The 144,179-nt window shown below is 40.6% G+C and overlaps 3 protein-coding genes across 3 annotated transcripts; 2 read left to right on the top strand and 1 right to left on the bottom strand.

Moving 5' to 3' along the window:
- Positions 1 to 38,423: 38,423 nt before the first annotated feature.
- LOC143017851 (uncharacterized) lies at positions 38,424 to 40,095 on the top strand. Its single transcript, XM_076172816.1, has 3 exons — positions 38,424 to 38,663; positions 38,755 to 38,996; positions 39,107 to 40,095. Exons 1-3 carry the CDS (start codon positions 38,489 to 38,491, stop codon positions 39,371 to 39,373), a joined length of 684 nt encoding a protein of 227 aa, XP_076028931.1. The 5' UTR covers positions 38,424 to 38,488; the 3' UTR covers positions 39,374 to 40,095.
- Positions 40,096 to 53,266: 13,171 nt separating this feature from the next.
- On the top strand, positions 53,267 to 109,486 carry LOC143017849 (C-signal-like). Its single transcript, XM_076172814.1, has 5 exons — positions 53,267 to 53,703; positions 63,260 to 63,311; positions 80,139 to 80,329; positions 102,660 to 102,809; positions 109,212 to 109,486. Exons 1-5 carry the CDS (start codon positions 53,572 to 53,574, stop codon positions 109,434 to 109,436), a joined length of 750 nt encoding a protein of 249 aa, XP_076028929.1. The 5' UTR covers positions 53,267 to 53,571; the 3' UTR covers positions 109,437 to 109,486.
- On the bottom strand, positions 109,480 to 126,369 carry LOC143017850 (zinc finger matrin-type protein 5). Its single transcript, XM_076172815.1, has 5 exons — positions 126,232 to 126,369; positions 122,165 to 122,307; positions 121,852 to 121,996; positions 114,907 to 115,044; positions 109,480 to 109,848 (listed from the first exon to the last, which is right to left on the bottom strand). The coding sequence occupies exons 3-5, from the start codon at positions 121,976 to 121,978 to the stop codon at positions 109,577 to 109,579; spliced, it is 537 nt and encodes a 178-aa protein (XP_076028930.1). The 5' UTR covers positions 121,979 to 121,996; positions 122,165 to 122,307; positions 126,232 to 126,369; the 3' UTR covers positions 109,480 to 109,576.
- Positions 126,370 to 144,179: the final 17,810 nt, after the last annotated feature.

Genomic DNA, 144,179 nt, shown 5'->3' with positions numbered 1-144,179 from the left:
CACAGGGTAGCAAGCCTCGGGGCACTGAACTACTCCCGTGGGACCAGAGTTGTCCTGTACGTCGTGGATGACATCGAAGAGGTTGGTGCATCTCGTGAGGCTGCTCAGGGGATCTCGTACCTGGAACGCATCCTGGGATCATGTCATGCGGTGGCACTGGAGCGTGGTTGCAACATTTCCCTAAAAAGATAGACACTTAACCCATTAAACTCCGATGACAAGATGTCTTGTCATTTGGTCAAATAAAACAAAAAATCATAAAACACCAAAATGTTTGATCAAACACCAGAAAAATATGACGACATATTTTTCTGGTGTTTGATCAAACATTTTGGTGTTTTATGATTTTTTGTTTTATTTGACCAAATGACAAAGAATCTTGTCATCGGAGTTTAATGGGTTAAGGATGGCCGTGGTTAGTGGGTGGGCGTTAGGCCACCCAGGGCGTCGTGGACTTGACAGTCGAGGTTGCTAGTCATTAGCTTCACCGGAGTCGAGGTTCGGGACCTTATGATCTCCGTTAAGTGTGTGATTGGGTCATGGTGAGGATACTCACAGCTCAAGTTTGCTAAAGGATCTGGTAGCGGTGGCGGTTGGCCACGAATATACCTATGGTAGGCGAGAGTGAAGGCAGTCGAACTGGCAGTCGGCAGGTGTGGCAGGCAACGACGGCACTCGAGCTGGTGGGCAGCGGTGGCAGACGATCTAGCAGACGAGTGGCAGTAGTCGGCGGCAGTCGATCTGTAGATTCAATAAAGGTGGTAAAGAAACGATGGAGTGTTCGCTTCACAAATTTACTTTAAGTCACAGGCAATTAAACAAACACCTATCTCTCACTCACTCGTAATGTCACTCGCTCGACCTTCCGCTTGTCTCTGTCTGACTGCGTGACGCTATTTCACGCTGTTCGCGTGCCCAAGGAAGTTGCTATCTTATTTAAAATTTCCACAATCATTCCTTGCACACAGAAATTTTACATACATCCAATCTCATTTATACAATAATTCAAATTTTGATAATATTAATACTCTATCTCATTTATTCAACTTTCGCATTACAAAATATTTGATAATTAATTATGTAAACATAATGGCAATTTGATTGTTCTATAAGATTCACGCCCGCTACACGCATGCACGTATATACATACACACTTCCAACTACTGTAACGGGATGGGTGTAACGGTATCGTTACATGATCTCCACCGAGCGTTACTTGCATATATCCTCGCTTGAGCGCTTCCGCCTAGTAAGCATCTCCCTCGTGGGAGTTCGTCGTCGTCGTCGCGGTTTCGACAAGTTTTCATTTCCCTCGTGGGATACTTCCTGCTTAGCAGGAACTTGAATTCTATCTCGTTGCGTAGTGGTGAATTGAAGCCAGCAGTCGGTCAACGTCGTTTCGCTCGTCTGCGAAGTGCTCCGCCTCGTTGTGTGGTGGTAAAGTGAAACTTTTGAAGAGTTTTGTGGTTAAGATTGAGTGTGAACAGCGAAGTGTTAGAAGTATAATTATTATACTTCCGAAAAAGTGCAATTGAAGGGATTAAGTGATATTGTAATTCGGAGTGCAGTGGTAAAAGTATAGTGTAGTGAAGTGTCTTTCTTTTTTTGTGTGAAGTGTTCGGTGTGAAATAATTTCCGATATTAAGTGCGGTGCTAAAAGTATAGTGTAGTGAAGTGTTCTGTGTAAAAACAAATACGGTGTTAGAAGTATAGTTACTATACTTCCGATATTAAGTGCAACTTCGTCTAAACCTCCGGCCACCGTGGATCAGCGGTCGCTCAACGTCGTTTCGCCCGTCTGCGGAGTGCTCCGCCTCGTTGTGTAGTGGTAAAGTGAAACTCTTGAAGAGTTTTGTGGTTAAAATTAAGCGTGTGAACAGTGTTGTGATTAGAAGTATAATTATTATACTTCCGAAAAAGTGCAATTGAAGGGATTAAGTGATATTGTAATTCCAAGTGCAGTGGTAAAAGTATAGTGTAGTGAAGTGTCTTTTTTTTTGTGTGTGTGTGAAGTGTTCGGTGTGAAATAATTTCCGATATTAAGTGCGGTGCTAAAAGTATAGTGTAGTGAAGTGTTTTGTGTAAAAAAAATACGGTGTTAGAAGTATAGTTACTATACTTCCGATATTAAGTGCAACTTCGTCTAGACCTCCGGCCACCGTGGATCAGCGGTCGCTCAACGTCGTTTCGCTCGTCTGCGGAGTGCTCCGCCTCGTTGTGTAGTGGTAAAGTGAAACTCTTGAAGAGTTTTGTGGTTAAAATAAAGCGTGTGAACAGTGTTGTGATTAGAAGTATAATTATTATACTTCCGAAAAAGTGCAATTGAAGGGATTAAGTGATATTATAATTCCGAGTGCAGTGTTAAAAGTATAGTGTAGTGAAGTTTTTCTGTGTGAAATGCGGTGCTAGAAGTATAGTTACTATACTTCCGTTATTAAGTATAATTATTATACTTCCGAAAAAGTGCAATTGAAGGGATTAAGTGATATTATAATTCCGAGTGCGGTGCTAAAAGTATAGTGTAGTGAAGTTTTTCTGTGTGAAATGCAGTGCTGGAAGCATTGTAGTGTAGTGTAGTGTTCTTTCGTCTTTCGTGAAAGTGCAGTGACTAAGTACGATAATACGTCTCTCCTTATCGTACTTTCGTAAAAGTGCAGTGACTAATTACGATATCAAGTGTTAAAAGTGTACGGTTTTAAACACGATGTAGTGTAGTGCTCTTTTCCCCCTTCCTCCCTTCCCTTCTTTTCCCTTCCTTCTCCTCTTTCCCTTTTCCTTTTTTTTTCTCTCCCCTTTCCCCTTTCCCTCTCATAACCCTCATCTCCCTACCTCCATACTACCTCCCCCTCCATTTTCCCTCTTCCTCCACCCTCACTCTACTCTTCTCCCTCCTCCGCCTATCTCCACTTCGCTCCTCCATCTCCTACTTCTCCCGCTCACAACTTCCTCCTCCTCCATAACCCCTCCTGCCCATACCCTTTCTTCTCCTACTTCCTCACCATCTCCCTCCTCCTCCACCCGTCCTCTCCTAACCCACATTCTCACTCTCCTCCCCTGTACCTAGTTGCTCCTCCATCCTTGCCCTTCGCCACTCACCCTCCAACTCCCTTCCTCCTTCCACTACACCTATCACTCTACTTCCCCCCCTTTACCACCCTCTCCCTCACGCTCACCCTTACTTCTTCCTTTCTCACTTCTCCACTATCCCTCCTCCCCTATCACTCCCTCCTCTTCCTCTCCCCACCTCTCCCTCCTCCGCCTCCCCAATCACTACCCTTCCGCTTTCCCGCCTACTCATCCTGTCTCGATCCCTCGTTTCCTGCTACCAGCAACAGCAAGAATGGATGAATCCACGCGCCCTTCAGAAACGGGCGATGACGGTGAAGGAGGCTGGGTGACTGCTGGCCAAAAGAGGAGTAAGAAGAAAGAGCGCGCTATGCGCTCTGGAGATGGGCAGGAGAGTCGGGAGCAAGCGGAAAGGGCCAAGAGGGCATCGCCCCCTTTGGTCACCACAGGATACAAGATCCCAAAGTCTCCAGAAGGTTTCCAATCAGCCTATGCGCTTTCTCGAGAAATCGAGAAACAGCATAGCAATTGGAACATCACTTTTAAGTACCTGCCAACCGGAGAGATTCTCATCTCTCCTAAGGATGAGGCCGCCACTTCTGCCTTTGCCAACCTAACGGAGGTCAGTGGTAGGAGGGTAAACCTCCAGAGGGTGGAAGGAGCAGAGAAGGGAACGAAGATGGTGGTACAGGGCTGGTCAACGGTTAATACCCTGGACGCCATCGAAGAGCATCCACAGGTGATCAGTGCAGAAAGATGCACCTGGAGGAAGGAGAACACCAGGCAGGTCGTGGTTACCCTCCGGGGGCCCGCACTGAGGGAACTGGACCTGGGCATGTGGGGCACGTTCCCACTACGCACCTTTGTGCCGGACCCCATGAGGTGTTTTCGCTGCCAGCAGTACGGGCACCACCAAAGGCACTGCAGACGCTCGTTTAAGTGCGGCATCTGTAGTGGCCCACATACCACCGACACGTGCATTGCAAAGCACAAGAAAAATGAGGAGACGACGGCCAAGTGCCCCAACTGCGGCAAAACACACCACGCTTGGAGCCTTGCCTGCGGCGTCCGCAGAGACGAGGCCAAGGCTACGAGGGAGGTGTACAAGGCCAGAGAGGACTACGTTCCGGCCCCGCCCCGTCCTTCGGTGTGGAAACACCCTCGGCAACCGAGGGAGCCACGTCAGCAGCCTCCAACACCGTCGCCTGCGCTAACGGAGGCAGAGTTCCCTGGGCTCCCTCAGCGGCCCCAGTTCCATAACGGAACCAAGAACCGCAGCCCCCCGGCAGAACCTCCTGTCCAAAGGGAGCAGCAGCCGGCGCAAGCCCTTCCGCGGCTACTCACCTTTCAGGATGATGAACTGATGCAGTTCGTCATGGTCGCCGCGGCTGCGCTGGCCCGCCACCTGGGGAGCTCGGAAGACCAGGTCAGGGAAGCTACGAGCTTCCTCAAGGACATAGCGCAGGCGATGGTCTCCATCAAAAAGTGCTCACCTGCCACCAAGCCCTCCATGTCTCCATCCGCTGCACCAGGTACCACCCAGGTGACCGAAAGCTCTCCAATGATCCCATCTCCTGCGCAGCCTCCCGCAGTGCCCTCGACCAGTGTCCGGACACCCGAGGAGGATCCAGCGCCCTCCCCAGTACGCGCAGAGCCGCCAACGTCTGACGAGCCGGCCCGAAAAGGCAAAGCAGGTGCCAAGAGTACCGCAGGAGCCGCGGTCAAGGCTACACTGCCTGAGGGCCCAGTTCGAGTCCAGCGGTACCAGACGAGGCGAGAGGTTACCCTCTCTAAGGCAGGTGGCGCAGCGTTTGTGGCTGGATTCCCTGACGTACCTAGGGGAAACGAAGGGGTGGATACGGACACTGATGTTAGCAGCGAGGGCTCTTCTTCTTCGCCGTCAAGCCCGTCATCGTCGTCGGAGTCATCGGAAGACAACGAGCACCATGGATAGAGTGTCCACAGTGCGCTCGACCACCCAGACTGTTCGCTTCCTCCAATGGAATATCCTTGGATTCAGAGCGAAACAGTCACTTCTGCAAGCCATCATACGGCAGGAGGAAAAACAGGTCATCCTCTTGCAAGAGACCCTGGTGGGAGAGGAAGAGATCAGGATCTCTGGATACCACGTGTTCGTGTCGCCCCAAACGGACACAAGCAGAGGTTGTATGACCCTTGTCCATGCGTCCATCCCATGTTCAAGAGTAGACCCACCAATAGAGTGTGGGGAAGATGTGGAGGTGCTCGCAGTTCGACTGCACTTCCCCCATGAAACGGTCCATGTGTATAACATTTACAAGGCCCCTGTGCTTGGACACTTGGACCTGGGGGAAGTATGCACCGTCGCGGAGGACGAGCAGTACATCATCGCAGGTGACTTTAATGCGCACCACCCCATTCTTCACTCTGTGTCGCCTACAAACTCGTCCGGGCGACACATTGATGAAATCCTGAACACCAGCCCGGGTGTGGTCCTACTGAACGACGGGTCGCAGGTGACTTTAATGCGCACCACCCCATTCTTCACTCTGTGTCGCCTACAAACTCGTCCGGGCGACACATTGATGAAATCCTGAACACCAGCCCGGGTGTGGTCCTACTGAACGACGGGTCGCCGACGCATGTACGACATGGCAGGCTCGATCTCTCATTTGTCTCCTCATTGCTGCATCAGATGTCGTGGAGCATCAACGACACGGCTACGAGTGATCATTTTGGAATGGACATGTCGCTCACCGTAGCCCCGCCACCCCCAGTGGTCCAGAGAATAGGAAGGTGGAACCCGCGCAAGGCCAATTGGACGTTGTTCAAGGACAGAGTGGCTCGCGAGGTCGTCACCGACGCTCTGGCCATGGGTGAGTTGGATGATGCGGAGGCCTCACTGGTCTCTGCTGTTCATGCAGCGGCAGAGGAGGCAATACCTAAGAAAGGCCTCAACAGGAGGAGACATCGTGATGGTTGGTACTACAACCAAGAGATCAAGGATGCCAACCACAGGGTCAACCGTCTACGAAAGATCCTGCGTAGACACCACAACCCTGCTAACCTGGCCAACCTCCGGAGTGCCGTCGAAGAGGCCAAGGAGACAGCTCGACGTGTGCGTAGCGAGAAGTGGCTAGAATGGTGCCAAAGCTTTAGTGAGTCCACCACGCTAAAGGAACTTTGGGGGAAACTCCACATAGCGACCAGCCGTACCCCACCACGGCGCGCTCCCCGTGCACCACAGTGCGAGGCAGAAAATCTGGCGCAAGAATTTGCCAGACGCACGCACACAGCCACGCTACCCGCCGAGCTGCAGCAGAGGCAGGCCATGCTCCGTGAACCAAGAGAGGCCAGGATACAAGCTGCAATGTGGTCTCCGGGTGACACGGACACGCCATTCACCATCCATGAGCTGCAAGCCTCACGTAAGAGATCCTCCGACACTGCTCCGGGGAGCGACCTAGTGACGTACTCCATGGTTGCACACCTGGGGGATGCTGGAGAAGAAGCACTCCTCCAGGTGGTAAACAGCAGTTGGTCCTGTGGAAGACTTCCGTCCAACTGGAAGAGGGCCGACATCGTGCCTATCCCCAAGCCCAGGGAGCCCGGAAAGTATCGTCCTATCTCCCTGACGAGCTGCCTGGGGAAGACCATGGAAAAGATGGTTCTCCAAAGACTTTTGTGGAAACTGGGACCACCACAAGAGAACCTCTATGGCTTCACCAAAGGGGTGGGCACGGCTCAATGCATTACAACGCTTCTGAGCCATGTGGAGCAACGTCACGCCATGGTCGTCTTCTTTGACCTAGAGAAGGCATTCGAGCTTGCCAGTCCCGCTGCAATTCTGGACAGTCTGGCTGCCAGAGGAGTACAGGGGAAACTGTTACAGTGGATAGCGGACTACCTCTCCAATAGAACTGCCAGAGTCCGTCTACAGGGAGTGGAGTCCTGCTATCACCCCCTGGAAAATGGTACACCCCAGGGTGGGGTTCTCAGTCCCACCCTGTTTAACGTGCTGATGACTGAATTAATAGCCATCCCTCTACCCACAGGATGCCGCCTCCTATCATACGCAGACGATGTCGCGCTGGTGGTAGTAGGCAGAAGGACCAAGGCCAGAAGGACGCAAATGTGCCTCGACCGCATTTCCTCCAAATGCGAAGAGCTTGGCCTCAAGATCTCGCCACCAAAGACCAAAGCCATGTGTTTTGGCACTAGCGTGACACCGAGGGACAGGCTTCTGCTGCAGGGACATGAGGTAGAGTGGGTCAGCACGCACATGTACCTTGGTGTCTGGCTCGACTCCAGGCTGTCCTTCCGGACTGAAGTGGCCTACATCCGGGGAAGGGTCCTCAGCCGGATTAACGTTTTGAAGTCCTTGGCGACCAGAGAGGCAGGTGCCAACTGCGCTGTCCTCCGGACATTCTACGTCAGCGCAATTCGACCGGTGATAGACTATGCCAGCAGTGTTCTGGCTGGTCTATCCGCAACACGGTTGGCTGGCTTGGAGACAGTACAGAACCAGGCGCTGCGCGTAATATTGGGCGCGCCGCGCTGGACTCTGGTCGCCAATATGCAGCAAGAGGCGGGACTGGTGCCTATCAGTGCGAGGATCTCAGGATTGGTGGTAGCCTTCGCCATAAGAGTCATTCAGAGAGAACATGACTCGTTCCTGCGGCGAAGGCTAATCAGCGCCCTCCAGCAAGATCCGGATCTCTTCCCGCAGAAGAGGTGGTCAGCGAGGGTTGCACACCGCATAAGGGACCTTCACCTGCATGACCTTATCCTTCAGAAGAGGAGGGATGTGCCGGTGGAGGGTTATGTGCAGTCTCCCCCCTGGGAGAATCCACCGGCCAGAATCAGTGTGATGGCGTCACGACGCGGTACGCCGCTGCCGCGCCTGCGGGCGGATGCAGAAGCCACAATGAGATCTGTCGCCCAGGAAAACTGCGTCATCTATTTCACAGACGGCTCCGTGGATCCCGTACACAACGTGGCAGGTGCAGCGTTTGTCACGAAGGACGAGCAACAGGGAGTAAGGGTGTTGGGCACTCGCTGCTCGACGCAAGCAGAGGGTGTTGCAGTGGGTCTAGCATTGACCCATGCTCTCAACACCCACCAACGTAATGTAGTTGTGCACACAGATAGTTTAGCTCTGTTGCAATTAATATCTAAAATTTATCATAATGACCAGAAAAAACTAATGACCTCACTGTTGTTTCAGCTCAAGGCCCTCCGTCAGCAAGGGAGATCAGTCGTCCTCAACTGGGTGCCGGGACACATCGGCATCCAGGGAAATGAAGCGGCAGACAGGGTGGCCAGAAGAGCGGCCACAGGGGACATGGAAGGCGGAATCGGTGTTCTCCCGAGCCGAACTGAGATCTTGGCCATTGCAACGAGAACGATGGCCAAGAGGGAGCTGCAAAGCCATAAGAACCTGACAGCCCAGAGGCCGTCAGCACGCTGGTATCAAGTTGCCACAGCGTATGAGCGACTGACCCCTGGAGTCCGTCTCTCCAGGATAGAGGAAGTCACCCTTCATCGACTCCGTCTCGGGTATCGATGTTTCTCGGAGGTGACGGGACAGCCGGAGGCCTGCATCCACTGTGGAGAGGCCGGCGCAAACGGGCTAGATCATTATGTGGCCCTTTGCCCAGCGACCAGATTTCTGCGTGCGGGCCCCAGGACCTCGGCCGGGGGACTCATCCGTCGACTGACGATGTCACTTAACTCGTATCAGCTGGGACGCCTCCTTCAAGTGCCGCCCCCCAGATGATACGGATGGGTTCTGTTCGACTGTACTCTCTTGCTGATTTTTGACTTATGACACATTTCAACTTAAGCCAAGGACTAATGCTTTCTTTTTTTCACCTAGGTAACTGCGCAGGATGCCCTGAACCATCCAGATGAGACGCGACGAGTGCAAAAGATACCAACCACGTCGGCTGGGAAGTCTCCTTCAAGTGCCAGCCCCAGAGGATACGGATGGGTTCTTAACTGCACTCACTTGAAATATTGACTTATAGCTCACCACAAAAATTCAAGCCAAAGGATTAATATCTTCTCCTTTCTCACTTAGGCAACTGCGCATGATGCCTTGGACTGGACCGGATGGGACGCGACGGGTGCAGGAACTAAACCACGTCGGCTGGACCGGATGGGACGCGACGGACACATAGGACACTAACCACGTCGGCTAGATCGTGGAGACCGACCAGGACCGTGCAGCGCTACAAATATTGACATAATTAAACACATGTACATGTAAATTTTATTGTAAAAGGCATACTTGTATGCCTTCTAGGAATATGGGTAGAGACCCAAACAAGATGTACTTCTTGTGAATCAATAAATGAAAAATAAAAAAAGACACAAGATGTAACGGGGTCGTTACATCATCTCCAGAAAGGGGTTACTTGTGACGATTGCCCTGGATTGTGTAGTGTGAACTAAGTTCTTGTTCGTGGGGAGCGGTTCGTTCCGCGCGGGTGGTGTTCGTACTTGAATGTAGGTGGAGAAAATGAACGGGTTTGAAGGTACTGGTCTCTTCTTTATAGGACACCGTAGTCTCTTCGGAGAAGATGGGTTTCGGGATAAATGCTGCCACCAGTGATGTAACGGGATGGGTGTAACGGTATCGTTACATGATCTCCACCGAGCGTTACTTGCAGACACAAGATGTAACGGGGTCGTTACATCATCTCCAGAAAGGATTTACTTGCACACATGTGGGGACATCTTTGTTGCGGAATTGACTGTGCTATTGATACTGGCTTGTACCTGTGGTAGCCAATCTTCCCAACTGTCCATGAGGTCGTTGACCAAGGGTCTGAGAACCTCTAGGACCTTGCGATTTGTTCGCTCAGTCAGACCATTTCCCTGTGGGTGGTATGCAGTGGCAAATGTTTGGTCAATGTTGTAGAGGTGTGCTATTTCGCGCATCACCTCGTTTTTAAATTCTGATCCATTGTCAGATAACATTGTGTGTGGTATGTTGTATCTACAAAAGATATTGTTAACTAGGGCTTTGGCTACAGTCTCTGCTCTTTTATCTTGGAGTGGTATTAGGATTGTGTATTTAGAGAAATATTCTACTGCTGTGAGTACATAGTTGGAACCTTGATGGCTCGTTGGCATTTTCAGTAGGTCAATGCCAAGTGTTTCCCATGGCTCAGCAGGGAGTGGGATGTCTTTAATGTGGATTTGTTTCGGGTCAGGGCCTCTGAATTGGTTACAAGTTACACAAGAATCTATGTGTGTGGTTATATCTCTTTTCATGTTAAGCCAGTAATATGTGTGCCTAGCAGTGTTTAGTGTCTTATCTCTGCCTGAGTGGCCTCCCATTGCACTGTCGTGCAATATGTGTAGGACCTTGGGGACTAAGGCTCTGGGGATAACAGTAACCTCTCTGGTGTTAGTGGTTCTCCTTATGACTCCGTCGACCAGTTTTAGTTCCTCTATAGGGACAGGTGGTCGGGACTGTAAGGGGGTTTGTGAAAGGAGATGTTGTTTTATTGGAGACCATATAGGGTCTCTTTCAGTTTCATCTCTGAGTTCTTGCATAGGTATGCATGTGGTTTGGGTTATGGGGGTGATGTAGGTTTGTCTGCTCAGGCAATCTGCCACTATGTTAGCTTTCCCAGCTAAGTATACGATCTTGGGATCGTAATCAAGGAGAGTTGCTTTCCATCTAGCAACTCTCCCATGTAAGTCTTTGGAGTTAAAAAGATAGACTAGGGGTTGGTGGTCTGTTAGTATGGTAATCTTGTAGCCTAAAATGAGGTATTTAAAGTGTTTTAGTGCCCATATGATTGCAAGTCCTTCTTTGTGTGTAGTTGAGTAGTTACTTTCAGCTTTATTGAGGACTCTACTTGCGTAGGCTATGGGGTGCTCTTTGCCATTTTCATCTTTCTGTTGTAGGACTTCGCCTATTCCTTTAGAGGAGGCGTCGGTGTAAAGAAAGAATTCTTTCTTCATGTCAGGGAAGGCTAGTACAGGGGCTGTGGTCAGAGAGTGTTTCAGTGTGTCGAAACTTTGTTGTTCTGTTTCTGACCATTGAAATGGTTCGCCTTTCCTTGTGAATTTGGTTAGGGGGGAAGCTATGTGTGCAAAATTGTAAATGAAATGTCTGTAGTATGAGGCTAGCCCTATGAAACTTCGTGTTTCATTTGCGTTTCTGGGGGTTGGGAAATTGTTTATTGTATCTATTTTATCTGTGTTTGTATGAATCCCCTTTGCATCCACTTTATGGCCTAGGAAGGTGAGTTCCTTCATGAGGAATCTACATTTTCCTAATTGAATCTTTAACCCCGTATATTTGAGACGTTTGATGACAATCTCTAAAGTGTTAAGGTGGTCTCTTTCTGTGGGACTATATATAATGAGGTCGTCTAAATAGACGAATAATGAGACTCCTATCATGTCACTGAAAATGCGGGTCATCAACCTTTGTTGGGTTGAGGGGGCGTTTTTAAGGCCAAAGGGCATACGTTCAAAATTGAAATGTCCCTTATCAGTGGAGAATGCAGTTATGGGTTTTGATTCTTCAGTGAGTTCTACTTGCCAGAAGGCTGACTTAAGGTCAATGGTGGAAAAAACTGTGTTACCGTTCCCTATTGATTGGAGGACGTCCTGCATGGCAGGTAGTGGGTGGGGGTCAAATTGAGTTAGATGATTGACACTCCTAAAATCTACAACAGGGCGTAGGGTTCCGTCTTTCTTAGGGACCAAAAAGAGGGGACTGTTCCATAGGGAGTCTGAATGGGAAATTACGCCTTGGTGTATCATCTCTTGTACACTGCTATTGACTTGGGATTTCCTACTGTGAGGTATGCGGTAAGCGGGGGTGTATGAAGGGGGGGTGTTAGGGGGAATTTGGATGTGATGTTTGATTATATCACATTTGCCTAGTGGTTCACCTTCTAAGGCGATAGCTGATCTATTCCTCTGTAGGAGAGCTAATAGCTCGTTATGAATTTCTCCGTCAGCTGATGTTATGATTTGGTCTGAATGGATAGGGGTGAGGGGTTGTGTTGGTCTTACTGGGTTGATGTGATGTGGGAGTGGTTCCTGGACAGGGGAATTATGGAGGTGGACTGCGCAAATGTTAGTATTCTTCCTGATTTTACGGTGTTGGTCTGAGAGGTTAGTTAACATGGCTAAGGCCGTTCTATTTTCCTGGATTATGTCCCAAGAGTGTTCAATTGAGATGTTGGTAAGTCTAGACGTTTCTGAGTCAATTATGGCGTCCTGATGTCCGATTGCTCCGGGTATGAATAGTGGGACAGCCATGGAATGTCTAGGGGGAATGATGACTGTGTTAGACATCAATGCCTTTGAGGTGACATAAGGGGGTGGTCGGAAGGAGTAGCTGTTAGTTGGAATTGGAGTATTTGAGGAAGGGAGACATGAGAGAGGTTGTGTGTCTGAGTCGGGTGTCTCAGTGACAGTTGGCTCATCATTCACATCTGAGAAGATGTTATTTTTCTCTAGGTCTATAATAGTTTTCAATGTCCTCAATTATTTTAATCCTATTATACCTTGTTGATCGAGACTCCATTCGTCAGCTATGTGGAAAGGTGTGAAACCTACTTGGAAGTTGTTGACTTCTATGTTTAAGTCTATGGTGTCGTGTAGAGAAATGGTGCTCCCTTCTAGTAGGAGTCCTTCCATATTGGAAAATTGAATTTGGGGTGGGTCATTTAATGCTTCATAGAGAGCTCTTGGGATGATGTTCAGGTTTGTTCCTGTATCAACCATCATGTCAACTGTGAGTTGATCTAAAGTCACTTTTAGGGTGACGTAGTTTTGTTGTGTGCGAGATATTCCTATGGTGGTTTGGTGCGTGAGGCTGGTACACGTTCCCCCAATCGGTGTTGAGTTGTGCGTGTCGTGTGGGGGGAACTGTTTGTCGAGGGGTGGTGAATGGTTTGTTAGTTCTCTGGTGAGGTTGTGGTTGTGATTTCTGTAGGTAACACTCTTCGTTGGAGTGAGTTGTTGTTTTGTGTAGGTTGCAGTATTTGTTTGGATGTGTTGGTGTAGGTAGGAGTGGAGGTTTAGAGGGGGGTGGAGCTTGTATGGTTTGGTATTGCACCTTGCATTGCGCATCCGTATGGGAGGTAGTACCATGAACTGAGCAAGGGATGGGGTGGTGTTGTACCTGCGGGTATTGTTGTTGCTGTGTTCGACACTGGGCATCGGTGTGGGAAATGGTTCCATGAACTGAGCAAGGGATAGGGTGGCGTGGTGCCTGTGTTTGCATTTGTTGTTTTTGTATGCAGTCTCTAGTGTTGTGACTGGGTGATGAATGGTAGGAGCACCACTTAGAAGGTTGTCCTTGATTGGTGGGAGGGGGCTGCTGTGACTGAAGGCTATTTAGTCTGGGGAGATAGTGGGGGGTGGATAAGGATACATTGCAAGCATTGGTGATGTCTAAGATATAGGTATAAGCTAGAGGGTTTCTAGTGTTTAGTTCCCTTTTGGAGGCTTCCTTTAAACACTTTGGAGGGAGTTGGGAGAGATAGAAACCTATCTCAAAGAATGTTAGTAAGTTTTTTGTGGTCATGACCTTTTGACCAAATTGGTCAGTGTGGATCCAAGGAGAGTTATTCTCCAGGTCCTCTCTGACTTCTTTAATTCCGTTTGCTACGAAATCCATAATGTTCGTAACGGAATGTGGTTGGACGCTAGTGTTATTGAGGAAAACGAGAAGGAAGGTGATGTTGTTTGCTTGTTTGTTGTGAAAGACATTAAGAAGGTGGTGATTATATTCTTGATATGTGATTCCACATGCAACTAAACTGTCTAGCATCCTTGCCTTTGAACGGAAAATGTCAGATGGGTCTATCTTCTGACGGCACAAATTAATTTTATCTGAGTCAGAGTAGTGTTGGTTCTTTGAGAAAAACAGGTCACATGCTGTCAAGAAGTCATTAATGGATAATCCACTATCTTGGGAAAAGGTTGGGATTTCTGTGAGGGGGGTAATGGTTTGATAGTTGTTAATTATTGTTGGCTGAGGTTGTGGGTAAGGATAATATTGTGGGTTTGGAGGAAGGTTAGGTGGTGGTTGGTACTGTGGCTGAATGGGAGGGGGGTTATTGTGTGTTGGGATATGGGGGTTGAACTGATTATGGCTTATAGGTGTAGTTTGCATATTTGGCTGGATGGGAGGAATGGGTGGTTGTAGTTGTGAGGGGTGAAAGGGGTCTATTTGAGAGGGTTGGTTAAAAAATGCTAAGATATCATTCTCATAAAGAGGGATTGTAGGGGTACCTGCCTTAGGGGCGTCGTGGTCGGGGGTAAGTGGGCGGTTATGGTCTAAGGACTTTGTGGTAATGTCAACCTGTGGATTTAATTGATGAGGATCTGGATTGTCTTTGTCTAGTTTTGAGTTGCGTGATGGGTTTTCCTCTTGAGATTTAGAGAGGATGGCTTCTACCGCTTTTTTGAATTTGCTTCTCGTTCCTGTTGCCATGTTAGTAGTTAACTAGAGATGCATGTATTACTTAATAGTTAGGTGAGATGGGTGGTCTAGTTTAAAATAGTTAAATTAGAAATATTTGGTATACAGTAACTAAGGGGTAATATGTTATACAGTATAATGGGATTACATATGTAAAATCATAAAAATATATATATACATATAATAATAATAAAATGTGGAAATAATATGATATAGTAAGGAGTTAATTATTGTGATATTATACTTATAATAGAATTAACTATGGTTGTCATAAGGTTATACAGTATAACGGGATTACATATGTAAAATCATAAAAATATATATATACATATGATAATAATAAAATGTGGAAATAATATGATATAGTAAGGAGTTAATTATTGTGATATTATACTTATAATAGAATTAACTATGGTTGTCATAAAAAAAAATACAGCAGTAAAATAGGTTACATTTATAAAAAAGTATAAGTTCTATCTAAATATAAACGGGTAATACGTAGTGGAAGCAATCAAAGGTTATTGTATATATAAATGTATATAGTTTAAACAAGAATTACTTAACTGGAAGAATGCATATGAATGTGATATTATGTAATAGTCAAATCTAGTAAAAGTTATTGCATATATAAATATATGTTGTTTTAAAAATTAGGCAAAATATAATTAGTGTTGAAACATATAATTATGAGAGCTACTGGTTAAATTATGAGAAAGGTATGACAACCAAAAGAAAAAGGTGTACATAAAGTTTATATATGGAGAGAAACCAAATATTTATAAATTTAATAAATGTGGAATTAATATATATATATATGAGATGGAATAGAGTAAGGTTTACGTGCGTTGGGCACGTGGGTATCTGAAGGTATAATGGTTACCTTGATACCGTGAGCTGAATCGAGTGGTATGCCAATGTCCGGCAGGGGGTGGTGTTGCTGACGTTGCAATTGGAGTAGTCGAAGGCAACGTTCGGTGAAAGAGGTTGGGTGGTTGATGTGGAAAGTGGGTATGCTGTCTGGGGGGATGAGGTGGCTGTTACGCGGGTCTGTGCGCAGCCGGTGTGAATCCTCTGGGGCGGATGAATTATGCTCGCATGTTATGGAAAGGGAGACAAAGCGAGTATCAGGGATGGTTTGAATGGGTAATGTATGGTTATTATTACGGAATATATTGGAATTAAGTGGAAGAAATTTATGTTACCTTGAGATTGTTGATATTAGTAGTGTGGAATCGGTTGTGACGATTGCCCTGGATTGTGTAGTGTGAACTAAGTTCTTGTTCGTGGGGAGCGGTTCGTTCCGCGCGGGTGGTGTTCGTACTTGAATGTAGGTGGAGAAAATGGACGGGTTTGAAGGTACTGGTCTCTTCTTTATAGGACACCGTAGTCTCTTCGGAGAAGATGGGTTGCGGGATAAATGCTGCCACCAGTGATGTAACGGGATGGGTGTAACGGTATCGTTACATGATCTCCACCGAGCGTTACTTGCAGACACAAGATGTAACGGGGTCGTTACATCATCTCCAGAAAGGGGTTACTTGCACACACAAGATGTAACGGGGTCGTTACATCATCTCCAGAAAGGGGTTACTTGGTATACACCTTTTAAGTTTTGTTCTTTATTCGTCACACTTTAAGAAACTTAGATTACACATTCTACACAGTCTTAACACTAGGGCACGTCACAAGAACCGACGCTGGTCCGCGTCTTGCCAGAGAGTTTTCCTCTCCGGAAGTGCCAAATGGACAAGTTCTTGAGTTGCCTTTAATCGTGATCTTAACATTAATCTCTAGTTTGTCTGTTGTCCCACATGGGTGGGGCAACTGCATTAATTACGTATTGATGTCTACTACCATACATGTTAATTATATATCCAGGGGAGGACCGTCAGTATACGTAATATCGTATGTCAGTACTGGGTGGCTACTAGATTGATCGCGTGTGTTCGTGTGTGCGTGTGTGTCGTTTGGTGGTTGACAGTGCTGTTCACACGAGCACGAAGTGTTGAGTCGGCAAGTTTGAGAGGAGTGCTTAGGTCAGCGTTTGATGCTTGACTGTCGGCGGACAGTGAGTTAGTGAGTGAGGAAGTGGGTTATATGACTGGGCGATACTACTCGTCATGTATATGAGGCGTATACACTACGCATCTACTTGTATCTCCTACATGTATACAAAGTGCTACAATCTATAGATCTGGCAGACAATTGACTGCAGATACCTGTGGTAGGCGAGAGGGTAGGCAGTCGAACTGGCAGTCGACAGACGACATATATCATCCTGGGTAATTAGATATTTTCCGATCTCAATATCACTTAGGAGGCATTACGGTCCGCGTGTTTTTTTTTTTTTTTTTTTTTTTTTTTTTTTTTTTTTTTTTTTTTTTTTAGTTTAGTCCATGAACATGTCCAAACAACTTTCTGGCTAGACATACTGAACCTGTACACGCAACCAATTTACGCTCACTTCCAATACACCAGACATGTCCCCTCATTCTGCTTACAACTCTTTGGAAAATTCACTTGCTACTCAAAACACCATGACAACACAAAATATTATCATCGTAGTCAAGGATGACACCACATTACCTCTCTCTAACGGCAAGAACATTCCTGTACACAACTTCCTCTCTGAGGTTGAATAAAAGATAACACTAAGAAACATCACAGACGACAAAGGTAAAATATCCATTCCAACAACCAGAATAGACAAGAATAACACATCAACTGCTGACGTCATTCAGTCTGATCTATTCGAAGAAACTAAATCTTATCATGACTTCATAGAGTCCTTTGCATCATTTGAGCCATTTGGATCATTTCCCCCCTATACACTTTGACTACAACTTACAATCATGGTCCACACCACACCAAAGAGAAAGCTGTTAAAACTGCTTCAACATTTAAGAGTGAATTCCTAGAACGCCTAAAAAAAAATCTGACTCTGTCTCAGAAGACAAGATTTCATTGGAACACGTAGTCTCACTCATGGCATACTTTCGACCTTATCCCAATTACACCCACACTCCAGAAAGTTGACACTATTCCATTCACACCAAGTACACTGGGCGAACTCTTGAAGAAATTCTCTGACACAAAGCCACTCAGTACCAATTGCACCCACCCACACAGTAGCCCAGGTCACACGCCCCCTCCCCCCCACATAACACGAGATCAAGACATACATCTCGTACTCGACATCGCTCACGTCAACGCTCTCCATCAAGAACACAATTAACTGGTTTGTACATACTGCCACAAACCAGGACACCTCGCAAACACGTGTTACCTCAGAAACCCTTCACAACCAAACCTATACTCCAATTATCATGGTACATGTTTCCACACGATTGATCGTTGCCGTGTGCTGTTAGCACGAAAGCAACACAGACTAAACTCCCCGGATCACTTTCCTGCAAGGCATTCACGTAACACATCTCCTTTATGACTACAGATACTAAGATTCAGTGCACCTTAAGGGCAGTTATTCCATACCCAGACATTCCTTCATCAACCCTACCTGTACATACCCTGGGTATCCCAGACATGTCTTCCCATTCCTTGACATTCAATGCTACGTCTGGCAACACCAAAGTGACAATCTTCCTCAACACGGGTTCCCCAGTTAACACAATGTTAACGCACAGTTTCCATAAATTCTGCACTGCAACTAAATGTGCCACTATTTAGAACCCCCCGACGTCAACCTTTACAATGTTGATGGTGTAATTTCCGATAGTCGGTAAATTCTCCCTAGACATTAGCTTCAGTGATGAGTCCCCATCCATTACAGTTACCGTCTACGTAGCTGAGATTCACTTTCCTGCTGATATCCTCATAGGTCTATCATTGATAAAGCAATATAACAGTCTTTTACCCTGCTCAAAATGGTATCATTTATGCAAATAATTTCCTCCCTGCATTGCCATCAGCAACTCCTCCTAAAGTAAATCACATTAACGTGGCAGAGCAGACACAGGTAGACCATGACCCCGCGTCAATTGCTTGTACTCCATTCAAATTTACTCCGCTTCATCACACGAGGATGCACCAGCTGCTACTACAATTTGTTCCACCAACTTCATACAACAGAGTTTTCAGTGCTCAACCACTCCAACCCCTCCCCAGGACTATAACTCTTCTAATTTATTGACAGCTGTGGTCATTCGTTTTAACGTAATAGATGTATTACCTCTTCCCGCATGTCCAAATCAGCAAAATTCAGGATTAAACACCCATTAAATATCGTTGCTTTTTCACCACCTCATGAAATCTTCTTGCCACTCTTAGAGGCATTCAACAACAATCACGTAGTGCTTATCAGCTAAGAAAAAAAAAATAAACGCTGTTCCGTCTTGAGTTTTTCAAGCAAAAGACACCGATATACTCTGTATGCCAGAAAATTGCCACGTCAGTGCATTTTTCTCCTTTCAGCCATCTCTACGTCATAGAATGGTCATAATTTCATTTTAATTTTCAATGACACTAATGCACACCTCCATCTCACAGTTGGTACAAACATTTGCGATTTTTTAGTATATCCCTCACGCATCAAAGTCATTAATGACCAATTCCCTACTTCTCAAATTTGTACCACAATTTCCGATGTGCCCACAGTACAGGAACCCATTGATGTATAATGTTTCAACCCCTTAGACTTCCCTAATGCAACAAGTTCAGACATACAGTATCCGCAAAAAGTATAGAGCGCTCCCAATTGAAATCAAGGCTAAAAAGCTCTCTCATTTTTTTGCGTTTTCCGCCGCTGTCAGGCATCTTGTCATTATTTTGCATCTGGCAATTCAGCCAGCTCTCTGGCAGCTCAGCCACCTTGCGTTTTCCCGCCTCAGTGCTCTTTGAGCTGTGTAGAGGGGTTGTATTATATTTTGCTCCAGCCTCCTACCCCCATTTTTGTTGTTTCACTTTGTGAAGCTCCAGTTTTAGGAGACATTCATCCTGATGGCTCCTACTAACCTTAGTGGTGAGTTAAAGGCTCGTATTTTGGCCTGAAGGACTGAAAATGTGTCAACGAAACAGATTTCGAGACATACAGGGCAAGGTGAGACCATCATTCGACGTTTGGTCGCTACAGCTCGTGGCCTCCTACCCAACGTCGTACCACCTCGAAAACCTGTCCCTGGAAGGCCTAGAAAGTCCTCTAAGTCTACTGACAACCTCCTATGAGGTAAATCAGTCTCGTAGGAGATTGTCAGTAGACTTGAAGTCTTTCTAGACCTTCCAGGGACAGGTTTTCGAAGTGGTACGACGTTGGGCGGAAGGCCACGAGCTGTAGCGACCAGACGTCGAATGGTGTCTCACCTCGCCCTGTACGTATCGAAATATCTTTTGTCGACACATTTTTAGTCTTTCAGTCTAAAATACGAGCCTTTTCCTCATCACTAAGGTTAGTAGGAGCCATCAGGATGAATGTCTCCTAAGACTGGAGCGCCACAAAGTGAAACAACGAAAAAAGGGGGTAGGAGGCTGGAGCAAAAAGTAACACAGCCCCTCTCCACAAGAACTCGAAGAGCCCTGAAGCGGGAAAACGCAAGCTGGCTGAGCTGCCGAGAGTTGGCTGAGTTGCCAGATGAAAAAAATAATGACAAGATGTCTGACAGCGGCGGGAAATGCAAAAATTTCGGAGAGCTTTTTAGCCTTGGGGGAGCGCTCTATACTTTTTGTGGATACTGTACTATTGCCACTCCAGGTGAACCCCTTGGAGTTACATTCCCGCATACAGAATGCCATACAGTAAATTCATAATTGTAGATAACCTTATCCAAGACAATTTTGCGCAAGCCATCATTGAACCACCAATCAGTGAATAGAATTGTCCTCTCTTTGTTGTCCCTAAACACGACGGTTCCTTTCGCCCAGTGGTAGACTTCAGAGAATTACATAAGCTCACGATTCCAGATAGACACCCCATCCCTGTATTACAGGACTCCTTGCAATCCGTCGGTAAAAACAACGTAGTGTTCACGACCTTGGACCTTATGTCGGGATATTTCTAGACTCCCCTTGCTCCAGAGTCGAGGCCATTGACAGCCTTTAGCACGCCCACAGGTCATTATCACTTCAAACGACTATCCATGGGTCTTGTTTCAGCTCCTTCAGTGTTCACACGACTTGTGCACACGGTCCTTGCAAGTCTTATAGGTCATTCAGTGTTTATGTACCTCGATGACGTGATCATCGCTCCCAAATCCGTTAACGAACACAAAGGATTACAAAGGCAAAGCATGCCGACAGGAGACCTTTTGATCCATATCTAGGTCGGATGCGAAAAAAAAATCATATTAATAATAAAATAATAAATAAAAACTATAATAATGTAAATAACAAATAAAATACATAAATAAATGCATAGGTATAGTTAAATAATAAACAAACAGGTAAATAGTAAATAATAATAAATTGACATATAACTAATAATAAATGAAAATAAGACAGACAAATGAAAACAAAACAAAAACAAATATAAGATAAATTATAATCATTACAGCATCTTACTTAGGTATTTATCTAAATGATTCTTAAAGCTTCGAACTGAACTACATTGCACTACCTGTGCAGGAAGTTTATTCCATTCATTAACTACACGGTTGGCAAAGTTGTTTCTACCTACTTCCAAATTGAATCTATTTCCGGACAGTTTGAGACCATTGTTTCTTGTCTGATTCTCATTCAATGTGAAAATTTGGTCACTTTTGATGTTGTCAATTCCCTTTAAGATCTTAAAGACCTGTATCAAGTCACCTCTGAGTCTACGCTTTTTTAGGGAAAATCAGATTCATATGTTTTAGTCGATTTTCGTATGGTATATTTTTGATATTTGGAATCAGTTTTGTGGCTCGCCGTGGTACTTTTTCCAGTCTGTCAATGTCTTTAATGAGATTCGGTGACCATACGGAAACAGCATATTCCAAATGTGGACGAACTAACGATTTATATAGCTTGTTAATGAGTGATGGACTTTTGAAATCAAAAGATCGCGCAATCAGTCCCAGAATCTTATTTGCTTTCTCAGAGGCTGAAATACACTGCTTGGATGGTTTGAGGTCGATACTGATAATTACGCCAAGATATTTTTCACTATCCACTTTTGTTAACGAATTTCCAAATAACTTGTAATCGTACTTACTGTTATTTTTACCTATGTGCATTACCTTGCATTTACTTGTGTTAAATTTCATTAGCCACTTTTCAGACCATTGCTGTAATTCATCTAAATCTTCTTGAATATCTAATTGGTTTGAGTGATCATTTGCCACTCCGCACAGTTTTGTATCATCAGCAAATTTGGAAACAGTAGATTTTAGTCCATGGTCTATATCATTTATATATACTATGAATAGAAGTGGCCCAAGAACAGAACCCTGAGGAACTCCACTTGCAACACTTTTCCATCTAGAAGTTTTTCCATTTAAAACAACTGTTTTCGACCATTCAACCAATTACTAGGCTACCACTTATTCCATGCAAAGCTAATTTAGTAAGTAGTCTTTTGTGGGGACGGTATCAAAAGATTTTGCAAAGTCTAGATATATTAATCTATATTGTTTCTTTTGTCATAATTCGAGATAACTGTGTTGTAGAATTCGAGTAAGTTAGTCGCGCAAGAACGTTTCCGTCTGAAACCATGCTGGCTATCATTTATCAAACGGTTACTTTCTAAATGATGTTCGATAGCATCTCTGATGATAGTTTCCATTATTTTTCCTACGATTGAAGTCAAACTTATAGGCCTACAGTTATTTGGCTTCTTTTTGTCACCTTTTTTGAATATGGGAGTAACGTTAGCTAGCTTCCATTCTCTTGGGACATCTCCGGATATGATGGATTTCTTGAAAATAATTTCTAATGGAACAACAATCTCATTTTTCATTTCCTTTAAGATTCTTGGATGCCAACCCCCAGGCCCTGGTGTTTTATCAACTTTGAGTTTGTCTATACACCTTTTAATTTTTTCTTTTGTTATATTTACCGTAGTGAGTAAGTTTACCCCCAGACCTTTCACAGGTTTCAGTTTGGAATTCACTTTGAGGTGTTTCGTTTACGAATACCGAGCTAAAATAATTGTTTAAGATATTACACATTCCTTCATTTGAATATTCAAGTTGACCGTCAGCAGATAATAGTGGACCAATGTGATTCCTAACAACCTTTTTATCTCTAATGTAACTATAGAATTCTTTGGGATTCTCTTTGGATTTATCAGCGATGTTCATTTCGTATTGTCGTTTTCTTTTTCTTATCGTCTTTTTTAAATCTCTCTGTATTGATACATAACTTTCATAGTCATTAGATGCACCCGAGCACTTATATTTCTTATAAGCCTGTCTCTTTTTAGCAATACTTTTTTCAGTTTCTTTGTCGAGCCACTTTGGGTGAGCCTGATTTGGGGGACGTTTGTCCTTAAAAGTAATGTAAGTTTGAATCATCTTAGTGAGCGTATTTTGAGAAATTTCCCACATCTGATCAACAGGTCTTTCGTTTAATTTTGCCTCCCGATCTGTAACCTGAAGCTCCTGACGTAGTCCTATGAACTGAGCTTTACTGAAATCGGGTAATTAGGGGTTTGAATCTAACTAAGTTGTGATCGCTATTTGCAACAGATTCACCGACTTCTACATCAGTTACCATGCTTTCGCGGCTAGTGATAAAAAGATCGAGTAAGTTTCCATATCCTGTGGGCTCTTTTACATGCTGAATTAAGTAATTGTCACCAAGAAAATCAATCAAGCGACTACCTATATGGCCATGTTCAAGGGTCATCCAATCAATCACTTACACACTCTTCACACTGTATTCTCACGACTAGCAAAAGCAGGTCTCAAACTGAAGCTTAAGAAATGCTCCTTCCTTCTGAAGGGAATACGCTTCTTAGGACATATCCTTAATTCACAAGGAATTTTAACCTCGCAGGACAAAGTCAAGGCAGTCATTGGTTTTCCAGGCCCTACTTCTGTTGATCACATACGTTCATTCCTTGGTCTATCAGGATTTTACAGGTGTTACATTCAAGGTTACGCTGGTATAGGAGCACCATTGACTACTTAAGAAAGACACCCCCTTCATTTAAACACCTGACCAAGAGAAAACCTTTAATGACTTAAAGAATGCCATAACCACGGCACCTGCCCTTGCCTTCCCAAACCACAAGCTTCCTTTCACAATATATACAAATGCGCCCTACACTGGAATTGGCGCAGTCCTCATGCAACAACACGGCATAAAATTCAGACAAATAGTATATGCTAGCCGTACATTCAACAAACACGAACAAAATTACTCACTCAAACATTTCAAAGAAATCATCCTTGGTTACGACATACACATCTAGACGGACCATCAACCAATCTTACACCTCTTCAAAGGAAAGAATCTTTCAGGAAAACTTGCCCACTGGTTCTTCACCATACAAGATTTCATACCCACCTTTCATTTTGTTTATGGTAAAGCGAACCTAGTAGCAGACGCTTTCAGTCGCCATATCGCGACCATCACACAAAATCAAATTTCAGTAACTCTTACAAAAGGGTGCATAGCCACACCGCAGCGATCAGACCCTCTCTGGAAACTTTCTCAAATCTGTAGACACAAATGATACAGATAATTTACCTCCCAATCTCGACAAATACACATTAGTTGATGACATACTGTATCACAAAACAACACTAACGAACAAACATGAACCCAACCGGTCAGTGTTTCAGCTCGTAGTCCCTACGGACCTCATTCCAGAAGTTCCATTGCCGCACACCCTGGCAAAGGAGACATGCGTTACACAAGCCAGATTGCACTAATTCTGGTTAACTATGAGGAAGGATATACACTCCCACATTGATGTTTGTCACTCATGTGCGACTCACAAAGGTCATATCAGCAGACATGTTCCAATCTTAACTTATCCTACCCTTGTAAACCATTCGATACAGTCTCTGTTGATCTCCTTAAGCTACCACTTACACACAACGGAAACCAATACCTTTTTGTCTGTGTCGACCATTTTTCACGATTTTGTATTATTTCCCCCTACCAGAAAAGACAGCACAACACGTGGTAAAGACCCTTATTGACAAGCTCATTACATCCAAAACTCTGATATCTGACAACGGGACTGAGTTCAACAAGGAAATTTTTTCGAATATTTACTGTATTTTCAAATCACAAAATGCAACACTACTACTTATCATACTAGAATCAGATCAAATGGCTTAGTTGAACGCCAGAATAGGAAGATTCTTAATGTTCTTTGACATCTTGCTTCTGGTCTTCATCCTTCTTAGGATGTCCATCTCCCCATGATTCAAGTTTGCATCAATTGTTCCATTAACAGGTCAATATCGGAATCACCTCATTTTGTCATTGGCTCGGACAAAATGCTCCTATATGACCTTCTTGTTTCAGAATTACCTATTTATAATTTCAATGATTATGTCAAGGTCAAAGTAACAAATTTCAATAATCTTTTTAAAAGAATCCATGACACTCTTCATCTATCTAAGAACAAATTGGTCCGTCTGCATAACAAATAAGCCAGAGCTTATGCCTTTGAACTTGGAGACATTGTTTACACCCTCAACCACACCCCCACCTCGAAGCTCTCCCCTAAATTCTCTGGACTCGAGTATCAATGGACAAGAGTCAAACAACAAAACCAAAGCGCTCAGGTTGCACAATCTTACAGAGACCGTATTGCACAAAGATAATGTCAAAAGAGTTTCCCGTGGCCTTGACATAGAGACTGTTCTTTCACCAGAGGACCATCACCAGAGGACCATCACCAATCCTCTCCACTGATTCCTCCTATTCCCCTCTTTCGTTACAACCTTCCCAGTCGAGCTACAGCTTCATAAGAGTACATTTTGCCAACTGCAAAGTCATCACACGACCAATATATTTTTAATGTGTGTTTTCATTGCTTGTAAATAAATCACCTGTGCGTAAATACGGAGTGTCCATATTCAGTTAATGGATTGGACATTGTAGAAGTAGAGTAGACTGTAGATAGTAGAGAATAAATTGTATATAACTTCTAATTTGGCAACAGCCACCATGTGTATGTAATAGCACAATTGGCAACCGCCATTTTTTTTTCCCTCGTGGAATGTTCCGAGATATAGATCAGTCTTGACGGAGAGATTAAAGAAAACATAACTTAGTTTGTCTCAACGCCTCCGAAACCAATGTAGACCACAAACACGACTCTACACACACACGCGCGCGCGCGCGCGCACACACACACACACACACACGCACGCACACACACATATATATATATATATATGTGTGTGTGTGTGTGTGTGTGTGTGTGTGTGTGTGTGTGTGTGTGTGTGTGTGTGTGTGTGTGTGTGTGTGTGTGTGTGTGTGTGTGTGTGTGTGTGTGTGTGTGTGTGTGTGTGTGTAAGTGAAGATTTGGAGTCTGGGATCCATATTGGAAAACTGTAAACACAAGACTCAATTGAAGGGTATATTTGCCCGACGTTTCGATTCCCGTTCAGGAATCATCTTCAGGGGATATAATGATTACAAGATGTGAACTCCTTATAAATCGTCGAAGTAGTAAACCTGGGAAAGGTTCACCCTCTCAATCACATGTACAAAGCATACCTCATTACAATAATAAATACATTACAAAAGAAATTAAATATTGGTACCAAAAATAAAATACAAATAAAAAGTTACATGGCTATGAACATAAAACAAGCGTAGCAAAAGTAACAATACGTGACACTACCGTAAAAACATCAGACAATAGGACAGAGATGCAAATGGGGGTGGACCAAATGTCCGTAATGAAGTGTCAAGAGTCTTTTGTTCTTGACATTCCATTACGGGAATCGATATGTCGGGCAAATAAACCCTTCAATTGAGTCTGGTGTTTACAGTTTCCCAATATATATATATATATATATATATATATATACATATATATATATATATATATGCATTTTAACAACCACAATGCACTTTAATTCTAAGCCATTAACATCCGGAGACGAAATGGAGGCCAACGTGCAGAAATTGAAATGCGGTACTGCCAAGGACTCGAACCCGGCGATCACATGACAAGTGCTGTAGTGACTTACCAACTACGCTATCAAGAGAGATATAAGTTGAGCGCAACTTTTCTTATATATTTGTATGCTCGAGTTACATACACATACATGAAATTTTGCGTTCAACCCATCTCCACTATGACAATACAATTGGAAGTATACGAACGCGGGAAAGTATTTGTACAACACTAACCTAACCTAACCATATAGTGAGCGCTGAAACTATCGGTTGTTTGAGGAAACTGTTAGACAACTTTATGGATGTGGATGACAGGTGGTAATGGACATGGAACTGCCTAGTGTAGCCCTTATAGTCTCTTGCAGTCTTCTTCATTCCTATGTTCTTATGTGATGGTAGTCATCCTTTTATCGCTGCCATATCCCATCTTCAACTATCATGCGTCTTTTTTCCAGGATCACACCGGTTGCTATGCTGCTCGCGTCGCACCACATTACACCTCTGTCCAGTTGTGGTGCACGCCATTGTCCTTTCACTGGATCGTCGTATCTCATTCGTCGTACGATGTCACGTATTGCGAACGTGCCCTCATCAACCTTGTCTCCCCAATCCTTCAATCCTGACCACCTCTTAATATAACTACACACCACACGGAGTCAACCCACGATTGGGTAGTGACCAACCAATTCGCCACATAGCAAAAAGAGCTCTCGTCTACTCATCTCGTCCGTCACATCCGGGATGCTGTTGCCTTTCCCGAATATCAAGTTTCCGTTTTCGTCCCGCTCTAGTCACATTCCCGACACCATTCCTCCTCACACTGATTCCGGTTCCTTCGAGACTAATCTATATCGAGCCAAGTGGTCTACTGAGTCTGACGCTGGTACAACAGTATCATCCACTATTATGTCCGTGTCCTTCTCCATCACTTCAGTCTTCTTCAGCACTGTCTTCAGGATGTTCGTCATTATCCTCGGAGTTGGGTACAGTCCAAATTCCAGTCTGGTCAAGCAATGTGTTTTACCCTTATATTTTACTTGTTGGTATTTCCATAAACCTTTTGCCATGTGAATTTGCAAGTGAGCCGCCCGCAGATCCACAACCATGGACGCTCCCCTCATTTGTTGTTATTAGCGTAGAATCTTGTCACATGTATCTACAAAAGCATCACCACACCTCACAAACTGGTTCATCTCTCGGAAGTCCAGCACCGGTCGCACCTTGTTCTTGGTCGGCTGCACCCCTGCCATTAGCGGCAATATTCCATCCTCCACCGGCTCCTTTCAAGGTCTCAAAACGCTCTCATCAATCCCCTTTGTCCTCCGATATCAAAGTCGTTCCTCGTTCCCCTTCCGAGAGTCTGTTCATAGCAGTCAACTTTGTTCTTCAATATCGGCAATACTCCCTTGAGGTACCACTCTACCTCCCACTCCTGGCCATCAAAATTCGCGAGGAAGTCTTCGAACTCAGTCGTTAAGATGTACAAATGAATAAATGTGACTAGTTGTCCATGCAAGGTGATTGAGTACGAAGTGCACGCCTTAGTGTATATAAGGTTGATTTTTTTTTAAGTGTATGTGAATGTGACATGATTGGTTCTCTTTGATCGTACGTGTGTGTACAACCGAGCTCATTTTGCAGCAGCTTAATGTCATTGTAAGTTTATGTTTTATGTGAGAACAATGGTGAGCAGATATCTGAGTGATGTCACATGTACCTGATACTCGTTGCCACGGAACGGTTACGGTTACCCTAGACAGCTTCGGCTGCACTGGATACCTCTCCCATCACACCGCTGAGGACAGTCCTAGGACTAGGACCGAAACGTCGGGCAATAAACTTCCCACTTTGAGTCTGGTGTTTACGTTTCTCCCTTCAACATGGATCCCAGACTCCAGATCTCCACTCATAGTGAATGTATACACACACACACACACACAGACACACACACACACACACACACACACACACACACACCACACACACACACACACATATAACATATATATATATATATATATATATATATATATATATATATTATATATATATATATACATAATACATATATATATATATATAATATATACATAATATATATATATATATATATTATATATATATATTATATATATGTATATTATATATATATAATATATATACATATAATATATACATATATATATATATATACAATATACATATATATAGAGTATATACACAATATACATATATATATACATATATATATATATACAATATACATATGTATATACAGTATATACACAATATACATATATATATACATATATATATATATATACAATATACATATATATATATATATATATATATATATATATACAGTATATACACAATATACATATATATACATATATATATATATACAATATACATATATATATATATATATATATATATATATATATATATATATATATACAGTATATACACAATATACATATATATATATATATATACATATATATATATTTACATATTTATATATATATATATATATATATATATATATATATAATATATATATATATATATATATATATATATTTATACATATATATATATACATTATATATATGCTGGTACTCACTTCACTTACACTGTTACACCCTCGATCAACATTCCACACACACCGGAGTTGTTTTATAATAACATCAAAATTTATTGTATACTGTTTTATAACTTTTGTTCATTGTATTAAAAATTATAAACCATTGTACAACCAAACGGAACCCACCTCCAAGGAGGGAACGCGGTCCTACTCAGACTATGTATACCGCCAGTTTCACTCCAGAGTCATATTCCTCTGAAGAAGCATAGAGCGAAACGGTCAGGAATAAACTCAGGAACTCGGAACTAGACCCGTGACTTCTTTTTCCACCTTCATCATATATATATATATACATACATATATATATATATATATATATATATATATATACATATATATATATATATATATATATATATATATATATACACAGTGGTGGGGGGAAATAATTCTACCACCAAGTATTCCCACTTGGATCGTAAGAGGCGAGAACAAAGTGACGGGGATTGGGACTAGGCATCCTTCTCCTTGTAGCCCCACAGGGGACATTCCTAAAAGAAAAAGTAAAGGCATAAGAGGGTCTGGGAGTTTTCCGACCAGCACCCTAAGGTTTGGGTCTTTTAATGTGCGTGGATGTGGTACAAATGAAAGTAAAAGGGAAGAGATAGGAAGTATGTTTGTGAGAAGAAAGATGGATGTGTTGGCTTTGAGTGAAACTAAGTTGAAAGGGAAGGGTGAGTGTAAGTTTGGGAGTGTAAATGGGAGGTTATCAGGAGTGAAGACAGGGCGAGGGAGGGAAGGGGTGGCTATTCTAGTAAGTGAAGAAATAGGTAAACGTTTAGTGGAGTGGAAGGAGGTTTCCTCAAGGATAATGTGGATGAAGGTGAAACTGGGAAAGGAGATGTGGGTCTTTGTAAGTGCATATGGGCCTGGCAGTGAGAAGAGTGTAGAAGAAAGGGAGGCCTTTTGGATAGATTTAAATGAGTGTATAAAGGATTTAGGGAGAAATGTCAATGTAATAGTACTGGGAGACTTTAATGCTAGGGTAGGAAATGGTCCAATTGATGGAGTGGTTGGGAAATGCGGATTTCCAGGAAAGAATCGTAGTGGAGAGTTGATGGTGGAAATGTGTCTAGAAAGAGAGTTGATGATAGCAAATACAGTGTTTCGGAAGAAAGTCAAGCATAAATGCACATGGGAGAGGGTGGTGGAGGGAATGGTGGTAGATAGAGCGCTAATGGATTATGTAGTGGTAAATACGAATATGATAAGAAGACTTAAGTATGTAAATGTGATAATGTGAGAGGGTGGGGGAATCTCAGATGATTTTTTGGTGGAAGGTAAGTTGAGAGTGGAGGATAGATGGAGAAAGAGGGAAGGGACAAAAGGTAGGGAGGTTCTTAGAGTGAACTCTTTGAATAAGAAGGAAAAGGAGAAGGAGTACAAGAAGAAGCTGAGGGAGGAGTGGGAGGGAGTGAAGGATAGAGTAGAGCTAGGTGTGGAGGAGGAATGGGGATGGTTCAAGGAGGGAGTCACAAAGTGTGCAAAGATGGTGTGAGGAACAAGAAGGACAGGAGGAAATAGAAGGAAGGGTAGTGAATGGTGGGATGAGGAAACAAAGGTTGTAGAAATGAAGAAGCGAGCTTTCACATATTGGTTACAAAATAGGACGAGGGAGTCATATGAGAGGTACAAAGAAAAGAGAAGTAAAGCAAAAGGTAAAGGAGGCAAAGAGGAGAGCAGATGTGAAATGGGGTAAGAGTATGACAGAAAATTTTGAAAGTAATAAAAAGATATTTTGGAAAGAAATTAAGAGAGGAAGAGGAGGCGAATCAAGTAGAGAAGAAAAGGTAAAAGGTGCAGATGGAGAGATGATAATGGAAGAGAAGGCAGTAAGGGGAAGATGGGCAGAATATTTTAGGGAGTTGCTAAATGTGAAGGAGGATAGGGAGGGAAAGATAGCTGCAGTGGGAAATGCGAAGAAAATGAGAGTGATGAGTGAGGAGAATGGAGGAGAAATAAGGAAGGATGAGGTGAAGGCAGTTGTTAAGATGATGAAAGCAGGTAAGGCACCTGGTCTGGATGGATGTCATGCAGAATGTCTGAAAAAAGGAGGTACAGTGATGGTGGACTGGCTGGTGAGGTTATTTAATGTTTGCTGGAGAGAGGGTAGAGTGCCGGAGGACTGGAGGAGTGCCTGTATATTTCCTCTTTACAAGGGAAAAGGGGACAAGTATGAATGTAGTAGTTTCAGAGGGATTAACTTGTTAAGTGTAGTTGGTAAGGCTTATGGGAGGATCTTGATTGAGAGGATTAGGAGAGGAACAGAGGGAGTAATTGGTGAGGAACAGTATGGATTTAGGACAGGTAGAGGTTGTGTAGATCAGATCTTTGTGGTAAGACAGATATGTGAGAAAGCTATAGGAAAGAGGAAGGATATTTTTTTGGGCTTCTATGGATCTGTAAAAGGCTTATGATAGGGTAGACAGAAAGGCACTGGTGGAGGTTATGCAGATATACGGGATAGAAGGAAAGCTTCTGGGAGCTGTTAAGAGTTTTTATGAGAGTAGTAGAGCTTGTGTTAGGATTGGATATGGAGAGAGTGAGTGGTTCGAGGTAAAGATGGGACTTCGTCAAGGATGTGTTATGTCACCCTGGCTGTTCATCTTATACATGGATGGGGTGGTGCGAGAGGTAAATGGAAGGGTGGTGGGTCAGGGATTGGAGATGGTTAAAGAAAATGGAGAAAAGTGGAAGGTGAGCCAGCTGTTCTTTGCTGACGACACTGCGCTTGTGGCCGAATCGGAGGAGGGATTGAGGAAGTTGGTGGCAGAGTTTGGGAGAGTATGTGATAGAAGAAAGCTAAAGATAAATGTGGGTAAAAGTAAGGTGATGAGATGTACAAGGGGTAAAAGTGGCAGTAGACTGGAAGTGAGCATTAAGGGAGAGCGACTGGAGGAAGTGGATAGTTTTAGATACTTGGGCGCAAATGAGGCAGGAAAAGGAGGAGTGAAGGTGGAGGTAGAATGTAGATTGAGAGAAGCGAGTAAATGCCTTGGTGGATTAAAGAGTGTAATGAGGAATAGACATTTGGGAATGGATACTAAGAGGAGACTGTATGAAGGAGTGATTGTGCCAACAGCACTGTATGGAGCAGAAACATGGAACATAAGAGAAGAAGAGAGAAGGAGTTTGAATGTGTTTGAGATGAGGTGTCTGAGAAGTATGATGGGGGTTACTAGGCTAGATAGAGTGAGAAATGAGGATGTGAGGAGGAGAACAGGGGTGGAAAAGGAGCTGGGAGATAGGGTTGATGAAAGAATATTAGGATGGTTTGGACACATGGAAAGAATGAGTGAAGAAAGACTAGTAAAAGAGGTATGGAAGGCAGATGTGGAGGGAGTGAACATGAGGGGACGTCCTAGGATCAGGTGGATGGATGGGGTGAAGGGGGCTTTGGGGAAGAGGGGAATGTGTGTTGAGGAAGGACGGGAGAGGACAGAAGACAGGGGTGAATGGAGAATGGTTGTATATGGATGATGTTGTGATTGCATGAGGTGGAATGGGCGGGGGGATGGGGGGTGAGGTAGTATGTGTGAGCAAAATTTGACGCAGCCCGAAGGGATTTCTCTCCATCTTCTTCTTTTATGCAATGGGGGGACGGAGAGGGGGGGTCGCCGATTTAATGAAGCGGCCTTGCTGTGGATGTGCTGTGTCTTGCGACACTGCTTCTGACCCAGGGCAGTGGACAAGGTGCAGGTATGACCCGTCATCCAGGAGGTGCTAAGATAAGAGGGAGGGTGGAGGGGTGTGGAGTGTATTCAGGGATGGAATGGGTGGAAATGATTTTATGCCTTTTCCTTTTTGGCTACCTCCCTTGTAAGGGGGAAAAAGCCTTGGTATATATATGTATGTATGTATGTATATATATATATATATATATATATATATATATATATATATATATATAAAGCCATCTTTAAACTTAAAGAAATCTGCTCACTAGGCTGTATATCGTAAGTATATAATGGAGTGTAATATTGTATATATAGAGAAGATACCAAATTGCATTTTTTTTTTTTTTTTTGTCTTAACTCTTGCTGTTCCTGTTTGTAGATTTCTTTTTTTTTTCTAATGTCCGATCTATTTTGTTATTTCTGTTACATCCATTTGTTCATGAAATGGTGGTAGCCTACCTCTGGCAATGGTATGTTTCACTGACAACACTACAGACCTCGGGGTAGTGACGGGATACCTTTCTCCTTCCTGTGGTAACTGGGGCCAGCTGGGGAGCTAGGAGCACTAGCACTCATTGATGCCTCCTGGAAGGCGGGCCGACTCCATGCGGAATGGAAGAAGGCGGATATGGTGCCGATTCCCAAACCCAGGGACACACACAGCTACAGGCCCCTATTCCTCACGTCCTGCATTGGCAAGACAGCTGAGCGGATGATCCTCAATCGCTTTCTGTGGTGGATAGAACCATTCTATCACAATATGTATGGTTTTATAAAAAGGAGTGGCAGCAACTGACTGTGGCAACCCTTTTTGGATTGGTCGGTAGTCAGCCTGCCATTGTGGTATTTCTGGATCTGGAAAAAGCATTCGAGCTAACAAGAGCTTCTGCCATTCTTGCATCCTTGTTTAATTAGGGGGTCCAATGCAGACTCCTGCCCTGAGTTACAGACTACCTCACGGACAGGGTAGCAAAAGTGTGCTTCCGGGGACACCTATCCTCATACCTGGCTCTACTTGATCTAGGGGAGGAGGCCCGCCTCTTTTGTAGGCGGACGATCTCGCGTTGGTGGTCACGGGGGGCGGATTTCTCTTTCGCAGGGTTCAGCGGGTACTCAATCGCCTCTCCCAGGAATGTGGAAAGCTGGGACTGAAGATCTCGACGGCCAAGACCAGAGCAAAGAGTCTGAGATTGCGGAAGCAACGCACTATCTTACTCTTCACGCCGACACCACTCCCTGGATGCCCATCTATCAATACTTGGGCATCTTAACGCTAGGCTCTCCTTCGCTCCAGAGGTCAGGTACCTCCGTCAGGCCACGAAGACGAGATTAAATCTCCTCAGAACCATGAAGCAACGCCCTATCTTACTCTTCACTCCGATACCATCCCCTGGATGCCCATCTATCAATACGCATCTTGACGCTAGGCTCTCCTTCGCTCCAATGGTCAGGCACCTCCGTGAGACCACGAAGACGAGATTAAATCTCCTCAGAGCCATGACGAGATCCCGGCTGGGCGCTGGACATAAGTCCCTCCGGACGTACAATATTCAAGCGGTACGTTCGGTGGTGGACTATGCCGCTGTGGCTCTCATCTCCCTCCGTCTCAGCTCGTGGGATTAATTGCAAAGGATTAATGGATTACAAAGGCGGAGCATGCCAACAGGAGACCTTTTGGTTCATAACTAGGTCGGATGCGGAAAAAATATAATAATGAAAAATGAAAAATTATAATATAAATAATATATAAAATAAATAAATGCATAGGTATAGTTAAATAATAAACCAACAGGTAAATAGTAAATAATAATAAATTGACAGGTAACTAATAATAAATGGAAATCAAGCAAATCATAATAAACAGACAAATAATAACAAACAAATAAACAAATTATATAAAATAAATGGCAGTCAATACAGTATCTTGCTTAGGTGTTTATCTAAAGGAATCTTGAAGCTTCAAATTGAACTACATTGCACTGCCTCTGCAGGAAGTTTATTCCATTCCTTAACTACACGGTTGGCGAAGTTGTTTCTACCCACTTCCAAATTAGATCTATTTACTGACAGTTTGAGACCATCATTTCTTGTCGGATTCTCATTCAGTGTGAATTTTTTGTCACTTTTGATGTTGTCAATTCCTAGTTTAAAGTCCTCCAAAACCAGGCTCTCCGCACTATCATTGCGGCCCTTCCATGGACAAGTGTGGTGAATCTTACACAGGAAGCAGGCGTTACCTCCCTTCGCCCATGGACGGAGAGGCTTTCTTCATGTCTTCTCGTCCGACACACTAGTGAGCTTGTCGTACTACATGGACGGCTCTGTGGACGCCCTCACGGGAAGATATGGCATGGCTTTTACAACCACCGATGGGGTGACTGGGCTATGGAGAGTGACGGAAGCTCCACTCTACAGATTGAGCTTGTTGCCATTTCCAAGACACTGGACCACGCCCTCTCTGCTGGGCAGGAGGCAGTCGTGATCTACACAGACTACGGATGCTATGACATCATCCGGTCCGGGAAGACAACGGATGACATCTGCTTAACGACATCAATCCAGCACTCGCTGCATGTTTTGCACCAGCATGAGAGGTCTGCAACATTTCACTGGATCCCTAGTCACATTAGGATTCATGGGAATACTATAGCGCAAGGGTTCTCAGCCTTACTTGGCCCATTCACCCCTTTCACCATTTGTCTGAATGTCATTCCCCCCTCCTTTCCAAGATTGCCTGTTTCAAAGTGCATTCTAAATAATATGCAAATACTACTAAAAACCCTTTTATTTTTTCCAAATTAGTATATATTTTTCCCATATTAGTATAATTCCAGCCCAGGTGACAGGCCAGTTAGGCCAAAACCTATAACTGCTTTCCTCACCCCGTAAACTGACTATGGTCACAATTCACCCCCCCCCCAAAAAAAAATCCCCCCCTGGTGGTGAGTTTCACCCCTAATGAGAACCCCTGCTATAGCGGATGCTGTTGCCAAAGCAGCAACGAAGTTAAGGAAAAAACACTCTGCCCCTGGCACCCACGATCATATAGATCAAGGGCGTCACCATCACGAAAGCCACAGCACCCAACTTCACACTTCGGAATCACTGCTCTGGTACTACCTCGTCACAAGGTACGAGGCAGTCACCTGCATCCGGTTAGAAGGGCGGAATCATCCGTCCACGGGATCCGCCTAGGACAGAGGTTCCCAAACTGCAGGTCATGACCCCAAAAGGGTCATGAGCCTATTCCTGGGGGTCATGGAGGGTCCAACTGTGTGTGCATTCTGCTACACAGACCTGCGTAATGAGTTGCTTGTATAAAAAGAGCAATCCTTCTCATTAAGATATATTAAACCAAACCTTGTTAATAAACTTTATTTTATTGCTCTCTCTGCTGTGATTAGCCTTTTAATTTTCAATATAATGTATTTGCGATATCAAAAATTAGTACGTTTTCAGAAGTCTTATAAAGGTGGGGGTCACAGTATGTTTGGTACTACTGAAAGGGGTCACACACTAGAAAAGTTTGGGAAACACTGGCAAAGGATATCGCTGTGGGTGGCAAGTGTTATGTGCGGGAAGAGACAATCACGAACGCTGCAAAATCTGTGGGGCCAAGGTGCAACAACGCCTCCACCACAATCTGCTAGAGTTCAGACTCACGGTCATTCTTCGCCTAGATCTTTGACCACCACTCATCGCGGCAGGGGGGCGTGGCACCTTACCTTCTTCCCCTACCGAGACAACCCTCATCTTATTAGGCTGCGTTTACACTAAGTGAATCAAATTGATTCAACTCATGAAGAATCACCACGATTCATGAATCGAGTTGATTTGCCACACTAGTTTCAATGTAACCGTTTACGCCAGGCGAATCGAATCAATTCAAATCATGCCGATTTGCCTGGTGTAAACGGTTACATTGAAACTAATGTGGCGAATCAACTTGATTCATGAATCGTGTTGATTCTTCATGAATTGAATCGATTCGATTCGCTTGTAAACGCAGCCTTAGAGCACATATTTCCTATGCCGCCGCATGAGGTTGAGTGGTGCCTCCCACTCGCTGATCTCAGGGCCACCACTAATAACAGCGGTATAGCGTGAACAACAATCCCATGTATTTGAACTGTTCCGGAACACCTGTACATTAGAACATAAGAATGAAAGAGACTGCAAGAGACCATAAGGCCTACACTAGGCAGCTCCATATCTATCACCACCTGTCATCCCCATCCATAAAGTTGTCTAATCGTTTCTTAAAACAACTGATAGTTTCATCGCTTAATACATGGTTACTAAGTTTATTCCATTCGTCGACCACCCTATTAGTAAACCAAATACAAAGAAAAAATGGTTTATCTGCATCAACAACTTCAGTGGTCTGTAGTCTGAATATCAATTATTTGACACAAAATTCAGGACTATATGTCATGTGAATTTACTTGCCCGTGGCATACCGATGCAGAATTTGTTGGAAGACCACTCTACCTTTGAACGTCTTTGGTTTACTGTTGTGGAAACAGTATGTCAAGGTTTATCAATTCACAAATCTAGATTGGTTATGGTGAATGTGGATTTTCTTTTCATTGTCCTTCGAAGTTTCGTTGATATAAAAGCTATTTAGATTACTTTGTTATGTGAACCTACGAAATTTAACAGGTATGAACAGGGCGTATGCAGTATGCTGCAGTGAATTTACACATAGGAATTTGTTAATAGCATTTACATGGACCTGTCAAGAAACCCAATATCCACAGTAGTGAACTACAAAAGACTAATCAGTATACCCTTATTATTCAATGGCTACTGTGGTTAAAAATTAGATAAGTATCTCTGGTAAAATATAACAGCTTGCATAATTACTATAAAATAAAATTAAACTGCTATGCTTCTTTTAGAACGCAGTAAGTTTGCTGTTTCTGATAGATGCATATTTCGTTTATGTACCTGAAATAGGTAAACGGGTATGCAGTAGATATCTGTTGTTGTTACATGTTAAAATTACATCATGTTACTTGGTCCACAGCACATCAGTTCCAGTGCAGCTGTGCCGCTCAATTGCAAAAAGCTCACTTGGTTTCCCTCTCGAAACCCGAGGGAAACTTGTGTGTTTCGGGGGTATAAGTAAGACAATTTTTTTAAACCTCGGAGTAAATAACGTTGGTAAATATTCTTATGAATGTAATAAAAAAGTGCAAAATATCAAATAACTGTCACTAGATGTTGTGTAAACAACGTCACAATGTAATATTAAAACAAAATAATAGAAACTTGTGGGAATTTGTTGTTCTGGGCTCTCCTTTCTGAACGTCTCACAAAACATCGGTGAAATGTCTGTTTATGAAACAATGTTTATATTATAGATAGAGTGCTAGATATTCATAAAACACGTTGTGAAATCTTATATAGTCTTTATTAAATCACAACAAATATGTCAAGAATATTGAGAAGCACAAGTCGGCCATGACAAGCAAGCGAACTTGGTAGGGGCTGGGCTCAATATTGATACGCTACTTTTCGGTCCGCAGGCGCACGTATATACTCGATCAGCTGATTCCGCGCGTATTGTTTACTACGAGGTGGTGTTACGAGGACGTTGCTTTCGCGCTCTTGAAATCGGATATGTCTACAGAGGAAGCAGTCGCTGAGGAGGTGGTGGAGAAGGTGGAAGAATCTGCAGGATCCACTGAGGAAAATTCAGAGGAGAGTGCTGATGAAGCTAAAGCAGATGAAGCTAAAACGCCTCCCAAGAAGAGAGCGAAAACTTCAAAAGGCGCTGGAGGGAAAAACAAGAAAGGTGCGTAGTAGGCGTGTTACACCAGTAATACTAAGCGTGTTATTAAATTAACATAAGATTTATTTATATTCATGGTAAATTTTAATTTTAGAAGGCGGAGGAAAGAAACGGGCTCCCAAGAGAACTCATCCAAAGACGTTGGACATGGTCACAGAAGCAATCGAAAATTTGGGGGATTCCCGTGGATTAAGTGTGCAGGCCATCAAAGCGTACATCTTGACACATTTCAAAACTGTCAGAACAGACATGATACGCTCGATGTTGCGCAGAGCACTTGCTGCTGGATTGGAATCTGGTGCATTGGTGAGACCCAAAGGACAGCTAGAAACACAGGTCAGTACAAGTGTGACAAGGTCTTGAGGTAATATATGTATTATTATATTTATTTGATTTATATATATTTTATTTGTAATGTCAAAGTAAAACCTAAACATTCCCTACAGGCAATGAGTGGACGGTACATGATATCGAAGAAGGCCAAGAGGACTGGGGATGAAGCAAACCAAACTGCTCGTGTGAAGTCCATGAACAAGGCAAAGCTTGCATTGGCAAAGAAGAATGCAAAGAAACTCAAGAAGAAGGGTCGCAAAGGTGCATCCCCCAAAAAGGTTGCAAAAAGACCCGTTGCAAAGAAAGTTTCCCGTCCTCCACCCAAGGCAGCTGTAAAGTCTCCAGCCAAAAAGAGTACTGGGCGAAGGGGGAGAAAGTAGGTTTGATTGGAAGCAATCCTTGTTGGGGTATGCCGAGTGTAAATGTGAGTGCAGAAAAGTTGAAAGGTGAAGCAATTCTGCAGGCTTGCCTGCCATAGTAGGCCATAATTTTTTTACCATTATTGAATGTTAAAATAAGTGTTCTGTGCAATTGTCAATGTTCTTGTGGTTTTACTTTCGAACCCTAGTACAAACTCGTTTAATGTAGAGAAATTGTATAAGCAAGTAGAAAGCACAAGTGTTCAGTAGATACTTAAGATTGCTGTGGTTGCAAACATAGGGACCTGCTATTACACCTTTCCATGATTTGTGTTGAAGGTAATCCTTGATTCTGTAGCCAGGCTCTCTTTGGGTACCTCATTGAAATTTTTAAGCCAAAGATTGGATATTTTGTTGGCCAAAATTATATTTTGTTGAGGGTTGCTCTGTGTACACATGAGCACCTGTGATGGTAAATTTTGTATTTATTTAGATCCCATGGATTTGATATTTATTAATGTTGCTCAATTGGTCATTGTTACCATTCGAGGTTGAATTATGTTTATAAAAAAAAGTATAGATACTGAGTTTGCATACTCTATTTAACTGGTGGGAAACCTAGGTGGCAAATGTTGTACATTTTCCATCTTGGTTCAATGCTTAGTACAATTATATAAATATATTTCTTTTTCTATGTATATATAAAATTCCCTGATTTTTTTTTTATTAAAAATTATACTAATTGCAGTCTTTCTGTTTAGGGTATTCATATGGGTGTTGCAATGCTGACATAATTGGATGTCCTTACCACAATATTTTTATGGTTGTTAAAACAATGAAAATCAGGGCAAGGGGAAGTTTGCTACTAGAAGTCTGTATCCCCTGCAAGGAAATATATCAAACTATTTTTAAACACTACTCTATATCAATGACCTAGAATTGCCTATGCATGAAATATTAAGTGGATTTCCTTCAAATGCCATATACTTTACTTGTAAGTATTTTATTTCAGTTTGGTAACAGCTTCAATGACGAGATTTTCCCCAGACTCGAAATATTTTGGTATGCAGAATTAGAGAATGGTTGCAAAGACTAAGGTTGATATTTAGGTAAATATCCAGATTTCATTAGATGGTAGAACTCATTTCACAAATTTGGCGTTCATCTTCCAAGGTAGGCCCAAGTGTTACCTTCTGTGGGGTAATTGATTAGATTACATACACAGCAGTTGCAAAAGGAACTTGTTCACCCTACTTGAAAAAGGAGTAGAAAAGTAGCCAACTATGACGTGGACATCCATGTATCCACGACAGAGCAGGAATAAGCGCAATTGCCTGACTTTCGCCCTTTTCTCGTTATTTTTTTTTTTTTTCCTAGTTTGCAATTCACACTGATCTATTGAAGTACAAATTCCCTCGTCCCAGTAAATCTAGTGGTATTAAATATTCTTTGTAGAGGATAACTCAGCCTTTGGTGTACACAGACCAAAACGATTGCGTAGATAACCCTGATCCTATAACAACGCATATCACATTGGCTACATTTCGGCGGTATCGACCACCTCCAGAATTTCTGTGAAATCACTGGTAAGCCATTTAATTTTCTCTTAAGTGTTAAAATAATTGTAGGCATAATTACTTGATCAGTATGTTCATCCCGTTAGCTGCTAATCTACAATGGTAAGGGGCCCAATGTATCTTGGAATGTGCCTTATTCCCGAGGTCTGCAAACCCTACTAGCCAACAGACCCATACCAGAATGGAGTGGACCTTGAACTAAATAAACAAGAAATTTTACCTAATTAATTTGTAGGTGCACATTCAGGTTATACAATGAATTTGAGCCTTTAAAACGCCTTTGATGGGTGAGGAAATATTCTATAAAATATGAATTAATTCCCCAATTATGAAACGACTGTGGAAGTAGCCAAACGTATCACGGTATATAGTAAAGGGAACCATAATCAGGAGTGATTAATACCCAAACAATTAGATTTCACAAATTCCAACATAACTGACTACGTAGTTCGAGTTATCGATTAGAGGCCATCTCGCACGGCCACCGCTTTCGTGTGTGAGTACAACACTCCGACCCTGTACATTTTAGATACCCCATGCTCAAACACAGCCATGGAAACTGCAAGCAAGACTACGTATCCATATTACAGTATACCAAGTACGAAGTGAAGCCCTAGTGTCACGCTGAATGCATCAGGTAGAGAAATTTGGAAACAAAGATAATCGGACCAGGAGTCGTTTGCTGAAGTACTACAATTTGTCGGGTGATCCCCGCCTCAGTAAGGTTGCTCGATTACATGGAGAGATCCTTCTAAACAGGTCAAAGTAGGATCCCACCACACATCCCTAAGGCTACATTTACTCCAATCGAATTATGCATTTCATGAAGAATCAACGCGATTCATAAATAGGGTTGATTATTCATGAAAAGAATAAATTCGCTTGGTAACGCAGCCTAACTTGTCTGAAGCGCATCCTCTAATGTAACCTAGAATTTCCTCCAGCCCACTTCAAACCAATTGAACACTCGCCTCTCATTCCACTTATACATTCAGTCCTCCCACCTGAAAAAAGAAAATGTATACACATACAAGAACCTAATGCAACCAACCTGACCTACAGTTCTCATCCACGAATCGACTCACCACTATCTCGAAACCTATAAAATAAACAACTCTCCAAGAGAATCATAGGAAATTAAATGGACTACATCCTCACCACACCAGAAATACCAGCAAACCATTATGTAAATTAACAGCCAATACAGAACCTACATTTCAAAGCCCCACGTAGTCTCAATCAATCCAATCTCGCCTAGGTCAGTGGTCGGCAACCCTTGTTGCTACAAGAGTCGTTTCTTTTTAAGTTCGATATGAATTTTGTGCTGTCACCCGGAAAACTAAAAGGTGGTCTCATAAACCGAAATCTACAGGACTTCAATAGTATGAGAATATACTCTACTTTAAACTTCTAATTATATTGTTCAATTTCCTCATAGGCTTCACCTGAAATTAATTACAGTTACTCTGTATGCTTTCATATTACATGAGAACACATAAGACGGATAATAATATATACATGGTTATTATAAGTAACGATAGAGAAAATATAAGGTTAATTGCAGTATACATCAATACATCTATTCTTGTACAGTACCGTATTATAAAGCATAGATATAATGTTATCAATAACTTATATAAGGTAGTTGATTAATGTGGTATCTCTTTCTGGGTTTCCTTGGAGAGTTCCTCATTGTTTGGAGAGTAAGAATTGGTCTTCAGTAAGGCAAGATGTGAGCTAGCATCATTTGGTCTGTGTTTTAGTTTGTCTTTTATGAAGGAGGATAGGGAGGGAAATGTAGTTGTTGTGGGAAGTGTAAAGAAAATGACCGTGAGTGAGGAAAATGGAAGAGGAATAAAGAAAGATGTAGTGAAGGCAGCTGTTAAGATTATGAGAGAAGGTAAGGCACCTGGGTTTGATGGATGCCATGCAGAATGTCTGAAAAAAATAGGTACAGTGATGGTGAACTGGCTGGTTAAGTTATTTAATGTTTGAGAGAGGGTAGAGTGCCGGAGGACTGGAGGTGCCTGTACAGTTCCACTTTACAAGGAAAAGGGAGACAAGTGTGAGTGTAGTAGTTTCAGAGGGATCAGTTTGTTAAGAATAGTTGGGAAGGTTTTTGGGAGAGTCTTGATTGAGAGGAACAGAGGGAGTAATTGGTGAGGAACAGTGTGGGTTTAGGACATGTAGGGTTTGCGTAGATAGGAAAAGGTAAGGATGGTTATTGGGCTTTTATGGATCTGGAAAAGGATTATGACAGGCTAGACAAGAAGGCACTGCAGATATATGGGATAGGAGGAAAGCTGTTAAGAGCAGTCAAGAGTTTTTACGAGGGTAGTAGAGCTTGTGTTAGGATTAGAAATGGAGAGAGTGAGTGGTTTGAGGTAAAGGTGGGACTTCGTCAGAGATGCGTTATGTCGACCTGGCTGTTCAATTCGTACATGGATGTACAAGGGGAGAAAGTGGCAGCAGACTGGAAGTGAGTATTAAGGGAGAGAGACTGGAGGAAGTGGATAGTTTTAGATACTTGGGTGCGAATATGCCAGGAAAGGGAGGAGTGAAGGTGGAGGTAGAATGTAGATTGAGAGAAACGAGTAAATGCCTTGGGGGATTAAAAGGAGTAATGAGAAATAGACATTTGGGAATGGATGCTAAGAGAAGATTGTATGAAGGAGTGACTGTGCCGACAGCACTGTATGAGGCAGAAACATGGAATATAAGAGAGGAGTTTGAATGTGTTTGAAATGAGGTGCCTGAGAAGTATGATATGGTTTACTGGGCTGGATAGAGTGAAAAATGAGGTGAGAACAGGGGTGGAAAGGGAGTTGGGAGATAGGATTGATGAAAAGACTATTGGGATGGTTTGGACACATGGAAAGAATGAGTGAAGAAAGATTAGTAAAAGAGGTGTGACAGGAGTGAACATAGGGGTCGACCTAGGATGAGATGGGTAAATGGGGAAAAAGGGGCATTGGAAAAGAGGAAGGACGTGAGAGAGACAGAGGATATGGATGAATGGAGAATGGTTGTGTATGGATGATGTGATGCATGAGGGGAAGGGGGTGAGGGAGTATGTATAAGAAATAAATTGACGCAGCCCGAAGAGATTTCTCACCGCCTTCTCCTTTTCTACGTGAGGGGGATTCGCCAATTTAATGAAGCGGCCTTGCTGTGGATGTGCTGTGTCTTGCGGCACTGATTATGGCCCAGGGCAGTGGACAAGATGCAGGGATGACCCATCATTCAGGGGGTGCCAAGATAAGAGAGAGGGGAGTGGAGTATGTGGGGGATGGAATGGGTGGGAGTTTTTTTTTTCTACCTCCCTTACAAGGGGGGAAAAGCCTTTGGCGTATGTATATGTGAATCACATGTTTGAAAAAATCTCATAAATACGTGTATCCGAGAATGGTGTGGAGAATATGACTTCCTGTAAATTTCCCATCCCTTTTTATACGCAATTCTGACGGTATAAGCTTAACCTAGGTGACCGCTCCACCAAGTTAATTCTGGGGTACTGCGAAATACAACGTTCACATTGGAAGCATAAAACTACATACCTGTGGTCGGCAGGGGCTCGTCGAACCCTGAAAAGTACAATGGCATCACAAAGCATCATGTATCTTTGTGGGTGAACGGACAATACCTCCCCACCATTTTTCCTATTGGGTTTTTGTCTGTTATGCAGATTGGGTTTTTGTCATGTGTTCATCTTTGTGAATATGTAATCATTTCACTTTTCTGTTTTGCTTGGATATTCTATTAAAACACAGTACATTGTAACTTACCGTGGCGTTGGGGTCACTTGGTGGTTTTCTTTGTCTTTGTTCTGGTGATGTTGACGTGTGCGTAGACTTCGGGCGTGGCATGGGGGATAGAATGGGTATGGGGGGAAGGATGATGGTATGTGTTGAGGAGAGACTGGTTCTCTCATTGAGCGCGTCCCCTCACTATAGACCACGCGCTTCGTCGCATTTACACTTCACACTATCGGGTTTGCATGAGGTCTGTGATTGGGGTAAATTTTATATCCTTCCCCAATTACGAATCACCAACACTTTTGACAATAATCAAACAGTCATTAGGATACTGCTGTATGTAAATGTGGTGCGGATATGAGTGTGCAGCCCTGCACGGGGTCAAAGGTCACCGTGTAGGAGGCGAACGGGCGTTGGCTGATGCGTATGGGCAGTGTGTATGTGGCGCGACCGAGGGAAAGAGAGCGAGTGAGAAAAGTGCAATGGAAGAAAAAATATAGAGAATAATGAGCTAGGGTAGAACTGATAGGCGATTCGAAAATAATTAGCTAGGGTAGGATTGATAGGCGATTCGAGAAACTAGCTGGAAGAGTCTTCGTCATCGAAGAAAACGAAGAAACAGGAAATGACGCGGATAAGGTGATCCGTTGCCCCGCGACAACAGTAAACGTTGGTCATCTTTTTACGCGCGAAAACTCTTCTCACCATTTGGTTGGTATTTACACGTTTTGCCGTAATGGAATGGAATACTGTAGTTACCCATACTCCAGTAGACAGGATACGACCACAAGACGCGTTTTAGGATGTGAGACACCCCGACTATATTAAGAAATAATAATGATAATATACTCTTTTACTGAGACCGCCATTTAATTACCATTTTCTATGGATGACAAATATCTTCTGCCTTGCGCTCGATAATCTGTGTGTGTGTGCATGAGCGTGTTTGAATAAGATATGCAAAGATCGTCAAATATGTATTTTAGGGAGATCGCGAGTCGTTCAAAGTTATTTAGGATAAAATATTTGAGAAAGTAACATAGACATTGGCCCTGCCAATCAGATTCCTCATTCTGGACAGAGGATGGGACTTCCTGTATCTCCTTTTACGTGATTCATGGGGATTTCTCTACACGATAAGGCTGGATTTACGTGTAACCACTTTTAGGATGAACGAATCCAAAAGTTGGACTGCAAGCTTTTCATCGACTAATGTAATACCTTGACAAAGTTGCCTTTTCCCTTCTGAAGTCTTGGAAACGTCCTTTAGGAGATCTCCATCTTTAAAGCAGCATTTTTTTTAGGCTGCCAACATCCAACTCACTGATTCTTTGTATATATAGTGGTATGAATGTGGTCCAAATATAGGTGTGCAGTTGGCACCCCTGACACGGTGTCAAAGGTCACTGTGTAAAAGGGGGGGCAACGGGTGTTGGTCAATGCGTATGGGCAGTGCACGTTGAGTGAATGAGGGGAGAGAAGAGAGCGAGTGAGAAAAGTGCAGTGGAAGAAAAATATATAGAATTAGCTTAGAATTGTATGATTGATAGGCGTTACGGGTGAAAGAGAAACTAGGTAGAAGTCTTCGTCATCGGAATCGAAGAAGCAGGAAATAAGGTAGCAATGACTGACGAAAGTTCAGAGAAATTTTAGCTCTCGAGCTGGGAGGCCCTGTGATGACGTGAAGTGGGCCTCCTAAACGATATATCCAGTGAAAACAGTCGCTACGGAAGTCGCAGTGATGTCAATTAGAGGGGTTACTTCAGTCCATCGGGTCGCTCGGTCAATGCAAGTCAGTAAGTATTTGTATGGAAGAGGGTAAGGATAGAACTAATTATGGACCGAAAGGTCTCCTGTCGCCATGCTCTTCCTTTGTAATCCTTTGAAATGTAAAAACGGATAGATAAGCGGCCAATAGTTTTCGGTCGTAGGTAGAGTATGTTGTGTCCGAGTTTCACTCGCCACCACCTAATAGAGGGCGGTACCAACGGCTAGGTTTGAACTGTCAGTCATGAGTTGATAGTCTGTCGGTGTAAGGGGTAGGACAGTCCAGTAAGGCCCGCCTGAATTTGTTGAAGAAGTCCTTTGCTGCGTTTGTCCAAGTGAGACACTTTGAAAACTGATACCGTCTGAAAAGATCTGTTAGGGGATAAGCTACAGTAGCAAAATTAGGGATCACTGATTTAAAGAAGATATCGTGCCCATGAAACGGTGCAAGGTCGTTGTAGTCTGCGACAAAGGAAGTCTGAAAGCTGCAACACACTCACAAGGCGGCTTAATCGCGTTTGAGTTCTCATAACCAAGAAGTAAGTTCTGAACTTGAAGAATTCGCATTTACGAACGGAAAATCTCGTATTATTGTTTGCCAAAATAGAAAGGCCAAATTGAACATCAGTAATATAGAAACCGAAAAAGAGCAAGTTGGGTGAGAGAGCAGACTAGAGTGAAAGATATTGTGGAGGCAGTAAAAGAAAGTGGAATTGGGCAGGTAAGTTAGTGTGAATGACAGATGAGCGATGGAGCAAGTGTGTTACTGAGTGGGCGCCGCGAGATGGGAAGCGTGGGAGAGGGAGACCAGACAGAAGGTGGAGAGACGAGATTGAGAAGTTTGCAGGAGTGCCGTGGCAGAGGATGGCGCGGTCGTGTGAATCATGGAATGCTATGAAGGAGGCCTTTGTTCAGCAGTGGACTCAGGGTGGCTGATTTGATTAACTGAATATACTCCTCAACAGTCTCACTTGCAACCAAGATGTTGACTCGGCAAGTAAAGGCGTTGTTTACATTGACAATAATTGTATGTAGGCCTACGAAACGCTGCAGTGTAAGACCATATGACATATATAGAAATTCAAAGAGCCCAAATGGTGACCATACGTCTTAGGTATATTCTGTTCAGCATCAGGAATCTGCAGATATGCACGTTGCAAATCAGTCTTAGAAAATATGTTTATTGTTAAGTGACATGGTGTGAAAGCGCAAGTGCGGTATAATATACTTGTCATTGACGGTTACTTTATTTATACCTCGGTAATCTCCGCAGGGTCTCCAGAATTGTGGTTCTTTCTTTGGAACCAAATGAAATGGAGATGCCCAAGGCGAATTGGTACGACGAATAAGTCCAACATTAAGAAAAAATTGAAACACATCCTTAGCAGCTTCGAGCTTCTCACCTGCGCCATGAAATTGGGGCGGAGTCGGCCATATCTATACGATGGTGTATAGTTCCTTCTAACTGCTTAGTATTGGCTAATTGCAATGGTGCGGTAAGCACAGGTAATTCCGAAGGAAGAGCAATAGCTCTTGAATCATTTTCCCCATAATGCACCGCGTGTGAAAGGATAGGGATATTTGAAATCTTTAAAGGAACGATTCATCCGGTATGGATCAACTAGATACCGGTTCTCACAATCTACCATTTGTGATTTAGCGATTAAAATATATGTTGCAAGGATGGGGCGTACAACATCAGTTACTACAAAGGACCATGGAAAAGAACGACTGATATGTCGAATTCCAAATTCCACGTCTACTACACCATACGTACAGTCACTCAAAAAGTATCGGTTGGTAGTTTTAGGTGTTCGTGAGAGACGAATGAAACAACAGAATTGATGTTCATGTACAGTTGGTCGTCGTGACAGAGTTGCGCCCTACCCTTTTCCCCCGTAAAATACTTGGTGTAGAATAAGCATCTAATGCGTGAAGATGTGACAAGATTGAAAGTAATCATATTTGCACGGACAAATTGTTAATATTTTATTGTTACTGGAATCACACACACTACCTGTGTCCATTAAACAGTCAAATAGCAGGGTTACTTTCAAGAAATCACACACACTCACTACCTGTGTCCATTAAGCAGTCAAATAGCAAAGTTACTTTCAAGAAAAAAGTCAAAGACTACTATATATCTCAGCTATGGACCGAGAACAGCCTTGATTTTATGTACTACTAGCCTAGTGAGGGGTACCTGACTCCATGAGTAATAGAGTAATACCATCCAAATCTGCGTTCACTCATAACTGTTCTGACCTCCCCTTTTGTCCTTCAGAGATTTAGATTAGTATAACAAAGTTTGATGTTCAAAACTGGTCTTGAAAGATACAAAGACGGGTCCTCACGAGCATAGCTCCCTTCCCGTGTAATACAATTAGGCAAAATACACACACACACACACACACACACACACACACACACACACACACACACACACACACAAGGAGTTGTGACCTTGCATTCCCGGTGTGTGATGTGTGAGTGGTCTCAGACCTACCCAGAGATCGGCTAATAATGAGCTCTGAGCTCACTGCCGTAGGATGGTGTCTGGCTGTCTCGACAAGAGGCTGCAGCAGATCCGTGGTGAACACACACACACACACACACACACACACACACACACACACACACACACACACACACACACACACACACACACACACACATTTCCTCACAGAGTAATAGACAGTTGAAACAAGTTAGATGAGAAAGTGGTGTGTGCAAAAACAATACATGAATTTAAAAATAGTTTAGATAAAATGAGATATGAAGACGGGACCCCACGAGCATAGCTCCCCTTCCCGTAAAATACAACTAGGTACAACTAGGTAAATACACACAACGAATAAATCATCAAGGAAAGTAAAAACCGAAACGGATTGCGAATCACTACAGGAAGACCTGAATAAGGTTTGGAAGTGGAGTCCGAAATGGGAAGTGGACTTCAACATTAAGAAGTGTAGCATAATGAAGTTTGGAAAAAGTAAAAATAGAATGTCAGGACACTATAAAATTGGAACTAAGGAGGTAAAGAAAGTGGGATCTTAAAAAGATCTGGGAGTAATTATTTCAAACAACTTGTCCTTTGATAAACAAATAAAAATTGCCGGAGAATCGTATAATCAATAAAGTGGCATTTACATATTTGGACGAAGAAATTATTAAAACAATTAGTCACACTGATAAGGCCTAGACTAGAATATGCGGTGACATTGTAGTCACCCAGTACCAAAAAGAATATAAATCTGAAAGAATCCAGAGAGCAACCACAAAAATGGCTCCTGCACTTTCAAACTTGTCATATGAGGAGAGACTGGCTAAATTGGAGTTACCGACTTAGGAGCAAAGAAGAGAGAGAGGCGACCTACTGACCATCTATAGAATCATGACGGGCACAGAAATACTCGATAGAGAAGACTTGTTAAATTGGGACAAGAGAAACACAAAGGACATGGAAAAAATAGTTATGGAAGAGATTTAAAGAAGAACAGTTTTCCACACAGAGTGGTGAACACTTGGAACAAACTGGACGAAAAAAGTGTGCAAAAACCATTCACGAATTTAAGAGCAAACTAGACACTGCGAGATACTAAGGCGGGACACTACGAGCGTAGCTCCCCTTCCCGTAAAATACAACTAGGTACACACACACACACACACACACAAAATAGTTTAGATAAAATGAGATATGAAGACGGGACTTCCCGAGCATAGCTCCCCTTCCCGTAAAATACAACTAGGTAAACACACACACACACACCTGAACCACCTAAACTGTGGATGGAACACCAGAACTCATCAATCATGTGGCAATAGGTGACGACAAACAGCCACTAATTCTTAATCCTGAGGCAACAAATGTCCAATATGCGGATATGAGAAGCAGTAGTGTTGGAGTGCGCCGCAGACAGTTGGTAGTATGGCTCCCCTTCTGTCTACCGTTTTAAACTTATCTACCACATACAGGGTTTGTTCAAAATAAAGAAACCGTATTTCTTATTTTCTTTTCATCGTATAACAGATCCCGTCTTGTGTCGGGAAAGCATCATTATGAAGAATATGTCACTGCTCCGGAAGGGCCTCGCTTTATCACCTTTTCCGCTGTGCCTAACTGGCATGTTTAGTCAAATAGCCAAACTACGTTTCCTACCTCTGATGGTTTCTGTCGACTGTGAAGCATTATGGATGTGATACGAATTCCATTCGAAGGCGTACCAACAGTTTCCAAGTCTTTTGAACAACGTAATGAACGTGTCAGTTTAGCGTTTACCGTACAATTTCTTACCGATAATTTTTTTAGTGACTGTATGTATGCGTGTTTCTGAGCCATTTGTTAGAAGAACCGCTGCTGGTCTACGATAAGAATATAATTCTGAGTTATAGTGTAGGAGTGAGATCTGAGAACCAATATCTATGAGGAATTCATAACTCTTGCAACCTATTGAGGTACTTATAATAAATGGCAGTCCGACGGTTGTAATGGATACTTCTACGGACTGCCCATCGAGTTTCCAGAGTGGCTAGACCTAGGAGTAGATGAGGGACGAGAATTTGGACGGGAATCAGGCAAAATGTTACTACAAGTGGAGGAAAGCATACACAAACGCTTACATAAATTAGATCTACTACCATAACACAGGTTATACCTACAGATTTGTTATCGTTGACCATCATGAAATTGCCTTATTCCTATAGGAATGTTAGTAGAAGCCAAACTTTTTTGGTTACTATAGAACACTGCACTGTTATAAGAGGATGTACACGACACATATGTCATCAACCACTGACACTAGATCACTACGCTTCCCGAAACCGTGAGCCAGCATTGTCTCGACAACACGGGCTAATTCGTCCAGTGTTTTTTTCATTTGTTACGAGAGGTCGAATGTCACTATGTACCTTTAAAAAAATAATTTAAGAAATTCATCGTCCACGTTAAGCTGTTCTCCAATCTTCCTGAACTCTCGAAGGAATATCGTAGGTTTCTCGTGCATAATATGATTTTGATGCACGAGAACATCGAACAATTCCGGTTGGGTCTTGGTGAAGATGGTGGCCAGCTTCCGCTTCAATCTGACGTAGTCGGCAGAGTTGACGATATCATCACTGAACTGGTTGAGCACTCGAACTGGTAAGTTCGCTATAGCGTGGCGGAATTTGGTGGTGAATGCGGTGACATTCGTCAAAATAAATTGGGAGTTAGGTAGAAGAAACCAGCGTGCTGGAGATGTTTCGCCATGTTGCGTCGGATGTAGTGGAACACTTAGCTCGGTTTGGATTGGTCTCGAAGGAGCCGGGACCGATGGGAGGAGGAACAGTGTTGGGACTGCGACTATAGAGGGACGGGAGCGGAAACTTGACGTTCAGGAGAGGCAACGAGATCCCGAACGTAATGGAAGAGATGAACAAGAATTTGAGGTGATCAAATGTCAACTTAGAAGTTGGCATTGGGAGCGGTGATAACTAGAGGGGACGGAAGTTTTGAAATGGTTGGCCCTATCCTTACTGAGGGTTTGGTCCAGAAACCGAGGTGGATATGGCAACTTCTTAAGTTGACATTTGATCACCTCAATTTCTTGGTCCAGGATATGCAGTCCTCAATTTCCGGACCAAGAAATTGAGGTGATCAAATGTCAACTTAAGAAGTTGGCATATCCACCTCGTTTTCTGGACCAAGCCCTCAGAAAGGCTTGGGCCAACCATGTCAAAACTTCCGTCCCCTCTAGTTATCACCGCTCCTTTAAAGATATCCTTAAAATTCCCTATAGTAAAACCAACAGTCCTTCTACTACGTTTTTTCCTTATGAATGTCTCACTATTGCCTATCACTACCCCAACACCGTGTGTAGGCAAATTGTGAACGTTCAACAATAAATGAAGGAAGTAGAGTCACCCGGTGTTTATTGTTTGACCTGCCAATATTGTGATTTGATGTACTTGGGTCAAACAGGGAGAGACTTGAACACTAGATTGGCAGAGCATAAAAGGTCAATTAGGTATGGGCAAGAAAATTCGGCCGTATTTCTTCATGTCAAAAATAAGAATATTTTTTTTCGACTGGAGTAAGGCCAGGTTAGTGTTCAAGTCTCACTGCAGTTCAGGAGGAAAATAGTTGAATCAGCATTAATTGAGGAATGCCCCAACATTAATATTCCTAAAGGGCAGTGGACTCCTGACATTATTTCTCGTGCGGCGGTGAGTAGGCTCGTACGAAGCTTACAATCCCCCTTCACCTCACCCTCACCCTCCTCCGCCACCCCATTTTACCCCGCGTCTGAGTAATGCCACCAATCCACGTTCCCTCTCTTTTCTGTGTTTCTGCAGCTTATAAGTCCTCTTTGTTCCCTGTCTTATGTGCTTTCCTGAAGAGGGTTACAATTGATAGCCAAAACATAGAATATTTCATTCGAAGTTTATTCTCTCCGACTGTGGGTTTCTTGTGTGATATATATATATATATATATATATATATATATATATATATATATATATGTATATATGTATATATATATATACACACACACATATATATATATATGCGTGTGTGTGTATATATATACATACATATATACATATATATATGTATATATATATATATATATATATATATATATATACACACACACATACACAAATGGTTTTTGACGTTACTATTTGCGGCACCTATTAATCGAATTCAAAACACTCAGAATGATAGGTATTCGATGATACAGGAGATATGGCATATGTGAGACAGGCAAACATCTTTATAAGTTCCTTTTTTGAGAGAGGCTCGTACCTCGAGAATTTTATATCGGGCAGTGCATTTTTTTTTTAAAGGGTTCATCGGACTTTATGTTGATGTATACATTTTTCAATGATGAGAGAAATGAATATCATGTATTCACAAAATATACTGATGTTTGTTGGGATGCATTTTTAATCGAATCAAAAGTCAGCGAATATGTCGCAAATAGGTGTAATTGACCATTACCAAAAACTTAATAGCATTACACTGTTGTTTTAATTTCGTTCAGGTCATTAGATAACTATACGACAGTCAGAGAACTGAAGATAAAGAATAATAGATAGTGCCCAGTAGTGTGGATATCATATTATAGGTCCTCTCAAAATGTTAGCTCGTAGTGTTTTGATAACTGGTTGTAACCGAGGACTTGGATTAGAGTTTGTAAAACAGCTGGCAGAAAGTGTATCTCCACCGAAATTTATAATTGGAACCTGCAGGGATATTGGTAATGCAGCAGTAAGTGGATTTAGGTTACTACAACTGTTTCAGACCTTGCCGGCCAGCGCGGTCTGTCCCCAACTCGGCCCATTGCCCATCGGCTGCTTGAGATGCTATCTTTGTTTACATAGATGCGGAGGTCGAAGAAATTAAAGTACGATAAATTTGTCTAATCAAACCTAACCCACCGAACCTAACTGTGGTGGGCTGACTTGGTTGAGTAGCTAGGCTAAGTTGGGGATGGGCCGAGTCGACCCTACACCCAACTCATCAGATTGTGTGTTAATTTACTTGACTGTATTTACCTAATTGTACTATCACCTGGTGGGGCCAAGCTCTCAAAGGTATGTGATACCATCGCCAAGGTGAATACTGGCCCAATAACTTTGAAGCCTAATGTGATGTTTAATGTGCAAGTTTTGTCTTGCCTAAGTTTTTATTAGATGGATATGTGGGTTCTATTCCAGTCATGCAAACACATTTTTTACTTCTTTCTTGCATTTGGAAGATTATTTTTTTCATATGGTAGGGTTACGTTAGGTTATGTGAAGAGCTATTGGACAAAGTTTCATTTTAAATATCCGTGCTTGCATGATTCTGGAATTTTACTGATATATCACTGATATTGTAAAGTAGGCTTGAGTATTTATCAAATGTATTTACCTAAATGTAATATACAGGAAAGGAGCAACTCTTGTTGGGGCCCGTCTCCAATTCTTTGATTTTTTACCATACCTAGCCTCAAATTCATGTACAGTTCCAACTTTCCAGTTATCATATTTAGATTTGAACTCATGTATTGTTTGAGTTTGGGCTATATTACTTCCAATGCTATTCCAAGTATTTATACATCTAAATGGAAAATGTGTTTCTTCATATTCTTTAGACATGTGATCTTTCTTAATTTGTTCCCATGACCTCTTAAAGCCCTCCCATCTTTAATCAGGAGGTCTCTTCAGGATCACCCAGAAGAAGAAAGATATCCTATAGGCCTGGTGAATGTGCATATGTATGGAAAATCTTAAATCCATGTCCTCAAGTGGTAAGGTGGGTGTCAGTGTAAATAGTTTTGAGACAGTTATATATGATATTCCATAAAAAAAATTGTAACACATTACCAAAGCTCTCAGGAGTCTTATTTTAATTAAGTAAAGCTTCATAGTCTTTAGTCTGTCAGGATAGGAAAGATGTGAGATGGTGGTTCATTTATGTTTACCAATTTAAATAGGTGCAGGTCTCCCAGGAAACCTGTATTCAATACAGGTGCTGCATATTTGATAACTGGTTTTATGTTAGATGTTAAAACTGATTTCACAAATTCAGTTGAGCAGTTTATTGTTGCTCCCGGTAAATTTGTAGCAGTGCCATGTGTTTTCCCAGCTGCCTTGCGAATGTGCTAATTTTATGAGTGGAGTTCCACAGGGTTCCATTCTTGGGCCATTTTCATACATATGCACATAGATATGCCAAGGACTTTTTCCCCCTTACAAGGGAGGTAGCCAAAGTCAAGTTCAACTTCCTCCTTTTGCACATTTAAACTCTCTTTTCCTCTCTTATGTTCCATGTTTCTGCCCCATACAGTGCTGTCAGCACAATCACCCCTTCATACAATCTCCTCTTAGCATCCATTCCCAAATGTCTATTTCTCATTACACTTTTAATCCCCCAAGGCATTTACTCGCTTCTCTCAATCAACATTCCACCTCCACCTCCATTCCTCCCTATACCACCACATTCGCCCCTAAGTATCTAAAGCTCCCCTTCCTCCAATCTCTCTTCCTTAATACTCACTTCCAATTTGCTGCCATCCTCTCCCATTGTACATCTCATCACCTTACTTTTACCCACATTTATCTTCAACTTCCTCCTTTTGCACACCTTCCCAAACTCTGTCACTAACTTCCTTAATCCCTCCTCTGATCCTGCTACAAGTGCAGTGTCATCAGCAAACAACAACTGGCTTATATTCCATTTTTCTCTATTTTCTTTAACCATCTCCAATCCCCAGCCCATTACCCTTGCATTTACCTCTTGCACCACCCCATCCATGTATAAATGAACAGCCATGGTGACATGACACATCCCTGATGAAGTCCCACCTTTTCCTCAAACCACTTGCTTTCTCCATTTCTAATTCTAACACAGGCCCTACTACTCTCATAAAAACTCTTAACTGCTCCTAACAGCTTTCCTCCTATTCCATATATCTGCAATAGCTCCCTCAGTGCCTTCATGTCTACCCTATCAAACCTTTTCCAAATCCATAAAGGCCCAAAAAAACATCTTTAAGATATAGAACACAGACTGAAATCTATTGTTTCCAAAGTTGCTGATGATACAAAACTGTGTGGAATGGCAAAGGATTACTTAAACCAATTAGATATTCAATAAGATTTAGATAAACTACAGCAATTGTCTGAAAAGGGGCTAATGAAATTTAACCCAAGTAAATGTAAGGTAAAACCATAAGTAAAAATAACAATATGATTACAAGTTATTTGGAAACATGATAATTATCTCAAATCATCTAAGCAGTGTATTTCTGCCTCAGAGAAAGCAAATGAGATTCTAGAATTGATTGCACTATTTTTTTTTTATCTAAAATTCCATCTGTCATTAACAAGCTATATAAATTGTTAGTTCGTCCACATTTGGAATATGCTCTTTCCATGTGGTCACCAAATCTCATTAAAGACATTGACAGTTTGGAAAAAGTGGAAAGGCGAGCCACAAAACTGATTCCAAGTATCAAAAATAAATCATGAAAATTAACTAAAATGCATGAATCTATTTTTCATAAGAAAGCATATACTCAGGGATGATTTGATACAGGACTTTGAGTCTAAAGGGAATTGATAACATCAAAAGTGAGTAAATTTTCACACTGAATGGAAATCAGACAAGTAATAATGGTCTCAAAATGTCAGGAAGTAGATTTAATTTGGAAATGAGTAGAAACAACTTTGCCAACTGTATAGTAAATGTGATATGGTTTAACGTCACACACTCCCCCCTATTGGGAGGCTAGGACGGTGCCCCTCACAGAGGGCTTTGTAGCTTTATAATAAATAAATGGAATAAATTTCCTGCAGAGCTGGTGCAGTGTAGTACAGTTTGAAGTTTTAAGATTCATTAGAAACACCTAAGCAAAAAGCTGTCTTGCCTGCCATTTGATTTTATTTATCATTATTATCTGTTTTTTATTATTTATTTTTCATTTATTATATATTATGTTTGTTTACTATTTACCATTATCTATTTATTTTATTAATTTATTTTTAGTTTACTTTTTCCACACCCGACCTATTTATGGACCAAAAGGTCTCTTATGGCACCCAAATCTTTCTGAGCCTAAATTCTATAGATTGCAGTACCATTTAAGCAGGGCTGGTGCTAGGAATTGCAGGGCCCAATTAGAAAATTGGTAGTGAGGCCTCAACTCTACAAAAGTTTGAAATTGATGTTTTATTTTTGTGTAGTATAACAGTCTTCACTGATAAATCCCTCAGATTATGAGGCCTACAGCATTATTATTTTCTTAACAGTTTAAGGCAGCCTAATGGGTGATCACTCAAAAAGTTCTGGCACATGAATGAAGTTTAGGTAAACATTTCAAAAGAATCTCTATGATGGTGTTAACATTTTGACCAAATATTACAGCCCAATTATTTTTTTTTATACAGAATAAAATAGATAATTTATTGGCAACCTCTGGCAACCCCATTGCATAAAAAAACATTCTATATATTGAAATAAAGTCTAAATTTTGATAGCCAGTTCTATTTTGTTTACTATATTATGTTTATGGAGATATCTGGCAACCCTTCCCACCCCTACATAGCCAGCGGTACACCTCAGCATCTCTCAGTGTGTTACAAAAGCTTGAGGGATGAGGACGTCGCTTTCCAGCCTAGTGGAGGATAACTCGAAAAATTCTGGCACTTGAACGAATTTTAGGTAAACATTTCAAAAGAATCTCTATGATGGTGTTAACACTTTGACCAAATATTACAGCTCAATTCTGTTTCTTTTTTATGCAGAATAGAATGGATCATTTATTGGCAACCTCTGGCCCCATTGGATAAAAAACATTCTGTATATTGAAATAGTCTAAATTTCGATAGCCAGTTCTATTTTGTTTACTATATTGTGTTTATGGAGATATCTGGCAACCCTTCCCATCCTTACATAGCTAGCGGTGCAACTTAGTGTCTCTCAGTGTGTTATGAAAGCTTGAGGGATGAGGACATTGCTTCCCAGCCTGCGAGTCACGCACGCGATCCAGCCAATTTTTTTTACTTATTTCTCCAGCTGTAACCATGAGAGGGGTGAAGAAGAGTTTATTGAAGATGATACAAAAAAAAGCAGAGATGGCAAGGGAATGTAGAAGACAAACAAAAACATTCTCAATTATGCTGTTGCCAAATCTGTTCTTGATTAAAATGATGGCTATGAAGAAAGATTTGTGGTTCCTCTTCCTGGAGAATCATACACACAACTACTAGAGTTATATCTTAAAAAGAGAGATAAAGAACATGAGAAAGTATGCTCAAAGAGAAAATGTAAACTAACAGTGTCATGAGTGATTATGAGGCCAGAGCATTTAAAAGATGTTGCAGTCCTTTAGAATATTAAAGCTCTCCTGAGAAATTCTTGTTTTTGTTCTTTAGTAAGCCATATCTCTAGTTCTGTTTGATTGATTCTATTCATTCTTGTAGCATTGTGAAGGGGATAGGTCATACTTTAATATCCTAAAACATAAATAAAGGAAACTGTAACTTAAATTTTGGTTTCATTTATCCTACCAGAATTTTGCAGCAATTTTTCACTATGCAAAATAAAAAAATATATAAAAAACAGAAATGAGAATGAGATGAAATATAATTCTACCAAATTTTTACCAAGACTCTAATCTTTCATTTCCTGCATAGTAGGTTGATATGGACACCTCTTTAAAGTTATGTTTACATATATCATCTTTACTATGAGATATGAAAATATTCACTACACATAACATATACATGTGACTAAAAACAATTTTGTGGGGAATTATACTCAATTGGAAAGGGTAAGTATACATAAGTTCACCAGAGAAATTGAACAAATTTTATGACATGCTCATCTGTAAGCACTCCTGGGACACCTTAAATGAAGTCCATAACAATGTTCTCTGCTCAAAGCCTGAGCTCAAGCACTTCCACACGGGGCCCCCCTTGAGGTGTTGGGCCCAGTTTGATCAAATCAGTCAAATAGGCTTAAAACTGGCCCTACATTTAAGGATTATTTTGAGTTGAGGTCTAGGCCTGGTCCTCAGCAAAACCTGAGGTGGACACATGTTTATTCTCCAAGACAAGGCTGTGGTGGCAACTCTAACAGTGTTTTCCTGCAGATCAAGTAATGAGTCTTGAGATAAGTCTCTAGGGTGATGAAGGTAGAATTTTAGGTTGTCTACAAAAATTGTATGATTACAAGATAAATTGTAGCCTAGATTGTTTACAAAAATCAGAAAAATCACATGTCTCTTGAATAAATTTTGTGTTTAATGGATCACTTCCCAGCCGCTGATACACTTTCCCTCTTCAGTTCCCAGTAACACTGAATACAGCCTCATCACTCCATAACATTTGTTGCCACTTCTCCTTATCCCACTGCAGATATTCCTTGCAAAAAGCAACCCTCTGTTTAAGGGTGACAATTGGTTTCTTACAAGTGGTGTGGTTCAAGAACTTCAGGTCATCATGGAGATGATGCTGCACTATCCTTACAGACACACATGCCAGTAACACAGGGTTCTTTTCCTTTAATTCTGGTGCTGTTATACATGGTTTACTACCCACCTGCCTCCTGAGCACCTATAAAGTATGTGGGGTAGTTTTGTGTGGCCTGTCAATTTTTTCTATAGTGATGGGTCACTGTTTACACAGTCACAGAATTTCTTTGTCCATTGCTGTACACTGCGTAGTGAAACACCAGTTATAGATGCTATTTCCTTATTAGATTGTCCTGCTTTACAGTGATGTAACAGCAGCAATCTGAATGGGGGAATATCAGATCATTTTTTGGTGGAAGATAAGTTGAGAGTAGAGAATAGGTGGAGAAAGAGGAAAAGGGCAGAAGGTAGGGAGGTACTTGGAGGGAACTGCTTAAATGAAAAAGAAAAGAAGGAGTATAAGAAGAAGCTGAGAGAGGAGTGGGAGGGAGTGAAGGATAGAGTAAAACTAGGAGTGGAGGAGGAATGGGGATGGTTCAAGGAGTCATAAGATGTGCAAAGATGGTGTGTGGAACAAGGAGGATGGGAGGAAATGGAAGGAAGGGTAGTGAGTGGTGGGATGAAGAAGTGAAGGGTATATAAAAGAAGAAACGCTTTCATAGATTGGTTACAAATTAGGATGAGGGAATCATATGAGAGGTACAAAATAAAGAGAAGGGAAGTAAAGCATAAGATAAAGGAGGCAAAGAGGAGAGCAGATATGAAATGGGGTAAGAGTATGACAAAAAAAATTGAAAGTAGTAAAAAAAATTGGAAAGAAATTAAGAGAGGAAGAATTGAATCAAGTAGAGAAGAGAGAGTAAAAGGTGCAAATGGAGAGATGATAATGGAAGAGAAGGCAGTGAGATGAAGGTGGGCAGAGTATTTTAGGGAGTTGGTAAATGTGAAGGAGGATAGGGAGAGAAAGGTAGTTGCAGTAGAAAGCGCTAAGAAAATGACTAATGAGTGAGGAAAATGGAGGAGAAATAAGTAAAGCTGAAGTGGAAGAAGCTGTTAAGATGATGAGAGCAGGTAAGGCATCTGGGTTGGATGGATGCCATGCAGAATGTCTGAAAAAAGGAAGTACAGTGATGGTGGACTGGCTGGTGAGATTACTTAATGTTTGTTTAAGAGAGGGTAGAGTGTCGGAGGACTGGGGGAGTGCCTGTATAGTTCCATTTTACAAGGGAAAAGGGGACAAGTGTGAGTGTAGTAGTTTCAGAGGGATCAGCTTGTTAAGTGTAGTTGGGAAGGCTTATGGGAGGGTCTTGATTGAGAGGATTAGAAGAGGAACAGGAGAATAATTGGTGAAGAACAGTGTGGGTTTAGGACAGGTAGGGGTTGTGTAGATCATATTTTTGTGGTAAGACAGATATGTGAGAAAGCTATAGGAAAAGGTAAGGATATTTTTTGGACTTTTATGGATCTGGAAAAGGCTTATGGCAGGGTAGACAGGAAGGCACTGTGGGAGGTTTTGCAGATATATGGGATAGGAGGAAAGCTGTTAAGAGCAGTCAAGAGTTTTTATGAGAGTAGTAGTGCTTGTGTTAGGATTAGAAATGGAGAGAGTGAGTGGTTTGAGGTAATGGCGGGACTTTGTCAGGGATGTGTTATTTCATCCTGGCTGTTCAATTTATACATGGATGGGGTGGTGCGAGAGGTAAATGCAAGGGCATTGGGTCAGGGATTGGAGATGGTTAAAGAAGATTGAGAAAAGTGGGAGATAAGCCAGTTGTTGTTTGCTGACGACACTGCTTGTAACAGGATCAGAGGAGGGATTGAGGAAGTTAGTGACAGAGTTTGGAAAGGTGTGTGAAAGAAGGAAGTTGAAGATAAATGTGGGTAAAAGTAAGGTGATGAGATGTACAAAGGGAGAGAGTGGCAGCAGGCTGGAAGTGAGTATTAAGAGAGAGAGACTGGAGGAAGTGGATAGTTTTAGATACTTGGGTGTGAATGTGGCAGGAAAGGGAGGAGTGGATGTGGAGGTAGAATATAGATTGAGAGAGGCGAGTAAATGCCTTGGGGGATTAAAAGATGTAATGAGAAATAGACATTTGAGAATGGATGCTAAGAGGAGATTGTATGAAGGAGTGATTTCTGCCCCATACAGCACTGTATGGGGCAGAAACATGGAGCATAAGAGAGGAAGAGAGAAGGAGTTTGAATGTGTTTGAGATGAAATGCCTGAGAAGTATGATAGGGGTTACTAGGCTAGATAGAGTGAGAAATGAGGAAGTGAGGAGGAGAACAGGGGTGGAAAGGGAGCTGGGAGATAGGGTTGATGAAAGAGTATTAGGATGGTTTGGACAAATGGAAAGAATGAGTGAAGAAAGATTAGTAAAAGAGGTGTGGAAGGTGGTTTCTATGCCTTTGTTTTTTGGCTGCCTCTCATGTAAGGTTTTGGTGCTTCATTCTGCAGTATTTGTAAATTGTTTGTGTTTGATTCGCTGATTGTTGGGAACCATGCTGTGGAGGCATAGTCTAGAATGGTTCATATGAACTGTTTGTAGATAGTTGTAAGAGTTGCTTTTTGTTGTCTGAGGTCAGTGCTAGTGATGGTTTTTAATAGGTTTGTTTTCTTGGTGCCTTTTATTGTCAGGTTTGTGATATTAAGGCTGAATATCATATGAGTATCAAATGTTAGTTTCATTTTTTATTTTTTTCTTGTGGAAGGGTTTGGCCATTCAATTTTACTATGTGATGATTTTTTGTATTCATTATTGTCTGGAGTGAGCAGTGTCACTGTTAATTTCGGGGGGTGAAACTTCCATTTGTTATTTCTGAGCCACTGTTCCAGTTTATTCAAGTAGGCTTAGATATTTCTATGCTGCTGTTTTGTATTTATTGTGCTGAGTTGTTATAGTGAAGTCATCTGCATATGAGAGAGCATTGGTGTCTAGTTCTGGTTCTGGAGTTGATAGTATTAGAAATGAGGAGGTGAGGTTGAGAGTGAGGATGGAAAGGGAACTGGCATATAATGTCAATGAAAGAATACTGGGATGGTTTGGACATTTGGAAAGAATGAGTAAAGAGAGGCTAGCAAAAAAGAGTAAAAGGCAGAGATTGGAGGAGTGAACTTGATGGTAAGACTGAGAATGGGATGTATGGATAAATGTCGAGGTAAAGGGGGCATTGGGCAAAATGGTAATGTTAGTTGAATAGCGACAGGAGAGAGCAAGTGATAAGTGTGACTGGAGAGTGGTTGTGAATGAGTAATAAATTGAAGCACCCCAAAGGGATTTCTCCTATCTTCTATCTATTACTTGTCAGTGGGAGTAAACCAACTTTAGCTGTTGGGCCATGCTATGGAGGTACTGTGTCCTACTGTCTGGATTCTGGCCCAGGCAGAAAGTAGGGGATAGGCATGGTCCTTCATCCTCAAGAAAATAGCCTTGTCTGGCTACTTCTTTTATAAAGAAGAAAAGGCCTTTTGGTATAATAATTCTGCATAACTGTGCTTGCTCCATTCTGTTCTTGTTAGATTCCTCTAATATTTATTTTCTTTAGTCAATCACAGAAGTTACACCAAAGGCCTTTTCCTCTTCATTAAGGGTTGAGTGAGTATGACTAGAACAAAAGCCTTAAATGTACTGAATTTATGCCAGTAGGTAGTAAAAGAGTAAAACAAGGTAACTTTTCCAAGAGTTTTCTCTAATCTGAATAGAATTGCCTGAAATTGAGCAGAAAGAAACCTTGAATGTGCTGAATTTTACTCATTGGACAGTAATAGATTAATTTTACTTGTCTCAGTAGGAGTATCTCTGATAATATTTATATTTTGGTTGATTAACATTTCCAATTATAACTTTATTGTTTCTTTTTCAGGCCCTCAGTGATATTGCAACCAAGTTCAACAATGTCCATATATTACAAGCTGGTAAGAGCTTTGAATAACTATTTCAAAAGAGTGAAGGAGAGATTAAAATACTCCTTATCTGAACTACCATTATCCATTCCTTGCCTTTTTTGTGGTGCCAATGTGGCTGCAAATGTTACTGTTTGTGTGTTGTATTATCTGAGTCATGTTCATGGTGAAGTGGAGACTAAAGGGGAAGGGAGTAATTTTACCTCATGTATCCAGATACTACCCACATCAGAACATCCTATGGCCCAATTAATTCATATATGAGAGGGATTATGTACTTATTTTTGTTGCTGATGAGTAAATGTAATGATACAAAAAGAAAAGCATTTTACCTTGGTGCTTCAGGCATGTTTAGATTTAATACCAGTACCATTTGTAATGTCTTGACTTGTATCAGTTATCACATACATATGAGGTGGTATATACTTGAGCTAATTAAGAATCAGTCAAACAATTTAAGTGCTTTTCAACAGTAAGTTCTCACTTTGTATGTACATATACAATGGGATCTTTTCTTGGGCCTCTCATTGGCAACTTTTAATAGGGAGGCATCAAAGAAAAAAACTTTAACAACCACCCCAACTTGCAGCCCTGCATATATGCCTGCTACGTCAGCAATATTTTTACAAGCATGAAAGATGCCCAAGAAATTCCCACCTTGCCAAAGTATTCAAATCCCACTCAACCCTCAATTACACCTATGAACAAAAATGGTACCCTCCCTTTTCTTGACTTCCTCATCAGTACATCTTTGGACCACTTCAAAACAAGTGTACATAATATAGACCAGCCTTGGCTTCTGTCTCAACAGTAACTGTGAATGCCCAATATGCTATAAATGCAGTGTCATCCTGGCATTAGTTAACAGAGCCTTCTCCCACTGCAGCAACAGGACTGCCACCCAGTGAACTCCAAAGGATCTTGACCCTACTAGTAAATGGCTAACCACAACATTTGATAGACCCTATCATCAAGAAGAAAATGAATTCCTTCATTTCCTAGCCAACATTCACACACAGCAACCCCACAGCCTTGGTAATATAGACCAAGGATACATGAGCATAAGTTACAAAGAAGATGAAAAAACACTACAATGAATTATCTTTTGTAACATCCAACCCAACAATTCCAACATTAAGATCTGCCTCATCATGTACTATAAAACCTCCAAAACACACATACTAATAATGAAAAAAAACTGCCAGGTCCCACCTCTCCACAACAGGAAGGCAATGTCATCTACATGTTTGGTTGCTCCAACAGTGTCTGTCTGCACCGCACTTCCTTGTATGTCAGCATAACTTTCTTGATACTCTCTAAAAGACTATCATAGCACCTGCAGAACATTGTCTTGCCCATGTGTTCTCACTTATGGATATGGCAACTTACTTCCAGTTGTAATCTTCTGTCTAGGTGAATCAAATGTCTTATTTTTTTTTTTTGTATGCACAATGGGCTGTGCACAACCCTGCTATGCAGGGGCTCAGCCCATCAGGCAAGCTCGCTTCACTTTCAGGCACTTTCAGCCAATCAGTTGCCGTGACATCACTGCTCTTGGCCAATCAGTCGTCTCCATTGCTGTAATGTCACCACTCAGCCAATCAGGGGACGGAGGGGATGTGTCTCCTTGAGAGATTTCTGGTTTCTGGTCCAATTTAGATCAAGATCAGCAGGAATTCTTGTATTAATATATAGATATATCTTCTGTTAATTCTTATACAGCATACTCTTCAAAGTTCTTCAAAGGATTCCCCCGAGAACACATATACAAGATCCCATTTAAGCTTTGCAGTGATGTAATGATTTCACACCATGAATCTCTTGACTTTGGAATTGGCCACCATCAACATTTCACTGATTTCTTTAGTTCCATGGCCTGCCTTCCTTAGTCCAATGATTTGGGCAATTATTTCTTTAGTTGATTCCTTTGTAGGGGCCATAAGAGACCCTAGGGAAATGAAGAACACCAGTGTGGAAAAGGCAAGGTCCTAAAGAGAGGGGTTACCTGTAAATGCTCTTCCCACAGCAGTTTGGGAGTGACTGGCTGGGTTCTCCCTTACGTTCCACTCTGTTGGCCAAGCGTGACAACAGGGAGTTTCCAGATACATTCTATCTACATAATTTCACCTCAGGAAATATCTTCCTATTTTCGTCAGCTGCAAGGAGTAGGTGCCACATACTTTTGATAAGTACTGTACATTTTAGGTATGTGCGAATCCGCAGGCAGCACCATCATGGGTGTACTGTTTTCCCCACCATTTCTTGTTACCTGTTTGAATGCTTGTAGAGTTTAGCACAGCAAAGGATTTTCAAAATGTCTTGCTGTTTTGCAAGTGTATGCTCAGTTCTTTAAAAATATACCAATTTTCACCAATTTAAATGCGAATTTCGATATTAACCGTGACAAATTAGTTTTCCGAGTAGAAATTTAAATGTAAAGAACTATTTAATGTGATAATCATGTTCTTTAGCCTCTTTTCTCCCAGAAATGAGTAACTTTGAAATCATTGGTGATGATTCGGCTGTGCATTTGCTGTCTAAAAATGCCTACTTGACATACCGTGATTCTCTGATACTCTTTGTTTTATAGTAGTCATGGTATGTAGAGGGTGTTGTTAACAAATAATACTTATATCGTTATGGTATGAATTTTAAGATGTTGGACAGGCTATGCAATGCGCATACATTACATTGATGGAACAGGGCTACGGACAAAATCCTGGAAGACTAAATCCCATATAACAAAATCCCACAGGTAGTTTATAATTTATGCTGTACAAAAGAACCAAATATGCCAAGCCTTGAGTTGTTTCCTAAATAGTTTGGAGATATGACACTACCATTCATATCCCCTCCTAGTATATACATAAGTCTGGATCCTTACCACTATCCCAAATGCAGAAAGAATTCCCTTATCATTAGGGAAGCAGGCCTCGAATTCCAGGTCTTCTGCCCTGCCTCATAAGCTACAACACAAAACTCTAGTAAATATCCCTTAAAGCACTTAGTGGCAATAGTCCCCTTTTATACACAGCTATCTTTTCATTTTCCTACAGAGTTCTTTTTCCCTTCTACAAAAACCAATCCCACGTGAGCAAGTGGTCTTTTCTAGGTAGTCCACAGTCCATGTCAAAATACCGAAACTTACTATACCATGACCAGTATACAGAATTCATCAGTATAATGAAAATATATAGACAAGACAATTATAGATTAAATAAAAGAGAATTCAAAATTTCATCTACTATCCATTATATTATATCTATATGTATACGAAATATAGAAATGTATAATCGTAGATTATCTAATGGCCAGTCCCTATTTATACTTGAGATGGAGACCAAACCTACCTCACCTAAAGGAGTGAACAGTATTACACACCTAATCCAATTAGTGTCATATCTCCAAACCATTTAGTAAACAACTCAAGGTTTGGCATATTTGGTTCCTTTGTAGAGCATAAATTATAAACTACCTGTGGGATTTTATCCTCCATGTGTGGGAATTTGTCATATGGGATTTTGTCCTGCACGACTTAGTCCTACAGTATTTAGTTCTCCGGGTTTTTGTCTGTACCCCGATTTAACATGTTACATGATAGGTGTTAGTAAGAATAGTATAAAAGGAAGGTCTTACATTGTTTTTTATTTGCTCAGGTGATTTGTTGATCCATAAAACCGTCACATGCCTAGTTGCATGTCAGTTGGGCCAGTGGTTTGGATTGTATGAATGATTATCTCTGAATTGACAATAGTTGCCATGGCAACAGGAAAGGTGTTAGTAAGAATAGTATAAAAAGAAGGTTCTACATTGTTTTTGGCATGCTCAGGTGATTTGTTGACCCATAAAGCCACATGCCAAGTTGCATATCAATTGGGGCAGTGGTTTGGATTTTATTGATGATTATCTCTAAATTGACAACTTAATTGTTGCCATGAAAATGCAAAATTTGGTATGATGCAGATGTCCCATATTGTTTTTGACATGCTCAGGTGATTTGTTGACCCATAAAACCACATGCCAAGTTGCATGTCAATTGGGCCAGTCGTTTGGATTTTATGGATGATTATCTCTAAATTGACAATAGTTGCCATGGCAACATGATAGGTGTTAGTAAGAATAGTATGAAAGGAAGGTCCTGTGATTTTTTTGACATGCTCAGGTGATTTGTTAACCAATAAAACCTTCACATGCCAAATTGCATGTCAGTTGGGCCAGGGGTTTGGATTTTATTGATGATTATCTCTAAATTGACAATGCCATGGCAACATGGTAGGTGTTTGTAAGAATAGTATAAAAGGAAGGTCCTACATTGTTTTTGACATGCTCAGGTGATTTGCTTACCCATATAACCTTGATATGGCAAGTTGCATGCCAATTGGGCCAGGGGTTTGGATTTTATTGATGATTATCTCTAAATTGACAATTTTATTGTTGCCATGAAAATCCAAATTTGGGATGATGCTCATGTCTCACATTGTTTTTGACATCCTCAGTTGATTTGTTGACCCATAAAACCATCACATACCAAGTTGCATGTCAATTGGGTCAGTGGTTTGGGTTTTATTAATGATAAACTTGAAATTGACAACTTAATTGTTGCCATGAAAAGGCAAATTTGGTGTGATGGAGATGTTCCACATTGTTTTTGACATGCTCAAGTGACATGTTGACCCATAAAACCCAAGTATTCCAAATTTCAATAAAATTGAACCAGTGGTTTAGAGTTTAAGTGTATTTCTTGATCAAAATCTTTACAAATTACCACCTTCAATTCTAACCTTTTGTTATAGTAAAATCTAGCCAAAAATTGGGGATAAAAAAGAAAAAGAATCTTATCTCCCTTATTTTTCAAGCTATTTAAAAAAGCATTTTGTTTCTAATGAAATTGTCTTTCATATGCAACAGGAATTTAAGGGTTAAAAATTCTTTGAAAATTTTGTGCCCATATCTAGTACATATGTATGTATATATGTGTATATATATATATATATTTACCATATATTTCCACGTATAAGACGATCCTAAAATCCAAAAATTCACCCCTTAAAATTGGGGGTCGTCTTATACTACCATTATAAATATCAGAACTTGAATTCTACGTGAGAAGACTTGGTAGGCTAGCCTGCCGATAATCACCGATACACAGGAAATGATTCACATTATGATAAGAACTGGTAATAAAGGTAATTAAACCATATTTACCTTATATATTATTGGCATATCTTTATAGTAAATGGCAATTGTTAATAAGTTCGAGGAATAATTCTATATTAATGAAATTACGGTACTTTTAACTACTCTATTAAACACATTTAACACAGCTGAAAAAATTTTAAACATCGAGCACTGGTTGCATTCATAGCAACCTTTTTCTTTCGTTAACTTTTCAGTAATTTTTAAGACTGAAAATAATAATTTTGGATTACAGTACATAAAACGTTTATTTATCAATAAAAAGATATATTACATTAGTTGCATTTAAAACATAGAAAATTAAAAAATTATAAAATGATAAAACTTAATTTCTAATCATCATCAATATTACACATCAAACGTATTTCTAAAACCTTTATTTTAAATAAAATTACATTACATTACATTTAAAACTTAAAACATTATAAAACTTTATTTCTTTATTTATTTATTTATATAAAAGCGGAAAAAACAGCTGATAAACGTAATCAAAACAATTCTTTTTGTACGGTAGGTTTGATACACTGATGCTTTTGTAATTTAGCAGTCGTCTTATACTACCGATATGAGATAAATTCATAAAAATTTGCTCTAATTTTGTACCTCGTCTTATACAAAGGTCGTCTTATACACAGAAATATACGGTACATATATATGTGTGTGTGTGTTTATATGTATATATATATATACACACACAACTTGATGGCACTACAGCAGTCCAGGTTCGAATCCTGCCCAAGGCTGAAATAATTTTAGTATTGCTGTGCTGTGAGTCATTACTCCAACTCTTGTGGGCAGGGAGTTAGGGGTGTGTGTGCATGTAAGGTCACAGCATTATCCATAGATCGGTCATATATGAGCTCTGAGCTCTCTTCTGGGAAGGAATTAGCTGTTGATCATGAGCCCAACACATGATGCAAGACCATGGTGAATCACACACACACCATTGTCGATTATCAGCCTGTCAACACGTCAAAATTGGCGCTCTTGGGGACTACATTAAAAACAAGACCTTTCATCAGTGCTACAATATCAGGATACCTAGGTTGTGTTGAATGGGAAGGGGGAGTGCATGCCCGAGGTAAGCTAATATAGTGAAAATTAGTGAATATTGAAAGAAAATGGAAGGAAATGAAAATAGGCCAGATGAGACCCCTGGTGGCAGAGCAGCAAAATTAAATGTAAACAAGAACATGGAGACCCCACTAGGTATAAAAAGACAATTAGATAACTACGAAGAAAGGCCATTTTTGGGGTTTCATAATGAAAGAGGTAACTTGAGTAGAATTATAGACATAAAGAGGGAAATTAAAAAGCAAAGATACTGCAAATAATATGACCATATAAAAGGTGAATGAACAGATGAAAGTAATGACCAAAAAAAATTGGAGGAAGTACAGATGAGGAAAAAATATTAACTCAAAAACAATGGAAAGGTCACAAAAAAGAAGGTATAATTTTAAAGAAATTGTGCAGCAACAAATGCAAGAGAAAAATAAGGAAACAGTCATTCAAGTAATCAGAGAAAAGGACAATTTGGTGAGAAATACAGTAGATAAAAAGAAGTGTATAGTAGTATTTGGTCTAAAAGGAAAAAACCTTGTTAAATTCATGAGAGAAAAAGAAGAGAGATTTAGCAAGAGATATTTTGAGAGTAATACAAGAGCAAAAATTAGAAGAGGAAATAGAGGAAGTACATATAATAGGAAGGTATGTAGCAAAAGGAAATTGACCCCTAAAGATCAAATTAAGGTCACAAAGGGTAGTGGAAGAGATACTAGCAGGAATAAGTAAGTTAGGTAATACTGAGCACTATAAAGATGTATGGATTAAAAGAGATATGAACTTTGAGGAAAGAGAGAGAAGACATTAAATTAAGCTGAAAAAAAAAGAAAAAACAGAGTTTGAGAAAAAGAAGTTCTTTTGTAGTGTTAGACAAATATGAGATTGAGAAAATGGTATCTTCAAGAAAAGGAAACAAAAGGAATAAAGATATGGAGAGTGCAGAAAGTTAAGAGTGGCTTATACTAATATAAATGGTTTAATTTCAGGATTAAATGAGCTTAATGATTACTTGTCAGAAGCAAAACCAGACATAATGGCAATTGTAGAGAGAAAATTAAGGGGTTCACTATCACCTAACAATGTTAGGAATGGATTATATAATCACTGGCTTAGAAATAGAGAGGAAAAACAGGGTGGGACAGTCATGTTCTTTGCTAAGAAAAATTTAAATGTGAAGGTTACAAATGCAGGGAATAGTGTGGAAATGATCATGATAAGAGTTGAAGATAAAGACATGAAAAAGAGAATGTGGTGATCTATGTGACCCCAAAAATGGGTTCTTGGAGAGAGATTACTCTAGAATATTAGAAGATACAAGGATTTCATTAAATGGGGTGCTGAAAGATGAAGCAAACATGGTACTTATGGGGAATTTTAACTGCAAAGAAATCTGTTGGGAAGAGGTGACAATGAAAGGTGGAGAGGAATTATGGGGAATGTATTACTTGACTATGGAATATACAGTGACACAATGGGTAAAGGAAAATACCAGATATAGAAATAATGAAGAACCATCAAAATTGGATTTATTTTTTATGTCAGAAGCAGAAATTGTGGATAAAATTGAATACAAGACACCAATTGGGAAGAGTAACCACATATTACTTGAGGTAGAACTACAGAAGGAAATATATATGGAGAGAAAGGAGAAATACAGAAAAGAGAGACTGGTGTATAGTAAAATGGATTTTGTGAAACTTAAGAAATTATTTCAAGAAGCAAGTTCGGATAAATTTCACAATAAAAATGCAAGTGGAAAAATGGAAGATTCTGAAGGAAATCTATAATGAAAAGGTGGATGAATATGTACCAAGACAAAAACAGGAAAAGAAATATAGTAAATGCTGGTTTAACAGAAAGTGCAGTGAGAAAAAAAAGAAAAAAGTAAAGCTTGGAAAAGGTGGAAAAAAGAGAATCCTAGAAAGTGGCAAATATATATTAATCAAAGGGATGAATATATGAAAATATGCAGGGAAGAGGAAAATTATGAAATAGACGTAATAGAAAAATGTAAGGATCAATGAAAACTATAGATATGAGAATGGTAAATTGAAAAACAAGCATGAAATAGAGAAACTACACCAGGGGAATATGAAATACATAGAAGATATAGAAATGGCTGAGGTCATGAGTAAACATTTCAAATCGGTTTTCACTAGAGAAAAAGTATGGCACTGGGATGAAGGGCGAGAAGTGAAATCCCCCACTATGGGGTAAATAATAGTAACATGAGCTGAAATAATGGATCAAATAACAAGCCTTGATGTCAGGAAATTGCATGCCCCGGATGGATTTGCAAACTGGATACTAAAGGAGTGTAAAGAAGAATTGTTAGGCAAAATATATGTTGTTTGCTTAAGGAAGGAAAAATAGCAGAAAACTGGAAAAAGGCCAACATTGTACCAATGTATAAAGGGGGTAACAAAGAAGACCCAACAAATTACAGACCAGTTTCCCTTACAAGTACTCTAGCCAAAATTTGTGAAAAAGTTATCAAAAATAAATGGACAAAACATCTGGAAGAGAACAACATACTAAACCCAAAACTTTGGATTCAGACAGGGAATATTATGTGCCACAAACCTGATCTGCTTTTACTCATGGCTATTAGATATAATACAGGAAAGGGACAGATGGGCTGATTGTGCTTTTTTAGATGTACAAAAAGCTATTGATAAAATGCTAAACTGAAAACCATAGGAGGGGTACAAGGTGAACTATTGGAATCGATGGAGGATTTCCTGCATGGAAAAAAGTGAGAGTAATGCTCAGAGATAAAGGTTCTATTTGGGAAGAGGTGATTAGTGGAGTTCCACAGGAATCGTTACTGGCTCCAATAATGTTTGCTGTTTATGTGAATGACATAGTTAAATGAACTTCTTTGCTGATGACACAAAATCGTTGAGAAAAGTGAGCACTGAAATAGACTGTAAGTTGCTGCAGAGAGATCTGAACAAAATTTGGGAATGGAGTCAGAAGTGGGAAGTGAACTTCAACATCAAGAAATGTAGTATAATGGAATTTGGAAAAAGTAAAAACAGGCTATCAGGACAATATAAGATTGGTGAAAAGGATGTAAAGAAAGTGGGATTTGAAAAAGACCTGGGAGTAATCATCACAAAGAACTTGCTGAGGTCAATAAAAGTGGCATTTACTAGGACGAAGAAATGGTGAAGAAAATACTAGTCACACTGATAAGGCCAAGATTGGAGTATGCATCAACACTATGGTCACCCAATACCAAAAAGAATATAAAGAAAGTTAAAAGAATCCATAGGGCAAGTACGAGGATGGTCCCCACACTTTCAGAACTGTGATACGAAGAGAGACTGTCAAAACTAGAGTTACTGACCCTTGAACAAAAAAGAGAAAGGGGAGACTTGTTGACCATTTATAGAATCATGAGAGGTACGGAAGTCCTTCATAGAGAAGACTTACTTAAATGGGATATAAGAAATACAAGAGGACATAGAAAGAAACTCAAAAAAGACAATTATAGAAGAGACCTGAAAAAGAACAGCTTTTCTCACAGTGGTGGATGTATGGGACAAACTGGACGAAATGATAGCGTGTGCAAAAACCATACACAAATTAAGGAACAATTTAGATACTGTGAGATACAGACAGGAGACCATCAGCTTTTCTCCCTTTCCTATAAGATAGAACTAATTAAATACACACACAATGACAGCCACTGCAAAATATCTTGGGTCCATACTGACTTAACATGGGAAGGCTGAAAATTAGAATGAAAAGGCAAAATAGAAGAGACATTATGGTGATGTATGTCCCCCATAAGACAAGAGCTTGGAATAAAGCAGAATATTAAAAAATGTATATGGACACAACTCTTCTAAAGAAAACTATTGAACAAAGTAACAATTCAGTCCATATTGGAGATTTTAATTAGAGTGAGGTCAACTGGGAGGAATGGAAACCAAGTGGCAGAGCTGAATACTGGGGAAATACCCTGTTAAGTATAGGAAATGAGAACACAATGACTCGGTGGGTAAAGGAAGTGACCAGGGTAAGAGATGACATTCCTACAAGATTAGATCTGCTACTGACCAAAGAGCCAGACATCATCTGCTCCTTGAACTAACTTTGATCCATAGGAAAAAGTAACCATGTAACAATTGAATTTCAACTGGAGCATGAGGAAATGGAGTCAAAGTATGAATCACATAGGCAAGGGAGACTCCATTTTAGGAAAGCAGAATACTTAGGGTTGAAACAGTTCTTTGAAGAAGCAGACTGGGAGGAATTGATGAATACCATGGAACATGGAGGAAATGGGAAATCTTTCTTAACATTTACAACCTAGGAGTGAACAAACATTTGGCAAAGATAAGTGGAAGGAAGAAACAGAAACAGGATTGGTTTAACAAAATGTGTGAGATTGCAAAAAAGGCCATGGATGTGGTTTGGGGGAAATAGGGATAGAGAAAAAGCAATAAAGCAAAAGAAGCTTACAAACTAGAAAAGGCTATACAAGAATTTGCAGGAAGAAAATAATTCTGAAAGAGGTGTAGTAGATAAGTGCAAAGATGAACCAAAACTGTTTTACAGGTTTATAAATGGTAAATTGCAACACAGGGAAATAATCAACAAGTTAGTAGTGAATGACGAGGTCTTTAACCACTTCAATACAAGTCAAATATTTGTGTGCAGCATCAGTTGCCATATGTAAGATTCATCACTACTTGCATTATAAAATATAAAGTTGCTGCTGTATTACTCATTCTCTTTTACTCTGAGTGATAATAAATATGATGAAACCAGTTCACAGAATCCGGTGGTAACTCATGTACAACTACAAAAAAATATATATATAATCAAGACGCCGATGCCATCATCCTTGTGTATCCACTTGCACCTCATGATGCCTATGTAGGTGTCATTGTACCGAAATGGTTAACCACTTCAGTATGAGTCAAATTCTTGTGCACAGCATCGGCTGCTATATGTATGCTGCATCACAATACTCGCATTATAAAATATATGGAGAGAAATAAAAAGTACAGAGGAAGATTGATGTACAACAAAACAGACTTTGGAAAACTAAAGAAATTCTTTCAAAATGCAAATTGTGAAAAATTCTATATGGAAGGAACAAAAATGGAAGAGAAATGGGAGATCTTGATGGATAGCTATAATGAAGGAATGAATAGGTATGTACCAAGACAGAAACAAGAGAGGGTGTACATTAAACGCTGGTTCAACAGAAGATGAAGTAAGGCAAAAGATAGAAGAGACAAAGCTTGGAAAAGATGGAGGAAAGATAAAAATATCCTGGAAAATGGCAAATATATATAAACTAGAAATGAGTATGTAAAAGTCTGAAAAGAGGAAAAAAAGGATATATGAAAAAGACATTATAGAAAAATGGAAAGAGCAACCCAAACTCTTCCATAGATATGTGAATGGTAAACTTAAAAATAAACAGGAAATGGTGAAACTATACTAAGGAAATACAGAATACACAGATCTAGAAATGGCTGAAGTCATGAATAAGTCTGTTTTCACTAGAGAGAAGGTACAGTATTGGGACGAAGGAAGCAAATGCGCTGAATGGCCTACCGGCTCCGGCGCTTGGCCTTTGAGCCAAAAATTCCATAAATCAATCGAAGTGCAATCTCCCCCATGAGGGAAATAATAATAACACAAAAAGAAATAATGGAGCACTTAACAAACTTTGATGTTAGGAAATCGCATGGCCTGGATGGAATGGCAAATTGGATTCTAAAGGAATGCAAAGAACTAATGGACAAAATATATAACATAATAAGTTGCTCACTTAAAGAAAGAAAAATACCAAAAGACTGAAAGAATGCCAACATTGTACCAATATATAAAGGAAGAAACACGGAAGAACCAACTGATTACAGACCAGTCTCATTAACAAGCACTGCCAAAATTTGTGAGAAGATCATCAAGAATAGATGGGTAAAACACCTGGAAGAAAATAATATGATAAACCCATGACAATTTGGGTTCAGACAGGGAATATCATGTACCACAAACTTATTCTGTTTTTACTCAAGACTAATTTATATAATACAAGAAAGGGATAGATGGGCTGATTGTGCTTTCTTGGACTTATAAAAAGCCTTCGACAAGGTACCACACAAAAGATTATTTAAAAAAAATGGAAAACATAGGGATAAAAGGCAACCTACTAAACTGGATGGAGGACTTCCCGAATGGTAGAAAGATGAGAGTAGTACTCAGAGAAAAATATTCAGGTTGGAAGGAGGTGATTAGTGGAGTTCCACAAGGATCTGTATTGGCTCCAATAATGTTCACTATTTATGTGAATGACTTGGATGATGATGTGGAATGTTACATGAGCTTCTTTGCAGATTATGCTAAGTTATTGAGGAAAGTAAAAACTGAAACAGATTGTGAATCACCACAGGGAGGCCTGAACAAGGTTTTGAAGTGGAGTCAGAAATGGGAAGTGGATTTCAACATTAAGAAGTATAGCATAATGGAGTTCAGAAAAAGTAAAAAAAAAGAATATCAGGACAACATAAAATTGGAACTAAGGAGGAAAGAAAGTGATCTGAAAAAGACCTGGGAGTAATTATCTCAAATGACTTGCCCTTAGATAAACAAACAAAATTGTTAGAGAATCCTATAGCTTGCTAAGATCAATAAAAATGGCATTTACCTTTTTGGATGAAGAAATTATTAAAAAAAATGTTAGTCACACCAATAAGGCCTAGACTAGAATATGTGGCAGCATTATGGTCACCCAGTACCAAAAAGAATATAAAGAAAATTGAAAGAATCCAGAGAGCAATCACAAAAATGGCTCCAACACTTTCAAACTTGTTATATGAAGAAAGACTGGCTAATTGGAGTTACTGATTTTGAAGCAAAGAAGAGAGGCGACCTACTATAGAATCATAAAGGACACAGAAATACTTGATAGAGAGGACTTGTTAAATTGGGACAAGAGAAACACAAGAGGACATGGAAAGAAACTCAAAAAAGATAGTTATAGAAGAGATCTGAAGAACAGTTTTTCACATAGAGTGGTGGACACTTGGAACAAACTAGATGAAACAATAGTGTGTGCAAAAACCATTCATGAATTTAAGAGCAAACTAGACACTGAGATATAAAGGCAGGATACCACAAGCATAGCTCCCCTTCCTGTAAAATACAACTACATAAATACAACTACTAAGTATTTCAGCGGCTTTGACCCATCGTTTTTCGCTCATATTTCCGAAATAATCATTCACATCAGCATGGTATATTAGCACAGCCTAATTCACACCCGGCCATAATTTTTGACGTTATAGTGTATTCACAAGTGTATTTAATTACCGTGTTTACTCTTGATATTGTGTGTGTCGTAGCCGACACCTGTGAAGTAAATCCAACAAGTGAAGTTGGGATACACGAGGTAGTTTGTGATGACGTCACGACTTCACCTGTTCGATTTACTTCACGGGTGTCGGCTACGACACACTTAATATCAAGAGTAAACGCCGTAATTAAATACACTTGTAAATGCACTCTAACATAAAAAATTATGGCCGGGTGTGAATTAGGCTGTGCTAATATATCATACTGATGTGAATGGTTATTTCGGAAATATGAGCGAAAAACGATGGGTCAAAGCCGCTGAAATACTTAGTAGGTAATTACATCTCCTTTCCCAGTTTCACCTTCATCTACATTAACCTTGAAGAAACCTCTTTCCACTTCACCACACGTTTACTTATCTCTTCACTTACTAGTATAGCCCTCCCCCCTCTCTCCCTCATCCTCTCTTCACTCCTGACACCCTCCTAACTACACTCCCAAATTCTAAATTGCCCCTCCCTTTCAACTTAGTTTTACTCAATGCCAACACATCTTTCTTCTCACAAACATACTGCCTATCTCTTCCCTTCCACTCTCACCTGTACCACATCCATGCACATTAAAAGACCCAAACCTTAGGGTTCTGGTTGTAAAACTCCAAGACCCTCATATGCTTTTTTTTTTTTTTTTCTTTTCTTTCCTTTTTTTTTTTTTAGGAATGTCCCCTTTGGAGCCACAGAAAGTAGAATGCCTAGTCCTAGCCCTGTCCAATATGTGTTGGCTTTTACAACTCAAGTGGGAACATTCAGTTGTAGTATTCGTACCCACCACAGGGTTTGCCAAAAAAAGGAAATGAACATTCAGAGAAGTGGTACATGACAGTATTAAGAGTGGGGGGGACAGCATAATGGAGGGACAGTCGCAGGATAATAAAATATCATCATTTCTTTATGAGACCCTAAAGTATCAGCTGCATGCTACTGAGCAGCTTTTAACCCCACAATAACTTGCAGTCACTACAGTTATTTCTGAGAACATAAAAATCCTTTCCAGCAAATGACAAGTGTTTTATTTTTATTTATTCCTATACACCACACCATATCTTCTGCCTTGTTTTATTTTCCCTTTTGTTATATTTATTCTATGTAATTTCTTTGTTATTCACTTACCATTCCTCCTTGTTTTATTTTCTAAGCTTATTTATCTGATAAATTTAATCAAAATTTCCAAAAACAATATCTCTTATAATTTGTTTTGCATAATGCTTTAAAAAAGGCAGTTCAGTATCATTGTAAGAATCTAGCCCCATCATTTAGCTCCCCTTGCATGTTCTACATGTGAATTATATCATTATTGCTAGGTGGTTATCATAAGCTTTCCTCTCCTGCCTTTCTCTCTGAGTTCTGTACAGGGTGTCCTTGAGTTACAATGGAGTTCCATTCCTACGCAGCGTCATAAACCAATTTTTGACATAGGTTGAAGCCAACCTGATTAAGCACCTTCCATGGCAATTGCTTTCCTTTTTTCACTGCACTGCTATCAGAAGAGTTTGCCTTACACTTGGGAACCAAAATGAAGGGCAAAAAGTTCCCCTCAAAAAAGCAACATAAATATGAGAGTGAATGATAAGTAGTAATCCGAAATGGCTCTTCTTTTCTTAGTCTATTATAACATGATGACATACTCCTTTGCCACACTCACTAACTAGTTCTTTGTATTATTTAATAATAATAATAAAAAGACCAAAAAGGCAGGGACAAGCACTGCCAGTGTTGTAAATGCAAAACAGTAAAAGTCAAGATTGTCATAAACCAAGGACTCCCTGTATGTTATTAATATATTATTCTTTACCTCTTTTCTGATATTTTTTCTTCCCAGTCATGTATTATCCTCAGTAGTTCTTTCTTCATTTTCATAATTCCTAGATTTGACAATAAGTAGCCTGCGGCACTGGACAAAATCACCATTCATCAAACACAATGACAATGTATGAAGAGTGAACACATATCATGATGTTACTGTGGGTAGGATTTATGAGAATGGCCAAAGCAGATATTTTGGTGATAAGATCAGTAATTTCAAATTGCAGTAAGTAAAAGAACTAGAAATTTTGTGTAATTTATTTATTCATTATTGACTTTGGTAAGTACTAAAAACTTATTTAGGTAAAATTAGACATATTTAATCTTCAAAGTGGTTCCACTTTTAGGTAGCTATCTTATGTGTTGTTAAGGTTGTATTTTTTCCTGTAGTCTCTGGGAATGTGTTTCTTACTTACCTTCTGGATGCTAATTACTATTTCATCCACTTTCAAATACTTCCTAGACTGACAAATTCTATACATCACCAAACTCCCCAGAAAGTAACCCAGCAGAGAAATCACTTTCAAGACGAAAAAATTGCACTGGCATCTTAAGTTTAGGTCATCACTTTGCATTAAAACACTACCAACACAGAATCAGCCAAGCAATAGACACCAGTTGACCTAGATGCAGTCACCACACAGAAGATACAGTGTTATATTTACACACTTGTTTTAGATAATAGCATAAATTCTCATTACTGAGTGACTTTTAGGCTAAACCAGTGGCCATGACTAATTTCCTGAGGGCCACAGAAAACAATTAAAGAAATTTGGAAAATCAAACAAACACAGAATCCCCATCACATTCACCAGTACAGATGCAGAAAGAACAAAGAAATATAAAAACTCAGGCTGAAGGCCCTGACAAAAAAATAATAATAAAATAAATAAAAAGAAACTCACCTACCTTCTCTAATCAACATGGATTCAGATTGGGGAATAAACTTAGTAACCATGTAGTAAGCACTGAAACTATCAGTTGTTTTAAAAAACAATTAGACAACTTTATGGATAGGGATGACAGGTGGTGATGGATACGGAGCTGCCTTATGGTCTCTTGCAGTCTCCTTTATTCTTATGTTCTTATGTTGGCCATTCCACCAGCATACTGCTCACAAACATCTCACAGGTGCTCGAAGTATTGAACAAGAAGCCCCACCAGAAAGAACAGTTATGGCAGCCATTGATGTAAACAAGGCAATTGACAAAATCCCTATTCATTTTTTAGGAAATGTATAAGTTATGACTAGGTGCTTTTCAAGAGGAGGGGTAGGCACACCAAGAATGAAGGATTAACTTTTTCTGGTCCTCTCAGTTCCCAGCCATTGCAACCCTGGATTGGAAAGATAATGAATAATTATTTTACAGATTTACATACATGCTTTTTCTTTCAGATGTCACTGATGAAAGTCAATATTGCTCTCTGGTTGCTGAGGTGGAAAAGATGACAGGAACATATGGATTGAACCTCCTGATTAATAATGCAGGTGTTGCACCCAAGTCTACACGCATCAACATGGTCAAGTCCAGTCAAATGAAAGAAACACTACTTGTCAACACAGTAGCACCTCTCATGTTAACCAAGGTATATGTTGATATGTGAACTCTTTTCATAGATTATAGTTTTTGCAAAGTAAAATTACTTGAAGTATTTGGAGATTTGTTTGTAGCAGAATGCTATACTTATCCAGCCCATATGGGGTATAGACTGCATAAGTTTTATACATACATATACTAAGGGCTTTTTCCCCCTTACAAAGGAGGTAGCCAAACCCAAAGGCATATATCTACTCCCACCCATTTCATCCCCGCATACTCCTGTCCCATTCACCATCCTTCCCTCCCTCTTTCCTTGGCTCCTCCTGGATGAGAGGTCATCCCAGCATCTCAGTCACTACCCTGGGTCAGAAGCAATGTAGCAAGACACAGCACATCCACAGCAAGGCTGCTTCATTTAGATGGTGACCCTCCTCTCTGTCCCCTCATGTGGAAAAAGAGAAGACAGGGAGAAATCCCTTCAGGCTGTCAAAATATCATTCACACATTCTTCCTCACCCTTCCCCATCCCCCACCCACTCCCTTCCATGCATCATAGCAACACTGACGAGTTAAACACCATATGAGGACGGAGCCTTTATTTGTATGACATTTCGCTTATTACAGCGAAACTTCATACAAATAAAGGCTCCATCCTCATATGGTGTTTAACTCGTCAGTCTTGTCAGCAACTGCTACTTTCATGAAAAAAATCACAGCAACATCCATACACAACCATTCTCCACTCATCCCTATCTACTGTCTTCTCCCTTCCTCAACAGACATTCCCCTCTTTCCCAATGCCCCTTTTACCCCATCCATCCATCTCCCTCATGTTCACTCCTTCCACCTCTGCCTTCCTCACCTCTTTTACTAATTTCTTCACTCATTCTTTCCATGTGTCCAAACCATCCCAATACTCTTTCATCTACCCTATCTCCCAACTCCTTTCCACACCCATTCTCCTCCTCACTTCCTCATTTCTCACCTTATCCAGCCTAGTAACCCCTACCATACTTCTCAGGTATTTCATCTCAAATATATTTAAACTCTTCCTCTCTTATGTTCCATGTTTCTGCCCCATACAGTGATGTTGGCACAATCACCCTTTCATACAATCTCCTCTTAGCATCCATTCCCAAATGTCTATTTCTCATTACACTTTTTAATCCTCCAAGGCATTTACTTCTCTCAATCTACATTTATCTCCATCTCCACTTCTCCCTTTCCTGCCACATTCGCCCCCAAGTATTTAAAGCTATCCACTTCCTCCAGTCTTAATTCCTTAATACTCGCCTCCAATTTGCTGCCATCCTCTCCCCTTGTACATCTCATCACCTTACTTTTACCCACATTAATCTTCAACTTCCATCTTTCGCACACCTTCCCAAACTCTGTCACTAACCTCCTTAATCCCTCTTCTGATCCTGCTACAAGCACAGTGTCATCAGCAAACAACAACTGGGGTATCTCCCATTTTACTCTATTTTCTTTAACCATCTCCAGTCTCAAACCCATTACCCTTGCATTTACTTCCCGCACCACCCCATCTATGTATAAATTGAACAGCCATGGTGACATGACACATCGCTGGGGAAGTCCCACCTTTACCTCAAACCACTCATTCTCTCCATTTCTAATTCTAACACAGGCTCTACTACTTTCATAAAAACTTGACTGCTCCTAACATCTTTTTTCCTGTCCCATATATCTGTAATACCTCCCACAGTGCCTTTCTGTCTACCCTGTCATAAGCCTTTTCTAAATCCATAAAAGCCCCAAAAAATCCTTATCTATTCCTAAAGATTTCTCACATATCTGCCTTACCACAAAAATCTGATCCACGCAACCACTACCTGTCCTGAACCCAATTTGTTTCATAGTGATTATTCCCTCTGTTCCTCTCCTAATCCTCTCAATCAGAACCCTTCCATAAGCCTTCCCAACTACACTCAACAAATTGACCCCTCTGAAACTACTACAATCACACTTATCCCCTACACCCTTGTAAAGCAGAAATACATGTACTCCTCCAGTCCTTCAGCTATCTACCCTCTTTTAGACAAACATTAACCACTTTGGTATGATGATGCCTATGTGGGCATCATGAGTCGTGAATGTTAGGTTGTTGTACATTTGGCAGCTGGTGCCAAGATGCAAGTTGGTGATACCAGATAGTGGTTAAATGCATTTTTTTTATTTTTTTATTTTTTATTTTTTTTTATTTTTCATGCACAGAGAGAGGGGAAGATATAATTGATCATATGAATGCTCTTGATCATGCCCCACCCTCATTTTATGAAATATATATTTTTTTTTTATGAAGAGAAATGGAAAGAGATAGAGTTTAATAAGAACAGGCTTGATTGCATTTTGTGGTTTGTCAACCACAACTGGTGAAAGAGAGTGAGGAAACTGTCTATCTCTCTTCTTTCACGACCAAGAAAGGGTATTTACCTAGTTGTATCTTACAGGAAGGGGAGCTATGCTCGTGGTGTCCCATCTCTGTATCTCGCCATATCTAATTTGCTCTTAAATTCTTGTATTGTTTTTGCACACACTATTGTTTCATCTAGTATGTTCCATACATCCACCATTCCATGGGGGAAAGCTGTTTTTTTTTCATGTCTTCTATAACTGTCATTTTTGAGTTTCTTACCATGTCCTATGGGTGACCATAGTGTCACTGCATACTCCAATTTTGGCCTTATCAATGTGACTAGTATTTTCTTTACCATTTCTTCATCCAAGTAAGTAAAAGACACTTTTATTGATCTTTTGTCGACAATTTTGTTTATCTGTTTATCAGGGGACATATCCTTTGTGATGATTACTTCCAGGATTTTTTCAGATCCCACTTTCATTACTTCCTTTGCACCAATTTTATATTGTCCTGATATCCTTTTTTTACTTTTTCCAAATTTCATTGTACTACATTTCTTAATGTTGAAGTCCACTTCCCACTTCTGACTCCATTACCAAACCCTGTTCAGATCTGTCTGCAGTGAGTTACAGTCCATTTCATTACTCACTTTTTTAAACAGTTTTGCATCATCTGCAAAGAAGTTCATGTAACATTCCACCCCCTTGTCCATGTCATTCACCTTGTGTTTGCTTCTCGTTGATCCATATGAGAGGCAACCTTTCAACATTGTCAAGAATATGTGAAAGTTGCATAGATATTCATGTCACTCCCTTTGAAGCATCTATCTCCTTAATCTTGTCCTTGTTCTTGAGGATAGTACAAATTGTTGATGTAGTCCGATTGTGCGTGCTAAGTCAGCCACACTCACACTTCATTCTCACTTTTCAATTACTTCATGTTTCACCTCTACAGTGATTTGTCTTCACTCATCCCTGTCTTCTTGTGTTTTTTCTGTTGGGATATTCTTGCAAGGGTTAAACTTTGCACTGAAAAAATCACAAATAATGCATCTGAATACAAGTTTAGTAGATGTGCAATCACAAGCAAGACTAAGATGCAGATGGAATGAGTGATAAACACAGACTGATAGCCAAGCTTCCTGGTAATATGAACAGAACATTCACGCCCTATACGTATGATACATGTCCAGCTTCATACTGAACATATATAACAAACGAATCTATGACGCATTATTTCATCACTAATCAATCACTTGTTAACCATCTGCAGAATTATGAAAGGCATGGAAGTCCTTAATAGTGAAGACTTACTAAATTGGGATAAGAGAAACACAAGAGGACATGGAAAAAAGCTCAAAAAGGACAATTATAGACCTGAAAAAGAATAGCCATCCCCATAGAGTGGTGGATGTACATACATATACCAAAGGCTTTTTCCCCCTTACACGGGGGGTAGTCAAAAAGAAAAAGGCATAGAAATCACTCCCACCCATTTCATTTCTCATATATTCCACTCCCCTCCATCCTCCTCCTTCCCTCCTATCTTGGCACCTCCTGAATGATGGGTCATCCCTGCATCCTGTCCACTGCCCTGGGTCAGAAGCAGTGTCGCAAGACACAGCACATACACAGCAAGGCCGCTTCATAAATTCGGCGATACCCCCCTCTCCATCCCCTCATGCAGGAAAGGAGAAGACGGGGAGAAATCCCTTCAGGCTGGATGTATGGAACATATTAGATGAAAGAACAGTGTGTGCAAAAAAATACAAGAATTTAAGAGCAAACTAGATATGGAGAGATACAAAGATAGGACACCATGAGCATAGCTCCCCTTCCTGTAAGATACAACAAGGTAAATACATTAATATTTGTTTAGTTTCCAATTGCATTTCATAATCCACTTAATTACCACAGTGCAATTATTACAATATGGTTGGAAAATATCCAGAATTACACCTGTAGAAATTTTTATTACAAAAACATGTTTTCTATTGTTTTGAACAATTCCAAGACACTTTTCCTCTCTGATATATATGTTTTTTTAATGTTGCATTTTCGAGTTATGCAACCCCCCTACAATTATATTGGTAAAGTATTCAATTTTTTTTAATAGAAACAGGGTTTTATACCATTGTGGATGATTCTAGACTCTAGTTCTATGAAATTTCTATTAGAAATGCCTCATTTTTGAGGTATGCCACCCCTTCCCCCTTCACGATTTTGGGAGATGGGAATCGGGGGTTTTGGGTGGGACAGTAAAAGATGATTGGGTAATTCTAATCTAACCAACTAAACCAAACCTAACCTAGCCTACCCAATCCCACACATGCATAACCAAGCATTAAAGGCAGGAGTCATGGCCCCACAGGATAAACATTGATTGGTAAAAAGTCCCGTGACACTCATGGTTACATATGATTGGCTAAAAAGAAAATAGGTATAACTCAAAAATACGCCATTCACAACAAAAATTCTATAGAAGAAAAGTGTGTTAGAATAGCCCAAAGTAATAGATAATCATGATTCTATAATTTAATTTGCTGTGGGTATAATACTGGATATTTTTTATGCAACTCATCAACTGAGTTACTTGGTCCTGGAGCTGCAGCGTCTACGTCGTGGGACCACCCCCCAACCCCAAGAGTTGGGGGCCAAATGGCAGCAACCACCCCTGGCCACCGGCTCTACGCAGGTGGCACCGATCCCCAAGAGTAGCTACGCCTACCTTGGGGAGTACCACAATCCTTTTTCCCAACATGCAATATTACGTTTTTTCTGCACCGAGGGGTGATTTTCCGGCGATCACCCCTCTTCTTCTACTTTTAGCTGGTGATGTAGAGAGCAATCCTGGGCCCACCACAAAATACACATGCCCAACATGCTCTAAACCCATTACTTCGAGCAGACAGACAAAGGGCTCAGTTCAGTGCAATATGTGCAAAAACTGGGCCCACCTCACTTGTACAACACTTGCTGACACAAACCAATACACAAACACTTGGACATGTTCTACCTGCCCTCCAGTAACCCCACTCCCACCTCCCCAATCACAGCCAGCACCCTCACCCACTCCCAATTTCCCTCTGCCCTTACCCCCGATTAGTACTCCCCTTCCTTTGTCCCCGATCTCTCCTTTCCCCCCCTCTGACCCAGATCCTACACCTTCCCCACTACCACCCCAACCTCAACCCCAAACAGCAACATACAACACATACAAAACACACAACATCAACATATTACAACACAACATTGACGGTATTAACACGAAAAAACATGAACTTGAACACTTTCTTAAACAACACAACATACACATTGCGATTTTACAAGAAACAAAATTAAGACACTCACACAAAACACCATCATTTCATAATTACACCACCATCAGACAAGACCGGACTGATGGCTATGGCGGTGGACTCATCACCCTGATCCACCACTCCATCTGTTTTGTGGACACAAGTGCCACAACCAAAATTCTCCTCCCTACCACAGATAACACAACAGAAATCCAATCCATTCGAATCCGCACAGGCAACAAATCAACACTGACAATAGTTAACATGTACATTCCCCCCCAATCATCCCCCACAGTTCCAGACACCTTCAGGCCTCATTTTAGCCAACTAGCCTCAATCCCCAACCTGATCATGGGTGGAGACTTCAACGCCAAGTCGTCTGCCTGGTATGTCGACAACCCTGACACAGACAGAGGGCTTGATATACAGACTCAGTTTGACTCATTGACTATCATGAACAACACACATAATCATACACATATCCCACACCAAGCCCTCTACACTCCCTCCTCTCCTGATATCACTTTTTGCTCCCCCTGCCTAACCCCAACAACATCATGGAGAGTGGTCGGAACCCTTGGCTCTGACCACCTTCCAATCATCATCACCACCAAAACAAGATGCACCCCAGTTGGCCACAGACACACTTACACCAATTACAAGAGAGCTAACTGGGAAGCTTTTACTGAAGAGACAGAACAACATTTTGAAACAATTAACAGTACACCAATCACAAACATAAACAATGCTGTGCACACTTTTAATACAATCATACAAAATGCAGACAAGAGATACATCCCTAGAGGCAACAGAAAATCACACAACCCCAACTTCACACCAGAAATCCAAAGCCTCATCAGACAACGTGACACACTTAAACACGGTACCCCCACACCTATCCCGCAAAACATAGCAGACCAAATACAAACACTAAACACTGTAATTGCCAATAAAATACATGAACAAAAAACACAAAATTGGCAAAACTTTATCAATACACTTGATCACAAAACATACACCAGCAAATTGTACAAAACACTCAACAGCATTACACTATCCAACAGTAACACTACACGCTCTCACGCAGCAATAATCACAACAACAGATAATCTACCCTCAAACAGACAACAAGCAAACGCACTCATACGTCATTTTGCACAGACAAGCCATCTCACTTCTCACCCTGACGACCGACGCACCATTCGACGTAAGAAAGACTTTCCCACAGACTCAGACTATATACCCTTCATAGACAGTCAGACAAAACTCATAATACATAGTCTCAAGCACTCATCTGCCTGTGGCCCTGATAACATAAGCAACATCCACCTAAAACACATTGGACCACAAGGTATACACGCACTCACAAACATTGCAAACTACAGCTATTCACACAACACTATACCCGACATCTGGAAGCATGGTAAAATAATCACCATTCCAAAACCGAACAAAGACCCAACAATCCCAACATCGCACCGCCCAATCACACTTCTCTGCACCCCCTCTAAAGTCATTGAACGCCTAATACTTAAACTTGTCACACCACATATTCCCCTTGCTGACTCACAACACGGTTTTAGGCCACTACACTCCACAAACACTCTTCTGACAAACCTCACACAAAGAATTTTAGATGGCATCAATTCAGATAGGCCCCACCAAAGAACACTTCTTATAACATTAGACATTAGTAAAGCTTTTGATGCTATCCCCCGCCACAATCTACAAACAATATATATAACACAAACATGCACAATAATACCAAAACATGGCGGTCCAATTATCTGGCAGGTAGAAATGCCTATGTGTCATATAATGGCCTATCATTGCACACCATATACATTAAGAACAGAGTACCACAGGGCTCAGTTCTATCCCACACACTCTTTAATCTATATATGCATGACTTACCCATGCCAGACACCTCAGAAATACAAATCTCTTCCTACGCAGACGACATAACAATCACATGCACACATCGTAACACAGACAAAGCTGCAGAAATAATCCAGCCATACCTTGACACACTCAACACATGGTTCATCACAAACAGACTCAAAATAGCTCCAACCAAATCTACAGCAACACTTCTCACAAACTGGACAAAAGAATACAAATACATACCTCATCTCTACATCAACATCACTCTAATACCACACACAAACACACCAAAAATTCTTGGTGTAACATATGCTACATCCATGTCTTTCAAACAACACATCACAAACATAAAAAACAAATGCACACCCAGACTTAACGCACTTAAGTCAATCACTGGAACAACATTTGGACAAAACAAAGAAACTAATATAACAATATACAAACAATGCATACGCTCAGTGATGAATTATGCGAGTCCTGCATGGGCTCCTAATCTCAGTGAGACACACCACAACACCCTTCAAATCATACAAAACAAAGCCCTAAAAACAATTACAGGCTGCACAAATACAACACCTACAGACCATTTACACCATGAAACAAAAGTCCTCAAAGTCAAGGACCACCTCGACATGAGAGGCACACAAACACTTGCCGCAGCCACCACAAACACATTACACCCGCTACACTACATAGCAGAACACCCACACACACCAAGAAACATTAAAACAACACCCAAAGACCTTTATCACGCACTGATACTCTCTTCTCTTCCTCCACAACCACCAAATACCAGCCTCCGGAAACATATTCATAATCATATCACTCACCGCTCCATTAACACACTGAAAGACAACACACTGCTGCATGCCAGACCCCCTGATATCCACCCTTCTGAATCCTCTCTCCCACGAAAGGACAGAGTCCACTTGGCCAGACTGCGGTGCGGTCACCACCCAGCACTTCTAAGCTACCAGAAGATGCTGGATGACCGCATTGTGAACAGCTGCCCAGGATGTAACACTTCACCCCATACCATACAACACATAATGGAAGACTGCATTATACACAATCATGCACGCAAACAACACAACATACGCTCTATAAAGGATTTGTGGGAAAACCCAGTTTCGGCTATGGCATTCCTTGGGGAGACGGGACTGCTCGGACAGACAGTCTAGGGAACGACAACAACAACAACAACAACAACTGAGTTACTTTAAAACTACAAGATTTATTGGATTTTAAGAAAAAAATTCAAGACTCCATGGTTGAAGTAAAAAAAATCCAAGATTTATAGAAAATTTCAAGCAGTGGCAACACTGGCCAAGATACAGACGGGAACGAGCTGGCCACGAGTCAAAAGAAGATGCTCCTTGTGACTCATGGCTAGCTAGGTAGAAAGGAGCCTTCACGTTGGGCATATGAATCATGATCTGTCGCTCATTAACCAAAATGTTGCTCATTATGCAAATCACTCATTATGTGAGATGCTTGTTAAGTGAAGTTTGACTAGAATGAAAAATATCTAGAGGCTATTGCATTTCTAATTACAGCAACATTAGTGTCTATAATGATGTCTCTCTGAAATCCTTTGCTTGACTAACAATATTGTGCAGTAATATGGAGTCATGTAGAGGGAGACAAATATTTCACAATCAACTGAGTCCATGTATTGTGTCAATAATATTCATCATGTAGGCCTGGATTAATGCAGACAAATCCACAGGAATACTACAGCCATATCTCCACACATTCCTGGTTCACTACAAACATACTCAAAGTAGCCACACTTCTCCCCAACTAGACAGCTAAACACAAATACATACCATGCCTCTTTATCAGCAACACCTGCATACCACACACACACTCACCCAAGATTCTTGGCATGACATGATACATCCATGTCATTCAAAGAACACATCACAAACATAAATACAAAATGCATACCTAGACTTGGTGCTTTTAAATCATTTGCAGGTACAACATTTGGACACAACAAAGAAACTACTACTACAATATAAAAACAATATATATGCTCAGTGATGAATTATGGGAGCCCTGCATGGGCCCCCTAACCTCACTAAGACACCACAAAACCTCACAGACTATACAGAACAAAGCCCTAAAGATAATTACAAGCTGCACAAATCCAACACCTATGGACCATCTACACTATGAAGTGAAAGTCTTCAAAGTCAAGGGTCTCGGGATCAAAACAAATGGAAGAAAATTTTATTTTCTGATAAGGCCACATTTACCAGGTACACTGAGGGGATTGTCAAACATCCTGAGTCAGTCGTGGTCTGAGGAGTTTTTGGGTACCATGGTGTTGGAAAACTAGTGGTCTTACCAAAGAATATTATAGTCAACAAGGAGAGGTACCAGGAACTCTTGGCAGACCATCTTGAGCTCTGCTTCGACATCTCCCAAAATGAAGTGTACCAGCAGTATGGGGCACCTGCTCACACAGCAAAATTTGTAGCTGGTTGGCTGGATTTTGTGGGAATTGAATATATAAAGAAATGGCCAGGTAACAGTCCTGACCTTTCTCCAATAGAAAATTTGTAAGCTTTGACAAAAGTCCAGTTGAGGAAGCATGACACATCAAGTGTGCCAAAATTTGCTGCTGCCCTTCAAAACATCTGGGTGTGTGGATCAAAATTTTGTGGTAGGTTTGTGAGAAGTTTTTGGGAAAAGGAAAGAATTTTATTTAGATATTCATATATATTTTTGGGGACCTTTATGGATTTGGAGAAGACGACAGAGTAGACAGGAAGGTAGTGTAGAAATTATTGCAGATATAGAATTGGGGAAAGCTGTTAAAGGCAGTCAAGTGTTTTTACAAGAGTAGTAGAACTTGTGCTAGGATTGGGAATGGAAAAAGCAAGTGGTTTGAGGTGAAGGTGGGGTAGTGTCAGAACTGTCATGTTGCCATGAATGTACAATATGGACATGGATGGGGTGGTGTGGGAGGTAAATGCAAGAGTGATGGGCAGGGGATTGGACATGATTATATAGTGGAGGGAAGTGGGAGGTGTGCCAGTTGTTTGCAGATGACACTGCACTTGTGGCTGCATCAGAAGAAGGATCAATGCAGTAACAGAGTTTGGGAAGGTATGCAATAGAAATAAGTTGTAAGTAAATGCGGGTAAAAGCAAGGTAATGAGGTGTACAAGACAAGAGGGTTGCAGCAAGTTAAAAGTAAATCTTAGAGAAGCTGAAGGAAATGAATAGTTTTAAGTATTTGGGGTTGCATGTGGCAGGAAATTGAGGAGGTTAACTGTAGAGCAATTAAATATCTTAGGGGAATGAAGTGTCATGAGAAATAGGTATCTGGGAATGGATGCAAAGAGATTATATTTACCTAGTTGTATTTTGCGGGAAGGGGAGCTATGCTTGTGGTGTCCCGCCTTTGTATCTCGCAGTGTCTAGTTTGCTCTTAAACTAATAAATGGTTTTTGCGCACACTATTTCATTGTCCAGTTTGTTCCAAGTGTCCACCACTCTATGTGGAAAACTGTTTTTCTTCAGATCTCTTCTGTAGCTATGTTTTTTTATTTTCTTTCCGTGTCCTCTTGTGCTTCTCTTGTCCCAGTTTAACAAGTCCTCTCTATCAAGTATTTCTGTGCCTTTCATGATTTTGTAGATGGTCCGTAGGTCACCTCTTTCTTTTCTTTGCTCCAGAGTAGGTAACTCCAGTTTAGCCAATCTCTCCTCATATGACAAGCTTGCAAGTGCAGGTGCCATTTTTGTTGCTGCTCTCTGGATTCTTTCTATTTTCTTTATATTCTTTTTGGTACTGGGTGACCACAATGTCACCGCATATTCCAGTCTAGGCCTTATCAGTGTGACCAATATTTTTTTTAATAATTTCTTCATCCAAATATGTAAATGCCACTTTTATTGATCTTAGCAAGGTATAGGATTCTCCGACAATTTTGTTTATCTGTTTGTCATAGGACAAGTTGTTTGAGATAATTACACCCAAATCTTTTTTGGATCTCTCCTTCTTTACCTCCTTGGTTCCAATTTTATATTGTCCTGATATTCTATTTTTGCTTTTTCCAAACTCCATTATGCTACACTTGTTGATATTGAAGTCCACTTCCCATTTCTGACTCCAGTTCCATACCTTATTCAGGTCTTCCTGCAGTGCTTCGCAATCCTTTTCAGTTTTTACTTTCCTTAACAGTTTGGTGTCGTCTGCAAAGAAGCTCATGTAACATTTCACATCATGATCCATGTCATTCACATAAATAGCAAACATTATTGGAGCCAATACAGATCCTTGCGGTACTCCACTGATCACCTCTTTCCAAACTGAATATTTTTCTCTGAGCACTACTCTCATTTTTTTTTACCAATCAGGAAGTCTTCCATCCATTTTAGTAGGTTCCCTTGTATCCCTCCTATATGTTCCAGTTTTTTTAATAATTTTTTGTGTGGTACTTTGTCAAAAGCTTTTTGTAAGTCCAGGAAGGCACAATCAGCCCATCCATTCCTTTCTTGCACTATGTCTATTAATCTTGAGTAGAAACATATTAAGTTTGTGGTATATGATCTTCCTTGTCTGAACCCAAATTGTCTTGGGTTTATTATATTGTTGTCTTCCAGGTGTTTCACCCATCTATTCTTGATTATTTTCTCACAAATTTTGGCTATAGTGCTTGTTAGTGAGACTGGCCTATAGTTAGTTGGTTCTTCCTTGTTTCCTCCTTTATATATTGGTACAATGTTAGCATTTTTCCTGTCTTTTGGTATTTTTCCTTCTTTGAGTGAGCAATATATTATGTTACGGTATGTATTTTGTCCGTTAGCTCTTCTTTGCATTCTTTTAGAATCCAATTTGCAATTCCATCCAGGCCATGTGATTTCCTGACGTCAAGGTTTGATAGGTATTCCAATATTTCTTTTTGTGTTATTGCTATCTCGCTCATGGGGGGAGATCGCCTTTAATTTCCTTCGTCCCAATTTTGTGCTTTCTCTCTACTGAAGACAAATTTCAAGTGATTATTCATGACTTCAGCCATTTCTAATTCTTCTTTGTATTCTATATTCCCTTGGCATAGTTTCACCATTTCCTGTTTGTTTTTAAGTTTACCATTTACATATCAATAGAATAGCTTTGTTTGCGCTTTGCATTTATCTATAATATCCTTTTCATGGTTCCTTTTTTCCTCTCTTCTCACTTTAACATACTCATTTCTATAGTTTATGTAAACTTGCCATTTTCTAGTTTTTTTTTATCTTTTCTCCACCTTTTCCAAGTTCTGTCCCTTCTGTTTTTTGGCTCACTGCATCTTTTGTTGAACCAGCATTTACCGTATATTTCCACGTATAAGACGACCCTAAAATCCAAAAATTCACCCCTTAACATTGGGGGTCGTCTTATACTACCATTATAAAAATCAGACCTTGAATTCTACGTGAGATAACTTGATAGGCTAGCCTGCCGATAACCACTGATACACAGGAAATGATTCACATTATGATAACTGGTAATAAAGGTAATTAAACTATATTTACCTTATATATTATTGGCATATCTTTAGAGTAAATGGCAATTGTTTATAAATTTGAGGAATAATTCTATATTAATGAAATTATGGTACTTTTAACTACTCTATGTAAACACATTTGACACAGCTGAAAAAAATGTAAACATCGAGCACTGGTTGCGTTCATACCTTTTTCTTTTGCTAACTTTTCAGTAATATTTAAGACTGAAAATAACGTTTATCAATAAAAAAATATATTACAATAGTTGCATTTAAAACATAGAAAATTTAAAAATGATAAAATTATAAAACTTAATTTCAAATCAACATCAACATTACACATCAAACGTATTTCTGAAACCTTTATTTTCAATAAAATTACATTACATTACATTTACAACTTAAAACACTATAAAACTTTATTTCTTCATTTGTTTATATAAAACCCTTCAAACTCGTCACAATCATCACTCTGTTTCGAAAAGTTGTTCAAACATATCACAAGATTCCTCAAATATGCCGTCATCATAGGGATCCCAGTCCGGTTCCGGTGAGTGGACTTTGGCTTCATCATCACTTTCATACAATAAATCATCTTCAGTGCCATCCATAGCATTAGAGATTCCACATTTTTTAATAATAAACTCGCAGAGAACATTAAGTGATGCACTATGCATAGCTCCACCTTTTATAAATGACTTCTCTCCATTCGTCATCCACTCGTTCCATTGATACCTAACGTTATCTTTAAACGGTTTGTTTAAACTTACATCAAGTGGCTGAAGTACAGAAGTTAAGCCACCTGGAATAACAGCAATATCAGTATTGCTTCGTGCCAACCGTTGTGTGCGGTGGAGTGAGCTACGTCGAACCAGGAACGTAAACAAATAATTTTTGTTAGTTGACGTGTGTTCTCAGAAAATCATGATACATTATTTGCTTTGTTATTTCATTTATTTTGAATTTATAAGGATACAGTAAGTAATTCATCTGGTATAAGTATACAGTTAAGTAATGAGAAAGAAAAGAAAAAGCGGAAAAAACAGCTGATAAACGTAATCAAAACAATTCTTTTTGTACGGTAGGTTTGATACACTGATGCTTTTGTAATTTAGCAGTCATCTTATACTACCGATATGAGATGAATTCATAAAAATTTGCTCTAATTTTGGACCTCGTCTAATACAAAGGTCGTCTTATACACGGAAATATACGGTAATGTACACTCTCGCTTCTGTCTTGGTACGTGTCTATGTACCCCTTCATTGTAATTATCCATCAAGATATTCCATTTCTCTTCCACTTTTGTCTCTTCCATGTAAAAATTTTCTCAGTTTGCATTCTGAAAGAATTTCTTTAGTTTTGCAAAGTCCGTTTTGTTGTACATAAATCTTCCTTTTGTATGCTTTTCATTTCTCTTCATGTATATTTTTTCCTTTAGTTCAGTTTCAATGAGTATATGGTCACTCTTTCCAGTTGGTGTCTTACATTGGATTTTATCTACAATTTCAGGTTCTGTTGTAAATATTAAATCTAGTTTCAACGGCTCCTCATTATTTCTGTATCTGGTGTTTTCACTGACCCACTGAGACATTGTGTATTTCATAGTCATGTCCAGTAGTACATTACCCCACAAGTCATCTCCTCCTTGCACTGTCATGTTTTCCCAACAAATTGCTTTGCAATTGAAGCCAGATTACCCCCGCCAATTAGTATCTCATTTAATGATTGCCTTGTAACTAGCCTTTTCATATGCTCGTTCTCTTTCCAAGCATCCATTTTTGGGGGCACATAAGTCATCACAGACTTTCTACTTTTCATGTTCTTGTCTTCGACTTTTATCATGATCAATTCCACATTACCTTTGCCCTCTGCAGTTTTTGTCACATTCAAGTTTTTCTTGGCCAAGAACATGATTCCTCCTCCCTGTTTCTTGTCTCTGTTTTTAATCCAGTAATTGTATAGTCCATGTCCAACATCGATGGATAGTAATTCACCCCTTAGTTTAGTCTCCTCAAGTCCCATTATGTCTGGGTTTTCTTCTAGCAGGTAATCATTAAGTTCATTCTGTCCTGAAATTAATCCGTTGATGTTAGTATAGGCCACTTTCAATTTTTTTCTTTCTCCATTTTTTTCTGTCTTTGGTTTGCCCATTCTGATGTACCATTTCCTCAGTCTCATGTCAATTACTCTCCAATGGAATTCCTTGCTTTCTGTCTCCATTCTCTTCGCGTTTTTTTCCTTTGTTTCATCTCTTAGTGTCTTTTCTTTTTCTAATTCCTCAATACTCATTTCTCTTTTTATCCATATCTTATTGTACTTTTCACTCCTTGCCAAGTTACCTACTTTTTCAAATATGTCTTCTACCATTTGTGATCTTAGTTTTATCTTCAAGGGTCAATTTCTATCCTTAAAATAGTGACCGATCCTATATGTATCGTCAACATCTTTATTTGCCTCTTGGGCTCCCTCCTGAATTTTTTTTAGGATTGCTATTGATGTCTCTTTTTCTTCTTTTTCTCTCATGTACCTCGCCAAACCATGTTTTTCTTTTAGTGCATATACCACAATACATTTTTTCCTATCCACTGTGTCTCTGATCCAATTTACTTTTTTATTAATTACTTGGATAATTGTGTCTTTTGCATTTTCCTGCATTTGCTGTTGGACTATTTCTTTGAAAACAATTTCTTTATTTTCAATGTTTTCCTTCAATTTCTTAATCTATTGGATACTTTCTTCACCTAAGTTCTCTTCAATTTTTTCAGTCATTTCTTGTATTTGTTGTTTACCTCTTTTTTTAAGTTTTTGCTATTACATGCATACATATACCAAGGCTTTTTCCCCCTTACAAGGGAGGTAGCCAAAAAAGGAAAAGGCATAAAATCATTTCCACCCATTCCATCCCTGAATACACTCCACACCCCTCCACCCTCCCTCTTATCTTAGCACCTCCTGGATGAAGGGTCATCCCTGCACCTTGTCCACTGCCCTGGGTCAGAAGCAGTGTCGCAAGACACAGCCCATCCACAGCAAGGCCGCTTCATAAAATCGGTGACCCCCCCTTTCCGTCCCCCCATGCATAAAAGGAGAAGATGGGGAGAAATCCCTTCGGGCTGTGTCAAATTTTGCTCACACATACTACCTCACCCCTCATCCCCCCCACCCATTCCACCTCATGCATCACAACATCATCCATATACAACCATTCTCCATTCACCCGTCTTCTGTCCTCTCCCGTCCTTCCTCAACAGACATTCCCCTCTTCCCCAAAGCCCCCTTCACCCCATCCATCCACCTCATCCTAGGACATCCCCTCATGTTCACTCCCTCCACATCTGCCTTCCATACCTCTTTTACTAGTCTTTCTTCACTCATTCTTTCCATGCGTCCAAACCATCCTAATACTCTTTCATCAACCCTATCTCCCAACTCCCTTTCCACCCCCGTTCTTCTCCTCACCTCCTTATTTCTCACTCAATCTAGCCTAGTAACCTCCATGATACTTCTCAGACACCTCATCTCAAACATATTCAAACTCCTTCTCTCTTCCTCTCTTATGTTCCATGTTTCTGCCCCATACAGTGCTGTTGGCACAATCACTCCTTCATACAGTCTCCTCTTAGCATCCATTCCCAAATGTCTATTCCTCATTACACTCTTTAATCCACCAAGGCATTTACTTGCTTCTCTCAATCTACATTCTACCTCCACCTTCATTCCACCTTTTCCTGCCACATTTGCATTCAAGTATCTAAAACTATCCACTTCCTCCAGTCGCTCTCCCTTAATGCTCACTTCCAGTCTACTGCCACTTTCACCCCTTGTACATCTCATCACCTTACTTTTACCCACATTTATCTTTAGCTTTCTTCTATCACATACTCTCCCAAACTCTGCCACCAACTTCCTCAGTCCCTCCTCCGATCCTGCTACAAGCGCAGTGTTGTCCGCAAACAACAGCTGGCTTACCTCCCACTTTTCTCCATTTTCTTTAACCATCTCCAATCCCTGACCCACTACCCTTGCACTTACCTCTCGCACTACCCCATCCATGTATAAGTTGAACTGCCAGGGCGACATAACGCATCCTTGACGAAGTCCCACCTTTACCTCAAACCACTCACTCTCTCCATTTCTAATCCTGACACAAGCTCTACTACTCTCATAAAAACTTTTGACAGCTCCTAGAAGCTTTCCTCCTATCCCATATATCTGCATAACCTCCCACAGTGCCTTTCTGTCTACCCTATCGTAAGCCTTTTCCAGATCCATAAAAGCCCAAAAAACATCCTTCCCCTTTCCTATAGCTTTCTCACATATCTGTCTTACCACAAAGATCTGATCTACACAACCTCTACCCGTCCTAAATCCACACTGTTCCTCACCAATTACTCCCTCTGTTCCTCTCCAAATCCTCTCAATCAAGATCCTCCCATAAGCCTTCCTAACTACACTTAACAAGCTAATCCCTCTGAAACTACTACATTCACAGTTGTCCCCTTTTCCCTTGTAGAGGAACTATACAGGCACTCCTCCAGTCCTCTGGCACTCTACCCTCTCTCCAGCAAACATTAAATAACCTCACCAGCCAGTCCACCATCAATGTGCCTCCTTTTTTTAGACATTCTGCATGGCATCCATCCAGACCAGGTGCCTTACCTGCTTTCATCATCTTAACAACTGCCTTCACTTCATCCTTCCTTATTTCTCCTCCATTTTCCTCACTCATCACTCTCATTTTCTTAGCATTTCCCACTGCAACTATCTTTCCTTCCCTATCCTCCTTCACATTTAGCAACTCCCTAAAATATTCTGCCCATCTTCCTCTTACTGCCTTCTCTTCCATTATCATCTCCCCATCTGCACCTTTTACCTTTTCTTCTCTACTTGATTTGCCTCCTCTTCCTCTCTTAATTTCTTTCCAAAACATCTTTTTATTACTTTCAAAATTTTCTGTCATACTCTTACCCCACTTCACATCTGCTCTCCTCTTTGCCTCCTTTACCTTTTGCTTTACTTCTCTTTTCTTTTCTTTGTACCTCTCATATGACTCTAGTGATGTGCCAGAACCAAAATTTTTACCGATACCGATACCGATATTTTTTTTTAGCATTTTACCGATACCGATACCGATACAGGAATTTAATGGGTTACCGATACCGATACCGATACCGATACCGATACCGATATTTTGCGCATTGCTCACAATGCCTTGTACTTTATTGTGCACTTTTTCATAAAGCTCTGGGATAGTTGTGTTAGAGATGTATTTCCTGCTTGGGATCTTATAGTTTGGTTTTAAGTGATTAAGGAGCCTAGCAAATCCCAGATCTTCTACAATAGATATAGGTTGACAATCTATTGTGATCATTTCAGCAATATATTTGTGTACCTCTTTTGCTGGAGCACTGTTGATGTCCCAAATCTTTTTGTACTGGAGAGTAGCTTCAAGAGTTGGCTGTTGAGATACCTGTTTTGCACTTGAACAGCCTGTTTGACTTTGACTAGAAGTTGAAGTTGAAATTTTTAGCTTTTTGGTAGGTGGAACATTTAAGAATGAGGCAAGTGTTGGGTTTGATTCAGCTGCTTTTTTCTGCTCCAATTCGGCATTTCCAAACTCATCAGGATGTTTATGTTGAAGATGCTTTCTAATATTTGTTGTTGTTTGGGTTTGCCTGTTTATTCCTCCTCTGCTTAATATTGTATTACAGAAATTACAGGATACTTTTGAAGAATCATCTTTGCATACTGTCACTAGATTCCATATAACACTTTGCTTTGACTTAGGCATTATTGCTAATTCTGGCAATTCTAATTGTAATTTAATAAATTTATCACAATATTGACTATCTGAAAAATGCAAGTTCAAATATTAAATATAAATAAATAATTACAATAAATAAATATTAAGAATGAGATCGAAAAGGGTAATAGGATAATAGCCATCAGCTAGCTCTCTTCTCTTCTTACATAAGACGCAAATGATTCCACAACCACATGGCGTGAAAGACACCCTTTACTTTATATATTTATATAATTATTTATTTGTTTCATGAATGAAAGTAATTTAACTTAAATTTTCTCTCAAGGTATCGGTATCGGTATCGGTATTTATTTTTCAATACCGATACCGATATACCGATACCTTCTATTTTACCGATACCGATATATACCGATACCGATAGCTTGAAAATAAACCGATATTTATTGATACCGATACCGATACCGAAGCTTCGGTACATCACTAATATGACTCCCTCATCCTATTTTATAACCAATCTGTGAAAGCTCGCTTCTTCTCTTCTACAACCTTCTTTGTTTCCTCATCCCACCATTCACTACCCTTCCTTCTATTTCCTCCTGTCCTTCTTGTTCCACACACCATCCTTGCACACTTTGTGACTCCCTGCTTGAACCATCCCCATTCCTCCTCCACACCTAGCTCTACTCTATCCTTCACTCCCTCCCACTCCTCCTTCAGCTTCTTCTTGTACTCCTTCTCCTTTTCCTTTAAAGAGTTCACTCTAAGAACCTCCCTACATTTTGTCCCTTTCCTCTTTCTCCATCTATCCTCCACTCTCAACTTACCTTCCACCAAAAAATTATCTGATATTCCCCTACCCTCTCCCCTTAGCACATGTACATCCTTAACTCTTCCTATCGTAGTCCTATTTACCACTACATAATCCATCAACGCTCTATCACCCTTCCATCCACCACCCTCTCCCATGTGTACTTATGCTTGACTTTCTTCCGAAACACTGTATTTGCTATCATTAACTCTCTTTCTAGACACATTTCCACCATCAACTCTCCACTACGATTCTTTCCTGGAACTCCACATTTCCCAACCACTCCATCAATTGGCTCCTTTCCTACCCTAGCATTAAGGTCTCCCAGTACTATTACATTGACATTTCTTCCTAAATCCTCTATGCACTCATTTAAATCTATCCAAAAGGCCTCCCTTTCTTCTACACTCTTCTCACTGCCAGGCCCATATCCACTTACAAAGACCCACATCTCCTTTCCCAGTTTCACCCTCATCCACATTATCCTTGAGGAAACCTTCCACTCCACTACATGTTTACCTATCTCTTCACTTACTAGAATAGCCACCCCTTCCCTCCTTCGCCCTCTCTTCACTCCTGATAACCTCCCCCTTACACTCCCAAACTTGCGCTCACCCTTCCCTTTCAACTTAGTTTCACTCAAAGCCAACACATCCATCTTTCTTCTCACAAACATACTACCTATCTCTTCCCTTTTACTCTCATCTGTACCACATCCATGCACATTAAAAGACCCAAACCTTAGGGTGCTGGTCGGAAAACTCCCAGACCATCTTATGCCTTTACTTTTTTGTTTAGGAATGTCCCCTGTGGGGCTACAAGGAGAAGGATGCTATTGGTAGTATCATTGATTCTCTTCTTTTCATTATCACTCTTCAGCTCTCTTGTATCCTTTTTCATTTCCTTAATCTCGTTTCTTAGATCCAAGTTAGTTGTCCTCAGATCAGAAATCTCAAAGTTTGCTTGTGCTAAGCAATCTATTAGTCCAACAATATCGTTTCTTAAGTCCATAATTTCATTCTCCCACCGTATCCTATTTTTGCTCATTTCCCTCTCTATCTCTAAGATTCGATTTAAACTCCTGCTTTCGTACTTACTAAATCCAGAAAAAGTATTTTTATGGCATTCCCGCGTGGTCCTCGGAGTGTAGTAATGTTTGTTTACATCGAGGATTGGCATGACGTCACCAGATGTCTCTGATTCGCAGTTGTCTTTCAAGTCAGACTTTTCATTATTTTCCTTCATTTTTTTGCTTATTACGTCTTAATACTTTTCACTAGCACTGCAGAGATATTTTGGACACCCATGATTTTGTCCCCTTCCCTACAATACAAACCAGGTTTCCTTTTTCGCTGTTTATCCTCTTCTTTGGGGCCTAGTGATGATGAAGGTGTTGACAATTCCATGGTCGGCATGTATGTGTGAAAGGGTGACTGTGCCTACAACATTGCATCAGACAGAGACTTGATATTTAAGAGACTGAAAGGAGAAGTTTAAATGTATTTAAAATGAAGTGTTAGAGAAGTGTGGTTGGGGTTACAAGATTGGATAGACTGAGAGGTGAGGAGAGCAAGGGTAGAAAGGGAGCTGGCTGGACTGATGAAAGATTATATATTGAGATGTTTTGAGCACATGGAAAGAATGAGTAAAGAAAGACTAGCAAAAAGAGTGTGGAGAACAGAGGTGGATGAAGTGAACTTGAAGGGACAACCAAAAATGAGATGGATGGGGTAGTGAAAGAGGGTTGTATATGGATGATGTTTTGATGCAGCGTGAAAGGATTTCTCCCCATCTCTTTTTTCCATATTCGGGGGGGGGGGGGGAGGCTTGCCATGTAAATTATGTGGCCCTTGGTGTATATAGATAGAAAAAGGAAAACAACAGAAGTGGTAGGAGCTCGTATGGAAGCACAACCACAAAACCATTACCAAATACTATGTTCCAATTACAATAGCCAAAGCAGCTATCACCACTTCAGACCAACATTCCATCCCAGAAAGAATAGGCAGCTACCCTTATTAAAACCCAGTGCAGAAATCAGTCATCAAATAGGTATATTTGGTAAATAAGAGACAGGACCCTGTGAGCATAGCTCTTTTCCTGTATATTACAACAAAGTAAATTCATATAAGGGGCCCAAGCAAGTTAAAATTTCTAACACATTTGCAAGATGAACTGTATATCTCACAATCCCACTTTTAGAGAAAAGAAAAAAATGTACAAAGATACATGTATTACAATCACTGTCTGTGATCCTCTTCAGCAAGGTTATACATTTGGGTTGGTAGGTTTATATATTAAGTGAGGGATACATAGTGGGGACATGGGAGGGCAAGCATGCTAACACGTGGTCGTATTTGTGGATCATCTACCAAATTTTAACACATCTAAAGGACAATGATCCCTTGATGCTATCTAGCTTAGCTGATAATAGACTTTTACATAAAGTACGTAGTTCACCTAGACCTGAAACCACTTCCTGACATGCAAATTTGACCATGTGCTATGTACTTGCCTTCCCATGTCCCCACTATGTATATCCTGCCTAGTATATAAGCCTACCAACCTAAATTGATAACCACACTGAAGAGGATCACAGGCAGTGATTGTACTATGTACGTATCTTTGTACAACATTTTTTTATATCTCCGAAAGTGGGATCTACAGTACATATAAAGAAAGTTTAATTTGTCATTTTTTGTTTACACCATGATTTTACATATGCTTTTTAATTTCAGGCTTTCTTACCACTCCTGAGGAAAGCTGCTGCAAAGTCAGAGGGAGCTAATCTGTCAGTTCAGAGAGCTGCAGTTGTAAACATGTCTTCAGTACTTGGCTCTATAGAAGAAAATGATCAGGGTGGATTGTATCCATATAGAGCATCTAAGGTAATTTAAAGAAGTTGTTTACATTTTCAGGGAGTGTTATAGAGGGCATAATTCATATTACAATTGTTGTATTGAGTTTCACTAAGTGGAAAACCTGCAACCCCACAGTGGCTAGCAATAGTTCTCAGAACCTCCCTTAGATATTTTGGGAGAGAAACTTTGGACTGTTCTGTGTTGTGTCAGTGTGAGGCTGTTTAATATCACCAGCTGTTTTAGGGAGGGGAGAACAGTTTCTGGTTGTCAGCTCAGCATGTGTGAAAAGGTGTAAAAAATACACCTGTAGTTCATAGTGGCTATTGGACCCAGTTTGGAGACCAAATGTCAGCCCCTCAAGGCTGAACATTCTAATGGAGGTGATGGTGTTGGCAGTTTTTGAAAATGGTTAGCTTTTCTGTCCATCTTGCAGGACCAACACATGCAGATATCCATCATTGGTTCTTATCATATTGGAGATCTAATTGTAAAATAAATACTAAGTAGAGATGTATGAACCAAGGGCCAACTGAATTCATCTTTGATGGTGAATGAATGAGTAAATAGTAATGTATACTTTTCAACTATATATCAAGTGGTAATACCTTCATACCAACAGTGATCAATATTTTTGAGAAATCCAGAGTGCAGAAAAAACAACTCCAGAATTATTTTACAAATGAATAAGTAGCCTCTCAATCTACCGTTTTTTCCGGCGTATAGTGCACGACTTTTTTCCGTTGGAAGGGCCTAAAAATGGGGGGTGCGCGTTATCCGATGGTGCGCATTATCTACGGCCTACGATAAAAATTCTGCGGCTGTGTGTGTAATTTTTTTCACAACAACGTGACGATGTTGGCCATCACAAAGTCGGGACGGCACACTTCTCCCTGACGTTCCGTGAGAACAAGAAGAACAGCCATGGTGACATGAAATAATACGCCAGCATGGGCTATATAAATATTTGGTATAGGTAGGTATCTATCGAATCTTATTTTTCATGTTTAAATAGGCCTAAACATGATCAACATTCATGATATTTGCCCATGTTCACAGCATCCTAGTTTGAATTTTTATGTTGGCTTTGTTGCTTCACTTTAGGTACGGTACAAATTCCGTTGCGGCCGTTCATAAACAACACCCTCTTTTGGGAGTTATATTAACTAAACGTCACCTCGATGAGAGACTGTCCTATTTCACCACTGTCATTGTAGGTTCAAAGCTAAAACGAAACAGTCTGTAGTTTGTTTCAGTATTAAATAAAAAATGGTAAAGACGAATTATTTCCTTAAGATATAACATGAAAATTTTCTGTAAAAATCCCGAAATTTTTCTGTATATTTTACTTCCAATAAACTTTTTTTAGATCATATTTCCTACAAACTATTTAAGCTACAAAGTAATAAGGGACCAACGCACAACATGAGTCATATACCGGTACATGTAGTTCCGACTTTTTCTTAGTTGTGTGCTGATTGATGCCTAAACTGACACTTAATTTAGTGACAAATCAACAGATTTCCCAGCGGTGGCTCTAGCCAATGAAAAATACTTTTCCATGTAACCTCGTTCACATGATACTAAGTAATTAATCGCCGTTATTTCATTGGTTTATTTTTACTAACATTAATTATCGTAGTCTATGCAAATATTTGGGATCCGTAAAACAGCACTGGTACCAACATCATGAACGTTGGCCGTTTTAGCTCACCCGGAATGTGCGAGATCAGGGCCGAGATTGACAGTTCTATTGCCAATCTAGCCTATACTAAACACCCTCTTGCAAGAGTTTGTTAAACTAAACGTCACTTCAGTAAAGACACTTATGAACCGAAACATAGTTGCTACATGGAGATAAAAACTTGTACACGGTGATAAAAACTTGAACACGGTGATAAAAACTTGTATGAATTATTCCCTCAGGATAGTAAATTACAATTTTTCTGTAAAAATCCGAAATTTTTTATGTATATTTTGTATTCAATAAACTTTTCATGGCTCAAATTTCCCACAAAACAATGGACCAACGCAAGCAGGAGTCGCATACATGCAGTTCACGAGCTTTAGCCACCAGTGACTTTTCCTGGCATGCGCGTTATACGTCGGTGCGCGCTATCTGTGTACTGAGATAACGAAGTGCATGGGTGCGCATTATAACCCGATGCGCATTTTAAGCTGGAAAATACGGTAAGTATTGGGGTATTCACTGCATAGATTGTATGCAGTTGCTATTATAGGAACTTCATTGACACCCAAACTGACCAGTCATACAGAAACTTTGGTTTTGGAGGTTAAAGCCCACTTATAGAGGACTGATTTGCTTTTTTTCCAATTAAATAAGTTTATGATTTACTATTACAAGATTTTTTTTCTTGGTATCGCTGGCTGAGCAGGTTAGGGCATCATTACTTGCAGCAAAGGTCGAGGGGATGGCAGTTCGAATCCTGCCACTGGTGAAGTTGAACCAAGGGCATGGTTCATTACATTCCACACTACAAAGTCCTCTGTAAGGGGCACCATCCTAACCTTCCGATGGGAGGAGTTTATGATGTTAAACCATATATCAATATCTCTTCCAATTTCCTCTTCCATCACTGTCATTTTCGTAGCTCTTCCCACTGCCACAGTCAATCCTTCCTCTTCCTCCTCCACATTCACCAGCTCTCAAAAATACTCTGCTCATCTTCCCCTTATTGCCTCCTCCTTCTGCACCTTTTATCTTTTCTTCTCTATTTGCTTTACTTCCCCTTCCTCTCTTAACTTTTTTCCAAAACATCTTTTTATTACTTTCAAAATTGTCTGTCATACTCTTCCCCCATTTCACATTTGCTCTCTTTTCTGCCTCCTTGATCTTGTTTTGTTTCTCATTTTTTTTCTTTGTACCTCTCATGTTTCTCTAGTCCTATTTTGCAACCAATCCCTGAAAGCTCATTTCTTCTCTTCTACTACCATCTTCACTTCATCATCCCACCACTCACTACCTTTCCTTCTATTTCTTCCCATCCTCCTTGTTCCACATACTATCTTTGCACACCTTGTCACTTCCTCCTTGAAATACTCTTATTCCTCATCCACTCCCACACTTCTCTCAGCTTTTGATATTCCTGCTCCTTTTCCTTCTCATCTAAAAATTTAACACTAAAGTACCTTTCTACTTTCCATCCTTTTCCTCTTTCTCCACCTATCCTCCACTCTCAACTTACCTTCCACCAAAAATGATCTGATATTCCCCAAGAACATGGACATCCAGAACTCTTCCTGCTCTTCTTTTGGATACCACTATAAAGTCCATTAATGCCATATCACCCACCCTTCCATACATTACCCTCTTACATGTGTACTTACGCTTGACTTTTTTCTTAAACACTGTTAGCTTTCATCAGCTCTAAACACACTTCCATTAACTCTCCACTATGATTTTTACCTGGCACTCCAAACTTCCCACCCAGTACATCTATTGGTTCATCTCCTACTCTAGCATTGAGATTTCACACTACTGTTACGTTGACATTCCTCCCAAAACTCTCTAAGCACACGTTTAAATCTATCCAAAAAGCTTCCCTTTCCTCTACACTTTTCTCACTACCATTCTTTTTTGATTGTGGCATAGTTATGTTGGCTGGGATTGTTTCTTACTGAAATAAGCTGTAGCATGTAATATTCCATTTGTTTCCTGCATTAGCATTACTCCTAAAGCAACACCACTTGCATCTGTAAGCAAGTGGAAGGTTTTTGAAGGATCTGGGCTTTTCAGGACAGGGTCATTCATAAGAATTAGTTTTAATTTTTGAAAAGTTTGCTGACAATGTTTTGTCCAAATGAACTTGTTCTTTTCTCATATCTGTCAATGGTTCTTTTGCCTTTACTTTCTTTTTTAGGAATGTCCCCTTTTGGGGCTACAGGTAGTAGGACTCCTAATCTCATCCCCCGTCCCTTTTTTGTCGCCTTTTACGACTCAGGAGGTGCCAAGATAGGAGGGAGGGAGGAGGGTGGAGGGGAGTGGAATATATGGGAAATGAAATGGGTGGGAGTGATTTCAATGCCTTTTTTTGGGGGGAAAAAGCCTTTGGTATATGAAAGTATGTCAGTGGTTCTGCAATATCAGAGAAATTTGGACAGAATTTTCTGTAGTAACCTACCATTTGAAGGTGACATTGTTTGCAGTAATGTGATAAATCTTTTCTGATATGAGACCAATGAAAATGTCTCGTGATATGTGCCAGTGTTTTTCAGACTTCTTAGTGGCTTGCCAGAGGAGTGTCATGGGCCAACTACAAGAGTTGTGACCTCATGCACGTGGGGGTAACAATTTGATGTCTGGCTTACCAAAACTGGTCCAGAGGGACATTAGGCACTAACCATTTGCACATCAAAATAACTTGTTCAAAGTAATAACATCAAGATAATGTCTTGGATTGTGTTTTGGTCACACATTGATCCCAAAGGGGAGGAAGGGTTTCATCCTCTTTCTAGTCACAGTAGAGAGGGTAGTATTTGGAGTGGAAGCAGTATTACAGTTTTCCAGGAAGAATGTATCAATACCCAAGGATTGTATGTCCTCATGTGTACTGTGTTTGTGTTGTCTTGTGAAGTGTGAGCGTGTTGTGCATTTTGCTTTCTGGTTTGAGACCTAGTTACAGCACATACAGGATAAATGCATGGATCTTCTAGTGAAGTCTCATCAATTATTGGGTCATTAGTGACAATAGGGGAATTTACCTTACTACCTGCTAGGTCATTTGACAATAGCAGTTGAATGCTAATCACTGGCATTTCATCAATTGCACCTACAATTACATCTCCATTGACTGACAGTTTTTAAATATATTTTGTGAAGTGGGAGTTTTCTAATTCCTGCTAGTGTCTGTAACGACATCCTGATCCAATAAGACTCAGAGGAATTTGGTAATGTGTCAGCCAACTTGAGAGTTTGAATAGCCCCTGTATCTCAAAGGACAGAGATGGGTTTTGAATCACTATTACAGAAATTAGATATAGTTCCTTTCATCACAAAAAGAGCAAAATGGGGGTCTAGTATGGTTTTCAGTTAAGTTGGTAAATTGTTGGATAGGATAGGAGTTGAAAATTCCATCTTATCTTGTGATGAGGAAGTGGGTTTGGGTATACTTTGGGAGGAGGATTTACTCTGTGAATTGTCCTAGCTGGGCTACAATAGCTAGTTGGAATAGAGAAATTACGTGAAATAAACACTGGTTGAGAACAGGAGAAGATGAGGAGAAATCCCTTTGGGCTGCATCAAATTTTTCTCACACATACTACCTCATCCCCCATCCCACCACCCATTCCCCTCATGCATCACATCATCTATATATAACCATTCTCCATTCATCCCTGTCATCTGTCCTCCCTTGTAAGGGGGAAAAAGCCTTTGGTATATGTATATAGAAAGAATACAAAGAGCAGTGATTAAAGATGGTACCAACACTCCAAATTGACATAGGAACAAAGGTTATCCAAATTGGAACTACCAACTCTAGAACAAAGAAGAGAAAGAGATCTACTGACTAGAATCATGAAAGGAATTCTCACACACAGATGCAGCCTGAAGGGATTTTTCCCTGTCTTCTCCTTTTCTGCATGAGGGGACAGAAAGGGGGGGGGTCGCTGATTTAATGAAGTGGCCTTGCTGTGGATGTGCTGTGTCTTGCAGCTCTGCCTCTGACCCAGGACAGTGGACAGGATGCAGGGATGACCCGTCATCCGGGAGGTGCCAGGATGGTGGGGAGTGGAGTGTATTTAGAGATGGAATGGGTGGGAATGGTTTTTATGCCTTTTTCTTTTTGGCTACCTTCCTTGTAAGGGGGAAAAAGCCTTGGTATATGTATGTATATATGAAAGGAATGGAAATCCTTGAGATGATTTAAAGTGGGACAACAGAAAAACAGGACATGAAAAGAAACTCAAAAAGGATAATTATAGAAAAGATCTGAAGAAGAATATCTTCCCACACAGAGTGGTGGATACCTGGAATTAATTTGATAAGGCAACAGTGTGTGCAAGCACTATTCAAGAGTTTAAGAAAAACTTGATGCTAAAAGATACAAAGATGGGTCACTATGAGCATGGCTCTCTTCCTGTATAATACTAGGTAAACCTAGGTGGTACTGTGTGAAAGCAAGTAAGAGTTACAAGGCCTTGAAAGACTTGAAACAAGCACTTGGCCTTAACCTTGCCCCCCAAAGCAAGTTTATGTTGGTATTTTTGTATAGTATGCATTATCTATCAAATAGATGTTTTGAAGATTCATGGTTACTTGGAGAAAGAGGTTATTTTGGGGGATGAAGACACTGTTTTATCATCTCTTTCAGTTCACAAGGTAGATTTAGGTGTATAAATGTTACTTTGCTTTGGGAAAGGAACTATATCAGTAAGCCCAGGTAGTCTATATATACAATTTATTTTTTCCAGGCAGCATTGAATGCCATAACCAAGTCGCTGAGCTTAGATCTTCAGAGAGACAACATCTTGGTTGCCAGTTTACATCCTGGTTGGGTGAGGACAGATATGGGAGGAAAGAATGCCCCATTAAGCACAGAAGAAAGCATATCACAGATGCTTGCAACAATAGCTGCCCTCAATGAAAATAGCAATGGAAGTTTTGTTCAATATGATGGACGTACTCTTCCATGGTAAAAAAAATTTGGATGACATGTACAAAATGTATATTAAATAAAACTTTGTTAGATTTTAATTTTTATTGTTCAACCCCTGAAAATACAACAAACTGTGGTCATTATTCCCATGCTATGGAAGCAATTTAGATTTTAATAAGACTACAAACCCCATTTTTCAAAAGCTGTTTGGGCTACATCATCTACACCAAAAGACCTTAGACTTGGCGGTACTTCATCTATATGCCTGTCTGACAATGCCTCACAAAGTCCAGATTCCAATTTTAGCTTCAGTGTTAATTTTTTCATTTTTGGAGTCTCATTTCCCTTCCTTTTCCAAGATGACAACAGCCACATTTCCAATGACGGTTCTTCTCCATTTTGGATTTGAGGTGGCAAATTTGACAAATCTTCTGCAAACTTTTCCTTGTCAGCTGAAATAACAGAAGAGATGTCATTATTTTCACTACTGTGTATCATGGAAAGATATTTATAAGCTAAACTTTGATTAGATTTGATCAAATGAGTACATATACACATTGAACATATACATATACCAAAGGCTTTCCCCCCCAACACGGGGGGTAGCCACATGGTGAAATAACACGAACCTGGCTCAGCCCCACCTTCACCTCAAACCACTTGCTCACTATTCCCAACCCTAACTCAGGTTCTACTGCTAATGTGAAAGCTTTTCCCTTTAATCCCTGCCATAACCATTCTATAGATAAAAACTTCATGCAATCTGCCTTACCACAAGTTTTATTCACATAACTTTCCTAAATTCACACTTTTTCCTCACTCTGCTTATGACACTGTATGGGGCTGAGACTTGGAAGGGACATAGGAGAAATTGTGTGTCACTTTAAAAAGTAAAGATGTATAATTTTACTGGAATTTTATTTTTAGTGCCTACAATAAATAAATAAATAAATTAAAATATAAAAAAATATATATACACACCAAAGGATTTTTCAATATATATATATACACACACACATACACCAAAGGATTTTTCCCCCTTACATGGGAGGTAGCCAAAATACAAAGGCATAAAAACCACTCCCATCCATTCCATCCCCAACATATCCACTCCCATCCCTCCCCTTCCCTCCCTCTTATCTTGGCACCTCCTGGATGATGGGTCACCCCTGCATCTTGCCCACTGCCCTGGGTCAAAGCAGTGTCACAAGACACAGCAAGGCCATCATTGAATCTTTGACCCTCTCTTTGTCCCCTCATGCAGAAAAGATGAAAGAAATCCCTCTGGACTGCATCAATTTATTTCTTGTACTACCTTGCCCCCCACTCCCCCTCATACATCACAGCATCATCCATACAAAACAATTCTCCATTCACCCCCATCTTCTGTCCTCTCCCGTCCTTCCTGAACAGACATTCCCCTTTTTCCCAATGCCCCTTTTACCCCATCCATCCATTCATCTAATCCTAGGTCGCCCCCTCATGTTCAATCCTTCCACACCTCTTTTACTAGTCTTTCTTCATTCATTCTTTCCATGTGTCCAAACCATCCCAACACTCTTTCAACCCCAACTCCCTTTACCTCATTTCTCACTCTATCCAGTCTAGACCCCTAAAACTTCTCAGGCACCTCATCTCAAAATCACTCAAACTCCTCTCTTATGTTCCATGTTTCTGCCCCACAGAGTGCTGTTGGCACAATCACTCCTCTTAGCATCCATTCCCAAATGTCTATTTCTCATTACACTTTTTAATCCACCAAGGCATTTACTCTCTTCTCGAAGTCTACATTCTACCTCCACTCCTCCCTTTCCTGCCACATTCGCACCCAAGTATTTAAAACTAACCACTTCTTCCAGTCATCTCTCCCTTAATACTTACTTCCAGTCTGCTGCCACTTTCTCCCCTTGTACTTCTCATCACCTTACTTTTACCCACATTTATCTTCAACTTCCTTTTGCACACTTTCCCAAACTCTGTCACTAACTTCCTCAATCCCTCCTCTGATCCTGCCACAAGTACAACGTCATCAGTAAACAACAGCTGGCTTATCTCCCACTTTTCTCCATTTTCTTTAACCATCTCCAATCCCTGATCCACTACCCTTGAATTTACCTCTCACACCACCCCATCCACATATTAATTGAACAGCCAGGGTGACAACACATCCCTGATGAAGTTCCAACTTTACCTCAAACCACTCACACTCTCCCTATTTCTAATCCTACCACAAGCTCTACTACTCTCAATAATACTAATAATACATACATACATATAACAGGCTTTTTCCCCCTTACAAGGGAGGTAGCCAAAAAGGCATAAAAAAAAAAAATAATAATAATAATAATAATAATAATAATAATAATTCTCATAGCAATTTGAAATTAAGTTATCTGCTTCAGCCATTCTTGTGAAACTTACCTGTGGCACTGCTTTGCAGTGGCATCAGAGATTCTGTTCATTCTTCATGCATCATTGTATTTACCTAATTATAGTATACAGGAAAAGCAGCAATACTTGTTGGGTTCTATCTCCTTTTCTCTAATTACAGTTAAATCAAATTCTACATGCTGATCCCCACAGGCCACAAATGGCTCGAACATTCATAACAGCAACTTTACCTTCATGTGCAGTTTCAACTTAATCTGTATCACTGATTTCCAATAACAATTTTTAGATAAATGTGGGTAAAAGTAAGGTGATGAGATGTACAAGGGGTGAAAGTGGCAGTAGATTGGAAGTGAGCATAAAGGGAGAGCGACTGGAGGAAGTGGATAGTTTTAGATACTTGGGTGCAAATGTGGCAGGAAAAGGTGGAGTGAAGGTGGAGGTAGAATGTAGATGGAGAGAAGCAAGTAAATGCCTTGGTGGATTGAAGAGTGTAATGAGGAATAGACATTTGGGAATGGATGCTAAGAGGAGACTATATGAAGGAGTGATTGTGCCAACAGCACTGTATGGGGCAGAAACATGGAACATAAGAGAGGAAGAGAGGAGTTTGAATGTGTTTGAGATGAGGTGTCTGAGAAGTATGATGGGGTTTACTAGGCTAGATTGAGTGAGAAATGAGGAGGTGAGGAGGAGAACAGGGGTGGAAAGGGAGTTGGGAGATAAGGTTGATGAAAGAGTATTAGGATGGTTTGGACACATGGAAAGAATGAGTGAAGAAAGACTAGTAAAAGAGGTATGGAAGGCAGATGTGGAGGGAGTGAACATGAGGGGACGTCCTAGGATGAGGTGGATGGATGGGGTGAAGGGGGCTTTGGGGAAGAGGGGAATGTCTGTTGAGGAAGGACAGAAGACAGGGGTGAATGGAGAATGGTTGTATATGGATGATGTTGTGATGCATGAGGTGGAATGGGCGGAGGGGTGGGTGATGAGGTAGTATGTGTGAGCAAAATTTGACGCAGCCCAAAGGGATTTCTCCCCGTCTTCTCCTTTTATGCATGGGGGGACGGAGAAGTTTCGCCGATTTAATGAAGCGGCCTTGCTGTGGATGTGCTGTGTCTTGCGACACTGCTTCTGACCCAGGGCAGTGGACAAGGTGCAGGGATGACCTGTCATCCAGGAGGTGCTAAGATAAGAGGGAGGGTGGAGGGGGTGTGGAGTGTATTTAGGGATGGAATGGGTGGGAATGATTTTATGCCTTTTCCTTTTTGGCTACCTCCCTTGTAAGGGGGAAAAAGCCTTGGTGTATGTATGTAGATAGGGCTCTATCACTTACTAAGCTATTCCTGGTATGCATCTATATGGAAAACTGTATTTCCTCACATCCACATAGGGTCTTTCATAATTTGCTTCCATGACCTCTCGAAGCCCTCCCATCTTCGATTAGGATATCTCTTCTGTAAATGCAATCTATCCACTTTAGTGACCTGAATACTGTAATCATATCACCTCTTTCTCTTCAATCTTTCAAAGTTGGCAGACCTGGGGCTTCTAGTCTTTCCTCATATGGTTTATCTGCTGGGCTGGGGACTAGTTTGGTTGCTGCCCTTTGTATTCTCTCAATCTTTCTTATATTTTCACTCTGTGTGGGGACCATACTACAGACACCTATTCCAGTTTTGGAATCAGGGTTTTGACGAGTTTTTTCATCATCTCTTCACCTATATAGTGAAACCACTTTCATCTTCTGCAGTAGCCCATACTCTCCCATAATCTTGCTGATATGTCTGTCAGGTGACAGGTTATCTTTCACCAAGACTCCCAAATCTTTCTCCTCTTTTGCTTTTGTAATGGGTTCACTTCCCAAGGAGTGGTTTAAGGATGGTATTTGGCCACAACTGTCTATTTCTGGTACTTTGCATTTTTTGATATTAAACTTCATTTCCCATTCATGGGTCCATGCAATAGTGTACCATCTCCATTTTTCACTCTTCTCATGATTTTTGCATCACCTGCATACATGGCATAGCTTGTTCCTTCCATCATGTCATTGACAGACATGAAACATTATTGGTGCAAGCACTGAACCTTGTGGAACTCCGCTCGTTACTGCTCTCCATCTTGACATATCATCCTTTACTGTCCTCATGTATCATTCCTTAAAAATATCTTTCACCCATTCTAGTAGTTTGCCTCTCAGTCCTCCAACATACTCCAATTTCCACATAAGTCGACTCCGAGATACTTTGTCAAATGTCTTCTCTAGGTCCAGGTGCACACAGCCCACCCAACCCTCTCTTGCATATCAATCACTCTTGAATAAAAGCTTAAAAGGTTTGACACACATAACCATCCAGATCTGAAGCCAAATCGACTGATTGTGTTCATCTTTTTGAGATATTTGGTCCATTGATTTTTCACTATCCTTTCACATAATTTCACTACTGTGCTGCTCAGTGATACCAGCCTATAATTTAGTGGTGTCTCCTTATTTCCACCTTTGTGAATTGGACCTAAAATTGCCCTTTTCCAATCAGGTGGCACAATGCCTTCATTCAATGAACATGTAATAAGAATGTGCAGCTTGTCCACTAGTTGTTCCCTACATTCAAGTATTCAGAACCTTTATTGTTAAGGAGAAAACAATGTCATGATCTAAATCATCCAAAGACAGATTAACCCTGGTGCTGGATGGTAATACTGCTGGGGACCTGAAGCTGAAGTCTTTACTGATCTACAGCTGTGAAAACCCCAGGGCATTTTGTCTGCTATTGCAAGGGGAGCATATAGTGAAACATGGGTATGACAATCTGTGCGTTTATTAATTGGTAGGTTATGCATACTGAGAAGGGGCACATCACATGCCTAAGACGTCTAGAGTGTAACTGCTGGTGTGGGAGAAGACTCTGCCACGCCTAGTACATGTACGAGATGGGGCCTTGTTGGCCGTATGAAAGGGCTTTTGTTTGGGGAGTGTCATTGTTGGTCAGGGCAAACCACTACACTATTGCACCATACACTATGCTAGTACCCTATGCCACACTTGGTAAAGTTAAATCACATTCTACATGCAGAACCCCACAGGCCACAAATGGCTCTAACATTCATAACAGCAACTTTACCCTCATCTTTTAATAAATCCAAGTCTAGTTGAGTCATGTGTGAAAAGCAGCAATTGTCTCCAAAGCTGCATTCACGGCCAGAGTGGAAAAATTTACATTTCTTCTTTTGGGTCTCTTCACCGAGTCTATTTTGTGCAGCTGAAAAACAAATAAAATCAGTGGATGACCACAAGCAGAATTGAAGGATGCCAATAAACTATATATTTTCTAAGTTTTGGAAACTTGTGGAAAAATCCTTTGAAGTATGCACATACTGGTTAAGTAAGTGTTGTATGGCATCATTTACAATTTTTAATTAATTTTTTAATAAAGTATCTTGAGCAGGCGATGTCGCTATTTACAGAGACATGGCATAAGACTAGCTTTATGTTTGACATTTACATTTGATGATTTTCTTATGTAAAAATTTAGAAGGGTATATTGTACATCTGCCAACATATACTGACAGTGAGATGAGAAGGGAAGGAATGTAAAGTAACAATTGTGCTTTCTTAGATTTACAAAAAGCATTTGACAAAGTACCACACAAAAAGCTACTAAGAAAAATTGAAACAATAGTGGAGTACAAGGAAAGTCATTGGAATGGAAGAAAGATTTCTTGAACGGGAGAAAAATGAGGGTGGTATTTAGAGACAAGAACTTGACCTGGGAAGAAATGATAAGTGGAGTCCCGCAATATATATAAATGACATGGATGACGGTGTGGAATGTTATATGACTTTCTTTGCAGATACTGTGAAACTACTAAAGAGAGTAAGTACAGAGGAAGATTGTAAATCACTACAAAAAGACCTGGAAAAAAGTCTGGGAATGGAGTCAGATGTGTGAAGTGAATTTCAACATCAAGAAATGTAGTATAATGGAATTTGGAAAAAGCAAAAATAGAATATCAGGACAATATAAAATTGGTACATTTTTTGGTGGAAGGTAAGTTGAGAGTGGAGGATAGATGGAGAAAGAGGAAAGGGACAAAAGATAGGGAGGTTTTTAGAGTGAACTCTTTGAATGAAAAGGAAAAGGAGGAGTACAAAAAGAAGCTGAAGGAGGAGTGGGAGGGAGTGAAGGATAGAGTAGAGCTAGGTGTGGAGGAGGAATGGGGATGGTTCAAGGAGGGAGTCACAAAGTGTGCAAAGATGGTGTGTGGAACAAGTAGGACAGGAGGAAATAGAAGGAAGGGTAGTGAATGGTGGGATGAGGAAACAAAGTAGGTTGTAGAAGAGAAGAAGCGAGCTTTCACAGATTGGTTACAAAATAGGACGAGGGAGTCATATGAGAGGTACAAAGAAAAGAAAAGAGAAATAAAGCAAAAGGTAAAGGAGGCAAAGAGGAGAGCAGATGTGAAATGGGGTGAGAGTATGACAAACTTTTGAAAGTAATAAAAAGATGTTTTGGACAGAAATTAAGAGAGGAAGAGGAGGCAAATCAAGTAGAGAAGAAAAGGTAAAAGGTGCAGATGGAGAGATAATAATGGAAGAGAAGGCAGTAAGGGGAAGATGGGCAGAATATTTTAGGGAGTTGCTAAATGTGAAGGAGGATAGGGAGGGAAAGATAGCTGCAGTGGGAAATGCTAAGAAAATGACCATGATAAGTGAGGAAAATGGAGGAGAAATAAGGAAGGATGAAGTGAAGGAAGTTGTTAAGATGATGAAAGCAGGTAAGGTGATCTGGATGGATGCCATGCAGAATGTCTAAAAAAAGGAGGTACAGTGATGGTGGACTGGCTGGTGAGGTTATTTAATGTTTGCTGGAGAGAGGGTAGAGTGCCAGAGGACTGGAGGAATGCCTGTATAGTTCCTCTTTACAAGGGAAAAGGGGACAAGTGTGAATGTAGTAGTTTCAGAGGGATTAGCTTGTTAAGTGTAGTTGGGAAGGCTTATGGGAGGATCTTGATTGAGAGGATTAGGAGAGGAACAGAGGGAGTAATTGGTGAGGAACAGTGTGGATTTAGGACAGGTAGAGGTTGTGTAGATCAGATCTTTGTGGTAAGACAGATATGTGAGAAAGCTATAGGAAAGGTGAAGGATGTTTTTTTGGGCTTTTATGGATCTGGAAAAGGCTTACAATAGGGTAGACAGAAAGGCACTGTGGGAGGTTATGCAAATATACAGGACAGGAGGAAAGCCTCTGGCAGCTGTCAAGAGTTTTTATGAGAGTAGTAGAGCTTGTGTCAGGATTAGAAATGGAGAGAGTGAATGGTTCGAGGTAAAGGTGGGACTTCGTCAAGGATGTGTTATGCCAACCTGGCTGTTCAACTTATACATGGATGGGGTAGTGCGAGAGGTAAATGCAAGGGTAGTGGGTCAGGGATTGGAGATGGTTAAAGAAAATGGAGAAAAGTGGGAGGTGAGCCAGGTGTTGTTTGCGGACGACACTGCGCTTGTGGCAGGATCAGAGGAGGGATTGAGGAAGTTGGTGACAGAGTTTGGGAGAGTATGTGATAGAAGAAAGCTGAAGATAAATGTGGTAAATGTAAGGTGATGAGATGTACAAGGGGTGAAAGTGGCAGTAGACTGGAAGTGAGCATTAAGGGAGAGCGACTGGAGGAAGTGGATAGTTTTAGATACTTGGGTGCAAATGTGGCAGGAAAAGGTGGAGTGAAGGTGGAGGTAGAATGTAGATTGAGAGAAGCAAGTAAATGCCTTGGTGGATTAAAGAGTGTAATGAGGAATAGACATTTGGGAATGGATGCTAAGAGGAGACTGTATGAAGGAGTGATTGTGCCAACAGCACTGTATGGGGCAGAAACATGGAACATAAGAGAGGAAGAGAGAAGGAGTTTGAATGTGTTTGAGATGAGGTGTCTGAGAAGTATGATGGGGGTTACTAAGCTAGATAGAGTGAGAAATGAGAAGGTGAGGAGGAGAACAGGGGTGGAAAGGAAGTTGGGAGATAGGGTTGATGAAAGAGTATTAGGATGGTTTGGACACATGGAAAGAATGAGTGAAGAAAGACTAGTAAAAGAGGTATGGAAGGCAGATGTGGAGGGAGTGAACATGAGGGGACGTCTTAGGATGATGTGGATGGATGGGGTGAAGGGGGCTTTGGGGAAGAGGGGAATGTCTGTTGAGGAAGGACGGGAGAGGACAGAAGACAGGGGTGAATGGAGAATGGTTGTATATGGATGATGTTGTGATGTATGAGGTGGAATGGACAGGGGGATGGGGGGTGAGGTAGTATGTTTGAGCAAATTTTGATGCAGCCCGAAGGTGATTTCTCCTCGTCTTCTCCTTTATGCATGGGGGGACGGAGAAGGGGGGTCGCCGATTTAATTTAGCGGCCTTGCTCTGTCTTGCGACACTGCTTCTGACCCAGGGCAGTGGACAAGGTGCAGGGATGACCCGTCATCCAGGAGGTGCTAAGATAGGAGGGAGGGTGGAGGGGTGTGGAGTGTATTCAGGGATGGAATGGGTGGGAATGATTTTATGCCTTTTCCTTTTTGGCTACCTCCCTTGTAAGGGGGAAAAAGCCTTGCTATATGTATGTATATGCACAGAGGAAAAAAGAAACTATGAAAAAGACATCATAGAAAAATGTAAAGATCAACCCAATCTGTTCTATAGATATGTGTGTGAATGGTAAACTTAAAAATAAACAGGAAATAGTGAAACTACACCACGGAAACAAAGAATACACACAAGATCTAGAAATGGCTAGTCATGATCAATCACTTCAAGTCAGTTTTCACTAAAGAAAAAGTACAACATTGGGACGAAGGACGTCAAGTGTGCTCTCCCCCATGAGGGAAACAATAACAACATAAAAAGAAATAATGAATCAATTAACAAACCTTGATGTTAGGAAATCACGCAGCCCAGATTGATTGCAAAATGGACAAAATAAACAACATAAAGTTGCTCACTCAAAGAAGGAAAAATATCAAATGACTGGAAAAATGCCAACATTGCACCAATATATAAAGGAGGAAACATAGAACCAAATAATTATAGACTGGTCCCCCTTACAAGCACTATAGCCAAAATTTCTGAAAAAATGATCAAAAATAGACAATTTGGAATCAGACAGGAAAGATCATGTGCTACAAATTTAATCTGTTTCTACTCAAGACTAATAGATATAATAAAAGAAAGAGATGGATGGGGTGATTGTGCTTTCCTAGACTTACAAAAAGCCTTCAACAAAGTACCACACAAAGAATCATTAAAAAAAATTGGAAAACATGGAAGGGATACAAGGTAACCTACTAAACTGGATGGAGGATTTCCTGCATGGTAGAAAAATAAGAGTAGTGCTCAGAGAAAAGTGTTCAGGTTGTAAGGAGGTGATTAGTGGAGTTCTACAGGGAACAGTATTGGCTCCTATAATGTTTGCTATTTATGTGAATGACATGAAGGTGTGGAATGTTACATGAGCTTCTCTGTAGATGATGCTAAGTTGTTGAGGAAAGTGAAAACCAAAATGGATTGTGAATCACTACAGAGACCTAAACAAGGTTTGGAAATGGAGCTAGAAGTGGGAAGTAGACTTCAACATTAAGAAATGTAGCATAATGAAGTTCGGAAAAAGTAATAAAAGAATATCAGGACAATATACAATTGGAACAAAGGAAGTGAAGAAAGTGGGATCTGAAAAAGACCTGGGAGTAATTATCTCAAACGACTTGTCCCCTGATAAACAAAATTGTTGGAGAATCCTACAACTTGCTAAGATCAATAAAGGTGGCTTTTACCTATTTAGACAAAGAAATGGTTAAAAAAAAATATTAGTCACACTAATAAAGCCTACACTGGAGTATGCCGTGACACTATAGTCACCCAGTACCAAAATGAATATAAAGAAAATTGAAAGAATCCAGAGAGCAACCACAAAAATGGCCCCAGCACTTTCAAACCTATCATATGAGGAGAGACTGGCTAAATTGAAATTACTGACTTTGGAACAAAGAAGAGAAAGAGGTGACCTACTGACCATCTACTGGACAAAACAATAGTGTGTGCAAAAACCTTACATGAATTTAAGAGCAAACTAGTCACTGAGTTACAAAGACAGGACACCATGAGCATAGCTTCACTTCCTGTAAGATACAACTAGGTAAATACACAGTGAATGAGAGAATGGACAAGAGATGATGAAAGCAAGAAAGCAAGGACTGATGAGAGAGCAAGAATGCAAGAGAGATAACAATATCACGTCATGGAGGTGGAATGACAACAATGGCAAAGAAAAAATTGAAGGAAGGCATGCATACATACATACATATACCAAGGCTTTTTCCTCCTTACAAGGGAGGTAGCCAAAAAGGAAAAGGCATAAAATCACTCCCACCCATTCCATCCCTGAATACACTCCACACCCCTCCACCCTCCCTCCTATCTTAGCACCTCCTGGATGAAGGGTCATTCCTGCACCCTGTCCACTGCCCTGGGTCAGAAGCAGTGTCGCAAGAGACAGCACATCCACAGCAAGGCCGCTTCATAAAATCAGCGACCCCCCATTGTATAAAAGGAGAAGACGGGGAGAAATCACCTTCGGGCTGCATCAAATTTTGCTCACACATACTACCTCACCCCCCATTCCACCTCATGCATCACAACATCATCCATATACAACCATTCTCCATTCACCCCTGTCTTCTGTCCTCTCCCATCCTTCCTCAACAGACATTCCCCTCTTCCCCAAAGCCCCCTTCACCCCATCCATCCACCTCATCCTAAGACGTCCCTCATGTTCACTCCCTCTACATCTGCCTTCCATACCTCTTTTACTAGTCTTTCTTCACTCATTCTTTCCATGTGTCCAAACCATCCTAACACTTTCATCAATCTCCCAACTCCCTTTCCACCCCTGTTCTCCTCCTCACCTTCTCATTTCTCACTCTATCTAGCCTAGTAACCCCCATCATACTTCTCAGACACCTCATCTCAAACACATTCAGACTCCTTCTCTCTTCCTCTCTTATGTTCCATGTTTCTGCCCCATACAGTGCTGTTGGCACAATCACTCCTTCATACAGTCTCTTCTTAGCATCCATTCCCAAATGTCTATTCCTCATTACACTCTCTAATCCACCAAGGCATTTACTTGCTTCTCTCAATCTACATTCTACCTCCACCTTCACTCCACCTTTTCCTGCCACATTTGCACCCAAGTATCTAAAACTATCCACTTCCTCCAGTTGCTCGCCCTGAATGCTCACTTCCAGTCTACTGCCACTTTCACCCCTTGTATATCTCATCACCTTACTTTTACCCACATTTATCTTTAGCTTTCTTCTATCACATACTCTCCCAAACTCTGTCACCAACTTCCTCAATCCCTCCTCCGAACCTGCCACAAGCTCTGTGTCGTCCACAAACAACACCTGGCTCACCTCCCACTTTTCTCCATTTTCTTTAACCATCTCCAATCCCTGACCCACTACCCTTGCATTTACCTCTCGCACTACCCCATCCATGTATAAGTTGAACAGCCAGGGCGACATAACGCATCCTTGATGAAGTCCCACCTTTACCTCGAACCACTCACTCTCTCCATTTCTAATCCTGACACAAGCTATACTACTCTCATAAAAACTCTTGACAGCTCCCAGAAGCTTTCCTCCTATCCCGTATATCTGCATAACCTCCCACAGTGCCTTTCTGTCTACCCTATCGTAAGCCTTTTCCAGATCCATAAAAGCCCAAAAAACATCCTTCACCTTTCCTATAGCTTTCTCACATATCTGTCTTACCACAAAGATATGATCTACACAACCTCTACCCGTCCTAAATCCACACTGTTCCTCACCAATTACTACCTCTGTTCCTCTCCTAATCCTCTCAATCAAGGAAGGCATAAGATAGGGAAAATAGTATAAACCAATGGTATTCTGCATTTTTTTTAAAAAGGGCTTAGATTTTAGTCATAAAACAATAATACATGACAGGTCTGTAGGGATGTCACTGAATTCCCTAAAATACTGAGTTATGAACACAAATAATTACTTACTTTTGAAATGGTAATAATGTTGTTTCCTTACTTTCAAATGTTGATGACCACTGATGTGTTTCTTGCGTGCTTCTATACTATATGGGAATGACCTGTCACAATAATCACAGTAATACCTTTTGCCCATTTTCCAAGTACAAACAAACTGGAATAATCAATAAATAACCAATCAAATACTATTATTCATACTTGTCTTCATTAATGGTACACACATATATACAATTATATAGACATATATACATAAAAAGGCCCTTTCCCTTTATAAGCAAGGTAGTCAACCCAGGTATCCTGGGGATAACAAAATATATCTTACCTTCCACGCAAATTTGATTAGTATGATATGCCTAATGGGTCTTTGGGTTATTGGCCGATATATAGTGGTAAAGAACAACCAGGAGAAACAAGCTCACTCCCAAAATATTGACAAAGACAGCCAGCTGAACATCAGAAATCATGCTGCAAAAGAAAAGATATAATTAGTATTACATTCTTTCCCACTCCTTCAATCAATACACTACCTCTGATTTCTCTTGCAGGAGACCTATGGCTTCTTGGGTATCCTCATACGTTAATCGTTCCAGGATGTGGATAGAATCATGATAGATGGTTTGGCCAAAGGAAATTGTCAACCCTGGAATTTTCAGCCTCATTCATATATACCACTTTTGAATTATATTTCAACTTGTTTAGACTTTAGTTAAAACATCTTCACTCAGTCAATTATATAGTAATATATGTTAGTTTTTATCCAATTCATGGCCTTGATACAGAATACATATATATATATTTTCTGGTTTTACATGAAAATTTCATAAGTATCTAACCCAAATATAATATCCTAAATGTTATGTTTAACCCTAATTGGAACTGAGGTCCATTTTCACTTCCAAGGGTCAGATATAGCAAAATAATTCCCCAATAACAGAAAATTTTAATTAAAACATTGGCATGGAAAGGTTAACACTGTATAATTTTAACCATCTCATAATTCAGAACAATAATTACATGGTGTCTCCTGCAACCGTTAACAGGGATGGTCAACTACTTTAAAACTCATTAACCTCTTCCATATTTATGCATCTATATGGAAAACTGCATTTCTTCACATCCTTTATACATGGTCTTTATTGATTTGCTTCCATGAGCTCTTAACCCCTTCAGTACGGGCCAAAATCTTGCGGGCAGCATTAGCTGCCAGACGTGCGATGTTGCGCCATAATACTAATATATGGATAAATGAAGATTTATATATAACCATATGCACTTTATTTTTCAAAACAAAAAAAGGCATACAATACCAAAAAAATATACATAGATAAGAAAAGATATTTTTATTTTCAAAGGAAAAAAATAAGTAATATGAACTAATGCTGAAAATGTTTGTCCTTTGTAATTATAATATTATGAAGAGAAACAGTTTACACATATAGTGACAGCACACTTGATCAATTTTTTAGCTACTTTTATCTTCAGCCACTGTACTTATGATAAGAAGAGAAACGGGTTACGCATAGAGTGACTGTGCATTTTGAACAATATGCTTATAAAGGCTTCAAATTAGATAGGTATCAACATGTTTCGACAAGCAATACCTATGCTCAGCTATCTGGTGGTGCAACAGTAAACACATTGTTCCTTCCAACGATCTTGTACGAGATCGGCAACTTTTATTGCCTTCTATTCTCTTTATACTACATATACTATTGTTTCAAGCATTCAAATGTTTAATGTATGTTACTTCAACATGTACCATCTGCTATTATCTTCTAATTGTAGTTTAGTATGACTTATTTGAATAATTTCATATTGACACTTCTCCTAAGTCAAATTCTGATAATTTTCAACTTAAGTTTCATTAAATTTTCAGTGAAAAATTAGAAAACCTTATTAGAATATCAGAGAAATATACCTAGTAGATATAGCAAAAAGGTAAGATATGTGTAAATATTGACAGATAATTAGAAATTTTTTCATTTTTAAGTAATCTCATATGAGATCACTGGTAGGTAATGGGTTAATGACCTAAATACTCTTTCAAAGTTGGCAGACCCAGTACAGACGCTCCTCAACTTACGTTTTAGTTACGTTCCGAACGGCCGAACATAAGTTGAAAATGAACGTAAGTTGTTACTGTACCATACATCCGTAAATTCTATTACCGTATCTTATAAAACACCCCTAAATCATTAATTATACACATAACATTGTAAAATGATAACATTAATTTCAAATAAATTAAATTCAAGCAACATAAATTGAGATGGTGGAGGAAGAGGGGGAGGAGGCAAGACATGTTCAGTCTGTTGTTTGTGCCATGTAAACAATGGACGCAGCATCATGCGTAAGTATCGTTTGAACTACGGAGAGCGCGCTAAACTAAAAAATTCACTCAAAAATTTTTTTTTTACAATTTTTTTTTACAGTCAGTTCAAACGTAAAATCGAAAAAACGTAAAACGAATGAACGTAAGTAGAGGAGCGTCTGTATTAGTCTTTCCTCATATGGTTTATCTGCCAGGCTGAAGACCAGTTTGGTTGCTGCTCTTTGTATTCTCTCAATCTTGCTTACATCCTTCACTCTATCAAGACCATACTACTGTCACATTCCAGTCTTGCATATATCAGGGTTGGGGTTTCAACGAGTTTTTCATCATCTCTTCATCCATATAGTGGAACACCACTTTGATCTTCTGCAGTAGTCCATATGTTTCTCCCACAATCATGCTGAAATGTCTGTCTGTCATGAGATAGGTTGTCTTTTATCAACACTCCAAAGTCTTTCTCCTCGTTTACTTTAGTAATGGGTTCACTTCCCAAGGAATAGTTTAGGATGTTACTATTACCCATTTCCAGTACATTGCATCTTTTAATATGCAATGATTGAGTGATTGAATAGGCTGCCAACATCGGTGACGACAACGATGATCCAGATGACCTTTAATTATAGGTACCGATTTACTAAATACACATTACGTTAGGTTAGAATACATAAATTTATCATCCTTTCATTTCTTCAATGTCAGCATCTATCAAAACAATCCTGGTGTACCATTCATCCGGTGCGACTTTGTTACTTACGAAATCTGTTTTAGTAACTTTTTTGTTTTTCATATCCCCCAAGAAAATTGCCTATTATGTTGATATATTTTAATGTATAAAATTAGTAATAATCTATTGCTATATTGCTGTATCATGTAGGTGTGCACAATTAAAATAATACCAAACCTCTTAGTGTGAGGTTTACCAGAAGAGTGTTTGTGGAGTGTACTGATCTAAAACCATGTTATTCAGCAAGGTTATGTGATGTGACAAGTTGTAATACGAGGCATTCTATGACTTTGGAGGGAGTGCAGAAATGTGATTGGGTGGTGTGATGCTGGAACCATTGTCCCGTAACAGATATGACATCATATGATATAATACTGACTAGTGGAGGAGAGAAATGTAAGGTCAACTCGGCCCATCTGCTTGTAACTTGATTAAGTCAGCCCACCATGGTTAGGTTAGGTCATATACATAGGTTGGGTTAGATTAAATGAATTTTAATTTATCGTATTTTAATTTCTCCAACCTCCACATCTATCAAAAGAAAGATGGTGTCTTCAGCAGTTGATGGGCCGAATTGGCAATGGCCCGAGCTGGCCGGCAAGCGGAGAAAAACCCTAATATACAATATGTCTGTGAAATATCAACTCATAATTTGCAGTATTTTTTCAGTTTTTGATGGGGGAATAATTGATCTGACCTTCCTTAATAAACTAGTGAGCAGTTGGTTAGATGTTGACGAGTCTTAATTTTTCTCGGTTTCATTGAATACATGAAATGACAAATATGAAATAGACCCATTCACTGCAGCCTTATAGCAGTGAACGTGCAGGGAGGAAAATAACAAAAACGATACCGACCAAAGCTCTGGAGAGGATCAAGACCCTGCTAATGAATAGCCTGACTCCCTGAGCCATGAGGGTCCAAAGATCTTTAATGCCCTTCCGAGAGATATAAGAGATATCACCGGCTGTACAGTGGACAGACTGAAGGCTGGACTAGATAAATTCCTGTCATCTGTACCAGACAAACCACCTGTACCAGGCTACACTGCTGGATGCCGGTCGACAAACACATACCAGACCAGGTGACTTTAAAGAAATTGGACACCAGGAATGGTAACAGTGGCGGATCAGCGTGGCTGTGAAGAGGTCTTCTAGACACATCCACGTAAATCCAAGTAAGTACATCATTACATGCATGTCAAACCAAACTCTTAGCTTAGTCTTCAGCAAGAAACCTGGTTGTTTTGAGTAATTATAGTCAACTCTACGGTTAATTTATTTAGATAACACAACTGAAACCACTTAAATGATTAATGTAAACAGACACTTACTTTGCTTTCAAAGTGGAGTGTGAATATTAATTACAAATATCTGCCTGCAGGCCGCCTTTTCTCTCTTGACGTTAGCAACCGCTTGGTCAGTGAGCTGTTGACACGTTTGGTTTGTTGATAACAAAAATAATATGCATCCTAGAATATAGTTATTTGTACATAAGTTTTGCAATATTTTAGATATAATATATTGAAAATATATAAATAAAAATAAATAAAGCTGTATTTAACTATATTTTTAAAAATAGAATTATACCTAGTTACCTGCTTTCTGTCATGTAGCGTTACTATTAGCATGATAAAAATGATTACAAACGAACCTTGATGTGTACGAGAGGTGCGCAGGCGGTACAATATGAAATTAAATGAAAATAAGTTCGTTACACTAAAGTTCAACAGAAATAACATCGACTTTTCATACTAAGTAACGAATTCATCGATTAACTTTAAGTAGAAAAAACATTGGGCTGGGCATGATTGTTGAGGCAAACTTAAGTTCTCGGGGGCAAAATGAAAGGCAGTGTATTATGTATAATAAAAAATTCGTACTTTCATACCAGAAAAAGAATAGAAATCATTCTCTTGTGCTGCCACACCCCGAGTATTGTTCACATCTATAGTTCCCCGTAGAATTAGGCGAAACCAAAGCGCTGGAAAACGTATTTATAAATTTATTTGCCAGTAGCCCCATCACTTATAGTGACTGACATCTATCCAGGGCATTATGCCCCAAGCAGGACTACAAAGATATTGAGATGTCACTTGATTTCAAGTAGTAGACACTGGTAAAATTCGATGACATGTTCGATATTGTGTAGATAGGCAAGAAGGTGAGTAACTACATTAGACAGAGGCAACGGCGTACAAGTACAACATGAAAACACCAAACTACGCAGGAGCACAGAGCCAATCCATCACTCAATACAGTAATTGAGAAACAGTTCCGTGCAGGAGGCATGACGAGGTAAACACCATGTGAGGACGGAGCCTTTATAAATGAAGCGGCCTTGCTGTGGCTGTGTTGTGTCTTGCGACATTGCTTCTGACCCAGGGCAGTGGACAAAATGCAGGGATGACCTGTCATCCAGGAGGTGCCAAGATAAGAGGAAGGGTAGAGGGGAGTGGAGTATGTAGGGGATGGAATGAGTGGGAGTGGTTTTTGTGCCTTTGTCTTCTGGCTATCTCCCGTGTAAGGGGAAGAAGAGCCTTTGGTATATGTATGTATGTAATATTCAGTGACCCCTCCCCCTCCCTCCTCCCCCCATTCCTCTTATTTAATCTCCGTCATATTAATTACGACTATGTACATACATGCATACATACATACATACATACATACATACATACATACATACATACATACATACATACATACATACATACATACATACAAGTGAATACATACATACATACATACATACATACATACATACATACATACATACATACATACATACATACATACATATACCAAAGGCTTTTCTTCCCCTTACACGGGAGATAGCCAAAGACAAAGGCACAGAAACCACTCCTACCCATTCCATCCCCTACATACTCCACTCCCCTTTACCCTCTTCCCTCCCTCTTATCTTGGCACCTCCTGGATGACAGGTCATCCCTGCATCTTGTCCACTGACCTGGGTCAGAAGCAATGTCGCAAGACACAACACAGCCACAGCAAGGCCGCTTCATTAATTCGGTGACCCCCCACTCTCCGTCCCCTCATGCAGAAAAGGAGAAGACGGGGAGAAATCCCTTTGGGCTGCGTCAATTTATTTCTCATACATACTCCCTCACCCCATCCCCCACCCACTCCCCCTCATGCATCACAGCATCATCCATACACAACCTTTCTCCATTCACCCCTATCTTCTGTCCTTTCCCGTCCTTCCTCAACAGACATTCCCCTCTTTCCCAATGCCCCTTTTACCCCATCCATCCATCTCATCCTAGGTCGACTCCTCATGTTCATTCTTTCCACCTCTGCCTTCCACACCTCTTTTACTGACCTTTCTTCACTCATTCTTTCCATGTGTCCAACCATCCTAATACACTTACATCAACCATATCTCCCAACTCCCTTTCCACCACATTCTCCTCCTCACCTCCTCATTTCTCACTCTATCTAGCCTATGAACCCCCATCATACTTCTCAGAGATTCATCTCAAACAGATTTAAACTCATCTCTTCCTCTCTTATGTTCCTTGTACAGTGCTGTCGGCACAATCACTCCTTCATACAATCTTCTCTTAGTATCCATTCCCAAATGTCTATTTCTCATTACTTTTTAATCCACCAAGGCATTTACTTGCTTCTCTCAATCTACATTCTACCTCTACCTCCACTCCTCCCTTTCCTACCCTATTCGCATCCAAGTATCTAAAACTATCCACTTCCTCCTTTAATACTCACTTCCAGTCTGCTGCCACTTTCTCCCCTTGTACATCTCATCACCTTACTTTTACTCTTACTCACATTTATCTTCAACTTCCTTCTTTCGCACATCTTCCCAAAATCTGTCACTAACTTCCTCAATCCCTCCTCTGATCCTGTCACAAGCGCAGTGTCGTCAGCAAACAACAACTGGCTTATCCCCCACCTTTCTCCATTTTCTTTAACCATCTCCAATCCCTGACCCACTATTCATTCACCTCTCGCACCACCCCATCCATGTATAAATTGAACAGCCAGGGTGACATAACTCATCCCTGAAGAAGTTCCACCTTTATCTCAAACCACTCACTCTCTCCATTTCTAATCCTAACACAAGCTCTACTACTCTCTTAACAGCTTTCCTCCTATCCCATATACCTGCAATACTTCCCACAGTGACTTCCTGTCTACCCTTTCATAAGCCTTTTCCAGATCCATAAAAGCCCAAAAACATCCTTACCTTTTCCTATAGCTTTCTCACATATCTGTCTTACCACAAAAATCTGATCTACACAACCCCTACCTGTCCTAAACCCACACTGTTCCTCATCAATTACTCCCTCTGTTCCTCTCCTAATCCTCTCAATCAAAACCCTCCCATAAGCCTTCCCAACTACACTTAGCAAACTGATCCCTCTGAAACTACTACATTCACACTTGTCCCCCTTTCCCTTGTAAAGTGAAACTATACAGGCACTTCTCCAGTCCTCCGGCACTCCACCCTCTCTTAAATAAACATTAAATGACCTCACCAGCCAGTCCACCATCACTGTATCACTGTACCTCCTTTTTCAGACATTCTGCATGGCATCCATCCAGACCAGGTGCCTTACCTGCTCTCATCATCTTAACAGCTGCCTTCCCTTCATCTTTCCTTATTTCTCCTTCATTTTCCCCACTTATCACGGCCATTTTCTTAGCAGTTTCCACTGCAACTACCTTCCCCTCCTTACCCTCCTTCACATTTAGCAACTCCCTAAAATACTCTGCCCATCTTCCTCTCACTGCCTTCTCTTCCATTATCATCTCTCCATCTGCACCTTTTACCTTTTCTTCTCTACTTGATTCGCCTCCCCTTCCTCTTTTAATTTCTTTCCAAAACACTTTTTTGTTACTTTCAAAATTTTCTGTCATATTCTTTCCCCATTTCACATCTTCTCTCCTCTTTGCCTCCTTTATCTTATGCTTTACTTTTCTTCTCTCTACTTTGTACCTCTCACATGACTCCCTCGTCCTATTTTGTAACCAATCTACAGTATGAAAGCCTGCTTCTTCTCTTCTACGCATTTCTTTACTTCCTCATCCCACCACTCACTACCCTTCCTTCTATTTCCTCCCATCCTCCTTGTTCCACACACCATCTTTGCATACCTTATGACTCCCTCCTTGAACCATCCCCATTCCTCCTCCACTCCTAGTTCTACTCTATCCTTCACTCCCTCCCATTCCTCTCTCAGCTTCTTCTTATACTCCTTCTCCTTTTCCTTCTCATTTAAGCAGTTTACTCTAAGTACCTCCCTACCTTCTACCTTTTCCCTCTTTCTCCACCTATCCTCCACTCTCAACTTACCTTCCACCAAAAAATGATCTGATATTTCCCCACTCTCTCCCCTTAGAACATGTACATCCTTAACTATTTCTACTATACTCCTGGTTACCACTATATAGTCCATTAACGCTCTATCTGCCACCCTTCCATCCACCACCCTCTCCCATGTGTACTTATGCTTGAAATTTCTTCCTAAACGCTGTATTTGCAACACATGCGTTGGTGGTGACATCATGGCAGACATTGTATCGTATCCTAGGTTGGGGAAATATCACGCGACCTAAAAACCCGAATCCGAGAACATCGATACGATGTCCACCATGATGTGTTGCACACTGAACAGTAGCAACCACCTGGTGGACTGGGAGAATGCAGAACTTCTGATACGTGAGCCCGACAAGATCCGTAGAAAATGTTTGGAAGCAGCCACCATACAAGGAACCAGTACAAATTAACAAAATAGGGGCATGTCCAATATCTCACCCCACCTAATTCCTTTAGTACCCATTGCCAACAAAAATTTAAGCTATCCCTTGTTGCCCTCCAAATCCCCTTTTTCCTCTCAAGGTCGTTGTCCACCCTCATGAGACAATTGCTCACCCTTCTTATTTTCTTCTTCCTTTTGTGTCTCGGTTGTGAACTAATGTTCACCCAGCCAATTGTTCCATCTTATCATTAACTTCTCCTGTTCTCAGACATTTGGTCCATCTTCTCCTTAACCTTTCCTAGTATTCAGTGACCCTCCTCCCTTCCTCCCTACTTCCATCCCCCCATTTCTCTTATCTAATCTCCGTCATGTTTATTACGACTATGTACTTGAAAAATCTGTAACAAGCGAAACGTCGTACTTAATAAAAGCTCCGTCCTCACATGGTGTTTATTTCGATAGACTTGTCGGCAATTGCCACTTTCATACAAACTGAGATAAGTTATCCGAGTCAATCACTTATCCGGAAAGGGCACTCCACTGGCCAATCAATCAGCAGGAGAAAAAAACGCCTCCTAACGTCTGTCAATACATACATACTACATACATGCATACATACATACATACACACATACATACATACATCATACATACATACATACAACCACTCCTCGTTTAACGACGACAATTGGGACCAGCGCGCCGTCGTTAACCGAATTGGTCGTTAAGCGAAAGTGTATACATATACGTACATGTACTGTATGTACAATGTCCAGCAATACATGTATCTTTATTTTCGTGTATTTTCCCTCTTTTATACAGTACATTAAAGCTTTATTTACTGTTTATTTACGGTGGTTAGGTTCCTGAAATTACCGTATATGACCAAATCCGCGTATGCTGACATTCCATATTGAATACCGGGGTATTTTTTTAGTTTCGACCATGGGCGCAATATAGCAATAGAAAATTAATTATTAATTTTGTAAATTAAAATGTATCAACGTAATATGCAATTTTGTGGGCGGAAATGAAAGTAAAAAATACCATGCTACAAGAAAATATGCTAATGAACGAAGTCGGTAGCATAGGATTGGGACGCCATCTTGTCGTCTGCCAACGTGTCTCACGACGACGACAACGAGGACGAGCCGGTTGACATTTAATTTGCAGGTAATGATTTATCAAAGACAGGTCAGATTAGTTTAGTTTAAGTTAGACGAATTTATCATCCTTTTATTTCTTCGACATCGGCATCTATCATAACAAACATGGTGTACCATTCGTCCTACATGACTTCGTTACTTACGAAATTTGTTTTAGCACCTTTTTTTTTTGTTATTTCCGCTCACAAAATTGCATATTACTTTGATACATTATAATTTACAAAATTAATAATTAATTTTCTATTGCTATATTGCGCCCATGGTCGAAACTAAAAATTTACCACTACCGGTATATACTATACCCCAGGTAGTTTTTCCAGCTTGCAGGATGGTAATGTAAACCTAAGCTTCAGAACACGTTACCTCACAGCTAATATCCGCCGTACAAGTTCAATTATAACATCATACAAATTTGCCTCAGCCAACTTAATTATCGTACACGACATCGTAACTTCGGGAGATTTACGTTAAACGTCTGTCATAAAGCCCGTCGTAACTCCGCGTCGTCGCTAACCGAGTAGGTCGTTAAACGAGGAGTACCTGTACATAAATACATACATACATCAAGGGCTCTTTGCCCCATACAAGGAAGGTAGCCAAAGTCAAAAGGCAAATTTTCTTCCCACCCATTTAATCCCAACATACTCTACTCCCATTCACCTTCCCTCCCTCCCTCTATCTATTCTTGGCGCCTCCTGGATGATGGGTCATCCCTGCATCTCGCCCTTTGCCCTGGGTCAGAGGCAATGCAGCAAGGCACAGCACATCCACAGCAAGGCCACTTCATTTAATCGGTGACCCCTTCTCCGTCCCCTCATGCAGAAAAAGAGAAGGGGTGGAGAGATCCCTTTGGGCTGCGTCAAAATATCATTAACACATAACCATTCTCTTCCCCCCATTCCCCACCCACTTCCATGCATCACAGCATCATCCATACACAATAATTCTCCACTTACCCCTATCTTCTGTCTTTTCCCTTCCTTCTTCAGCAGACATCATTCTCTTTCTCAACGCCCATTTTACTCCATTCATCCACTCATCTTCGGTCGCCCCTTCCTGTTCCCTCCATCCACCTCTGCCTTCCACACCTCTTTTATTAATCTTTCTTCACTCATTCTTTCCATGTGTCCAAATCATCCCTTCAACCCTATATCTCATCTCCTTTTCCACCCCCGCTCCTCTAATCACCTCTTCGTTTCTCATTTTATCCAGCCTAGTAATCCCTACCATACTTTTCAGACATTTTCCCAAGTACATCTAAACTTCTCCTCTCTTCCTCTCTTATGTTCCATGGCACTGAGCCTGTAGCATGATCAGAGGAGGGATTAAGGAAGTTAGTAATGGAGTTTGGGAAGGTGTGCAAGAGGAAAAATTTAATGGTAAATGTGAGTTGATATAATATACAAGGGGAGTGGATGGCAGCATTTTGGCAGTGAGCATTAAAGGAGAGAGGCTGGAGGAAGCGGATAGCTTTAGGTACAAGGGGGTTTATGTGGCGGGAAAGGGAGGAGTGGAGGTGGAAGTAGATTGTAGATTGAAAGTATCAAGTAAATGTCTTGGAGAAATAAAAAGTGTGCTGAGAAATAGACAATTATGGATGCTAAGAGGAGACTGCATAAAGGAATGATTATGCCGACAGTACTGTATGGGACAGAAACATAGTACCTCTGTTAGTACTCTAGGTTTATAGTTTCATATGGTGGCCACGGGTTGGAAGAGGGGACGGGGCATAAATATGCGTCGGTGTATTTTGTTCGCTGTGCAAAAAAATTCCAAAATGTAATTAGGTCTACTCTCAGCAACCTGCCCTTAATAGAGTTCAGATCAAGCCATTTAAGACGGTCACAGTAACACAAAGCAGATGCCCTATCAACCTGTCTGGTCCAGCGCCTCTGTACTCTTTCCAGTCTTCGAATTTCAACAGAGAAACCACATGTCATACAGGGGAGGCATAGTCAAGAAAAGGTCTGCTATGTGATATATAAACTCCCTTCAGAAATTCAGAAGATCTACATACCTCTAAGGACTTAGATATAATTTCCGAAATATGCCGATGAAAGCGCAAAGAGGAGTCAATGAGTACATCAAGTTCTCTGTATGAATTAACAAATGACACAGGAGAATAATTCATGGTGAACTCAACAACTGGAGGCAGTGTTGCAAAATCTCTAGCAAATCTTATATGAGCGCATTTGTAAACAGAGAACAACAAGCTCCAGGAAATGGGTGTATCATAGACAGTGTTGATATAATTCTGAAGCTCTGCGATCGAGCGGTTGCAAAAACTTAGATCACCGTAATTCATTTCCAAATAAATCTTCAGATCGTCAGCCAGCATGCATTTATGGGATTGAATACTGTTAACAAGATAATTGACAAATATCAAGGATAGCAAGGGTCCAAGAACAGAACCCTGAGAAACCTCACTATGCATAATCTTGTATCTACTATTACTGCCCAGTACAGATACTCTTATCTTTCGTCCCACAAGAAAATCCATCAGCCAACCCAGAAGTGAATAACTAACACCCAACAATGTTTGGTGAGGAGTGAGTGTGACACTAAATCGAAGGGTTTACTAAAACCAAAGAAAACCAAGTCGTCCACACATCCAGAGTCATAATGAGAAGGTATTAAGTTGTAAGTTGATAACAGTTGATCCACTGTGGACCTGCCCTCACGAAACCCAAACTGAACATTATTGAGAATATAATTGAAATTCAAGTATTGCGTGAGTTGTTTACTAATAATACGCTCTAGTGTTTTGGAACACACTGATGTGAGACTTACAGGGCGACAGTTCAGCGGAACCACTCTGGAACCCTTTTTTATAAATGGCAGCTAGACAATTTCCATGAGGTAGGTACACTAGCTTGCTGCATTAACAATTTAAACAAATGTGCTAGAGGAGGAGTAAGAGCCAACGCATTTTCTTTTTTTAGAAAGAGAGGATGAAATCCGTTATGTTCCATGCTCAAGTCTGACTTCAACCGAGAGAGCATTTCAATAGCTAAATCCTCATTGATGACAATATAAGTCATGGGGAAGTCACAACGCTGGTGAGGGGTTCACTTGGTGCCCTGACATGTATGGAACAGAGGGTTTCCAGGAAACAGTTGGTCATATCGGTTGAATCACAAATTATTTCATTGTTGGCTAGAAATGGACCAACTTATTTCTCAGGCATACATGGAAACGTTTAGGTTTAAGTTTAAGAGTCCTGAAACAACTGCAACTCATGCCTCTGTCTAGCTATGTTAATTAGTTTTTTTCATATACCGGTAAATAATGGAATTATGGAATCTAAACCAGACTAGATTAGTTTCAGGAGAATGTCTACCATAAATTCTTCTGGTCAGCTTGTAATTAGTTCAGTTAGAGCAGATCTGCTATTCAAGGTTGTCCGGCACAGCATACATCCAGGGTGGTTTAGTATGTATAGGATTACTGTTGATGGGTATATATTGGCTAAACAGAGTTGAGAAATTGTTCAAAGATTTGGTATGAAGATGGAAAATCAAGGCCCTCAAATAGTTGAGACCAATCAATCTGAGGGGTATTTTGGGGGTGCTCAGGGAGGGGTAGTACATCTGACGGGGGAACAAGTCGTGTTCCTGCGGGAGTACTTCGTCCACTTGGTTCCCACATGGCACTCAGGTCTCACCTGTGGCTCCAAGTAGCTGGCTGCATGCAACAACTGCCACATCCCGGGAAATGGCTTCGAATGGCCGGCTAAACCAGATGAAGCTAGCCGACGGATCTCGAACCCTCGGTGAAATAGGACTTGTCTACCTACGCATGCGAAAACTATGCAGAAACCACCAGATTGATTCAACGGGCAGGAAGGTGGCTCCATCAAAACGTGGAACGCGAATAGGGTACAGTGAGACACAAAATACTGTTGGCCATTCACTACTTGGAAATGGATGGGCTCCGCCAAGCGTTTACTGCTCCAGACACACCATGATGATGCCAACTTCCACTCACCCCATACCGGATCGGTCGTCGCCCGGATTAACAAGGACTGCATCTCCTATTGAACACCAGGGCAGAAATGTCAAATGTACAACTGGTGCAACACCTAGGAAGCTCAGAGGAAGAGATAACATCGTCATCGCCAAGTGAAATGTCAGAACACTCCATACATCAGGGAAAAAATCAAAGAAGTCTTACGAAATGGAGCAATGTTAGTGGAATATTTTAGAACTAAGTGAGATGCGTTGGGAGACGTCTGGTGAGTTGATAACTAATGAGGGTTACAAAATCTACTTCAATGTCAGAAAAGATCACCACGAACATGGCGTAGGCTTCCTTGTACATAAAAAATATCGTGAACTGCGTCATGAGCTGTCGCCCTGTGTCGCATTGCATCATCACTATTCGACTCAAAGCTGCACCATTCAACATCACCATCGTGCAAGCCTATGTCACCCCTACCTCAGACTATGGCTAGAGCGAAGTTGAAGTATTCTACAGCCAGCTGCAAAAAGTTGTGGACCAAACGCCACGTAAAGATATTGTGGATGTGTAAGGCGACTGGAATGCTAAGGTCGGCAAAGATGCGAGAACCAAATTACAAAGCAACTGCGGTCATTTCTGCAATGCTGTTACCAACGGCAGAGGTCATAGACTTATGGAATTTGCCAGCTACAGTGACCTCATACTGGCCAACACCTTTGGAGCACACACAAAATCAAGAAGATGGACATAGCACAGCCCCACTGGAAAGTACCACAACCAGTTCAACTACATTCTGGTCATGAAACGCTCTCGGTCATGGATCAATATCGCAAAGACCAGAAGGTTCCCAGGTGCAGCTGTTGGCAGCGACCATAATCCGGTCCTGATGACATTCCGATTCCGCCTGAAGAAAATCAGGAAGCAAGGCAGTACACGACTGCGTTTTGACCTCGACACGCTCAAAAACCCAGAGGTTACTGAGGCCTTCAAGGCAACGATAGGAGGAAAGTTTGCCCCGCTCATCACCTTACAGGACGAAGAGGCAAACATCGACAATGTAACCAGTGCTTTTAACACTGCGGTGACAGAAATTGCAGCCGATCTACTGCCCACATGACGGCCAGTAAAAAAAACCCTGGGTCACAGTTGAGATTCTCGACTTCTGTGACCAATGGAGAACATTGAAGCCCGAATACCGGGCCATTAACAACAAAATAAAAACAATAAAGCAAAAGAAACTTGAATCGATCAACAGTGACAGGATATTGAAGACAGTCTGCAAAGAAACAACTCAAAAGGAGCCTACAAGACTATCAAAAGCCTAACATCATCGAAGCAAGGAAGAGTCAGCACCATCCAGGACAGGTCCGGAAAATGCTTAAAAAAAAAAAAAAAATCCTCCAACGCTGGACCCAGTGCTGCTCCGAAGTTTACAACTATGACAGCTGAGGGAACCCTGCAGTATTGAATTGTCCAGCTTCAACCAACGCCGACACCCAGCCAATTCTCCGCGAAGAAGTTGAGACAGCAATGAAAACACCGACTCACCCAAACCTCCGTAACACAGAGGTACCATTCAACAACTCCCTCAACACTACCTGGTGTGATTTTCACAAATCTAATTCCCACAATATTCAGGACTGCAAACAATGCTCAAGACAAAACACAATGTGTTCCATCCACAACACAGCTTCACACTGAGATGCAGACTGTAGAGCTCAACAATTAATCAGGACCCCCCCCCCCCCACATACAACATACAGTGAAAACCAACAACTCTTATAACCATTCAGACAACCAAGGTCACACATACTGTTCCTTACATAACTCCTATAACCATTCAGATAGATACTGCAACCAACAAATCCACCAAACTATTCCCAGACCCAGCCTTCAAATCAGACCATGTTCAGTACCCCATACCTTCACCCACTCGGATAGCGAGTGCCGTGCTCAAAACCCCCATAAAATAAAACCCACACCGAGAATACAATCACATTCTCTCACTCCACGACCACAACCCTTCAACCAACAACAGAGACGCTCCTCAAATTATAGTAGGAACCAACAACCAAATAACAACCCCCACCACACGTAACTCACACACACAAAAAAGGTACTTGGGGGAATGCAAAACAGCCTCCCGTTGCAGGACCTCATAACGTCACCCATAGGTGAACCAGAAACCCTATGCTTCATGGGTACAGTAGGGAATATCCTATGCACGTCTACAATTAGGTGACGACTACCGTACTGACATACCACACCTAGGCATAAGAACATAAGAATGAAGGAGACTGCTAGAGACCGCAAGACCCACACTAGGCAGCTCCGTATCCATCACCACCTGACATCCCCATCCATAAAGTTGTCTAATAGTTTCTTAAAACAACTGATAGTATCAGAGCTTACTACATGGTTACTAAGTCTATTTCATTCGTCGACCACCCTATTAGTAAACCAATTCTTGCCTGCCTCCAAGCAGTAGGCACAAAACCAGTGTCTACCGATTTATTAGATATTTCAGTTAACTGGTCGCAGATTTCAAATTTACACTCCTTAAGCATTCTCGGAAAAATTTCGTCTGGACCCGGGGATTTTGTAGCTTTAAGTCTTTCAATCTACTTGACTACCTCTACATTACTAATGCTGATATTAAATAGACTACTTTCTTCATCCCCACTAAAAATCTGATCGCAGTCAGGTACTTTATCTAATCTCTCATTATTAGACACAGAGAGAAAATATTTGTTAAACTCCTCATTCATTTTTTCCTCCGATTCCATCATGACATTTTCATCGTTTTTAATTGGTCCTATTTTTTTTTTCTTTTTTGTTCTATAGAGATGAAAGAAACCCTTTGGGTTGGATCTTGCTTGACTGACAACCTTAATTTCATAATTACGTTTCGCTGTACGTGTATTCTTTTAAACTAGCTTTGCCATTTCGTTATATCTTGATCTAAGGTGTGTTTCCCCGTTTTTTTATTTTTACGTAAAGTCCTCTTTTCATTCCGATCTCATATTTTAATCTGTTCGTTATCCATTTGGGAGTATTACTATTTTTCCGCATTTACTTCAGGGGGATAAATGTATTGTGTGCATTAATAAATATAATTAGATCAGTTAGATTGCTATACATTTCATCCAAATCGCTGACCTGTCTGTTGAGCCCCGGCCCCCAAGTGACCTGACCCAAGGTATGCATATTACCCTCCGTGACCCGACCCCTGGTCATGACCTGACCCCTGGTCATGTACCGAGACCTGACCGCGCCGATAATGTCCGAAACGTCCGTAACGTCCGTATGACATTTCATATTCAATTTCAAATAGGTTTTTATATTGTCAAAGTTTGCTCTCCTGAAGTCTGGTACTTGGACGTTATTCGTACTTTTTAATTCTTCCCAAACAATATCAAATCTTATTTCTTGATGATCGCTAGAACCTAGACTATCTCCCACTTTTACGTTACTCATGAGGTGCTCATTATTATTTAAAAGTCCAGAGTATTTTCTCCCCTCGTAGGATCGGTAATAATTTGTTTTAGGAAATTATCCTGCACCACATCTAAGAATTGTTTCGCTTCCCAATCTCCTACTGAAGCTTCCCAGTCAATGTTTCTATAATTAAAATCTACCATGATCACAAAATTTTTGTACTGGGACGCGAATTTCATGAATCAGGGGATCAGTCTGCTCAATGCTGAGGTTAGGAAGTCTATACAGGACGCCAATAATAACTTTCTTATTCTTGCCTATAATCTCAGTTTATTGATAATACAGTTTATTGTATTTTTAACGAAAAGTGCTACTCCTCCCCCACTCCTGCCAACCCTATCCTTGTGAAAAAACTTATATCCTTCTGCTATTTGTATAGTAAACTTTAAGTTTATTTTCCCTCCACCTGCATTGGTGATTCTTTTCACATTCCCTCTCTAGGTTGTTTCTATTGCCTAAACTATATTCCGATACTTCCTCCCCTACTCCCACGTAATCTACCCGAAAAAACCCTCTAGGATGCCTACTTCTCACTCAAGGGATTCAGCAAGAAGCCAAAATCTCCTGGGTGACAAGTACACCCCGTCCTTTGTATATAGATGATTCTTACCGTAAAAGCAATCACAGTTGTCGACAATGTTTCGCTAGCCTGCAATTCATTGCAATAGCCCTGGAATGCCACATGCCTCCAACTCTACGCCTCGGAAGGATTCCACATACAACAGGAACACCTCCCTTATTCCTAATCTTGTCTAGCGCATCCCGGAATCGCGCAAACAATTCCTCACTCCCTAACTTACCTATATCATTGCCCCCAGCACTTAAGCAAACGACAGGGTCCTTACCTTCCCCTACTAAACACTCTTCAATCCTATCTCTAACATCTCCTATCCCCGCGCCGGGGAAACACACCTGCGTCCTATGTTTCCTATCTTTATCACAGAAAGCCCTGTCTAAGTACCTCACTTGACTGTCTCCTACAACCAAAATCTTACCTATAGCCAGGGATCCAGCGTCTGCCCTTCCCTTCTCTTGAATTTCCTTTGTTTCTTCTTCCTGTAGACCCGCTAGTGCTTGTAACAAGTTCTTGCAATCGTGCGGGGCTGGTGATGACTTTTTTCCAACTCTCCGCGTCTTATTTGTCACCATTTTCCATCAAGGCTCCAAACTAGTTTTGTCTCTCGTATTTTGGGCCTTCGAGCGGAGAACTCGATTCTCCTCTTTAAGGCACTTTACAGCGTCCTCCAAGGCTTCAATTCTACTAAGTAGAGATTGTACCTCATCGGCGCTGAACATGGTAATACAACCATTCGCCATATCACTATTTGAAGTAGCTACCCAGTTGACCTGACCTGAGTGACGACTACTGCTCAACATCACTTCAACTATAAAATTACCAATAACCATTGTGAATAATCCATTTCCATTAACTACTTTCTATGTAGCCAAAGACTGCTCAACATCACTTCAACTATAAAATTACCAATAACTATTGTAAATAATCCATTCCCATTCATTACTTTCTATGTAGCCAAAGACTGAACCCTTGAATGTGATGGCATATTAAGACTAGAATTCCTAGCCAATCACAATATCCTAATAGATGCAAACCTTGGTAAACTCAAGTTAGGTAACATTGAGATTCCCTCCTCATCTGACTCGACGCTTTTAGGCACCCTGGTTGGCACACTCAGTACACACCCCCACCCCCATATCACACGGCCCGAGTTTCACAAGATCTTGCTTGCAACCAAGTTTTGCCCACCTCAGCATCTGCTGACATCAATACCGCACAGGATGCTGTCGCAAACCCCTGAGTCAACAACAGGAGATACCTCCTACATTACGATTCCTTTCTCTACCCACACAGGAAAGCCAAGTCAGACAACACCACTCCACCTCCTCCCCCTTTCCTCAACACAAGGATTCTCACCAACACCAAAGCGACGATCTTACCTGGCGAGAATAGAGTCATCACCACAACCATACATGGTGTACTTCCAGACCAAGACATAATAGTTTGTCAAGACACGTGTAGGAGAAAAAATCTCCATATGCCTGTTGTATGGGACAGAGTTAGGAAAGGAAAACTAGCACTAATGTTACTAGAGAACGTCTCACAAACCTCAGTTAAACTGAAGAAGCACACACAGATAGATATGGCTCAACGATACATAAACCTCATTGAGGAAGCACACACCACACCTATCAACACCATCACCACCATGGCAACCCCCCAATCCCTACGGAAGATATCTTAGTTGTAGACTTCCAAGAAACCAAAAACTTTAACATGTTATTGACCATACGTTCTAATACTTTGCATAAGCAGTTGGTAAGCGCTATAGGGCAATAATGATAGAAAGAGGGCCGGGGGAGGGGTATGTACTTTCATTTGCATTGATATAGCATTCAGCCTCCGTACTGGCCTTATGAGTAACGAGGGCCTCGAAGCTCTGTAGATAGAATACTGTTACCTAAATTGCATCCCATCTTATGTGGGGTCTGTTATAGACCACCGAAACAGATGTCTTTCTATAGCACATTAGAAACTACCTGTTTCAATCGGGTCAATATGCATGGCCAAGAAATTATCCTAGGTGATTTTAATACTAATCTGGCAAGTACAAATAATAACCTTGTTAAAGCAATGAGGGACTTGCTAAAATCTCATGGCCTGACACAACTGATTGATGAGCCTACTAAAATAACAGGCACTCCCAGGTCCATCATAGATCTTATCCTGGTATCCGACAATAATAAGATAACGCAGTCTGGTGCTTATGGTTATGGTCTTAGTGATCACAAGCTCATATATTGTACTAGGAAAGCTAGGAAGACGATTTACAATAGGCACAACACAGTGAAGCTTCGTTTCATGTTCACTCACGGGTACATTTTGTGGGACAGACTGGGTAGGATAGACTGGTCGGGAGTACTAAATTGTTCTGATGTTTATGAGACTTGGTCTAGTTTTAAGTACGTATTTTTTACTATCATTGACAGAGCAGCGCCTCTCAAAGAGATACGAATAAAACAGAGGACGAAACCATGGATGGCAAACGAAGTACTGGGTTTGATTAGAGATAGAGACAGATTTTTTGCAAAATTTAGGAAAAATAGAAAACAGGAGGACTATAATGACTATACTATAGGAATCAGGTGAAATATTGGAAGGAAAAAGCCAAAGCTGATTATTGTACTAACATGGTGAACCAGAACAAACACGATCCAAAGAAGCTTTGGCAAACTCTGAAGACCCTAGAAGTTCACACTAAGCCTAGTAACAAAGCAGACAGGAACTCATGATAAACGGCGAGCTTAACTCTGATAAGAACACCATAGCTAACCACTTCAACTCCTCTTTCACAACCATAGCCACTAAACTAGTAAAATCCCTCCCAACTGGTTCTGGGAAGTTTGGGCTGGGGTACGTTCAGGACTACTATAAAGATAAGTCCACAGTGTTTCTAACTACATAAGACCTCTCAAGAAAAAGTGTTTAAATTACTGGCTAACATAAGTGTCAATAAGGTTACAGTGTTAGATGATATTCCTGCGAAGTTTGTTAAGGATGGGGCCACAATTATAACTCATCCAATAATTCACATAATAAATTTATCTGTCAGTTCAGGATTTATCTCAAGGGACATGAAAAGGGCTCGGGTAACACCTCTTTATAAGAAAAACGCAAAAACTGAGGCAGGAAACTATAGGCCTGTTTCAATTCTAGGTATTATTTCCAAAATTTTGGAACGTATCGTATACAATTAGTTAGATACCTACCTCAAGGAAAATAATCTACTATACGCCTTGCAATCTGGTTTTAGATCGAACTACTCAACAGACACTAGGTTAATATACCTTCACGATCTGATAAAACAGGAATGCGACAGAGGTCTATACGGGTTTAGTTTTGTTGGATGTACAAAAGTCATTTGACATAGTGGACCATGATATTTAAAAAAAAAAAAAAAAAAAAAAAAAAAACAGGCATTAGGAGTGGTGAATATTGGCTGGTTCAAGTCCTACCTCACAGGTCTCAAATAACTTGTACAGGTAAATGGAGCCTGCTCAGGTGAAAGAGATAACATGTGGTGTACCACAACGTTCAATTCTGGGTCCGCTTCTGTTCGTGGTCTATATTAACGACATGCCAGGTGCGGTGAACTGTAAGTTACTGCTCTATGCAGATGACTCCGTACTAATTGTCTCAGGTAGAGACCCAGTTGAAGTAGAGGCCCTGAGTGTTGAACTGTCATCAGTCCAGGACTGGCTCATAGATAACAAGCTGTCTTTACACCTTGGTAAAACGGAAAGTATTGTCTTTGCATCAAAACCAAACCTCAGGAAACACCGCAGTGTATAGGTCAGATGTGGGGAAATGTCTTAGGGTCAAAACAAGAGGTAACATATCTTGGAATACCCTTAGATCAGTCCCTCTCAGGGAATGCCTTAACGGATAAGATTGTATCCAAGTGTTCACATAATTTTTTTCTTTTTTTTTTGTACAGAAAAACCAGAAATTTTGATTGGAAAACAAAGAAGCTTCTGGTCTCAGCCTTGATACAGCATCACTTTGATTACGCTTGTAGCTCTTGGTACAGTAGTCTGAGCAGAAAAAAAAACAGTCTCGGCTGCAGGTTGCACAAAATAAGATAATTAGATTCATGCTAAATTTACCTCAAAGTAGTCATATTGGCATAGAAGACTTTAGCAAAGTAGCAATGTCCAGCAGCTGAAACTAAATAATGTTTACAATGTCGTTCATGATTATGCTTCTTCATATGTGAGCTGTAATTTTACGTTATCTGCTGAGAACCGAACCCCGAACAGTCAAGGGTCTTTTACTGCAACTTTAACTTTGGCTCCTTCACCAAAAACAAATTTCACTTCACAGGTGTTCAACTATGG

Source organism: Oratosquilla oratoria, chromosome 33 (genome assembly GCF_046742065.1).
Source record: "Oratosquilla oratoria isolate Oo_2021 chromosome 33, ASM4674206v1, whole genome shotgun sequence".
NCBI lineage: Eukaryota > Metazoa > Arthropoda > Malacostraca > Stomatopoda > Squillidae > Oratosquilla > Oratosquilla oratoria.
The sequence above is the reverse complement of the archived record's forward strand: the minus strand, read 5'-3'. Positions and strand labels throughout refer to the sequence as shown.

Coding starts and splice junctions, on each gene's coding strand:
- LOC143017849 (XM_076172814.1), top strand. CDS start 53,572: ATGTTAGCTCGTAGTGTTTTGATAACTGGTTGTAACCGAGGACTTGGA. Junction 53,704..63,259: donor GGGATATTGGTAATGCAGCA/GTAAGTGGATTT, acceptor TTTCTTTTTCAG/GCCCTCAGTGATATTGCAAC. Junction 102,810..109,211: donor ATCCATATAGAGCATCTAAG/GTAATTTAAAGA, acceptor TATTTTTTCCAG/GCAGCATTGAATGCCATAAC.
- LOC143017850 (XM_076172815.1), bottom strand. CDS start 121,978: ATGGGCAAAAGGTATTACTGTGATTATTGTGACAGGTCATTCCCATAT. Junction 115,045..121,851: donor ACATTATTACCATTTCAAAA/GTAAGTAATTAT, acceptor TTTGTTTTTCAG/CTGCACAAAATAGACTCGGT. Junction 109,849..114,906: donor GGATTTATTAAAAGATGAGG/GTAAAGTTGCTG, acceptor CTGTTATTTCAG/CTGACAAGGAAAAGTTTGCA.
- LOC143017851 (XM_076172816.1), top strand. CDS start 38,489: ATGTCTACAGAGGAAGCAGTCGCTGAGGAGGTGGTGGAGAAGGTGGAA. Junction 38,664..38,754: donor TGGAGGGAAAAACAAGAAAG/GTGCGTAGTAGG, acceptor TTTTAATTTTAG/AAGGCGGAGGAAAGAAACGG. Junction 38,997..39,106: donor AAGGACAGCTAGAAACACAG/GTCAGTACAAGT, acceptor CATTCCCTACAG/GCAATGAGTGGACGGTACAT.